Raw genomic sequence first — 101,328 nt, forward strand, 5'->3', positions numbered from 1 at the left:
ATAGGGAATTAGAAGGATGTCCAACGGGGCGAGGAAATGTAAGGGCGGCTGATCCAGTCGTCTGGATTTCAATATGCATGCATCCAATGCCTGCTGGTTAGACGAAAAATCGGATGCGAAGGAAGTAAGGCAGGTACAAAAACAGCGCCTGATATTGAGGGGTATTGTCGAGTCCGTGACTCCAGTTAACTTAGCGAAATACAAAAAGCATCGTAAAAGCAGGAGGCAGGCGGGGGGCAGCTTCAGATAATAAATGTCTTGATGCCTGTCTAGTCTTGATTCCCTCTTCCAATTTTCCTTCCCTTCTCTGCATATGCAAGCCGTTCAAGTGTCCTAGTTACAAGTCCTTATGGGCTGGGCCCGCTTGCTTCCTTGAGTCTCGCTTTGCTTTTTCATTGTGGGTGACATGGGGCGACCACCCAATCTTCTCGGCCCGTTCATAGTCTAAATTTTCAACAGACCTCACGTTATTTACTGGCCTCACAAACCTCCTTTGGTTTTCTTTTTTTTAAGACACTGACGCCTCGTCAATTGGTGCAGCCCGGATAAGTATTGAGACTTCAGTCCCGGTCGAATCACCTGCGAAATGCAGTAGTGCGGTACAGGATCCCAAGTAACGGGGAATCGTCTTTGTGGATTCGGCTCCAATTTTTGGCCCACTTCTTCATGCAGTTGTGCTCCAATTGCACGTTGGGAATATAGAAACGGCGCGTATTTACAAACTAAAGATATGCGATTATTCCTCTACCGCTTCCAAAAGAGATATCCAGAATAGGAGATGCATAAACGCTAGGCCGTCCCTTGATAGCAATTGGCAATGGCGTTTTTCGACGTCGACGGCTGGATGGAATCGAAACCACATCTTGACGTGAATAGGCGACGGCCACAAGTGTATGAGGGTCAGGTTAAATTCCCCTGAATCTTAGGGCTCCTAGTCGGCCACCCAGTGGTACCAATTGGCCAAGTGTCTCACAGATAACCAGTTATCTTTTAAGCCCTCGTTCCTCCTTATAATCTAGTTAGTTACAGAGCATTCATTGAAGGCATTGAAGAGCAAACAGCCTTTAATTAAGATTGCGATGCCGTAAAATGTCGTGTTATAAATTATGTTAAGCCGAAATTGAGCCCTGACGACGCTCAGGTCAACCGAAGTACGGAATATATGACCAAAGCCACATCCGTTTTGTCGCAGTCTGTCGGATATTTACACTTGTCGATACCGTCTGCTTATGAAAATCCGGCCGACCAGGCTCGAACAGATCGAAGATACCAAACTTCATTTATTCCGCAAAGGAATATCCTGGATGCCTACTTTATGGTATATATTAGGTCCCTACCCTTCACCGATTATCTTTTTGTTTCTGTCATGGTCGCAGCATAGGATCGTGGTGCTCGAAAGAAAGCGGGGTCCGTTCTCAGAGAGCACCCCATGCCCATGCCCAAGCCAAAGATGGAACTTGCCCTGTCCCGGTCTAGTTACCATGCTCCCGCGTTATATTGACTGGGGGCAGGCGCGTAAGGCTTCGGTTGATTGGATGTCACTACTCAGGCACTTTCGGCCAAGAAAAGTCTCTTTCCCCTCGAGAAGACTCCTCAGCTCTGTCAATATGAGAACTGAGCCAACCAGAACGCATCGATGGCGAAAATTTACCCGTTGAAAGAAGGTGAATCAATGAAATCAGATCAAGATCGGAAGACATTTTCCTTTCGGTGTGGGTAAACCCCTCCCAAACTTGTATCCCCCTTGATCAAAGCAAACTGATCCAGAGCTCTCAGTTGCCTTGTAGGAAAAGTCTTGGGATTTGCAAAACAAAGTGCTCGCTTGTTTGATTCTCGAACGCTTGTTTTAACAAAGATGGTGTCCTGAGCCGGTGATGCGCAGCGGGTTTCCCAGAATCTTTCCGCAGAACAATCTTCATCTGAAACTCGTCGAAGGCTTAGAAAACGAGCTTGGAGCCTTGATAATTAATCGACAATTATCGAGTTTGGTGGTGAGACTTTTTGCAAACTTCCAAATTGAAGCCGTTTTCGCGAGCAGAGAGAGTCGTGAAATGACGACGGCATGTAAGCGCCATATTGCATCCGAGAGGACCCACCTGAATCGTTAACAGGCCGTGCGCCCGTCTTGTCACTTACACAGCACAGCAGCCCGCATACATGGAGCATAGCTTTGTGAAGATCGTCACATGGGCATCAGCTCGTAAACCAAAAGCCTGCATAGAACACACCATTGTTCACCTTCATGCAGAAGCTCATGTGCAGCCTCAGATCTGACAAATGGGAGCGATTCATTCGGCGTTCTGCTGAAAGTAGTTGGGAAAAGTATGTCTATATATGCCTCATACATGTTGGAATGCGAGATCAATCAGAATTGAAGAAAGGCTAAATCATATGACTTGAGCGACACCGACAGAGTGGTTCCCTATGATGCAAGAAAACCGGGCATGGGCAGCTTCGATATCATGAATCCGGCTTTGAAAGCTGTCAGCCTATGGGATCGCATAGATGCTTGAAATTTCAGATGCACTGCGCCATCGTGCCTTCTATTTTTATGGTAGAAGAGGGGCTCACCGGCAAACCCTGGTAAATTCCTGACACCACAACGAAAAACAGCTTTATGGCCTCCAATACGCGAATGACCTAATCCAATCTGAAGAAAGCGTGGGGCAGTTTTTAGTATATTATTGACATTGATCTTAGTCGAGCTCTAGCTTCGTGACGACTTTAGTTAGAGAATGACATGTCTAGGTATGTGTATACTAAAGCTAGCTAACAAGCCGCAGATAATGATTCATGGTTTCTCGCGCTTGCTATCAAGTCTGGAGCTAACAATGAAAAGGGAAATATGCCAAAGTATTGAGAAACAAGTCTTTCCTCCCAGATTACTCGTATAGACTACCATGTGAAACTCATGCTTTACTATTATCTAGTATACGTATACTTGAAGTCCGAAACCGAAACCGAAATACGAATAAGACTCAAGAGACAAATGTATAAAAGCAGCAAAAGTATCGGCCGAAACGCCTTGATGTTAAAAGGTGGACCAGATGCTTAGATCTCAAAGAGCAGCCTAGGTTGACAGGCTATGTTTCTACATAGCTAAACTAGTTTAAAACAACAGAAATTAGGTATACACGTCACGATACCCGCTACTACAGCATTGACAGGATTTGCAATGTAATGCACAATTGATGCATTAACTAGACTAGTATTTGAAACACGTATCCAAATCTAGTTCAAGAATTTAGGTCCCATATCTACAGCCTAGCTAGTCAAGAAGTTTGTATCTGCGGTCATATGAACTAGAAATAAGCTAGTCAGGTTAGCGCCTGTATTGCATGCACAAACATTTTCACCGTCGTCAAACCACCTTGCTGTCCGAATACTATGAACCTGAACATTCAGTAGTAAATATTTTAGAAACACTGCACTAAATATAATATTAGGTAAATAACAGAGGAAACTTAGAAATTCAAAATAAGATTGCTTCGTCGACCAGCGTAGTCTCGGCCCCAGAAGCCCTTATATTATATCACAATATGATCATGACTGTAGTACCGATCAGTTGACCAAGAGCAAACTGATTTCCGAAGGCGATATTAGTTGCTGCCCTAGACGCAAAGTCGAAGCAGAGAGGGTGTACGTATCAGTAGCGACACAACCTGGTCTGTCGCTGATCATATACCCATTCGGCTCAGCTCAGTTATGGGGTACTCGAGCTGGCATAGATATTTCGCTTTGTGTAACCTGAATGACCAGAGTGTACTGTACACATATACAATTAAAGGTCCTATACTCAATATGCTCAACTCAACGGAAAACCGAACTCCACAGACGTCTAGACTAAAATAGACTAAAAACCCAAACTAAACGTAAATACCGCTACATACATAGTAGACGATTAGGCCCATATGCAGCAAATCCTGCTTAAAACTTCGGAATATATATTAAAAAATGGGTATGCATAATAATGCACGAAGCCGGACGTCATCTCAATAAAAGCCACAGCAGGCATGAAGCCGTTAATTACTACTCCAGATTTGACCTCGCCCGTATGGTCATCCTTGGCATCTTTAGTTGGGGCTCATGCCTTGCCAAAAAAGCGTAAGCTGGATCGGGAAATAATATTGCAAGGGTTCTGCGGGGTTGGCTTCGCAGTCTGCGAGCCGACCGTTGTCTCCAAGTACCGGGGCTCCAAGATCAAAAAGCGGACAAATCCAATCCTGTTCAGTAATCAATTCAATCCAAAGCGAGAATTCGAAATAGTAAGGTAGCATCGGGAAGAATTAAAGTTGACTGTATTCTTGTTCTAGCTGGTGTAGCATAAATTGCAACATATCGAGATTGAAAACAACGCCTAATTCGCAACTGTACCGGCTTATACTTCGTTAAGAACCCTAACATGGACTCGACGATACCAACGGACTCAGCATGTTGGAAAGAGGGAAAAGAAATATTTCTTAAATCTCTTCAAGAGAGTTCAAAACCACCGACAAAGCTAACAATTGACAACTTCCTTAAGGACAACTGGGATCTAAGTCGAACTATAGCGAATTGTGAATCACTCCAGGCAAAGGCTGATGGCGAATACAACAAAAAGAAGGGGGGTCGGTTCGTACGAAAGTTGCTCGATGGATTGATGATGGTGAAGAGTATTGCGGACCCGTTCTTGGAATTTGCCCCAGAAACCGTGAGCATTGCGTGGTGCGCTATTAGCGGGCTCATTACGGTAACCCTGCCTTTAGCCTCCCTATAACTATCGGATTGTTTCGTCAGATCATATTTCTTTTTTTATATTTTATTTCTTTTTGATTCAAACATCAAGGAACGGAAAATATTGATGCCGAGTTCTTAATCCAAACGGACATATATCTAACTCCTAGGTGCTGAGCGTTAGATTGCGGCGACAGACGTCGAAAACTGTGGAGTTATTTCTGACGCCTGCAACAGCATTGTTTCTATAATTCTCACTTGTAGGATCTACGAAAGTCGCTATAATGGAAATTTGGAAAAGATCGGAGATAGAGAGGTCGAATCTAAGATCATGCAAGGAATCCCTAATATTATTTCTCTCATATTCGAATTTTCCTGGTACATCAAGAATCACTTAGGAGAGAGCCGAATCAGTTAGTGCCCTGCAAAGTCGACCTTCTGAGATCAATATGAACTGGGCATGAACTAAATACTGCCTATCATGAACGGGTTTTACATCTAACAATATTGGGCTGTATAGAGCGCACCTTTAAGGAGGCATTTTCGCCTAAGTTAAAGGACAAAGTGCAAGCAATCGATGATGAGTACCGAAAGGTTAGGGGCATTGCGAATGATGCGTTTCAAGAACGAGTTATGGATTCAGTTGAAGGTAATTGACTGAATTTACACGGAGGGAACAGTACTTTTGGGTTTAAGAGAGCTGATAAACTGTTGTCTGCATTTTAGATATTAGGCAGGGTACGTCAATCTACGAGTATTCATCACTAAGCTATAATTCCTGACGAAGTTTTATTAATTTAGGCATGCAAAGAGATAAGGAAGAAGTGCAAAATATGTTGTTTCCAGCCCTCCAGGGTATGAGATTCCTCTGTGTCATCTCCACAAAATCCAGGGCCACTTGGTGATAACAAAAGGTTCAGATATCAGTGACAAGTTGAATGAAATCCACATTGTCAAAGGTACACTCGACATTTTGAAACTTCGTCAAGATCTCCAGTCAAGACGAAAACTCTTTCGCCCCAATGAAACTCATATTCGAATATTTCGGTCAATTTTCGACCCTGTGGCAAATCATTCGGAGATTTTATGCCAATGGTTATTTACGGACAAGCATTATCTTTCATGGGAACAAACTCCGCCCCAGATGCAAAGCATGGAGGAACCTGGGCTCCAAACCTCAGAAATCAATCCTAACGTTTTCTATATCCGCGGAAAGCCAGGCTTTGGTAAGTCTGTAGCAATGTCCTGTGTCTTACAGCGACTTACAAGGAGGTTGAAGACCCCTGTTTGCTACTTCTTTTTCAGACAAGGAGATGATGCGACCCAGATTACTCTTAGGGCTTTGGAGAGCCTAGTTGCTCAAATTATTGATGAGACTTGGGTACAATCTGAAGTAGAGCTCACCCAACTAGTTGCATTGTTTTCAAATATAGGGGGGCATCCAGAACAGGAAGATGAAGGTGCGACTGTAAACTTGGCGATGGATTGCAGCGCACTTGTGGATTTATTAGGAAGGGCGATCAAAATTCTCAATAAACCGGTGTATATTGTACTTGACGCTCTCGATGAGTGTATTGATCATGATTCCCAGGGGTTGGTACAAAACATCTTGAATCTTGTTAGCATTTCAAAGACGACAAAATTCATGTTTTCGAGTCGGATCGGTATGGGGTTTGAAAAGCTTTTATATGCTCCAACTTTTTCTACAGATGAAGATGAACTTGATTGCGTCGCGAGCGAAAAAACAGTCGTCATGACAGTTACAGAAAAACGGACATCGGAGGATATGGAATTATACCTACGACAATCGCTTGGGAAAATAATGGCTCGCAGGAATTTTGGGCATGAGAAGACATCCCCTCTAGTTCTAGCATCTTTGGAAAGCACAACAAGAGTTGTCTCTAGCATCAAGCAAAAGGCGAATGGGATGTTTACGTATGCAGCCATGGTTATTGCTAGTTTGGAACAGCCGTCTTCGCTCACGCTAGCGCAGAAACTAAAAAAGCTTCCCGATGGCATGGACGCACTGTATCGTGGAAGACTCGAAAGCATGGGAGCAGAGGAGAGGAAATTAATTCTTTTAGCACTAAAATGGGTCACCTGGGCGACGGAGAAAGTTAACGTTGTAGTAATTGCAGAACATTTTAAAAACATCTACGGATCGGAACCAACTGATGCTAACGAAGAGTTTGAGTCCCCAGCTTTCGAGGATTTTGAAGAGCCGAAGCAAACCATTCAAGATCTTATCAAAGACCCTGAAATTGCTGAAACAATATATCACTTGAAAGTTATTGGAAGGGACTTTTTTAGAATCGACGGGGAAACTTACACAATAGATGTTGTCCACAAATCGGTTCGAGATTGGGTTGAAAATGAGGCTACAAAGGCAGATGATAGAGAAGCTATGCTAAAAACCATTACCCCATCTTTTATTTTCGATACGAATGGAGGCGTTAAGGTGTCGCTGCAACTACCTGGTATGTAAAGGAGAGCTACAGAATTAATAATTTCAGATAAATCAATTGCAGGACTGAATCAACGATCCTCACTTCTAGCCACGTTTACGAACAATGGAGGTGGCACCCTTTGCTTCCAGAGCAAGCGAGAAGCATATCTTGATTTTGCAATTTATCAGCGTAGGTTTGGCCCGGATATCTTGTATAGGCTGGGTTAACACCGAAGGAATTTTGGGCTAACATTGATACTCGTAGTACACGTTTTAAGCCAACCAAATTTCCAGAAACGTCACATGCCTTTTGAGGATCTATTGAATACATCTCGAGATGACGAAAAGCAAGAAATTTCACATCTGGGTTCTCAAATTAAAGGAGATATTGTCGAAGCGACTGAAAAATCTAAACACCAGCAGAATGCACCAGCCCGACCCTACCTTGAAAAAGGAATTCGAAATCAAGGCAACTTTACCTTAAACTTTCAGAAGGAAAAAAGAGAATACCGGTATGAGGTTCACACCCTTATAAACCTTCTGAATATTATCGGAAACACAAGCATTTGGTCAGTAGAGGATAGAAAGGGAGAAAAATGGGATCGCTTTTGGAGAAAGTTCACGGAATTTGTGCAGCCTAAGAATTATAAGCGATGGAACATCCAGTACAACCAGTTTCAACTAAATAGATCGGAATTAGATGCCTACAGACCAACTTTATACCAAAGTATTCTTCATATCGCTGCAAGGAGTGGCCTTCTTATGATTGTTGAATATCTTCTCGAAAATAAATTGGCTGGTGTTGACGACGAAGACGGCAACGGGTCAACGGCATTGGCGATTTCGGATATAAATCCTGAATTGTGGAAGATTTTCCTAGACCATGGCGCGGACATTTCCAAAGTCGACCCAGTTTCAGGCGAGACTATCTGGCAGAAAGCATGGGGCCAGCTAGTTTTGAATTGCGACTCAGGCAATGAGCCGCTCGTGAAATCAATCGAAGATTGCTGTCAGCTTTTAATTCCGAAGGAAACAAATGTCAACCAACCTTGTGGATTTGCAGTTGGTAATGGATCTGCACTACATATTGCCGCTTTATCTGGTTCCTGGCCGCTCTTTGATGCTCTTATGAGGCACCCTGGTATTGACGTTAAACTCAAAGATCTAGAACAGAACACGGCTTTACATCATGTTTTCGACTGGGTTGCAGCAGGGTCAGAAGGAGTCCGGAATCAAATGGTAGGAGCCTTGATCGAGGCGGGTCTGGATCCGAATGCGGAAAACAGCCATAGCGCTACGCCGCTACCGTTTGCTATATCCTACCAAATGGAAGGGGCCGTGCGATTGCTACTAGAAGGAGGTGCTGACCCTAAAGATGAGTCTATTGGAGGTTATTCTGCCCTCCACTGGGCAGCTGCTCGTCGAATGAGAGGCCAAGGCTATACAGACCATGAAAAGGCACTTCGGATTTTTGAAGTCATTCTATTGAATGATCCGGCTATCGATCGAGAGACGCCGGATGGAACAACACCACTCGAGATGGCTTTTCAAACATGGAATTGGGATTTCGTGAAAGCTATCATGACAGAGTATGAAAAGAAATATGGCAAGAATCTAGAGTATCTCGTGCGGCGAGATTCTTACAATCGAAACTTTCTACACCACTGTACCTTCAACTTGAGATGGGGACTAGAAATCGCGAAGGAGCTTATCCCCTTAATCCCGAAGGAAGGGCTTACAGAACTCGGTGATAAAAGCACATTCCTAGGTGGAAAGGTTAGAGACCTGCCGGGCGTCTCGTCAAAGCAAAGAAACAGTGGGGGGACTCCTTTGCTCGACGCCTGTCAAGAAGGCAGAGCCGACTTGGTAGCCTTGTACCTAAAGGCAGGCGCTGATATCGGCGCTAAATCAACAGCGCACCTGAATTGTCTTGAAGAAACAGTGATTGGGTGGTACCGTGCTAAAAATAAAGTATCTGGTGTTGGAGACGAAGAAGGGCTAGAGACGAGTGAAGAGAAGATCAAAAGATATGAATCCTGTTGTCATCTTATCTTAGACTCCAGCAAAGAGATGGTTCAATCATCCAGCCCAGCTATCTTACATTATTTGGTAGCAAAGGGCGCCCTTGGCCTCGTAAAACGTATGATGGATTGTGGAATTGACTACACCTACGCAGATGTTGAGGGTTGGACAGTAGTTGAGTGGGCAAACGCTTTCAAACAGCAGGGTGCACTTGATTTAATAGCTGAAATGGCTAAAACTCGGAATGGAGGTGTCGGAATTGATCAATCCCCGAAACAACTACAGAACCCCACGAAACTAGTCAGTGAACGACATCAGACATTACAAAAAGCTTCCGATGTCGTATTGTCGAATAGTAGCCTTACTTTCGAGGTCCCAATCGAACCAGACACTAACGGAGGTGAGTCTTTGCAGCTACGAAATTTCCTCTTAAAATTGAAATTAAAAGAAAGTAAGATTCCTGAGTCTTCTCAATCTGACACTCAATACTATCAAACAGATGTTTCTGGGCTCCTAGACAGGAAACGAGACGATGTGCAATCAGTGGCGTTTGACAGGCCAGTATCTCCTACATCAGGAGTAAGCTACTTTGAGGTGACATTCGTTGAAGGAGACGCTAAACTGTTAGTATGATTTCTTCTAGCTTTCTGAGCTCTCTGCTCAGGGCACTGCTAGAAAACTAACCGTTATATACTCTATAATAGAATTTGCCTTGTTGGGTTTTCCGGAGAGTTCTTCCGTTTAGATCGGGCTACAGGATCATCTATGGAAGCTGGCGATGGCTCTTTTGGGCTTCTAGGCCTAACCGGTGGCATTTTCACCAATTCGAAGCCCGTGAATCGACATACGCTAAGGAGCCCTGCTACTGGTGGGGATTTGACATTTGGGAAAGGTGATACGGTTGGTTGCGGCCTTGATATAAATCAAGGTCTCATATTTTATACACTTAATGGAGAATACGCCGGTGTGGCATTTGAGAATGTATACGGTCGTTGGTACGGCACTATCTCGTGCGGGACGGCTTGTGAGGGTCAAGTCAATATGGGTCATAAGCCTTTCATGTTTGAAGAAATGAACGAATATTTGGCAAATGAGAAAGTTTAAGTACCCGAGCTGTGTATTTAGTACATATAATATTTTACAAGCCTCACGATAATTGTATATATTATTGTTTCATCTCGTGATTGCGTGGGTGTTCCCGAGGCCCCGAATAAATATAATATATGAAACTATGGTTACAACATTAAAGTTTACATTGTTTGTCAATAGAGTCTTTTGCTTGTAATTAAATGAACATTACTACCAGCTAAAGGCCTCGTCGATAAGAAGATATGGGGCCGTTGTAGCTCCACGTCTCGTCAGATCTGTGGCTTGTCTTCGAACTTCGTCGGCTAAACCCGCAGGGCCACAAACCACGATTCCAACTAGACTATTAGAAGCACGACTGGCTAACTCTTCTCGTATAATAGACTCCACATCCAGACGTTTTCCAACAACAGTTTCGACCTGTATGCTTGCAGGAAGGTCGGCTATCTCTGTGGCGAGTATATTATTGAGGCTTGTATCCCGTATACCCCAGTACAAACGGCCGTTACGGGGGGCACCAAAATGGTGTAGATGTGGTAGGACTCCTGTGATACCCACGCCTCCTGCAATGCATACCACGGTGCTACATTGTGCCAACTGTGAAGATACACTCGAATGAAACGGCCCTTCGATGAGAACAGGCAAGTGAAGCTCCGCACCCGCCGTCGCTAGCCTTGCGGCAAGGCGGGAAGTTATACCACCACGGGTACGAACTATAATACTGATACGAGATATAACTTCGTGAGGCGGGATCGATGATGTGGAGGCTGTATCTGACTGGTTCGGACTAATGACAGTGATTTCTGCTTCGGCCTGCTTTTCAGAATCCTGATCGGTCGACTTTGTGAGTGTTTCTCGTTGGGCTGAACCGTGACGAGCGAAGGAGGATGTTATTGAGAAAGGATGGGTCTGCCAAAAATTAAATGCCAAAGTTGGGAAGCAAAGGTAGACGACACCTTCGGAGTGGACTCCATCGATATCGATGCGTATGTATTCGCCGTTGGAGCCTTCCACATTGGTGATTTTTGCGGTTCTCCAACCATGGTAGATCATCTGACCAGCCCTCAAAATTCTATCCTTACCCCAAATACCAATTGCAATGAAGGCCCATATTTCATACCCCCAGTTGTAGGTATATCGGTACCAAATGTGATAATAATAACCGACGAGGAACAGGACGATCAGAATAATATGCGTGATATAGAAGAACTCATATGCTTTTTGTCGAACGATGAGGAGTGAAAACACCCAGATTGCAACAGCAGCTACCGTTGCGACAATCCCCCAAATCCAGTACAACGAAGCCAATTCCGCCGCATAATCTCCGTACCGGACGTAGTAGGCAAGGAGAAGAATTGAGTGAAGAACCGTCTGTATGATGGTCCAGTATCCGAGCCACCTATGGAGGAGAAGGAAAGTACTATGACTCCAATCCGTGATATAGAGGAGTACACTATTTCTAGATGAGAATACAAACATGGCTACCATGTTTCCAACGGCTAGAACGCCGGCCCGGCATCCCATAACACTCATATTCTGCTCGTCGCGGGAGCCGAATATCGACTGAGGGTAGAGGTAGATATATGGGGCCGCAAGGAAAACTATATTAAGGATGCTGATTAATGTGATATACATAGCTTGGCCTCGCGTAGGGACGAGGCCTCCCCCAGCTATCATTGCTACTGGTTCACGATGGCTGGTACCCCAAACGGCCGGGTAGTTTAGAACGGAATTAAAATAGGTCCATCCTTTGCTACGTGTAAGCCCAGGGATGAAACGAAGAAGGGAAAGGGCCACGGGCAGTAGGAGGGCAACTAGCGTCAATATGATCCTAGATTAGAGAACAAGTTCTTCATTAGTATCACGGTGTTAAAAGCGCCATGTACCGTAGAACTCATAACTTACGTATATGTAGAGTGTCCATTCTCGTTGGTTTCGAAGGTAACCATCCCATTGTATTGTGATTTCCAATCACTAGCGCTAATCATACTAGTAACATTGAGTGGCTGTTTCGATTTAATTATTGGTAATGTGCTGGAGTCTTCGTAACGTCGAAGGACTCGTGCGCGAAGCATATTATGGCCTGCGTGTTCGTCGACCGAAGTAGTCGTGGTATTAGGAAATTTAACACCGTTGCGCTCATCTTCTTTGGCCGCCAGCAGAGCTTCTGTGTAAGACATAGTTGGGACCCATTTATAATTACCAACAGTTCCGGTACCCAGATGTCCGTACCAATAGTCCTCGATCTTACTCAAAGACGGCGCACCATTGGTAGGACAGTAAGTGTCGATACACAATGCCATCGTACGCATGAAAGCAACATCTGTAGTAAAGCAATCCGGTGGCGTGGAGACGGGATGATGGCTGGTTCCATGATTGACGGTACCGTCTTTGGGAGTGCAAAGCAGGGTACATTTTGAAATGACACCGCGACATGCGAATGCGCAGGGCGGGTCATACATTGTAATACCCCATCCGATGAGGCCATTTCCGTCTGCTACCACCCCATAGGAGAACAGAGTGGCAATGAGTGCCTTAACAGGAAACCCTTTTAACATTATAGAAGAAGAGATTTGCTGAAGTGAGTATAAATCCTCAAGCTGGGATTTTTTATCTCACTGTGACCTGTTTGAACAATCGAGCTGCATGCAGTGCTGATCCAGTAAAATCCGGGGCGTTACCAATGCTTATATAGAAGAAGCTTGCCAGTTCATCCTCCCTAGTTATCTCGATATTGGTGCAGATATCAGCTGTTCAGCGCTGAATGTTCCATGGTAGACAAGCCAGGATATCCCAACCAGCTAATTTTCATTAATTTGAGGACCTGAGGGTTTGGCTGAACGCCGTAACTCCATGGTGAATATTGAATAAGCTCTGAGGTTTTGCACTTGCATCTAGCATGATAACGATAACAGCGCCTGTGTTCTCGAGTCCTACAAACATATCAAGAGGATTAAAGTTAGGCTTGAGAGCTCTCGTTGTGACCACATGTGGATTAGCGATATTAGCTGGACCTATCGCGAAGCTCTTCCTACGCCACGGACCGAAAACCCGCTCAAAAACTCTCTCTGGGCGTTGCAAAGCAACTTGGCGACAACGCTTCGGTACTGACTTGGCGCTTACTTGGCTCTTTTCGGCATGGGGATGAGCCGATTTCGAGCAGGAATTGTATTGTCTTTTATCGGATTGGAGGGTTAGCAAAGGTTGTGGAGAATGATGCCAGCTTCTGCAGTACAAAACATTATGTAATATCTTTATGCGCGGGTTTGACAAGTGTCAATGGGAAGAAACCGGTTGGAGGCCGTTATACTTCCTAGCTGATGCACATATATGTATGGGTTTTTGTTATATGAATCAAGTGGATCCTGAGCAGGTTTTTTTTTTACCTGCAACCATAGTAGCAAGGATGAGTAATCTTTCTTTTTCTTTGTGCAAGTATCGAAACAGAATTTCCAACATCTATATTTCTTTTCGCTCGGCCTCTCTCTATTCTTCTTCTTCTTTTTCCACTTTTGGCTTGACTAGCTAGGCCTGATATACTATACATACTATATATACTATATAGAGCCGTAGTTGTAAGATCGGGACAGGTTGTCTACGAGACCAGGACAGGTTGGTCTCGCGTAAAGGCTTAAAGGCTTAAAGGTGTTGTTTTTGTTGTATTATGTAGTCATGAGAGCGCGTGTTAGGTTACACAGCGCAACGCAGGTCAGGTCTTAGTTAGGGGAAATCGAAAGGTCGTGCCGAGCCCTCCTTTTGATTCGAGATTTGATTCCCTTCTCCCAAGCACAACCAACACTAGAACAATGCACCAGTAAACTACCCATCTTATCGCCTCAAACGGTCCTCGTGGGCTTTTATATCTCGAGATGATGGAACTCTGGCCTATTGCCTAACTTTACCTGCTCCAACAGCTACCTACTCGATATATCTTGACAGCTATGCCCCTCGGCCGCGTCAGCGTCGACCGTTTGCGAAGCCTCCTCTGTTATGCTTTTAATCGTTTTCAATGGACTAATATGGACTCTCCCTACGATAGACTTGCCTTCGAGACAAGAGATGAACCTATCCATATCGATTCCGGTTACCATGAGCTTTGCGGACCAAACGCACGCTTCGGTGTGAATGAGGGAATCAACTACTGTTTCGAATAGATTGCGTTCAACGTCACTCAACACGGTTCGCGGGGGTCCAATCCGAGGCTGTCGTCCCGTGACCATTACCATAGACTCGGCCTCAGAGTACGGACCAATGAGCTCTTTGGTAGTGGAAATGGTGTTCGGCAGCTGGAAAGCACTTTGTCTTGTCAAACAGCGGAGTGGTGCAGGCCTCTGGAACTTAACCCTAAGCATCAAGTCAAGGGTATACGTTATATGTCGTGTAGGCTCGAAGTCTTTTCTTGCCGAAACTGTTCAGAGATTCGGCAGAAGGAGAAAATCCTGTTTGATGGTTTCTGCAGCGTACAACAAATCTGGAGAGAAAATGGTCTTGGAACGACCTGGGTCTATCTTGGTACCGCGAAAGCACAGGATAGATCTTTTTGGAGGAAGGTGCATCCGAATGGCAGCTTGGAAATAGCCTCATTGCATCTCTTTGGCTCTGTCATTTACTATCGCCCAGAACGCTGCCTGCCTACAATCGAATACGTGGGATATTGCTATCCCTTCACTGGGGGTTTACAAATCGCTGGGAGGGTCACTCGCCGGAAACAGTCATCAATCAAAAGGAAATAAAGCATTGGCCAGTGCGTAATCAAGCTACGTTCCTGATGGCTGGCGAACTCTCATATCTTGCCGTCCTCTCTTCGAGACGTGCGGCCAGCTCAATTCCGATAGTACCCATGTCAACATATAGACACATTGGCATCGCAGCCCCGTTCCGGAAAGGCAGCATGGTGATACGACAACCATATCAGAAGAGTGTATGAATTTGGCTTACCGGGCAAGGCTGTGACGTGACCTCTCTTTGGTCCTGAGCTTTATAAATTGAAGTTCTCCCTTGTTTCCATTTCACCTCCCACGTTGTTCCCAAACCTCATCGGGCGCATGGTCCCCTGCGTTTTGCAAATAAAGCCATGTGGTGCCTTTAGGTACATTTTCAGCTTGCACACATCCATCTTGAATCATAACGCATTCTACTTCGGTGGATCCGCAGAAAATGATGACAGAGCGTATATCCAGGCATCAAAATACAAGGTCGAGGGAGGCCTAAAACTAGCGGTCTTTTGTGCTACGTGCTTTCGCCGCTCGTGATATTATCACGGAATAGAGAAGACGTACTCGGGTGATGACGCTACAAACAAACAGTGGTCCTGAATTCAGTTTGGGATTTCAGCGGGGCTCTCGGCAGTTTGGAATCGATATGTGAGGTTTGTTTAGGGCATCGAAAATGGCATATAGTCTTTGTGGGATGGGGCTGGAAGCATTTAACAGTGTCCTTGGCTGTTTGCACTCGCGAGACGGGACATCGGTTTCTGTTATGGTGTAAATGACAGTGGAACTAGCAGCGTTGGCAGGAATAGAATGGCGAAGCTTGTAGTTGACGTTTCGGAAATCCATCGTTGGCAAAATGACGGCGGATAGGTAGGTTTACTGGTTCTATTTGGTTAGTAAGAACACTCCATCCTTTTCTTGCACTCTAGCGAGTGCCTTGTGGTTTATAGTCTCGTCTTTCTTGTCAATGGCTTCCATGGTCGCAAGACCGCACCGGCTTACGAGACATCTCACCGATCTTCTATCTTTCTTTGGCTTGTCGAACTTCCTCCCGATCATAGCTCGCTAGGGCATTTCTGAACCCGACCAACGTGCGCATGCCTTGCAGGTCCGACCGGCAGTTCCTTAATACTGTCCATTTCGATGCCGCGGGCACTTGTGGGCGTACGAATATTTCCACTGTTACAGCCAACCTCGCGATAATCATGGTCTTGAGGTTATCCGATCAATTTGCGAGCGCCTTTCTGCTATTCTCTATGGCTACGGAACAGAATCCGATGGATACTTGAAAAGAACATTTTGTTGACGGCGCCGCGATGTCCACTTTTGTGGACCCTCATACCTTGTCACGAGGTTTGAGGGTAAGTTTCGTTGGTGAGAGCTATGGGCTCGTCCCTGCGGGAGAAACTGTCCGTTCCTGACATTATACCAAATTTTTGAAGTTCTTGTTTGGGCCTAAGACTAGATGGATATGGCGGTCTGCGGATTGGTTATTTCCAATCACTGTGGTTGTTGGCGATGATTGTGGATATCTTTGTGTACGATCCCTAAGCTGCCGTCGCGAGAGCTGGGCATGGAGAAAGGACGAAAGCAGGAGTCATGCGGTGTGCCGTGGCGCTACCAGAGATGATAGGAGGGGTTATGACTATCTAATATCATAATAGGAGACCTAGTGGCTGTGGGCGTAGGCTCGGGGTATGCTGGGATGCTAGACCGAGTTGTAGATTCAGAGATCTGGGTGGTGAAGTGCGAGGCTTTTGGCTTAATTTTTGGACCCCTTGGCAATCTTATTGTCGATTCTAATTATCAGACGAAGATGTCCGCCTTGCTCAAATACCACTGATGTCCTGGTCACACAGGTTCGGGTACGAGGCGAAGCGAAGATGTTACACCATCATCCCTCTATCTCGTTTTTTTGTTCTTGGCTAACATTCTACCTAGGTTAATGTTTTTTATTATTTATTGATTGTGGTTCGCATCGCTGGAAGCGTCCCCTCATTATATCATTGCCAATTGTTAACATGAATAATAAATCAAAACTATAAACAGACCTTATCAGACCCATGAGCACATCTTCCCACATCTTATCCCCTATCACCAAAGACTGTATTTCGCTCTTAGATGCCGTAATTATATGTATTATATTATTGCATGTTCGATTCTCGAGCTTCAAGTTCCTCGGAGCCCGGAATTTGTTCATCAGAGCCTGGAACTTGTTCCTCCCTCATAAGCCCGGGATTTTGATTCGAAGCCCAAGGTGGCCTCCTCAAATAATCAATGTATTCATCGCCTTGGATCTGCGGTGGTGGTGTAAGAGGCTCATTATCCAGGCGATTGAAGACGTTACCGCTGTCCTCCGAATCTGTTGGAGATTGTAACCATCTAGTCCGCCCAATTCTTGGGGTGTATGGGAGAGTCCCAGGGGTTTCATACTCCACCTCTCTTATTACTTCACGAAATTCTCCCAGAAATTTTGAGGCTTTCTCGCCGGTTTCCGCAAGTGCTGATGACCATTCTAATATTGTATCGACATCGGCTTGCAGCTTAGCAAAGTCCCCATCAGACACTATTTGTGATTGTCGTTCTTTTATCGTCCCCACAAATGTATCTTTCGCGAACTGCACCTCGTCAACCCACTCACGCAGGCCTTCAGCTGATTCTTTAAAAAAGTTCACGAGAAACCTAAGCCATTCATCGTCGAGCTCTTCATCACCTTCTTCGTTCAACATGAAAACCAATTTTGTCATGATGTCCGGACTTGTAAAAGAGCCAAAAGCACCAAGGTTCCCCAAAGAAGGTACTAGGTCTTCCATATAGGACATAAAGTCCGGGTAACCCTTCACGGCGTCCTTGTAACTCCGCAAAGCATAGAGAAAACTCCCTGTCTCAGAATTTCGTGGAGAATTTCTAGATATGGCAGCTTCCCTAGATAACCACGCATCTAAGTCCTCGGATATCTTCTTGATTGAATCGAAATTTTCTTCATACTCTTCAGATTCAGAGAGGAAGCTCAGCGCGGCGGTAACACCGGGGAGTAGAAGATCACGACCCGGGCCATGTCCCGGATGGTTGATGAGGGTTCGCATTTGCAACCATGACACAGGTATTAACACTCTCTTGTGGAGTCTTTTTCCCTCCGAAGGCAGCGAAGAAGCCGAGCTTAGGGTATTTTCCGGTTCATAGTCTGCTTCGATTTTGACCTGTGAGGTACCCCGATTGCGATATAAGGTTTCGTCAAAGTTTATGTCAAAAGGATTACCTGGAGATACATAAACAACTGGTGGGGCCGTACTGGGCCTTGGTGTAATGGGAGAATCTGATATTGTACCGTTTCGTTTGAGTTGAAAAACACACGCTCGATTGTGAAGTCGGAGGAGGAATAGAGATGTTGGGCCAATAAGGACGATAGCGGCTAGTATGATGAAACACCTATACGAAGCCGGTCGAAGAAGAGAAAATGAACCCATGATGCAAGCTTGCGCTGCGATTAGGTCCCGCCAATTTTATCAATTCTTCCCAATATAGCCCAAGTTACACATGTAATAGTCTATAGTTACCGACAGTACATCTGGGAGATACGAGTGGCTCAAATTGTTCTCGCGGATGCTGGCCATGATTGGTCGAGTCGGCGGACATATGCGTTATTTCTTTGTTCCATACCAAAGAGGCCGTGCTTGCATGGCCATGCAAACATTTGCAAGAGCGGGATTAATTGAGGTATTTGACGCTGTTGCATTTGGCCTTACTATTTCATGTCCGCGAATTCCATAGGAACTTTCTACGCAATCTATGTACACATATATAGCGTGGAGCTGGAGAATCAGCAATTGCAAGCCTAATTGATAGCGTTATAGTGCATGGTGTGAAGGTAATGATCTCCAGCAGATCACGAACGTCGCAAGCGAATTCCAAGACGGCGGGATAGCCTCAGAGCGCGACGAGGAGGAGATCGTCGAATTTTATCTAATTCAAGCTGGATTTCTATGTGGGATCCTTAGTGACTCAATACTGCTAATTACGACTTTGAAGAATTCTCGCTCAAGCTGCTCGATTCTGATACAATTCTGAAAGATGAAATCGGAGGTGTTCAAGAAGCTCTCGCTTCTTTGGTGAAACTCGTCATGAATGAACAGGTTGAGGATATAGGATGGAAGCGTCGGGTACCTCAAGAGTCAAAATCGTGGATAGGATTTCCCGCAGTAGGTGGGGCAAATGGGGGTCGGTCACCGCAAGACAATACACTTGATACATCCGTGGTCATGAAGTTAGGCATGGGCAATAGCGCCATGGGTAACAGCGCGATCTGGGGTAATAGCTTAATTGCAGATGTGACTCCACGTTACTCAAGTCGAGGTTACATCGAAGGCTGGGGCGGGAGCAGAAAACCTGCAAAAAAATTTTGACATTTGTGATCTGGTTGACGGAATTGCTTATTTCTTTTAAAAACGGCATACTCGACCACCAAGCTATTTTCACGTAGATCTAGGATAAAAGAGATCTTTTTGGTGGCGATGTCCTGATCAATATGGAGCAGCCTAAGCAAATAAACAAGACATTCTCCACTGCAATCAAAATTTTACTAGAGACTAGGAATCAACTGTAGCAATACTCTACAAATGTAGCGGAGCAGCTTTTTCCGTGCCGAGCCTCCACCTAGTCAAATATCCGGAGAGGCTACCGCGAATCCAGAACAAGTCAGAAAAAGTTCTTAGTATTCTAGATGAATTCAATAACGCCGCGGGTATATGGGCTAGAGTACTATAGAAGCTTTCGGTCGCTATTGAACGAACAGCGAAGGACCGAATTCGTGTCTCTTTTGCTTCCAAGGTCAGGAAAAGTGAGTTGCATGCAAGCCACAATGAGGACAGTATGGTGGACACTAGCACATTCCTAGCTCCTAGATCTTACTTACTAGTCGTTTCTAGAAGTCTACAAGACTAGTGGTTAGCAACAAATGGCATAGCTATAGTTTTTTGTGTAAATCGGTTGGTTCCACAAACACCTTATCAGGTTCCAGATCCAGAAACCATTGCGCATGCATTGCCAGCTACGATTTAATTTCAAGGCTCGTGAACATGTAGGCTTACACTGATAAAATTTACTTTCGCTGTATTGTACCAATCTAAAGATCTTGCAACAAGAGCTCTTTCATTCCTATAATTAATATAATCATTATCCGCAATCTAGTCCATTTCGCAAATATAAGGACCCAGATCTATCTACAAGCGCAGGCTACTAGGTACTCAGCCCTACAGCTGTTGCATTTTTTGTGTTGCGGGGCCTGCGATGCCCATATTTTTTTGTGGTCGCATGCGCTTGGCTAAATTAATTTACATGATTGAAACCCCGTTACCCTCCAGGCCAAATTAACCCACCAACTGCCCCGCGGGGCCTCTTGCCCAGACGACTATCGAAAGAATAGCCCAATTTTAATTACGGTCGAACTTCACATCGGCTTCGTGGTCAGTTCTTTCAGGCTGGACGCCCTGCTTTGATTCCCATCGCTGCATCTTAGGCGACCACAAGCAGTTTGGCCATCTGGCATTCGAGCAAATCTTATAGACGATAGCCTGCATCATGGAGAGGTAGAAACTCGACAAAGCAAGCTCGTTATCTTCGTTCAAGAGGCCCTTCGACCCTGTCTCGATTGATACCAATAACCCCCCGAAAAAAAAGAAAGTCGAGATGGCAGACGGCGCAGAAGGCCGGGCCCCAATGGCCTTTTTCATCGGGGAGCACCTTCCAGCGCCTGGAAGTGCGTTATCGTTCGATTTGTTGGATAGGGCAGTTCAGGATTCGGTATGGGAACAACTGCACTCTATTGTCTTTCAAAACTCGTACTGACATTTTTCATTCCGATATTTTATAGTATAACATGATCAGTGTCCACATTAGCAACATCAACTACCGAAGTAAAGTCGAAGCAATCATTGAGGAAGCTCGCAGCCAGGGAAGTACCCGGGTATATATTCCTGGACTTGAAGTTGAAGACGTCAATATGCATCCAGATGAGCTCGTTGCTTCAGGAAAAGTAATTGGTGTCACATCCCAATGGATTGAATTGGATTCGCTTGATCCGTTGGTCGCATCTGCGTCGAGGCAGGTTTTGCATCACGAAATAGGCTATGCGGGCTTCTGCGGCCTTGCGACTCTGTTGATTGATGGCCCGAAGACGGCCCAACAGAATATGGCAGGATATTGTCAGTCTATCGTGCAGGGGCTCGCAATTAATGCTTATTTGACCATCAATATCATGTTACCAGCGTTTGGCCCTTCGCTCGCTCCAAAACAGGGGGAATTGGACGTCCCGTCTCAGGACACTGACCGGGTCCCTCCGGATGTTCTTTACGACGAACTAACGTCGTGGGATATCTGGAATACTATACGGACATCTGCAAGATACACATCTCGATTAGGATTGGGTATGTATCACTTCGTCATTACGTTCGAGTTAGGTCCTACTACCACGTTCTAACAAATAACGCTCCGATTAGGCCTCCAGATCGAGTATTCACTCCCAAGGACACATACCCTAAAAAGATGGTTCGCGGAGCCCATTCGCTATTTAATCATTGACTCCACAGCGTTTCTCCTGAACACTAAAGGGTACCCCGTTTTAACAAAACCTCACCAGAGATTAGTTACACAATTCGCTAGAAAAAATCCTTTCTATCTTTTATCTAACACTCGGCATACTGAATTCAAGCCTGAAGACACCGCGGATGCCGAGTTTCCACCGCTTGTGCCTCCCACACCCCAAGGAGGAGGAGCAAGGCAAACGGTGTCGATAACGCCAATACGAAGAGATGATCCTGAGTCTTATAGGAAATACCTTCACTACCACATTATAAATCTACCACCGCCACCGCCCCTTGACAGTTTTGGAGCCGGATACCAGGATTATTTGCAATCCCCGTTGCAACCCTTGGCTGATAACTTGGAGAGCATGACCTATGAAGTCTTTGAAAAGGACCCCGTCAAATATGCTCAGTATGAGAAAGCGGTCCTCCTGGCACTTCAGGACCTAAATCAACAGGGCATCGAAGACATGTAAGGATTTCTCCTAGCTTCTCGAAGGGAACCGAAAATCTAATAGCATTTATAGTTGCGTCGCGGTCGTAGGCGCTGGCCGCGGGCCTCTCGTCACTCGCTGTTTACGTGCGGCAACAAACGCTAGCATAGATATCACGATGTTCGCCATCGAAAAGAACCCTAATGCTTATACTCACCTGATGAAAATGAATCGTGATGTCTGGGGTGGTGCTGTCACCCTCGTCAAAACAGACATGCGAAAATGGGAACCCCCAAATACATATGTGCATATTCTCGTTTCAGAACTTCTCGGATCGTTCGCAGATAATGAACTCTCGCCGGAATGCCTAGATGGTGTTCAGAGGGTCCTCCACCCTACAGTTGGCATTAACATTCCTCAGTCATATACAGCACATTATACGCCAATAATGGCGCCAAAAATACATGGAGATCTACTATCTAGAGCGACTTCCTCGAACTCTGTAGACATTTACGAAGTCCCGTATGTTGTTATGCTTACAGCTATCGACTTTTTATCTCAGAACATCAACGGGGAACCAAACATTCATCAAGCTTGGGAATTCAAACACCCAGTCCCCGAAGACGAGTTGGAACACGATTGTGGGTTTAACGACCACAATCAACGTGAAGCAATCGCGGCCTTTCCTATTCCCCGCCGCGGGGTTATTCACGGTATCGCTGGCTACTTTGAGTGCATTCTATATGAGAACGCTAATGGAACTGCGATTGTTGAATTGAGCACTCGACCCGACACAATTGATGCCAAGAGCAAAGATATGATATCTTGGTTTGCTATCTACTTTCCCCTTAGAGTAAATATATGTTCCTATTTAGTATTTTCGACTGTTGGACTAACGAATTTCTAGACCCCAATGCCTGTACCAGACGATTCCGAAGCTCAAGTTTCTTTCTGGCGACACACGGACGGGAGAAAAGTCTGGTACGACTGGATGGTGGAGACTTTTTCGTTTGTCCTTTTATCAGCTGAAGGCGGAATTACTAGCTTGCCAATGACAGTTTCTAGCCAAAAGAGCCCTAGTGACTACGCCCGGAAGCGTGTTCCGATTGCTGTTTCTGAAATCTGCAGCAGTAAGAAAAATGGCTGCTTGATGTGATCTGGGGCACGAGGTCAATGTGGATCTTAGCTATTTTGATCACGCTTGGGTTGAAGGCCTTGCGATTACCTACATGACCCGAATAGTCTATCATTCTAGATAGATATATCCCTTTGTCATAATATATTATCCTGCATGAAAGCAGCGGGGGTTTTTTTTACTTTAAGCTGACCCCGAACGTATAATATAGCCCTGCTTGTCGCCAGACCCCCTTAAGTGCGGTAGGAAAGGTGTATGTTAACATGTTACGTCCAGCAATTACCCCCCTCATTGTACCTTTTAGCTCCATTTAATAGGGCCAATTCCAAATGGGCAAAAATTGAATGTTTAAACATATATAGCTACTATTTATCCCGTAAACCAAAATTAATGCTGCTGCGAAGCTAGTAGTATTGCATTGTAGCCATTGCAATGGAAAAATATTAATTAATAACACCCTCAACATGTTAACATTACCTGGGTATAGCCTGATAACACCGAATATGCATATGGCTCTAACTTGTTAGTTTCTACGACTTATAGTTCGCCCAATCCATACTCTTAGCTACCGGCGGGTATCCGCTTTCTAAATCTCCTCCTGGCCTCGTATCCGTTGGGCTTCCGGTGCCTTCCATGTCATCCTCTTCACCCGTATCTTGTAGTGGTAGCCTGCTTGTGCTTTTCAGAATATTCTCATATAGAGGAATACTCAGCTCGCTCTTACAGCTGCCAATATCACTTGCCAGTTTAGCCTTCTCCAGCTCTGGTATCAAATTCGTTGGATCCAGGAGTTTGCTAGGGTCTGAATATGGACATTGGCCCGAACTCATTCCACTAACTGCGCCTCTCCTTCTCCCCACCCCATTTCCGCTGCCTTCACCACTCGTATCGCCAATCTCACTTCCTTTACCTTTATACCTCCCTTTCTCACTCCCACTCCCCGCCGTCAGTCCAGCTCCACTCAGTCTCCTCAAACTAAACTTCCTCAAACCCGGTATAACCTTTGCCATCAATGGCTTTAATGCAGGTAAACATCCACACAAAATCGCCACATCACACTCCACTGCCGTCAAAATATACATAGTAGGACCATACCAAGTATTGTCATACGTTCTTTTCAGAACAGACGTCAACTGCCATACCCTCAACCATCCAGCAATACAGACCACTCCACCCAATGAGAATAGTATAACAAGACTGATCCTCTGTCGTAAAGGTAGCCTCAACCCTAGCATATCCTTTATCGGTAACGAAAAGACATACAAATCGCATAAACTGTTGATAACAGCATTTGCAATATTTGCGGCAGATTCGTTGACGCACTTAGCTTTGGGGAGAGTCAGGTCCCAGTAGGCGTTTATAGGGCTACATTGGAAGATTATGACAAAGACGAAGGAGATTCCTGTTGCTAAAGCGAATATCATGCCGGAGTAGACTAGAAATCGAAAGGTTGGCGAGGCAGAGAGCCGAAGGTAGAAAGAAAGAATTGAGAGTTTTGTGGTAGTAGTGCATAGGACGAAGAGGAGTTGAGTACAAAATGCCATTTGACGCATGGGCATTATCCATTCGGGCTTTACGTCCCATATGTGCATTCCTGTTTTTTTGTTTAAAAAAAGCTATTGATTAACTAGAATATCCTTCCGGAATGCTTAAATTCGGGAGGGATGGCTTACCATACCCGTATCGTGTAGAGTTAAGCTGTACAGTTGTCAACCCGATTGCAAATAACTAAAAAAAAGTATCCCAAAGGATTAGCAACGTCAAACCTCAACTAATGAAATTTCAAGCAGTAAGATAATCATTAAATCTATGGAGTATATCTCACCAATGCAACCCCAACTCCCCAGTCATCCCCACCAATTCCCCAAATAGGTCTCATCATCCATATTCTAACATATAATCTCAACACCACCGCTATAACCGCCAAACTCAGTAAACTCAATTCCCACGCAAACATCTGCGGATGTTTCGTCTCTGGGTTTATATAATTTGGTGGAGGCCATGATGCTACAACATCTAGAGGGATTGGCTCCGAAAGCAACGGGTTGCTATTCAGGGAAGGGTAATTATGACTGTCGGCCCCCGTCGAGTTCAAGAGCAAAGCAAAAGGGCCGGAACTATTGAAAAGGTCGGCAATCGTCAGATTTTTGGCAGCCATTTTGCTTTCCGGTAGTGGTGATTATGGGCGTGGGTATTCATCAGATTGGAGGAAAGTTCCCAGATATCTTGCACTCGTTCTTATGAATGCGTTGTTATTGTGGTAGTTTTTTGCAGCTCATTGGGACTGAGGACGAGGAGCTACAGTGGCTCTTGACCTGTTGGACTGGGCTGAAGAAGCTAATGGCAAGACCTCCTGAAATGAGACTGGATAGCCATGGATTTTTTCGAAAAGAAATGGAACTTCTAATTGATAATAGAAGAATTAAAAAAAAAAACGAGAGATCACTTTTAAAATGTTCGGAAACAACCGAAAGAATAAGTATGAGCAAGATATCGTCCGCATTTGGTAATGGAAGGACCTCCTCCTGCATCCAGCAGAATTTGGCGATATCTGGTTATCTTGATCTGAGCTGGTCTCAAAAATGTACTAACTATTCATAAGAAGTAGGTGTATACTTAAAGCGCCTAGGTACCTAACGGGGATGAATATCCATGGGTCAAAATGGAAAATAGAAGTTTTCAACGACGCCGGCGCAATGCTTGGTGAAGCTTGAAATAATTATAGATCCTCTCGACTCCCTGTAATTTAGGGACCTCTATAAAGCCTTAGAAAGGAGAAACCATAACGCCGAACTGATATGTCGCTCAGCACAGAAAATATCAAAAGCTTTTGATGGACACTCAAAGTACCCATCATTAGAGAAGGGGCAAATAAACGCCCCCTCGAATTGGTAAATAGGGCAAAACAATAAGGGTATAATTAAAAAAAATTTTTAAAAAAAAGGTAAGATCAAACAGTTCATCATCGGTCATCAGCTCGACCTTTCCCTTTCTCGCTACTACCGGATTCATTCCAACCTTGGGGAGGAAGAGGTGCAACTTTGCTGAAGTCAGTTGTTAGCTTCCTGGTCTTGATAGACCATCCTTCAGTATTGTCGAATTCTAAGCCTGGGAGGTCGGGAATATTGAAGGATTCCGTCCCGGCTCCCATACGCCCAATCCTCGCTAATTCATTCTCGAAAAACCTTTGTTCGTCTGCATCGGTCTCGATATCGATTTCTTCGGGGAATTCATGAGCAAGCTTGAATTGGATGCCGCCTGAGAAACCAGGTGGTGGTGTAAACTTATACCCATGGGGCGCCTGTGTGATAACAGGCGTAAGGGAGCGGCCAGCTCGGTCAAGAGACATAGAGCGTAGACGGCCCTCGACTGAATGCGCAGAAGAGTCTCGAGACAATGAACGAGCTGTTGATTCTATGTTAGCATTTCTCGGAGCCGACAAATCTGCAAAAGACATACCCGCGGAAACACTCATCCCGTCGCCAAGTTCGTTTCTAACGACCTTCAAGTGCTCTCCCAAAACATGACTATCCCACGCTATTGCGCTCCCAAAATGTAATCTCCGTCTCCTCTGCTCGAATATTTGCTTTCCTGTTTGTGAATCTAACATCCCAACAGGTACCAACGTTCCGCAATTGCCCCAACAGCAAGGTAGCACACCTTGAATATTTTCAGCCTTGTGTTTCTTAACCAAGTGCTTGCGGAGAGTTTCGAGGTTTTGTAGCTCCTGGTTACATTTCTCCCACTGGCATTTGAATGCAGGAATCGTCTGGAACGAGCTACCGCCCCATGTGCCACCACCGCCATCACCGGGGTAATGTGGATCTGGCGAGTCACCGTACTTTCGTTTTCTACCACTATCACCCCTACTACTACTAGCGCTTCCCCCGTTTCTTAGACTGTTGATGTTGACACGAGTGACCGTACCATATCTATGAACGTTGGCTGCTGTAGATGGATCGCCAGCGGAATTCGTAGCGGTGTCGGAGGTTCCCAGAGGTCCCCCAGCCGTAGCGCCACCTCGCCCCCCACGGGCGCTCCGGGGAGTACCTCTGCTACCTCTTGGACGGCCACGCTTTCCTTTAACCTTTCCTTCCGGCATGAGCGCCGGGATTGAAGGGACGGTTTCTGCCCTAGGAATTCCTTTAAACGGCACTGGTTCTCGTTTCCTGCCCCTTGTTTCTTCCTCGTCGAGTACAATGCTTCTTTTCGGCTTCCGCTCCTCACCTGGAAGTGGTGCTGGAGGAGGGTCATATATATCCCAGGGTATCGCTGCAAGATCTGTCATACTGTCGAAAACATCCGGGTGGAGCCGTTTTAGAATTGCAAGGCCGCTATTTAAACCTTCGTATTGCGGGTGGCGGCCGGTAGCTTGCAAAACGTCATGAACAATCGTTCGAGGATCGTACGTATTACGTCTAAGAGCATTTTTCCTATCCCAAGTTTGAGCGCGTGGCCAGGCAGGTTTACGAGATGGCGGGGGAGGTGGAGGTGGATGTGGTGGGGCTGATTGGGATGGAACAGAAACAGGCGGAGGCGGAAGCTCTACTGGTTCTTCAAGCCTCTTCAATCGTGACATCTGGGCTTCTAGCTTCGATTGGAGCTTCTCAAGGGCAGAATTGTCATCATGTCCCTGAGGCTGAATCAATGAATTGCGAGGCGTTGCAGCCTGAATAAGGTTCTCATAACGGGAAATAGGTTGAGTGATAGTAATAGTGAGAGGGCTTATATTTTCAAATTAGTATGGAAACTACGTGTAACTTTTCGTAAGGTAGCATACCTAGCATCAGGCATCGATTCTTCCCTCGGAGCCGGCGAAAAGCCTGGCTGGGGTGCGACCGGTGCCTGCGACTCAGAACCCGAGTGTGCCGTCTGTAACGCTTGAGGAGTCTGGGGGTGGGGCGTTTTGGGGTGGGGCGTTTGGGGCGTTTGGGGCGTTTGGGGAACTTTCGAAGAGGAGGACTTTTGGGGCTTCTTTGCTAGAGAGACCCGTTTTTTACCGGGTCCCTGAGCTGGTTTCTCAACAATAGTATGAGTGTCAGGAATAGGCATTGGAACTGGTGTTGGAGGCGCCGCGGGCTCGTCAGATCGTACATTAGACTCTGGTTGACCGAAATGGGTCGGGTATGATACCTCGCGATAGATCAAAGATGGGGCCACAAAGTTCTGGGAATGGTCGCGATGATGATCTTGGGGGATAAGGTTAGTGATTGAATCTTTGATATTTCGTGGATTGAACGACTTCATAGATTGGGGTGTCATTGCTCTAGATGGAACATCTGAGAAGGGCGGTGCTGCTGATATAGCGGGAGACGCTGTTGACGCAGCTTTTGAGGGATCGACACTTTCTGTAGTTTTCAGCAATTCTTGTGCAAGATCGTTCCTTTCAAAACGATAACCGTGATTCTCAAGCTTCTGGCATAATTCTACAAAAGTCGGGCCATAATCAAGGAGGCTCATTACATATGATTCCGAGCATGATTGACTAGAGCTTGTGAGGAAAGTAGAAACTGTTTGCGACAGAGCAATTTTCTGGCTAGAAGGCCAGACCGTCTTTTGCGCTTGTGAAGCGGCACTCCCTAGAGTTGTATTCTGCTTCCCTATAGCAACTGGAGCCTGTTGTTTGGTAGCTGGCGGCTTTGCAAGACTCGCAACTACTTGTCGCGGGCTATCGATTCCAGGGGTGCCTTTCAGTCCCATTGAGGAAATTGAAGCTGCTCCTTTCCCACCAGCCGCAGGAGGGTTACCGCGTTTGACGTTTTCCCATACTTGTTGGAAGGCGGTGGGATCTTTTGATTGGTATTCTCGCATTTTTTCCACCATTTCACGCATGTGCTGCTCCATGGTATGCATTTCTGGCCCTCCCAGAGGGTCAGGAGAGAGCGACTGCTCAGGCGGCAGATCCACATTCATAACAGCCCTCTGAGATGCGCCGGTTTTCGTCGAGGATTTACCAAACTTGGGCTCGGGCTCGGATGGGTAGAATGTATGTTGCGCAGGCAACGATTCTGGGTGCTGAGAACCTGGAACCTCAGTGGTGGTTGAGGAAGCTGCTGTTCCATTAGATTTCTTCGGTGTCCGAGATTTAGATGCTTTTTTCGCGGGCGACTTCTGCGATAACGATTGACGTAATTTTCTAGGCTTCTTGGCAACAGGTGTCGGGGTTGTAGGAGGTTGTGGGACAGAAACCGAGTCTGGGGTAGGTATGGGGGCAGCTGGGGCGGCTGACACCATCGAAGCAGCTACGTTATTGTAAGAGGCCGCCGGATGCTGGGGGCCGTTCGCAGAGCCATAATCTTGGTAGTATTGCTGCTGGTTGGGCTGCGCAGGGGCAGATGCTAAGTTACCATGGTTATAGGAGGATGCCGAGGTGGTGGTAGACGATGCTCTTCCTAGATCCTGCGCGGGTTTACTATACGAGGCCGTCTGGGCCATCGTACCTGACTTTGGAGTTTGCGATGAAGGGTTGTAAGAGGTTTCTGTAGCATGTGTGTTAGGAAAGTACGAATTTGAGTTATCGGTGGCATTTCTGGTTGGAGTGGGTTGGGGAAGAGTGTAAACTCTGTGGAGATAAGACTGGTTTTGATCGGCATCATCGCTGTATGTTTTCCCATATTCTGCAGTTTGCTGGTATGCAGGCGCGGTATTCGAAGGGTTTATTTTTACTGGTGGCGGTTCATACGAATAGGATGACTTCGAGTTGGTTTGAGCTGGTTGCCCATAGCCCTGGTTTAAATGTTCCTGGGAGGGCTGCTTCGACGTCGCCGAGGAAGACCGAGATGCAGAATTATTATATGATGTTTTTTGTGCATTATTTGAGGATGTAGCTGAGGCCCTTTTGGCAACATAGTAATTCTGCTGCTGTGGCTGCTGTTGCTGCGAAGTAGCAGAATTGGCCTTACTATATGAATACCCATAGTCGACACTTGCAGCTGCTGGAGCTACCTGTCCAATTGACGAAGCGGCGCTAGTTTCAGCATTCCACCCCGTAGATGCCGATAAGGCATGTTCTGCGCGATCATGGGTCCGTCCCGTTACTTTATCGGCCCGCTGTCTCGGCTGAGGGGCCAACTGTTTGCTTGCAGGCTGATAATGGCCTGTAGATCCATACCCCGTTGCACCCCCCATGGCCGAAGCATTAGACCTAGACCCTCCACCAGAATTTCCAACGGTATTTACAGCTGAGCCGGCCAAGTGACCAATATCGTGGCTTGTCGGCGCTACCGTTTGCCTTGCAGGTGCCGGAGCAGGGAAGTGAAGGCCATTATATTGTGTAGTATTCGATCTACTGTCAGCAGCTACCGACTGCCTTACCGCCGAAGCCGTCTGCCGTGGCTGCGACTGACTTGCGGGGTAGTATGTTTGCGATGTCTGGGGGGCGGTAGCAGCAGCCGGGGCCGTGGATGGATATTGATCTGAGAAGGGCTGCTGCTGGTTCTGCGGATGGGACGAGTTTCCGTAATTGTAGTTATAATAATTGCTCGCCATAAGCGAGTGCGCCCTGCCGACGCGTGCAAGCTAGTGTGATGCCAGAGTGAATATGTGCGATGATGTAAGGGCGCAGAAGTTGGCGATGCTGATGTTGGTGGTGAAGACGATGATGTTGATTTTGGGATTGGATGCGAGCAAGCTTTGTTTCTTTCTGGCTGAGCGTGTCGTTCGCTCCTTCCCGGTGCCCGCGCCATAAACGGAAGATCCTTGTTTTTCCGATAAATGTGTTGGAAGTACAACAACCTGCCGGCTTTAAAAATAATACCGAGTTCTTTACATCCGACCTGGCATAAGCTGGGCAACAACCTGGAGCACACGCCTGCTATATGAACATGGTGATGGTCCGGTATCCAACACCATTTCAACATCACTGTCAATTCCAAGGTCTTGGACAGTCTGGTTACGAGACTGGGTCTTGGATCGGTATACATAGCAAACCGCATCCCGAATAGGCATCGTCTCGTTTTTGTTCTTAATTCGATAATAACACGAAGCAACACAAAGCAACATGTCATCCCGTCGACATCCATTTACTTCTTATGCAGTATCTTGACCCTCTATTTAACCTGGTATTATAACGTTTTTATTTGATCGATTTTTCATTATTTTCACATAATACTAAAAGAAATAGTTCACGATATGCAGGTGTAAGAGGGAACACTCATTTCTCCGCTGTATTCCAAAATCCGCCATCTTTTGTTTGCTGCTGACCACACACGTGACTGAAAGGTTTGTATATAAAGAAGTTCGGTGAACGGCAAAGACAAAGATTTGTTATTTCTGCCAAGACTAAAACTTGTTTATGTGGCGTTGAAGTGCACTGAACCACCTCGTAATGATAACCTTATGAATATAAAAGGTCAACCCGGGACCCTTCAACAAAACAATTACGAATCAATCACCCCGACCTAGCATAGAACGTCCGGAACCAGAAGATACTGACGGTTTTGCAATGACGCCACGGAATATACAATCCCATGATCAAGATATATTAAAGCCAGAGAATCCAGAACCAAGAACACCAAGCAGAAATCCAGGCGGCCGGAGGAGCCCTCAGAATGACCATAGGAAATATCCACCAGATTCAGACTTCAGAACTTGAGGCTTCCTTCGGTCGCACCTAAACCCAACTGAAATACCTAATAAGCCTTGTTTTCTCAGAAAGTTTATCATAAACATCGAATAATCAAATTATCAAAAAAACCCAACATCAACACACAATTCAACGAGACTGAATTACATCACCCAGATTAAATCTACTCAAACCTCAACAAAAGTTTTTTTTTTTAACATATATGTAAGCTACCGCTTATGTGATGTGTGATGTATCTGAATAGGTGTCTATTAACAGTTGCACATAGAGCTCCACCAGACTGGACTACTGTGCTCGGCGAAGCTATACATCACAATATAAGTCTAGTTTCGAGACTGCCAAGAGAACAAGCGCCGAGAGCGCCAATATTGCCGAGAAAAAATAACACATTTTTTTATATGGAATTTTGCTGGGAAGGGCGGCGGGGTATGGATACATGTATACAGGGAGGACTATAGAGACCCTTCCTTTCAGTCGGGCACTTCAGACTTATCTCCTGTCGATCCAGTTCATATCTAGTAATTTAGACTATTATGGCATACTGCAGGTAACCGAGAACAGGGGTTTCTAAGTTTAAATCCACCAGCCTACCTGCCTACCTCCTACAACAGGTAAACATGCATACTAGCAGATAGGCCGGTTAGTCGGCAGGTATGTAGGCTAGAAGGTAAATTGGCTACTTCCTAACTAAATTTAATATAGCGTACCGCTTATTTATACTTTATTACGATTACTCGGGTTTGGAAACTACACAGTAGATATTTAACCCTACGCTTACTCATAGCCTAATGCGCATTACTTGCACATAGAGCTCCACCAGACTAGCGCATTACCTAGTTAATGCACAATACTGCTCGCCCATCCATGTCGCTCGTAAATTTAAACTGCTTTAGCGAAAGACCTAGATACAAAAAATCTCGGACACGTGAATTTTCTCTTCTCAAAATAGTAAATTTATCAGAAAGATGAAACTAGATATGGTGCCTTGCGCCACACGTTTCCCCTCCTACACTTCCTCGCGCTTTTGTAGTATAAGACATATTATACACCATCTCGCAAGCTGCTTTAGCAGAAAGATACGTGAATACAAGAAGAATATATATACGTAATTAAAATAGTATGTTTGTTTGTGAAAAAGAATGCCCAAATAAGCAATAATGAAATATCTATTTTGGAAGCTTGGTAAAAACCTCTAGGGCAGCAGTCAGCGCCCAGCGGCCCAGCCAATGCATCTATATGGGTTCTCTCAGTCCCTTCTGCTAAAGCAGTCGGGCTGCATTTCTTTCTTATCAAGTCCCTTCTGCTAAATTTAGTAGTCAGGCATAGCCGGACACAGGATCTTTAGTGGGAAAGAGCTCGTCAAGTATCGAATTAAGATCTCAGCAGGTGATAAGATCTTGGCTATTCCGGTTAAACATCTTAATTAAGATGGGGCGAGGCAGGGTCTTTAGTGGGAAAGAGCTCGTCAATGCAAGTATCGAATTAAGATCTCAGCAAGTTATAAGCTCTTGGCCATTCCGGTTAGGCATCTTAATTAAGCTTAAGACGGGACGAGACCGGATCGGTATGTTCATCCTCATGAGTGAGAAATCTTAGCCTTTTGCAAATTTTTTTGCTTTGCTTCGGAAAAATTGCTTTAAAATCCGGGTGGGAGAAGGACATTAGGAGTCATTCTCCAACGGCATTGAATGAGGGAGAGTATTGAAGAGGATATAATTATGTAAACGCAGCAGCATTTAGTTTACGAGATAAGGCTCAAAAGCCCAGCAGCCAGTTTTATAAGATAAAGTTATAATTATATATAAAATCAGCCTAGTTGTTCACAATGATGTACGTCCATATGTAATCGGTATCCGAGGAAACCCCGGCACATAGCTCAGTCGAGGCGGAAATGTTTTCCGCCAGGGGTCCGGATGCAATGGCTAAAATTCCAACGTCTACCGACACGCCAGCCTTCTTGTACTACCTCATATGATCACCTATTGCTTCAATGTTTGTCGCATGAATGGTATCCGCAATCTCGGGACAACAAAGTTAGTGCGACTATGCGAATAGGCCAGACGTATATGCACGCACCTCGCAGGTGAGTGACCCCCAGACTAACGCACCTCTTATCATCCTTACCGAGAATCAGGTTCGAATCGAATCGAGGCGCTGATAGGGGAATAAGGTATCCTGCCTATAATCTTATAGATGTATCTCGCGGCCTTGATAAAGTGCGAAATTCGACCTACCTAAAATCGTCAACATAAAGACATCATAACCGGAGACTCTATCGTATTCTAGATTTCAGTTCGGCGTAGCTTGCCCTATCGAGGAACTTTCGGAACGTACTGCAGTACTGTACGTGTTAATTAAGCGGTACAGACTCTACCTGCCTGTAGAGAGGAGGTTATTGCGATAGTCTACGCGAAAGCCTTTTAATAATCCACTCGACCGTTCGCTTGGCGATAAAAAAGATCTGACTTCGCCAGTATTCATGAATTCAAACGCCATTCTAGGGGTAATACTAGCGATTTGTGGTATCATTCTCAGAAGTATACGACAGCGACACTATCTTCAGCTGGCTGGCCCATTATTATTTAAGACGATGCGTTTTCCCTTCAATTTATATCCTTCATCAAGCAAGTTTCTCCAACTCCAAAACTCTCCTTCAACCTCTACTTTTCTCTCGTTTGATTGTCCTCCTTCGGGAAAACCTACTCTCATTTCAAATGCATCTCCCCGTCTTCCTCACAGCCTTGGGTTTTGTCCCGTCTATTTTGGCTCGTCTTGTTATCTACGATACCTTTGGAGACCGCAATTGAACAAGGAAATCAAGGGGTGGGCTCATGGTTACGACCATAGTCTTAAGCATCAACGTGGCGACAGCTACAATATAGTACGCTCACAAGGAGATGTAGCTGTCTTCCACAGCCCGGCAGTTCCATGGGGATGGAGAGAATACCAATCGCAAGGTTGTACATGTGGCATAAACATACTCTCGATTGATAGAGCGGAGAAGAATTATCAATTTCGCGTTTACGACCCTATAGCTTCAAACAGCCATCGGAAGACCGAGCTGTTCTACAAGTATAAATATCCCTGGCATGATAGCAAGCATAGAATCAACAACCCTGACTATGTCGGCCCGTTTATACCCGTTTACCGTGAAATCCGTTACTTAGTCGGAAACAATTCACTCCCCCAAGCTATTTAGGGTGACAGCATTCATTTTACACATTTCCAAATCAACGAAGATGGTGCTGGCAAACTTAAATGCTATCTGAATGAGGCGGGCGATAGTATGACATGGGGAAGCGAACTATATATTTCTAAACAACCTAATTCTGGAGATGAGTGGTCGATTTTGAAATCGGGGGACCTGCAAGGGTCGCAAGTCATTGTCGACCTGCCTAGGAAGTTTACTTGTACAGGAACTAACGGCGATGTCCGAGGTATCTGCATTATGAAATGTTTCAACAATGCCAAGAACGGCCCATTTGGTGACTGTATCGCCTTTCGGCAAATGGATGGCCCCTATGCGACTAAATCCAATCCCCCTCAAACCCAAACTGTAGCTGCAAAGGAATCTCAACCCTCTGATATAGTCGAAACGGTGACTATAAAGGAGGCCGGACAGCAGAACAATCAGAAAACGAAAACTGTAGCTATCATCGAAGGTCAACAGATGCCAACTCAGAGAGGACCGAAGGTTATAATCATTCACAAAACCATAAACATCGGTGGAAAACCCGGTAAAAAACCCGCTGCGAAACCCGCTGCGAAACCCGCTGCAAAAACTACTGCAAAGGCCGGTGGAAAACCCGGTAAAGAAGAACCTGAAGAACCTGAAGAAGACAACGAAGAAGGCTCTAAAAAGAAGGATATCAAATACTACAAGCTAAGGTTCAAGCGAGCCTAGACGGCTTTGCTGTCGTTCAATTTCAAGCCTATCGTCGATCAGCCGTACTCCTTACAAGCTGGGTACACATTTGATGGCATGGAATCGTGAGCGCGGTCACTCTTTCTGCTCACAACCCTCACTAGTACTCCTGTATATACATTGTCTCAGTGTATATCCCAAACAAAGTTCGGTCACTCTTTGTGCGGTCTGGGTACGAGACCATGTATATATCCTCTCTATTATATTTCGAACGCATACATTATTGATTCCAGTCTTGTAACCAGTCCTGTAGGGTTATCGAGGGCAACCTGGTCTCGTTCCTAGCCTCACCCAGGGTGGCCAGGTCCAGGGTAACCCGAACTTCTGTGTTAATGTGTATTTATGTGTCGCTGAAATTTGTCGGCGGCTAGGTCTACATTACATAAATTCTATATTAAAAATCTATAAAAACCCAAGAGTTATATGGGCTGAAATCGTACCCTTAGCACAGGTTTATGCTTTCAAGCAATGCTCTAGACTTTTTCTCGTAAACCGGAGCTGGCCGAGGCCCAGAACTTTACATACGACTTTCTTAAGCGAGAAGATAACCGGCGACTGTAACGTAACATTCGAGGTCCAGTCAAGCTTTTTCAGATCTAAATCTTGATGCATGATGCCAGGGAGTTGAGATGTCGAGAAGGTGCACCTTGCATCATATATCGTGAGAGCGTCATGTGTTCTTTTGGCCTCCTCCTTTGCTGTATGTTACACTAACAACTTTACGTGGATAAACAACATGAGCGCAAAAGAAATAGACCCGCGAGAAGCTGGAATTAAATTCGAGGTAGAGGGTAATATCGATCGATATATATCAATTCTATCATATAATATAGTTTTGTAAATTGTTGGCGTCGTAGCGTGGTTTTTGCATGGCGACGTTCATGACCAGGGCGGCTAGTTTCAAGCGAGGATGCAGCTTTGACGTTACGAAACCAGGTTGTGAAATTTCTAGTTCCTTAAATCAGCAACGATTGCTGGAATTGTCCTAGTCGTGTTAACAATGGATGATCATTGCCAGCTCAAACGAATGCACACTGCCACATAAAACGATTACGATTAACAGTCACGTGGCAGTGAAGGCTGGAGCCCCTTCCTAGGATCCTACTGTGGCTCCATTAGCCACCGCAGCCTGACCAATCATGTAATTAGAGAATTCTGCTTGGCGGCAGTTGAAATATTGTACCCTCATACAGGCCTCTTAACGCTGTCCCTACTTTTTTCTTTTTGTTTTATATTGGAGCCAGTACTGGTCTCGTAAAGGCCAGCCCAGCGAGTTCTTTGTTATCAGCCAGCCTACCATAGATCAGGTCTTTGATGAGAGGGTTGATGCGTTGAAGTGTTGATGCGTTGAAGTGTTGGAATGTTGGATATCAGAAAGGCAAACACGTTTGCCTGTCATTTATTTCCTAATCTAGCTAAGCGAAAGATAGGGCAACATCAACACAGAGATGTCCGCCAAGACCTCCCACGTGACCAATCCCACACAAACAAACCTTCTCGCCTTCTGTAGCTCTGAAAAAAATTGAATTCGATCTTTGTATCCTTGAATTATACCTGCCATCACGACATCCCGAAACCTTCGACCAACCACCACCGACATCACCGACCAAACCCCTCCTCCCTTTACGACCTATTAATCAGACACAATGGTTTCCGTCAGCACAGGTTCGTCGAGTACTTCTACATCCCGAAGTTGTTCGTATTCTGAAGGAGGGATATATCTCGATACCCTTGTGGATATCGTTGATTAAAGATCTCTAAGAGGACATATATGCTTTTGGAAAAATTCAAGAGAGCCGGAAGACTAACGATGGGATCTTTGTGAAAATAAACAGCCATCCACCACTCGCGAAGAAAGTCGAGAAAGGCTCACTTCGATGCTCCTTCCTCTGTCAGACGGACTATCATGTCCGCTCCTCTTTCCAAGGAATTGAAGGAGAAGTACAACGTACGACAAGATTTCCTACAAACACACCACAAGCGAAGATGATGGTATTAACGTCTCGAGTAACAGGTCAACGCTCTTCCAATCCGCAAGGATGACGAGGTCATCATCACCCGTGGTACTTATAAGGGCCGTGAGGGCAAGGTCACCTCTGTCTACCGTCTTAAATATGTTATCCACATCGAGAGAGTATCCCGCGAGAAGGTCAACGGACAGTCCGTACCAGTCGGTATCCACCCATCGAAGGTTGTCATCACCAAGCCAAAGCTCGACAAGGACCGTGAAGCCATCCTAGAAAGAAAGGGCAAGGCTAGCAAAGGAAAGGGAAAGGCTGAGGAGTAAAGGATGCGTCTGATGTCGTCTGTTATTTCTTACGTTACTTTGCTGCCCGATTCTTCCTTTTTTTTTTCTCTGCCACTATAGGTTAATGAACGGCGATGGGATCCATGCCTCTTTTTTTTCTTCCTTCGACTAGAAGAGAATCTTCCTCCTTTTTTTTCTCTTTTTTTTTGCGGTATATAAGGTGTCTTTGATAAGTTTTAATGGGGGAAAAGCATCAGAAAGGCTTATTTTGTTTTCTCGAAACGAAAGGGGAGTTGAAAACTGGGCTGGAAGAGGAGAAGGGAAGAGGAAGGAAAAAACGACTGGCACACAGACACCTACTACCCGCTGTATTACGACACAGAAACCGACCTCCTTATACAACTTCGTCCGAATATCTCCCATTCCGAAACCTCCCACCAGCACTCTTACCACCTCGAAAACCCGTCCTTCCCCCATCTTTCGCATCATCATTATCATCATCATTATCATCATCATCATGACTGGCCAGGCAACGTTAACTCTTTCTTTCTCCCGGGAATTCTCCAATGTCGTGTTCATTCTATGTATATTCTAACTTCCCTTTTTTCTCCCTTAAAACCGGATGAAATGGTTCCTCGTGCGAAGGATACATGAACCGCAAACAGAAAAGGCCCCCGTCCATATTCTAGAAGACCGGTTTCAACTTCACTTTCTCGTGTACAATTCTAAATCCTAGGATTTATTTTTTGGTAGAGGAAGTGAAGCAAACCGGAATTCATAGGCGTGAAATCATTGTTCCAATCCATTCAATATTAATTTCATATTATATTGATATCCTGCCAGTATTTATCACCCTCCCTACCCATAAAACATTCATCCAGGGTAGGCGAGGGTAAACGTCTGGCATAGAAGGAAGTATATGAAAAGTCCAAAGTATAGAATGTGCAAATAGCAATATCTGCCATTTTCTTAAGGCTTTTTGATCTCGCCTGCAGACCGCTACTTGAATTTTACAAAACAAAAGCGTGTGAGATGCGGTTTGAGGGTGAGGAACATCTTTTTATTTTATCTGCTATATACCCTATCAACATATTTAGTATATCAAGATTGATATGTATATGTCATATGTCTATGCCAATCAATTCCAAAGAGTGTAACCTTCGTTCATTAATTTCATCTGTCCTGACTTAAGAGAGAGCGCCACCCAGTATAATACAAATTTCCATTAATTGTAACAAAAGTAATGAAAACCAATGGTAGCTTGAGGAAAAAAAGGTTTGGAGAGCATCCTAGAGGATGATCATGAAAAATCAAAAGAGGGGTTTAATTTAATCACCAGAACACCATAAACGCCAGCTCAAGCTCTCACCCGCATTCCATCCTAATAATCATGTCATCATGATTGGCGGGCGTCTCCTAAGCAATTCAAGCGCAAGCGCTGCGAACATTGTCGTATTTGGATCCAGGATATGCAATCGTATTCTTGTGTGTATCCAATGCTTTCGTCCCTCCCTATTTACGCCGTAAATAAAATAAATATTAGTTAGCATCGATTCCCCCCCATGCAAAGGTCTTCTTCTTCTTTTCTATTCTGCCCTGCTATACTTTGCTACCATCTAATCACAGCTTCAAAAGCCCGTTCACTCTTTGTTTTCTGAATTCATGAAAGGCAATGATATGTTTTTTAAGTTGTTCGTACTTACCAGGGCATCTATAACAGTCTGAACGAGAGACTCCGAACCGACTTTGTCCCCACTAGTCTCCCACCACATCGCTCCTCCCAGCCCCTTTGCCTTGATATACTGGGCCTTCCACTTGGCAACGTTGGGTGTGTCAAACGATACCATTAGTTTTGTAGCGGCATCGTAGCTCCAGGCGGCGATGGCATCCGGATCCTCATTGACTTTCGAATCTGCCAACGGGAGATCTTTATAATCCCAGACGCCTGCCTCCCAGTGCCCGGCACCGCCACCATTGTACGGTTTTCCCGGCCCATCTGTGTTCGCAAAACCTCGGCCATATAACGGCATTCCCATCACCAGCTTCTCTGGTTTTACGGAACCCTTGAAAAAGTCGAGAGTTTTATCGAATGAATAGTCTGTCGAGGCTGGGTTCGTTTTCGAATAATGAACGTTTGAGGCATGTCCCGAAACCGACGACCACGGGCCTGAAAAGTCGTAGGCCATCAAATTCCAGAAGCTGAGATATTTGTCCATTCCAACAACGTCAAGTTTTTGGAGCTGGTCAAGACCACATGGTACAGCAACTGAGATCTCGAACCGAGGATTCAGTATGTCGAGGTACTGGCGAATGCGTCTTAAAAGATCGACAAAGTTGGCGGCTTCAGTTGCATCATTTGGGTATTCCCAGTCCTATATATACAAATAAATTATCATTGTTATCGTCTGCTAATACTCAAAAGGAAAGGATCCCTAGTTACTTACGACGTCAATACCGTCAAGGCCAAAATTTCTGACCATTTCGACGGCTGTACGAGCAAATGTATCTCGACGTTCGGGAGTACTCGCACCGCTTGGGAGGTCTCCGTTCTGGGAGTAAGTCCATCCACCTATGGATAACATCACCTTGAGTTTTCGGTTGGCACGTTTGAGCTTGTAAAGCTGCCAAAAGATGCCGAAGAGGTTGGTCCCTGGTTGGTCCCAGGGTTCATCCCAATGAATCTATCCCCAGGCAAGTATTTGTTGACTCCTATATGCCAATTGATCATAGCTTGGATTAATACTAACGTCTGTATCAGCCCAAGGGTCAGCAAGACCGATTTCTCCAGTTTGCCCATTGATCTTGGCAAATGCAAACAAGATGTGGGTGTACTGTTTGGCATTCAAGTCTTGTGGTTTGAAGTTACGTCCATAGATGGCCTTCATTATACACTCAACATCAGCAATGGTTCTCTCAGATCCCTCAATTTCAATATCAATGTAGGATCGGTGCACTGAAAGTACTTGAAATTTCCAACCAGCTCAACACAGCTACCCAAAGCAAATTGATTGGGAGAAACCTACCCAGTCTACAAAGTAGCCAACGGTGCGATAGCGTTGAGATGCCGAATCCTCCATTTCTAAAGTGCTATTGAAAAGTGGGATGGTGAAGCAGAACAGCGATTATATCTATCTTGGCGCGTGAAACACAGAAACAGACAGGCCTGCAAGCTTGCAAGGTAGTCCGATCTTTATTGAGATATCGTAGTGGGGAAAAACTGGCTGTTCAGAAGAAGTCTCAAGTACTTGAAAACTCGAGATCTGGAATAAGTTAATGGTTAGATAAAAGACTCGCCTTTGAACATTGAAGAGGTGGGACTCACCTGGCCTAGAAAGAAGCTATGCTTGATGCCTTGAATAGTCTCCAAAATGATGCAAACTCAGGATCAATAATACAATTCCGAATACAGTGGGAAATTTGTAAGCTGATCAGAGAAAGAATTGGTCTTTTTTCTATACTTTGGTGATATGAATAAAAGAAAGAAGATGGATTTCAAAAGAACAATATTAATTAGCCCAGACAGTCTTTTATTTTTGACCGAGTTGAACCATCTGCAAGTGGCTCCTCAGCCCAGCTTACTCGCTCCCAACAAAAAACCAAAAAACAGCCGATTATTCCAGTTCATCTTCGGCTCGACAGCGAATGAACCGAAAATCTCATCTTTCTGACACATATAGATTCTCTTCTCTAGCCGGAAATCAGGTTATAACAAGTTCCATCGCTGAGAGGTTTTGCTGGCGGTGTAATTTGGCGGGGCGGTGGTTGGCCCGCTAGATTCAGGTCGGCCGCTAGGACCCAGCCGATTGGCACTTAGAATGTCGGTAAATTAGATATGTAAGTACCTGGTTCTATGAACATCGGTTTACCAGCCACATTTCTCGGCTAGTAGATTTTGAGGTTTCGGCATTAGTGAGCTGGAAGGAAAGAAGTTAAAATTAAAGAACTGTCTTGCGCACACATTGTTGTATGACAGCGGCCTACTGCAGGCCTTTGTGTCTAGTCGATAGTTTTCTCGGGGATACATTTTTTGGCCTTGCACTTATCCAGCTTAGGTTATCTAAAGCATATTTCTAATGGCATCAAGGCGTCAGGTCGGTTTACAATTAGCACCAGGGTACTGAATCTGTCAATAGTCTGTCCTAGCCATTAATTGTCCCGAGGTTGGAATGCAAGGGCTATTGCAACGTGTTACCCTTTAAACTGGAAACCGGAAGCTCTGACGAATTACTTGGGTTGTCTTTGGACCATAAAAGGCATAGAGTCTGGAGATAGCCATGGTATTATCCGTATATAATATACCCACTGTGATATCGTGGTTGAACGCCCGTCGACCTGAGATTTTACCAGGAAATATGCAAGTATGTACAGTCCCACGGGACAGCCTTTAAGATCCATAATGTACAATAATAGCTCCGCCCCCTACCGCCCTTAGTCGCAATGTTTATTTCTTCTTCTGTTGCATAACTTTGCCGTTAACGTGTGGTTTTCGTGTCCTGGGAACTTGTCAGCACATCGAACTAGATTCTATCCGATATGGCACTATTTTGAAGATATTGACGTACGGCGAGAATTCTCCTAGTTTGTACCCTACCATGTCTTCGGTGATGTGGACAGGTACATATGTCTTTCCATTATGGACGAGGAAGTTTAAACCGACGAAGTTCGGGAGGATTGTGCAGGAGCGGGCTTGGGTCTTGATAGGAGGAATACGTGAGCCAACCGCGGCTGCTTGAATCGGAAGACTATATTCCAACAATTGTAAGTTAGAGATGTCGATTTTATGACTGTAACAGCGGAAGTTTGCAATTTGGGACGGCGGCTAGGCTCGCATTGGGTAATATCGATATCGAGGACTTACGGGACAATGTATGGACCTATGGCTAGTTAGTTGGTGGTGTAAAAGTTTGAACGAGGAATTGAAACTTACCCTTCCAAGACGACCGCGTCAGGAGACGAAAGGTTGCCCGCATTTTGAAGCCGATATTGGAATTTAGTATGTCGTGAACCGAGTCTTTAGCCAAACCTTTGGAGGTTGTATTGAAAAGTGAGCGAGCCGAGAGATTAGATTAGATAAGATAAATATATCCTGATTAATCAGATAAGCGAATCATACTCTCTTGACCACGTGACTGACGTGTCCACTAAGCTGCCCTCTTCGCGTCAACACCCGCAGTCCTTGAGCTTTTAGCTTCTATCCACGGTCTCGCGCCACCCTCCGGATATCGTACCATTCCAAGATGCCCGGTTTATCAGGTAATTCCTTTTGATGGCGACTATTCGCAGTTTTTGATAGTGCTATATGGCTAATAGCTTGATTTTATAACTAGAACCAAATACCATTCGTATTCTTCTTGCGACCGATAACCATGTCGGCTACAACGAGCGAGACCCCATCCGTGGTGATGACTCGTGGAAGTCGTTTCATGAAGTCATGTGCTTAGCTAAAGACCATGATGTACGATACTCCCCCCTCATCTCATCACGAAACAGAAAGGAAAGGAAACAAAGTAAAAGCTGATAGTAGACCTTAGGTCGATATGGTCCTCCTTGCCGGTGACTTATTTCATGAGAATAAGCCGAGCAGGAAGAGTATGTACCAAGTTATGAGGACGCTGCGAATGAACTGCTATGGTGAAAAACCATGTGAATTGGAAGTTCTGAGCGACGTCTCGACGAATTTGCAGGGGTATGATGAGTTTCTCCCTGCCTTGCCAGTTGGCGACCAGTTATGCTGATGAACTATGCGCGGGAATTTAGGACTTTCAACCACGTTAACTATGAGGATCCGGATATCAATGTCGCTATTCCGGTGTTCTCGATTCATGGGAATCACGATGACCCGTCTGGGGTATGTTTTTGCCATACAGTTTCCGCTTCTCATTGTTGATTGGTTGCTCAATTGTGGACTGGATCTAGGAAGGACATTTATGCGCTCTAGATATTCTGCAGGTTTCAGGGTTGTTGAACTACTTTGGACGAACGCCCGAAAATGATAATATAACAGTATCGCCGATATTGCTTCAAAAGGGTACTACGAAACTGGCATTATACGGGTTAAGCAACGTTCGCGATGAACGGTTGTTTAGGACTTTCAGAGATGGGAAAGTTAAATTTTTGAGGCCTGGGGCGCAGATTGATGAGTGGTTTAATCTTATAGCCGTGCATCAGAACCAGTAAGGAGCCTCCCATCTCTTCCCCTCCACCTTCGTACAAAGATTCGGCCAGATGACTGACAGACACGGGCATTCTTAGTCAAGCACATACAGAAACTGGATATCTACCTGAAAACTTCCTACAGGAGTTCTTAGACCTCGTCGTTTGGGGGCATGAACATGAATGTCTTATCACACCACGGGTGAACCCTGAAATGGGGTTTTCGGTCGTCCAACCGGGTTCTTCGGTAGCCACATCTTTGTGCGCAGGTGAATCGGTTGCAAAGCATGTTGGAATCCTTAGTATCACAGGGAAGGACTTTGAAATCGAACCGATCAGGTTAAAGAGCGTTAGGCCTTTCAAGATGAAAGAGGTGGTTTTATATGATAGCAAAGCTATGCAGAAAATCGCCACAAAAGCGGATAATAGGAGCGAGGTCACGAATTACCTTGCAAAAATCGTGGAGCAGATGATTGTGGATGCGAAGCAGGAGTGGTTACAAGGCCAATTGGAGGCTGGAGGGGAGGAAGTGGCGGAAGAAGATGTGCCGTTACCACTAATTCGGTTGAGGGTGGAATATTCAGCAACGGACGGGAAGTTTGAAGTGGAGAATCCGCAGCGGTTTTCGAATCGATTCGTGGGGAGGGTGGCGAATATTAATGATGTAGTACAGTTTTATCGGAGGAAGGCGGCGCCAATACGTACGTTTTCCCCTCTAGTTATGCGATTATGCTAGCGGGAGGCTGACTTTGGATTAGGTAGAACGAGGGAAGATGGGACGGTAGTAGAGGCGGATTCGGAGTCCATACTAGCACAGTATGGTGGGAAAGTGGAAAATATCCGGGTCGAGAACTTCGTCAAGGAGTATCTTACCTCGAAGAGCTTGAATATTTTGCCACATAATGGCCTAGGCAATGCCGTAGGGCAGTATATTGATAAAGGTGACAGCCATGCGGTTGAAGAGTTTTTGAAGGATTCGCTGGATACACAGTTTAAAAAGGTTCTTGAATATAATGTTACTGACGCCGACGGTATTCGAGAGGCTGTAAGGTTCCTGGTACTCCTTTATTCAATAGAATTACTAACACGCGATCATAGATGACAATTGAAAAGTCTAAACTGGAGGAACTTTACGAAAAGGGCGACTTCAAAGCAAAACAGAGGGCTGCCCAACGAGGCAAAAAGCAGAAGCCCGACGACTGGTTTAGCGATCTAGACGGCGAATTCGTTTCAGATGAAGGAGACGTCGATATGCAAGACGACGACGCGGAAGGAGAAACGGCTGCTACTCCGCCGCCCGCAAAGACGACACGTGGGCGGGGAGGTTCGAAGGCGGCTGCGCCGTCACGAACGGCAAAGGGCACTACAAGAACTACCGCAAAGGCACCCGCAAAAGCACCTGCAAAGGCACCCGCAAAGGCACCCGCAAAGAAGGCGGTTACTACCGGACGAGGGAGAACTAAGAAATCCGTTATCAGCGATGAAGAAGAGGAAGAAGCAGCTGATTTATTGGACGACGGCGAAGACGATGATGTCAAGATGCTTGATGACGACGACTTGGTTGTCATTGGAACAGATGAAGAAGAGGTAATGCCAGCAAAAACTACTACAAGAAGCGGCCGTCAAGCCAGGGCTCCTGCAGCTACAAAGCCGGCTGCAAAATCAGCGCCAGCGAAACGAGCACCAGCGAAAAAGGCAGCGGCCGCTCTACCGAAGAAGCAAACAACACTGTCGTTTTCACAGAGGTCGACTGCTACGAGGGGAACGAGTAAGTCACAAACTGCAGAGGTTGCTGGTGATATGATCGAAGACTCGGACGATGAATCAGATGACTTTGCCCCGGCCTCTATGTCCAGCCGAAGAAGATAGTAATCTGTTTTTTTCATTAATTGTATTTCTTCCACTGGTATAATTGTATTTCACGTTAACTGTAGTCTGACTTTGGATGCTGGAGGATATGGCGTCTACGGCGATTCTTGAACTATGAATGTATAGCTAGCTGGCAATCCTTTCTGTCACTCGTAAATACAAAGTGTCATAGATATAGATACGCCTCTCTTTGTGGCACCTAGGAATGAAATTAATGTTAATATACTAAGTAGATATAGTCTTGAGCTTCGGATTAGTAGATTGAAAGGGGGAAGGAGGCAGTCGGTACCCGCTCGCTACTCACATGCCCACCAGGTAGAGGGTAAGTACCTCCATAGAAGCCACTAGAGCAATGTAGTGCAGACACAATATTCAGTTGTTTTCCAACTGCAATAAATTACTTCAAAAATTCCAACCAACTTAGCTTCCTCTCCTTCTTCTTCTTCCGCTCCTTGGCCCCCCCCCTTCTTCTTTCCCCTACTCCTCCACTGCTTTCAAGCTTCATCATCACCAAACACCAGAGTTCAGCTTCAGTCCAGCTTCAGAACTATCTCACCTACACAGCCAGAGAGATAATCCAACGTACCAATCCACTTGCTGTCTCCAAGGACGAACAAACCTTCAGGATAATTTCCAAAGTCAAGTTCCGCCTTTTCCTGATCCCTCAGCTTCCGCCAGCTTCATTAACTTCTTTTCTCTACCATATCAAAATCACCACTATCCCCTCTTCACCTCAATTTCTGATCTTTTGATCTACTGAACATCATTGGCAAAGATTCTCATCTTCATTGATTAAAGAATCATATCCTGAGAATCTTCTAGATCCTTCTGTGCTTCCGGATCGACTTCTCACTAAATTTAAAAATCATCACCTCAGGATTTCGCTCTGAATTCAGAATGTCGGCCCCACAGAAAGACGTATCCGGAGATGCTAAAAGCCAGGAGACAGTAGCACCTGCTGCAACAATGTCAAAGATGCATACCATGGAATCTCGTCGTCCTTCTGATATCGAAGAAGCAATCAAACGCATCAAGGCCATGGCTACCGAGCGTATTCGTCAAAAGACCGTTGCTACTCGGGCTTCGCTATCTATTATTACCAGTACCGAGGGCACCTCTAGCTCCAAGGAGGATACCCTAAAGCCAGATAATGGTCCCGAAGGCGACCAACTTGCTGTCACAGCCAACGTTTTGCACATGCCTCTCGAAGACACACCAAAGGAAGCGACTGACCTTCTTGATGGTCTCCTCTCCGCTGCTACCAAGTTAAATCATGTTCTCGACGAACCAGCCAAGAATCCAAAAAACGACAGTGGTCTTACCAAGGCAGATGAGATCTCTACCAACACCGCGGCCGATGACTTGAAGTCCCTTGAGCCGTTCTTGAAGCTATCGTTGAAGGACACTAGGTTGCCTGATACTAAACAAACTGTCTCGGAGCAAGATGAATCCAAGCCTACCAGCGTCTTCGTTATTCCCAAGGCAAAGCCAAAGGTGTTCGAGCCTAAACTCCCACAAACGGAGGACGGGTTCTCACCACAGCCTTGGGTTAGGCGCCGCTACACAATTTCACAGCTTTTACTACTCGGCGAGATTATGCCATATATCATCTGTCCCCGAGATCGTAAGCGATATTTTCTTGACTTTACAACAAACTCCTCTAGGTACTAGACTAATAGTTTTTTTTACGACAGGATTCAACATCAATACTTTTAGTTACGATCTCGTTCATATCCCCGGATTGGGAAATGAGTCTACTGGCAACCACATCGTCGACCACCAAATTCTCACTTTAAACCTTCGTACTGAGTTAATCGCTTTTCAGTACTTTACTACTTGTGGATACCGATACCTCGAACGTTTTAAGAATCCTGACCATACCCTTTACGTAAAAGGACTTTGGGTCGAGGTTCGTGGATCCGCTGGACTTCGAGACCATGGCGGATATCGCAATGCTTATCGTCCAAAGCCTTATGATGCCTGTGTCAAAGAAGGCTTAATCAAGGAGAACCAAGAAGCTGAAAGTGAGTGTGCCTCAACATATAATTTTTTAGATTCTGTGTTGCATTTTTCGCTCACAATGCATCCAATGGTTGTGTTGACTTATTGTACAGTTCAAGCAGCTCTCGAACGTGGCTACAACACTAATCACGGCAATCACCCATATCCAAACAATAATTATCGCGGCCGTGGAAGCCGTGGTGGACGGGGTGGTGTTGGATACCGCGGTGGCAGCTCTCGTGGGAACTACAGAGGTGGATTTGTCTCGGGTACGTTCGGTCTCGTGTACTAGCTAGTTTTGCAAAACTTTGTAACCCTTGCGATTCTTCTGTCTCTTTTCAATTCGCGTTCTCATGAACTGCCAACCTAACATGTATCTCTTGATTCTGTTTATAGCCAGCACCGATCGACCCCTTTTGAAGGAAAATTCAATGATATCTTTACCGGGCCCTAACCCTAGTGCCCATCCAGGTCCACCAACTCCAATCGTTAGGAACGACATTGCGTTGGCCACGACTAAACAGGCTGGGACTCTGCACGAGCTATCCAAAAGTTATGCAGAAATTCAAATCGCCCGCACTGAGGTTGAAGAAGTCGCTGCCGGGATTGGGCATGGTGCCCCTGATGAAATGGTCGAGTTAGTCCGACAGGCAAAGGAGAAGTTAGCTGAGAAAAAAGCTGAAATTACGAACAAATGGGGAGGTATTTACGGATATACTATTCAAGATCCAAATAAGGAATCAGTTGAAAAGCCAAAGGGATTAGGAGGGTATGATATACTATTCTCAATTTCAAAAATAACGACACTAACTCTACACTTAGAGCTTCGAGTACTCAAGAGCAGCAGATGCAATACATCAAGGTGAGCTTCGTCCATAGCATAGACCCTCTAGAAAAACTGCTAACTTTTCCCTTCAGTACATGCTACAAACGCCTCTTGCTCCTGTTCTCGACACCACCCAGGCTGCTGGTAGTCTCACGCCTTCGATGGAGTTAGCTCAGCCCAACTTTGACCCCAAGGACGAATCAGATTCGGAACCAAAGTGAACTCACTTACATGCCAGCTGCCTCGACCTCTTTATTCGACTCTTTACAACTAACCATTAATAATATATCTTTACAGGGCTCTTTCCACAAAAATGGCTTTAAGAGAACTTTTGACTTTGTTTTTATTGCAAGGGATACTCAAGTCACTGGGATTGTTACAGGTTTTTCTTTTCTTTCCGTTTCTAGTTTCAAACACCGCCAGCTTGCTCCTAGTTCCAACGAGATCAAGTTTTTCGCCTTCGGAGTTTAATTCTAGGCCACTTATCGCTTTCTGCACATATTCACCCTCTTTTTCGTATCTGAAAATCCTTGTTATATGGTCGAGAGGTCGGAGATAGTCGATGGCCTGAGGTATGAAGTGCTGTCGAATCGAATACGTATTAGTAAGGAGAAATAGAGATATCTTGAAATTTTACGTTGAACCCTACAATGAGACCAAAAGGATCTCATGACATGTGATTAAAGATAATATAGCGTGAATTGTATTATTCTATCATGATATTACAGTACTGGCAAGCGAAGGTCATTATTAACCGAAACAACTTTCCCAGTCTCATGATCATGATCATAATTGGTCTCGTTTATCATAACCAACCAGACTCAGCATCAACCTCTTCCGCTTTATTGTGTTGTGTTGTTGATATTTGGATTCCGATTGGTCTAATTCAACCACAAGAACAACACAACTTCCTAATTAGGCTATAGCTTGATATTCACGATCCTGGAGATTTCGAAAAGGTATGTAGATATATTTGTACAGACGCCAGATGCCTCGCATCGGGGCTTATGTATATACATTTAGGTATACAAGTGTCTTTGTACAGAAGTGAAGTAAAATAAGTATATGTAACTGAATGTAAGAAGAAGAAGAAGATGATGATAAAAATATAGAGAATAAAAAGACATCTCAGCTGACAAGAAAAAACTAGGGGTATCAACGTCCTTCGTGACTTTAAAAACATGAAGATGAAAAAGCAGAGCTTCAAAGAAAAAAAACATGGTATTGCTGGGTATCTGGGTATGGTTTGGTCATGGATATAAATATGTATCAACTAGGTTTCGTTAAAAACAAAAAGGGAATTTGGGTATATATTGCGCGCATGCGGGGTGTATATGATCTTGGAAGATCGAAATGATGAATGCTTTAAGCGCTGCGGCAGATGCCGAAAAGGTCGCACCACCAATCTGGGATGGATGGGGATGGGGTTGGAGTTGGGCTCTTAGTGGTGGTGGTCTTGGTGGTGGTGGCCTTGGTGGTAGTAGACTTGGTAGTGGTGGAGGTGGTGGTGATAACTGGGGTGGTAGTGATAACTGGAGTGGTAGTGGTGGTGGTTGTAGTGGTGGTAGTGGTGGTGGAAGACCTGGTAACGGTTGGCTCTGGGCCACCAATGTGTGGGGCACGGTATCGGTCCCAGAAATCGAAAACACGCTTGGTCTGGCCTAGACTGAATTCGTACATGCAAATGTCGTAGCTGTAGTCCATGAAGTTGTGGATTGGATCAACACCAGGGTATTGGGGACCAGTGCAGGTATCAGGGTTGGTTGTTGGGCAACCGTTAGTTGGGGATCGTTGAGCTGGGGTGTCGTCGACACCGTCACCGCCGGCACAGCCACCTTGGAAGGTGTGGAAGAGACCGAGCCAGTGGCCAATTTCGTGGGTGGCAGTTTTACCATCATTGTAGTTGGTGGTATCGCCGCCAGGAACGCTACCGGTGAGGACTTGGCAGCCGTCCAAGACGAAAGTGCGGTCGCCTTGAGTGACGTCTTCAGGGAACACGCAGATTCCAAGAAGACCATCGCCGAGTGGGCGGTAGTAAACGTTTAGGGCGGCATAAGAACCCTGACGGAGGGCTTTCTTCATGGTGTATTCGACATCCTTGGAGTCGTTGTCTACGCTGAAGGTAGCCCATTCCTTGTTGACGGTTCGGGTTACGTCCTTAAGGACGAAGGAGATACCGGTGTCTTTGAAGTCACGGTTAAGAGCGTTGAACTAGAGATAGATTATTTGTTAGCCAGGTCCGAATCCCCAAACCGAATTTATTTGGCATCCGTGGGTATGCGACAAGGTATTAGTATCTTACCTGAGCAGTAACTTGTTCGTCTGGAAGATTTCCACCCTTTAGAGTGTTGTCAGAGGAGATAACATGGAAATAGGTATCAATAACCAAGGATCGCTCAGCGACTGCCTGGAGGGTGCGAGCATCGGCGAGCTTGTCTTGTCTGTCGAAGTATCTGGCCGCCATCTGGACGGATGGTGGAACGACTTCGTTACCGCATTTTCGGGCGTCAACGAGGAGAGCCAAAAACGGCAAGGCTGTGATAAAAGACCGCATTGTGAGAAGATCTTTTTTGTTTTGGGGTTTGAAGACCTTGAAGATTGATTGAACTAGAAATCCGAAGAAGTTGCTGAAGATTATTGCTAGATTGTAGATTGAGATCTTCTAAGGTTTGGGAGCTGGGTTGCTGCTGAAAACAAATTTCGTCTTGGAGGTGATGTCGAAGGGATTTTATACTTCATGAAACCCTCTAACAAAGTGATCATAGGATCCAGTATGTAGGGTAGTATAGTATTACCGTTTGGTTTAACCGTATTTCCCCACTTTCCGCGACCCCTCCCTGAAACATGCAAACCCATTGACGGAATTCACTATCATCCGGTTTGAGCACCATACTCTAAATGTCGTTTGCCTACGAAAATACGATCTCATTAGAAGTCAAACATCACGAAAAAGAAGCAAATGTGCTTTTTAGGAGGGGTTGGAATGGTGGATACTACTTCAGTATTTCCCAGCCGCGGGTTGTCAATGATATGATCCCTGATCATGTGGGTCATCTGCATGCTGTAGCTACCTACGACATGCTTCCGTCTTTAAAATTCGGTGCGGGGAGTGTGTGGACATCTGCGGATGCGACGGTCAAAAAAAAGACACTAGTGTAGAGTTAGTGGGGATTCAATTGACAACCACATTCCCGGTCGAAGCGAATATGCAAGATTGCAAGTTAAAGAAGGTTCGATAGAAACTCTTTTAGACTCATGTATACGTCTGACTGTACTTTGTCTTTGAACACGAGCCACGAGCAAATACGCATTAGGGAAACAGGCAGCCGCGGTATAAGTTAAAAGATACGATAGGCAAATGCAATCGTATTCGTGTCCGTGTGCGTCTTCTTTCTCCTTTTCAAATTATACCTCTTTTTTTTTTTTTGAAGAAAAATAGAAGGCACACTTCGTGCAATTGGCAGTTTCTTAGCCCTCGATTCTGGATTGCGAAAGGGACATCGGTTATCTCCTTCCAGCGGTATGCCTGCCCTGCGATGTGACAATGCAGTAATCAAGACATATGGGTTGGCCATGGTTCAATTTGCCATCAAGCGAGCGTTGAGAACTATCCAAGATGCAAGCCAATTGATTGGCGTAACGAGATCATTCACCTTATCTGTTCAGTTCCGGTATTAGTTATGTAAAAGATATCATGGCTGAAAGACTTAAGGGCGGCACGGTGAAGCCATCTAGGCCACCATGGATAAGATACCGTGGAGTCCAACGTGGATTAGGAAAGTGGTCATTGATGGCAAGTGCGTGGCAAGTCTTAAGACGTCTTAAGATATTGTGTTGTGCCTGTCTTATTATGATCGGATGGAAGCCCAAAAAGGTCGAACGTCCATGCTTCCACCACATCCACTCCGAATTCTACTATCAACAAAGGCTAAAGGGAGCTGGCAATCACACCTCGTTTGCCGCTCTCCCGTTCCATTTGCAAGGTTTAATATATGGATATCGTACCTACCGCAAAGATATAAGATCTGACAGCGATTCCCAGTTCGAAGACGTTGGCAGTTTCTGGATTTGGGATAAAAAACGGGTTTGCGTGATGCTCTGCCTGAAATGCCAAGCAGAATACTTGACATACCCCTGGTCCCTGGTCTATGGCCGGGTTTGGCTGCATGGGTAACCGGGCTGGGCTGTTGATTGGGCTATTTCGACGAAACAAGCTTTAGGCTTTCCCCCATCCTTGCATGCAAGGGGATTTCCATTGTGCTTCCTTATCATGTGGAAGTATGTTATAGTTGAGGCGGGGTTCTCTAGGATAAACTTCTAGACTCTCGAAACATTTGGTCCAATGGGGTAAACGGGAGGGCCCTTTGATCTGCTTGCAAGTGGCGCACGGTGCCTTTGGATTGCATCCGTGGAGCCTGACGACAGCGAAGTCCTCTTGAAGGATTGATCTTCGGTCTCTCAGATATCGATCATGGTCTTTGACGAATTATCTCACTCGTTTGTCAGTTTGATACGAAACTAGCCATGGATCAGATGCGCTTGGCGGCTCTTCAGATCTTCAGCAGAATCATACCATATAGTTCATGACGATAGCATTAGTCCGATTACGAAAATATCACTAAGCGGTAGCATCCATTTCATCAGTCACGCGCTCGCACACGCCCAGGCTATGCATTAATGAAACCTCGACTAAAGTTAAGAAAAACCGAGGCTTCTCTTTCTTGTCATAGGCTATCCCCGTTTTTATGATTAACCTTTTTAGTCACACTTCGTTGTTCTCCTGAAATACGGGCTTATATGAGTAGTTTCCCTTTTTTTCTAATGAGGCCATTTGAGATATCTTCTGACTTTACTATAATATTGCTTTTACTACTTAGCTTCTGCGAGCTCGCATTGCATGTGTAGCTGCGATTTAGCTAATAGGTTCGTCCGATCCGGAGAGCCAGGGTAAGGATAGGAAAGTATGCAGGTATTATTACGAGGGCCAACTGGTCCTGACGTCCAGGCAAAGTCAATCTATCGTGATATTAATCGACCGACCCACCGTTCTGGATCACATCGATTATATTAGAAGGCTAACTGGATAGAGATGTATATTGCCAAGACTAAAGTCCCTCTTACGCTGTACCGTTAAAGGCAATGACTAGATTCCATTGAGCTCCGATCCCCGGCCCGACATATCGATGCCACGGAGATGCGGCTGCGGCTACTGTATATGTGTCTACGAATATTATCAAGAGCTCTTCTCGTAGTTACTATGCAATAATTGCTTGCTGCATGGCCTTACGGAGGAATTAATATTGGACTTAATGAAAGGGCCTAGGCCTTTTACTACATTCAGTTAGATGCCACGATTTCTGTTATACAGCCGACTTTCAGATATTTAAGTTGTATAAAACTCAGCTTACACGGTCGGAGAGCAATATGTATACTAACTCGCATGTTAATAAGAAAAAATATATATAAACCGACGCGACAGTACATATCTGACACAGTGCACTTTTAGTCAAAAGCCTGAAGATCATGGGAACCTTTGTCTCAAAGATAGGCTTGATCCTTCATGCATCTTAGGTATCCTGCGGATCTGAATTAACAAGTTGCATGATATATATGTAGACTCCTCCTGATGGCGTTACTCCTTGCAGATATAAATTTACAGTAGCCTGACGGAAGAGGCGGACTACTAGACTTGCTCCAGCTACCGTATTAGGACTACGTATCAATGCACATGCACAGTCTAGCGGGTACGCGAGTAATGGCGCTGTAGTATGAACAAATACCACATCATCTAACTCGTCGGCGGCTTCAATCCGTATGCTGAGGGACTAATTACAATACTCGAATTAGATTTATGGGCCTAGACGCCCCAGTGGCTTTATTTTGGCTATGAGAAACTAGGTATATACTAGCCGGATATATTCTGCCAAGGCCCACGGGGTTGCTATTGATCATCAGTATCACGCCAGTTTAATTGTTTTTCACTGGTGGCTGACCCTTATGTAGGATCGAGACCCTAAATAATCTCTAAATCTCGGAATATCCCGTTGTCCCATCGAATAACTTGCTATCAATATCCCAAACTAACTGTAAATTGAAAATATACGATTTTAGGAACTCAAAGCGTTAACGCCCATCCTATCCTATCCGTGGATTCATATCCTTAGCTAACATCGTTAGTAACCCAAAGGTCGCATACACGCCCCCACCCATAAACCCACAGACATACGCCCAATCCGTCCTGCCAACTCCTACTAGCAATCCAGCAACGACTACAGTGCTTACAATTACAGGCATCATAACATCATGGAACCCAATGAGTTTCCTCCTAGTTTTATCCAAGATCTCGAACTCTGTTTGTAGTGCTGCCGCCATGCTTTCCTTACTAAAATTTTCCTTGACCCTCGACTTCGCTCGTTCACCCAGTGCGGTACGTTCCTCGTCGGTAATTTTGAAAAGAGCTTCATTGAGAATCCGAGTCCATTCGGTCGGTTCTGGAGGGCGAAGCCAGCCTGTTACGCCACCATCTAGGACTGTTTCGAGCGGCCCACCCGTATTTGTGGCCAAAACCGGTGTCTGGGGTGATTTCAATTAGCAACGAATCAATATGATAGTTTGGGGGCGACATACCCCAGCAAGCATCGCCTCCAAAGGCACTATTCCAAAATGTTCATTTTCTGGTGTGTAGGCGAGGATACTCGCAGTCCGCAGCAAAAAGCTTTTCAGCGAGGATGGCACCGATGGTAGAAAGAGGACATCGATATCTGACGGGATCGTTAAGGACGAAATATAGTTTCTACATGTTGCGTGTCGTAAATCTAACGAGTCACAAAGCTTTTCAAGCTCGCTATGGTAATCTACGTTTTCCGCAACCCTATTGTCGTATCCACCTAGAAGAAATTTTAGTATCCTCAAAGTAGATGTATAGTTTTCTACAGACAAGATAGAGAGGGGGGCTCATACCTGCAACAATCAACCTCGCCTTTTTCCTTTGCTCTCCAGTAAGCCCTGCGAATGCACTCACGACTAATCCAATATTCTTTTTCCTCTCAAACCGGTTGATTGATAGGACAATCTTCCGGTCACCGCCTTTTAGAAATGGGTACTTTTCTCCTTCAAGTTTCGTGTGACTCCTTTCGTCCTCGTTGACATCGACACAAGGGTATACCACCCTTGGTACAACATTAATTCTCGGAAAGGCTTCCTTAAACACACCAGCAGTGAATTTACTGTTAACCACAATTCCATCGGCTAATCCGGTTGTGTATCCTTCAATCCAATCAAATGGAATCCGGTATAATGATTTGATAATCGATTTCCTCGATGCAAGGAGCTTATCTGGGAAGTGGCAATAGAATAGCGTCCTAGATCCTTGGAGGAAGTATCGGAGAATCGGAACACAGACCGATAGTTGGTCGACGAAAAATAAGTCTGTCGCCGATGCCCGATCAGGATCTTCAAGGAGGAAGTACGTAATCAAATCGAGCTGTCGGACGATAGCGCAAAGAATGGAGAAGCGACCAAGTATTGAAGTTGGGAAACGATTCCCTCGGACGACAACTTTGAGAGTACCTATGGGTGACGTGACAATTAATTTTGGCGCTTCGGTGGAAAGACCTTCCGTTTCGTGGGGAAAGGTGATTACACACCATCGCGACATTCATCGAAGCAATGTGCGGGATCACAATGCGAGGTCCATATCTGTACAGTGTGTCCAAGGTTCTGAAGTCCGACTGCCGCGTCCACCACTAGGCGCTCTGCTCCTCCAATCCCGAGATCGGGATGAATAAACACGATGACTTTTTCTTCATCCATCTCATAACAATTCGGTGGGGGATAAAACCATCGGCCGTGCAGATTTTTGCAATCGTGGTGTTCGCGATATCACGCGCAGGGTGAGTGGGTTTGAATGCTGCATTTGGCTGACATTGGAAACAAGCGTGAGCTCGTGAGGTCATTGGGAAAGCTCCGACTGGCCGATGTCCAACACAACGTGGCCAACTAAGCAACTAGGAATCTTTGAGTTGCAGATTCTAGCCGTATTAGAACCCAACTGATTATGAAATCAAATCGCTTCATGATACATACTTGAGTCTTTGTATAGGTTTTTCGTGAAGCCAAGGCGACCATAACGTGAAGCATGGTTTTTTGGGGGTGAATTGAACTGATATCGGTACGAGACCAGAGGCGGATATTTGTCAGCAAACCCTAAGCTCACAGATACCGGGGCCGGAACGCGCCGACATTACCGACATAAATCGTATGCTCTAGCTGGTCCGGACTAGGGTTGAAGCCAATCCATTTTGCGGAGCTTGGAGGTGCGAACCTCGATAGACACTTAGTGCTAGTTATGCATATTCATGACATTTACCAAGACATGTTTATAGTCAGAATAATATGACCGTAATATTTTATTTAAAGGCATCCAATGTCACGAATTCACAATGATACAACGCCAGCTCACCTCAAAAGCAAGATCAATATCAAGAATTTCAATACTTCAGAGTAACTTTCGATATCAAAATCGGGTTTATTCCAAAATGGCAATCCAGGACACATCAATCCCAGTTTTCACTGCTGGTGGGTCAGCCGAAGTGGGAAAGGCTGTCAAAGAAGGTCTCCTTCCCGAGTATGATGGTTCGTCAATCCAATAACTTCATGCAAAATTGATTAATACACTTATCCTAAAACCTTACTGCTAGTTATTCATCTCTCCCTTTCCGTTGAGTCTGTGAAAGAAGACCTCCCTCGTATCCTTCGCGGCGAACACGTTATACCCTCTTCCGGTCTTGGTTCCAACTTAGACCGTCCAGCGGATGCCCAAAGGCTTCCAAAACTATTGGTTGCGGGGGGTGGCTTTTCAGCAGAGGAATTTGAGGATATGAAAAACTCAATCGATTTGACAGCTGGTGGAAAACTCACGGGTAGCCAGATTCCCTTGTGGGTCGAAAGAAATGTGGTGGCAGGCCCGCCAAAAGGACCAGGCGGGAAGCCAATTGATATCAAGCTGCCATCCGGCGAGTTCTCACCCGCGTTCGTTGGTGTAGTTGTCGCTAATGCGAGGGCGAAGCTGGACGAAGCGGCAAGAGAGAATGGGCTAATTTAGGCAAATTCTAGCCTAATTATGTTCTGTGCTCTCGCACCTCAATATCGATATCATGATACCAAAAGGGGGTCTGGAGGAGCCCATGACTTAGCGCCCGTGTATCTTAGCAATATCCCCAAATATACCACTAAACTAGTATCGCGGAGAAAGAAATTTTACCTTTGATTAGTGAAATTAAGTGTTCACTACATTACACCTAGTACCAGTCACAATGCTAGCATTGCATAAATTAGACTGTTACTGCGTCGGCAGACGTTGCATTTTTTTTTTGTGCCACTGCGATAACATGCGGAAGGAGTTACACACATATAAAGTTGTCGTGTAACGCTAAAACCCCCGCCCTAATTGGGGAAGAGATTGGCTGCAAGCCAGCTCCGGGCCAAGTCTGCAAGTTCTCTCTCATGATCTCAGCCCCGCCCCCCTAGAAGAAAAGTAAAGTATAGTAGTATAGAGTAGTCTCGTTGGTACCAGGTATAGAGCACAATCCTCAAAATTTGACCGGCTAAACGCCTGTTTCCAATGTGCCGGTGTCGTTGTGTTGGCTATAGCTAACAGCGAGACTGAAAGTTGTCGAACCAAACTAGATTAAACTAGTCTCGTTGGCACCAGGACTGAACGCGAAAGACTGTCTGAACACTGTTAAAATTATACGTTCGGATTCGTTTACACTCCAACCATACTTGGAGTAAAGGTTTCGGCAGGGCATTATTCCCTCATCATTGCACTAGTATGCTTATATATACAATAAAACGAAAAGGCGGATTAAGAAGGTATAAAGCAACAAAGGAGAGTAGCAAGCACAAAAGGTGGAAGGGAATCGAATCGGAAAGGGGCATGCAAAATAATCATATGTATAATGAAGTGTAAGGAAAATAAAGGAGAAAACAAAGAAATGATATACCCCAAAGCTAACTCCAGTATCCGGCTACATGAAAAGTAACCAGTCGAACATGCACGCAGAATCGAATCAAGCTCATAGGAAGGTTAGACATAAACATCATATACATGCCATAAGGAGGATTCTAGAATCCTTCATTTATTCGCTTCTCCCAAACTCAGGAAGCGAATATTTTAAACTGGTCGCTGAACAAAACTCAACCAAAGCCCCATTGGCAAGCCAAAAACCCAAACAAAATGTTCTTGTAGTTTCGTCTCGGCCTTAATTAGATGACGGCCGCTGCCTCTCTCCTTCTCCTAATAAGTTGTTGATCGACATAATTTCTGCGATCCGATCACCAGCTGGAACCGCTCTAGAAGTATGTGGCGAAGCCGGCGGGCTTGACATTGCTAGCGACATGTATGATGGTGTTGGGGATACAGGTGTGGTTACCTGGTTGAAATGGGGTGGGTACATTGCGGCTGACGACGAATATGGAGGAATTGTCCCGGGGGAGTAAGAGGAAGACGGATGAGGAGCCGGAGCAAGCGGCCTATATGTCCTTGATGCTTGTGACATGTCCCCTCGCCGTGATGGCTCTGCTGTATAATACGGCCCCATGGGTGTTAGTGGAGACGATACTGGTGAGTAGTATTGTGAGTGTGGCGAGTAAGTGTGCAAACTTGCTCTTCGTTGTAGGCCGTGTTCCGGATGTCCCCTATGCGGATGGTAAGGGTTGTCGGACATTGATGAAGATGATGACTGGTAAGGATTAGGGTACTCGAAGCTCATTCTATTATTCGGAGTCTCTGGCCGTGATGATCTGCCAGAGTTCGGAGCAGCAGCGATACAGGGTAGCCCTTTCTCCGAACACCTATTGCATGACTGGCCTGGCTGTCTCTCATAAGGCAGACACTAATAAAACACATGTTAGAAACCACGCTCCATACACACACAAAAAGAGAATATTCAAACGTACAACTTTATGATCTTTCCTACACTGTGTACATCGTGGCTGTTTTTTAAATACCGGCTGCGGGATACCGCCATAGCTATCTGCAGGTACACAGTCGTATTTGTAATGCTGGCATCGCTCACAACTTGTCTCGTCCTCTATTTTTCGAACACACTAAATCATTAAAAAGCAGACCATCAGCTTCCATTTGCATATTCTAGTGTTCCATGCAGCACGCTTATTGGATTTTTGATATTGAGTTCCTTGGCAGGCAAGCAGGAGGGATATCCTTGCTCGCGGCTAGAACGAGATCCACAAAGATCTAGAACATTGTGCATACCTTTTTCTTATCCTTCCTGCAATGGAAGCAGATATTCTTGTCTTCGACGCCTCTCGTCATTCTGATAATACTTATAAATTCTATCCGCAGGGTTTCACCTTTCTTTTCTTTTTTCCGCAGTAAAGGTATATATTAAAATATCGTGGTTCAAAATTTTAATCTCGCACGAGCGATTCGCAGAAGTCGCATTAATATCTCAGTCGAACACCTCGAAATTCAAAGCAAACACGGAACCGGGATATCGAATATGGTAATGATCAGAGGGCTATTCGAGTGCAGTTTCTATTTTTTGCTTGACCCTCGCTACTTTTCGCGGGTTTGGTTCCGAAGCGCGATTTTTCTGAGGGGAACTTCCCAGCAAACTGGACCCTTCCGGTTTGCTCGTTAGCCTGGTTTTTGGGACGGCAGCTGGACAGTGTTTGAGCGTGTGTGACGGTTTCCGTTAAGGGCTTGGCAACTCAACCCGGAACCCAGCTGGCGTGATTTCCAAACGGCCAAAGCTGCAGCTGGGGCTGAAAAAATAGTAACGGGCTAGAAGTGTGAAGCTGGGGAAAGGGTATTTCGGTGGCAGGTCCACAGTTTTTTTCGGTGGTGGACTAGATTTTCATGGACAGATCGGCTGTGGGATTTGTAGGCATATCTAACTATCGATATCCGGCCCCGAGAATTAGGAATTATAGAATCGATGTAATAATCTGACCCGATCGGACACTCCGGCTGGCTCAGTCGTGCTTATCGTGCGGCGTTCCGATTCGAAATTATGTTTTCTACCACAAACCAGTTATCGACTATGTTGCGTCCCGTCGGCAAGTACTCTGTCAAACTTCGGAGGCCAAGTCGGAAAGAAACGTCTAATAGGAATTCCAGAGAAACGGGTTTGTGTCCTTGGTGGGAGTAGTTTCGCCTTTTAAATCAAGCCGGCGGCTGACTTTGCCCTAGTAGCCCAGGCACGTAAGGGAAGATGTTCGAGCGAACTCTGCTGTCCCTTTTGCTCTTTTTTCAGATCCAGTTCGTTAAGGCTGAATAAGATTGTGGATGATGGAAAGCCACAACTGCGACTAGACTGCGTCTCAAATTTCCAGTCGGTACTCTGCTAGCTGTCCCCTTCTAGGTCTTTCGGTCGATTTCCCTGCGGGAATTGGGAAGACTTAGCGAGAAAAAGTCCTTTTTCGAGTATTACTGACCACCTGGGGCTTAGTTGGCTATAACAGTTCGCCCACTTTCTAGACTCCTTGGAAGTTAACTAATTTATAGGTTTTTCCGGGTAGCGTGGAAGCTCTCTAGATTACTGATATCCCCCCGAGTTTATATATGTTGAAGCTGAAACTGTCGCGTGTGATTTACTCCCCTTAAGTTTACTCAGGCAAGTGGGCAGTTTTGGCTATAGTCGTGCAGCTCGGCAGGTGGTATTAGGAGCTATAGAACTCGACGGAGCACGTTGGCAGGCTGGTCCGCTAGAAATGAGATCATTACTTTTGTGGAACCATAGCCTTCTTAAGTATTGAAGAGAGATGATCATTCATACTGTATATGCTTGTAGCAAAATAATCCGAATACGCTAGCAAGGAAGATGAGAGAGATTCAAATTAGGATGGTCGACTGCATGGCATCCGCTAAAGAAGCAACGATACTACCTTGTATAAGCTTACATGCAAAGGGAAGCATTAAGCAAGCCTGAGTTGGAAATTGATGGTAACACACAGCAATCCCTCCATTTCTGCATGGCGCCATCACGACCTATCGAATATTAACCGGGAAGGGTGATGGCTGCAACATGCGAATATAGTACTGGCCAGCCACTCAATCGGGTCGCTGGGGGGGCCGTTTCGCGCAGTAATTAGCAGCAATTTAAGCGAGGCTGCATTTGCTTATGCTCCAATTCAAGCAGCGCATTTGGACCCATTGCAAGACTAACTGAGATCGGAGTCCAACTGCGACGTATGGCCATGGGGGATGAGGGGCGCGAATGCGAATGAGACAGACTAAGCGACGGCCATCACACGATCCGGTGCCTTCTGGGCTAAGGACCGGGGCCATGCACTATGCAGACCATATATCTAGTGTTAACTAGCTAAGTCCAATTAGCTCCAAAAACTGCGGAGCGAGCTTATACGTCAGACGACAAAGTTCTACCTAAACGCCGTCGAAAAGCTCTTTTCTACACCCGAAGCCAAGCTCATGTTCGTCATCGGGCATTGCGGCGTGCAGCTTTCAATCGCCAAATATATCCTCGTATCTGATATTAGCCCCGCCGTCCAAACGTAACATACGCCGAACTCCGTCAATACAGGAGGGCCCATTTCTAATCCACCCAAACATTACGCCTGATGCGAGCTATTTCAGCTAACGCCGGACGCCGCCTAGCTGACTCCTATACAGAATGTCTCAATTTATCAATATTTTGTCTCAGAATTCAAGTAGCAGGTACCTAGCTCGCCAAGTTCCGAATGGCGTTTATGTAACTCTACTATGGTGCATTGTGATACATTCGTTCTCGCACTGCATTTTCAAGTATATTTTTTGACTCGGATTGTCCGACCTGCCAGGGACCTGATTCAAAAAATTCTTTTTTTAAACAAAAAATCGTTTTCAACTTTCCGAGACTTTATGGACATCGACTAATTCATTTGTTGTTTTTCAAGGTATACCACGGTAATCTGCGCGAAATCGTGCAGGAACCAACATTTTCCACGTGCAACTTGCTGTTTGTTTTCAGAGAGGAAAACAGACATCTCTGTTCCTGAAAAATTGACGTTCCGAAGACATGGAAGAGGCAAACGCATTAATTCAGCGGGATGCCGATAACCTTATTTTACGCTAGGAGACCCCGGACAGGATTTGGGTTTAATATCGAATTTTAAATAAAGTCCCACATATGGCGATAGCAATTGCTCAATTCCATTCTATAATTATACTCTCCAGTTAGCTAATTAGTGGCTTTCGATTTTTTTTCACACTCCTGATATCAGACCACCCGAGATCTGGCTGTGAGATTCTTTCTCCTTTGTCAAGCGGAGCCGGTGCAGTACCCGATCAGCACGGGCAATTTAATGCTTGGATACTCCGAAAACCAAGGTTTTTCATCTTTGTCCGTAACCGGCCTGGAAGAGGCAGTCACCAAGAGAAACCAATGAAGTTGTTCATAGCGAGCGGGAAACGAGCCGACGATCGTTACCATTGGTCTGGCTGCCGCGGCCTTAAGGAATAAGTATTTGACACTGATGTAGCCTGAGCTGTATGTCCCTCATTCAGTTCAGCTTGACAACGGGGGTCGCCAAGCTCCGAATTGCGAATTTGCTTCTTACAGGAGATTTCTCGTTCAATTGGTCGGGAACGTGTTTTCCGATGGTGTGTGGTTTAGTTAGGGGTTCGCTATGACTGTTGAAATCTGGCGATATCTAAAGGAGTAAAATTTTTCGTGGGCGGTGTACAAATAGATTTCCCTAATGAATGCAAGCCAAAGAAAAACAAGGAAAAAAAGATCGATCTGGGAAGCAGATTTCTTAATACGCCGCACTATTGCATTTTCCCTTTGGCGAGGTACGCCTCCAAAGTAAGAAATTTTGCATGGGCTACCAACTAGAATTTTTTTCTTTGGCTTGCAGCGAGCTAAGAGGCTAACTGAATGCGCGATATGCAGATGCGCCACGCAGTTTCAGCCCCCAAGCCATTTTTCTTTGTTCAAGACTGACACGAGCTCAAGGACTGGAGAGATAGCCGTCGGGTTTGTCCCATATGAGCGAAATCTAGTGGCATGGCAGATGTATAATGTGGGCCGATATGCGTCTACACAGTACCGACAGGTCCCTTATGCAATCTTGTAATTATGTACCATCAGCTCGAAATTAGTAGTTGACGAGGTCAAACGGGTCCACTCGCAATTGTGTTGGCCTGTTGCATCTCTTCATTGACAATTCACTGCCACTGCCAAATCCAGCTAGATAAACAAGGGGTGACCCGAGCTTTAGCTAAGAGCTAATGCAATTTAGAATATCTTATACTAAGAATAGGATTGAGGGTTTGGTTGATAAAATATGTTAGTAGCTACGTTAAACTAGCCACTCGGGATGGTCGGCTGCTTGAATTTCCAGTGAATGTGATCTGATATTATAAATGTGTATACCAATATATACATACTCCTTAATTTTTCATTCAAAGTTACGCGTGATTTTGCTAGTGCTATTATACTGCAGGCACCGATCTAGTGCAGCTTTTAGATCGTGGCTAAGCTATAAAATTGCGAAGCCTAGTACAAAATCGTTTTCCTCAAGCCACGCCACACTTGCGCGCTATTCTAAGGTTACAACATAATTGATATTATTGCTAGGCTAAAAGAGCCGAGCTGAACTATAGAATATTTGAATTGTAGACTAAATTAACTTTATCAAGCCACATCAATTGGTTAAGTAGCTAGAAGATATGTTCACCATTTTGTATACGTTGCACGATTCTCTAGGCTAGTGACCCAGGAAGTCAAGATCGGACTTTTGATTTTAATTTAATTTTCGCCTTCTACATTTCGGCGCTGTACCTCCCAGTATCTGTACTTCGTATAATTCGTATATTCTAAACTATAGTGTTTTGCTCTTTTATACAAGGAGTAGTTATCTACATTATATTAAAGAACCTCCCCTCATTTGTCTGGGAACCAGCACCTCACCCGCTAAGATGTTGTACATGTTCAGGAATCCAAGCCTAAGTAGAATAGCACATGATCATATGAAAAACTTTGGGCACTCAGCTAGCTTCAATTGGATATAATACACATACACACTGCAGTACTGAGTTATAATTTTACCCACGTCCAATCGTACCGTTTGCAAAGGCAGTTGCATGCAATTATCCCACACGAGAGCCACTTATGGGCAATTCTATACAATAGCCGCAGTGCGCAGTCAAGATATCCGAGTGCGAGCCCGCACCGGAGAGAATATTGTAATTATAATCTGCAGTGCAGTGAACCTTTGGGGTAAATGCACAAGCCTGTTTAGAGTGGCCAATTTAGCTACTCTCTAGGACGGATAGTGATAGACATCCTTCGAAGTGATTGGAATGACAGACGATACATGCCCAATATTCCGCCACCGCACACAGGGTCGGGTTCGGGTTAGTTCAGGCTTGCAGCTGCATTCGAAATAATACAATGAGTGGCACGACGTTTACAATCACTGTTGCAATTTGCCCATCAACACATCATGCATACAACATAAACGCTTTTTAGTACCCCCGTCGGAAGGATTAAGCCCTCGGCTGTTCTATCCTTCGCGCATTCAACCCTTGATTCATTTAGTTAATGAATACTTTGACGGCCTTCGTTCTATTAATTGGGTGAAAGCATTCCGCCTTGCCACAATCGCCGTCGGAGCTGATTCGGTTTCCCCTAATAGCTAATCTCGCCCTCTCGAGCTCTCTATCACGGGAGCAGTACCTATCATGCATGCATGCATATATCTCGAGTTCATCATAAGGGTACCGTAGTCGGTGTTGCCCAAAATACCCACTTAATTGGCTCATCGGTCACCAGGCCCAGTTTCTATAATCTAGGGTGGCAGATAACAAAGCTGCGGTTCGTTTCTCTAGCTCTGGCCTATTGTTCCATGCCTCTTGACTTTGGGTCTATCCTCGAGTTCCTTTACCAGTTCTCTCGCTGGTTTCCTTCAAGCCCTTTCATTCCCTGTGTTCTTTTTTCAAAGCCGTTTAATATATGATCCCGAAGGTTGGCCTCGGGTTTCCCTCGAATCGGAATTAGTTGACTTGCAGCTAGCTGCCTTCTCAGGTTAGGCCATCAACAACAACAATAGCTGGAGAAGTTCGTGGTACTTGGCAGCTGGCACTAGAATTTTTGTAGCTTTCCGATTGCGATTTCCAGCAGGATTACCGCGATTGCGACTGGTGGAGCACTCTCGCTTATCCTCCAGCTCCACGTTTCAAACAGCGACATAGTCACTTTTAATATCTGCTCATGGCCTGTTTCACAAGGATACTAAATAATACGACCACATATCGGCTAGTTAATCTCATTACGGCTACTCACTACTCCGCTCTGGCGACTATACTCTTTAACGATATCGTTGTTACGAAACCAGTCCTAGTAATGCCTAATAGACATCCCAAGCGCTGTCATGTTCAGCTCAAAATGTATGGTTCTATATATTTCCCGCGGCGTTCACACTAATGCAAGATTACTCAACACCTCTGATTGGATATAAATTCTGTCTTTCGGTTCTGGGCGATAAGAGATAAAGTCTCCAATGGTAGGAAGAAGCGATAGAGTTGCAAGTCGACCAAAAACGCCTCCGGAATGTTAGCGACTCTCGACCACTCGAGGTTCAGAGTGGCTGTATCGGTGTGCATAGTATCGCAGTCTAACCTCCTATGAACAGCTCTGAGCTGGCTTGTGGAACGATGTGACAGTGGGTCCGCTGTTGCATCCTTGGACGGGTCAGCCGCAGCGGGTGATTGGGTTGATTCTAGTCCCACCCTAAGCTTTTTTCCCTCGGTGTGGGGCGCTGCACTAGACCTCGGTGCCAGCTCGTTTCCACTTACTTGACTTGACCAGTATCTAGAATGGAGCCTCATTTAGTAATTGAAAGCCTTGTTTAGGGCGGCTTGCATTGTCTGGCTTGCAGTATTTATGACTCTTCTGGGAGGGGTCGAGATGTATTTTTAGGTTTCCTTCCAAAACATTTTGTAAAATACCTTTCGGAGGCCCTCCCGACATCTTCCCTAAGATATCCTCCCAAGCCATCTTCGGAAATGTCGGCACATCTAGATGTCTTAGAGATTGTCTTAGAATTGATTACCTTGAAGGTTATTCGGTTCCAGAGCTTCAGCTGTGAATCAAATTTGCTACCGTTCTGATGACGAGATATCCCGATTCCGCTACGAAAGAAATTGAATATTGGGGGCTAATAAATATACCAAGATGTCGAGATCGAGATGCCATGCAATAATCTTGCCTGTGTTCGTCGCGTTGCCCTCCGGGTTCCACTTTGGCGGAGCTGAATTCGAGATGAATACGGTGCATATACAAGTGGGAATCTGCAAGGCTGGATCTGTACATCCCAAAGTCTGTTACATTAATTAATCCGCCGTACATGCATCTAATCGACCATTTCATGATCCCGTTGACTGACAACGAAGAAGCCAATCAATACACGACAATATGATAGACCAGACACGACATTGCAATGCAATGAAGTGAGCTCATTAAAGGTAATTTTATATCCGTGTGGACATTCTCGTATTATTATATAGTTTATTTACCTAGCACCTGGCCTTGTCGATATTTTGCCCGGGCCATATTTGGAAATATATTAACATGCGCAGGATAACAATGGTAGGTGTAAAATTCGAATATTTGCTAGATATATATATGTATGTATGTATGTATGTACGTCTGACATCCTATGTGTATTAGCCTCCCTGAATTCATGAAGCCTTCAACCGCTTCGATCTGTGCCATTATAATTTAGTTAATATGTTTAACATCGAATAATAATATCAGTAGAACAGGCCTCCCTTTGTGGCGTCTAGCTGGGAACGAGACCAAGTAGATCCAATCTTTCCTCCGCATTAATTAACTATTTTCTCGCTTGGGCCATCTGTCTTGACCAGACAAATACTCTCAACCCATCTTGCAAGTTTTACGCATCCAACATCCACAATCCTCCAAAAGATATCACTAACCCAAAACACTGTCGCAAAAACCAAGACCCCGCCTCCCAATACTCCACCAATATATCCCGCTGTTGTCGTCCGACCAGTATACTCCCAGATCTTAATTACACTCCAATACCCAAGGCTTCGACACACTGGCCCGTGCACTAGATATAAAGCGTAGGAGATTTTGCCGAGATATTGGGCAAATCCGGTCGTGAATGGTCTCTGTAGACCTTTTGGGGTTGATGAAGATAGTGCGAAGACAATGATTATAGCAGCGATGGCTGGCCAAAACCTCGCTTTCTCAGACACAGTTTTCGGTGTGTAGTATGTAATCATCCTATATCCTGGAGTTTTTCCGGGTTCGTGCGCCGGCTGAGATGCAAGATATAGCCCGAGAAGTAAAATAGGAAATAACATATAACTGTTTCCTTTTATTTTCTTTTCCGAGCGAATGATTGTGAGTTCAGCAAGCACTGATCCAGAAAGAAACAAGCATACATCCCATCTACCGAGATAGAAAAGGCATGTGAAGGCTATAATGCTCAAAGTCGTCAATCGGACCCAAGATTTTACTTTCGAAAGGCCTAGTAAGGATAGAAAGACAACCATGCTGCAGCGAAACTCCACCGGTATGGTCCATAAATGCGGATCATATGTGATAAAGTACTCTTTCCAGATAAAGGGATTTGACATTCTAGCCCATGCCCAGAATGCATCTTTCATCTGTCGAGAGAACCCCGTGAGGATTGGCGGGTCCTGCTCTCGCCAACCTAGAATTTCTTTCTTGTGCCTGGCATGCTTCCATGCCCATGTAAACGCGCCGCATTGAATTAAAGCCGCGATGCTAAGAACACTAACTAATGTCGGAAGAAAAAGTCGGATTGCACGTCGAAATGTGGAAGATGATAAAGTAGAAAGGAGCGAAGAGTATTCCCGGCGCCGGATTAGTGTTATTGACTTATAAGACAGAACATAACCAGAAATTACGAAAAAGATCGATACCATAGAAGCACCACACATGTAAAGACGAATTATGGGTAGCTGGAGCGGATTCATGTCGGTTGGTCTATACCCGAAGCCAGCCTCGAGAGTCGGGAAATACCCATATACAAAATGGTATATAAATACGAGAAAGGCAGCAGTACCTCTAAGGCCATCAAGGTATGCCGTAGAAGAGAGCATGTGTGCTCGACTAGCGCGTGATAAACTAGTCTGATTTGCAGGGAGGATAGGCGTAGAGGGAGTAGTGGGCTGAAGGAACGAAGGAACTGAGAAATGAATGCATGTTCGGAGTGTGTGTCTCGCAACCGTTGGGGCAATTGACAAAACATTCGACGCAGATAATAGAGGCTTGCTCTCGGATGTAGTCGTTGAGGCTATAGAAAGAGTGGAGTGCGACCGGTTATGACTATGGTCTGCGGACACCGAGCGTGGCGTCGAGGGCCTAGCGAATGTTAAAAGTGTTGACTGGAGCCACTTTGTGGCATCGTGGAGCAGCATCATAAGTTTCATAAACGAGTGGAAGTTGACAAGGGTCACCAGCTGCTATTTCTATTGCTTCGTCGTGCGACCGCAAGCCCTAGCTTAGATGCTGTCGGAAAGGCTTAAATTTGGCGAAAACAGCGTCGCGGAAAACTTTTAGAAAATCGAGCTCGAGGTGGTCTCGTAGCTCGAGGCAGGAAATATAAAGAAATGAAGAGAAACAGGGTTTGAAATTGGGAAGAATGAAGGTAACATCGGGGAGTAGTATTATTAGTAGTCTCCTGAGAGACATTCCATTTTCACACAAATCGGCAGAATGATTTTGCCTGTGATCTGAGAAGCTGAAACGGAGATAGTGTGAAAACGCTTGCAGAAGAAAACCAACCGGGGAAAGACGGGGCTCGATTGTCTGATCTTTTCCATTACATACAATTAGACAAGGGTGAGCCAATTTAATACATCGACAGTTTCTCATGTAAGTAGTATGTAGCGAACGTATATGCCGTATGAACGTTCGAACTCTAGAAGATATTAATAAATGTCGCATGAAATCTGACTCGGTTCAAAGCATCGCCAATGATAAAATCCAGAACCCCTATAATCGATACTTTGAGCAAGCACAAACACAGTGATACTAGATTTAATACCCACCAGTCAAATGCTGGTACCTGCCAAGCGGTCATGGCAAGATCTCGAGGGCGAAAGAATGCTTGATTCCTGATTCTGACCTTTTTTTGGCAAACCAAGGCCCGGGGGTCGGATAGACTTTCGCTTTTTAATTCACCCGAACGAACGATGAAATTTGTATTTCCAGCCAAGCTTGCGAACTATGTGTCCCCGGAGTATTTTCTTTATTTTTCGCCCGAAAGAAAGATAGCAGTTTTGATGAATCTATACAAATTTGAAAAATATCAAATCGCGGAAACATTGCGATGTTGATGACAAAGGGCCTATATTTAGTCATTATAACTAATAGGATGTGCATGCACTGTGAAATTTCGAGAAAGAGAGGCTCAAATGGGAAACCCCCCGCTGAATCCTCCGTTAGAACTTGACTTCCGCCCCTCCTCTGCTGAGTAAACCCAAATTTCGATATGCTTATTCATGGGCAAGGAAAACTCTCGTGGAAAACACATGCATGGCATATGGGTAGCCATGGAAGACAGCAGGAGAAATTAGTGCAAACTAATTATGGCTGCACAGATTGCAACACCAACGCAATGTCGACCTCGCCATAAAGCGGGGTTTGATGTCTTCCATGCGGACTCACGGAACTAATGGCATTAATGGGGGATTGTGACATAATTCCGACGCTCCGGGATTAGATTGTTTCTTGCAGAATTAAGCAGCTGAAAAGGCCCTCCAGCGATACTGCTTACAGTTCAAAAACATACTACCTTGGGATATCAAGCTAGCTTAACGTTATACTTTAGTCCTCGAGCGGTGCATGTGCATATGCAAATGCAAAATCCCCAACATCACAGAAAACACCTATAGCAAAACTCGAACTCGCGGACCACGGGAAACTCCAGAGCTTACGAGATTGTTTCGAATTTTATAAATTTATAGCCTTCTCCAAGTTAGTTCCAATACCACAAAATCTTCTTCGCTATCACTCCCACTACTATCTGGTGGTTATAATCAATCAACCACCTCACGCAAGCTTTCCAAAATCACTAGACCCCGCCTAAACCAAAGCCACAGTACGTACGCTTGATTTTCGCGAAAACTTTTCGACGAATTTCTATGTCAAACTAGTCCCCTTTATTGGTTTCAAAATGGGTTAAGACTTATGGAATCCTTAATTCTAGACAATACCAAAATGAAAGGAGTCAAAGTCAACGAGGTTAACGGTGAATATCAAGTAACCGACGATCTCGAAAAGCCTGCCCCAGACTCTAACCAACTTCTCGTCAAGCCGATTTTTGGTGCAGTCAACCCAGTGTAAGTATACATACCTGAGTTTATGCGCATATATACATACGTATACAGTCTAACCCATATCTTACAAAAAAATCCTTGAACAGCGATGAGTTGATGAGAAACTCTGGAATTCTCGTTACCAGTTGGCCATGGACACCATGTTGTGATGTGGCAGGTATTGTCGTCGAAGTGGGTAGCGAAGCCACAAAGTTCAAAGTTGGAGATCAGGTTTTTGGCTGTCAAGGAGTAGGATTCCCAGGCTCCGGAGGGGCTGCAGAATACGTAAGCACATCATGCAATGCTGTACCCCCCAGTTATAATAGCTGACGAAGACTTTTTTTTGCCACCGGGTCTGTATCTGCAGTGCCTTTTCAGAGATGATATAGCCCTTAAAAAGTCAGATCACATCTCCCTTGCAGAAGCTGCTACAATGGGAGTTGGCAGTCAGGTTAGTGTTCTCCAACTTAGCTCCAAGATGCATTCATGTACACTCAAGGTGTATCCCAATCCTTGACACTCTTTCCAACTCGCATGATCATATGAGCCCTTTATCCCGTCTTTGCATGCCCTAACTAAAGACACCCTTGCCGAAAATCCTATAGACAGCAGCTCTTGGCCTGTGGAGCGGCCTAAATATCGCTCTCCCAGACCCACAAAACTTACCAGCTATCTCTGACGAATGGGTATTGGTTCTTGGAGGCGGAGGAAGCGTTGGAGGTTATGCCGTGCAAGTAAGCAGCCTATCTGATCCTTGTTTGCTGATTTACGAGATTCGTATCCCATACCAAAGGATGCAGTACATGGTTTTGTTGTATCAACGTTCCGTTTGGCCATCGAATGATTTTTTTGATTTTCTTTTGAAAATCTGTGCTTATCCCATTATTATCTTGCGAATATTAAATGCATACGAAATAAAACTGATATATAACTCGATCCTTTTAGCTCTCCAAATTGTCTGGCTACAGGGTTGTCGCTAGTGTATCAGCTAGGTCCGTCGGCGTAAGTAATTCCTAACCTACTCCTCGAGTTCCTTACAAATCCCCGCATCCCTTTACACTCCATATGGCCATGCACACAGCTTGGAACCCCCCACTATAGACCCTAAAATTGCCGCCTCTTACAGTAGACCTCAACTACCCAGCCTAATGCAGCCATGCACATAATTATTTGGCTTATGGGATAAATTGCGATCCCTTAGTACCCGTGCTAACTACTCTTTCCACAAATACAGGCAGCCTTCACTCATGGTGCTGATGAGACTGTCGACTACAAAACGCCTGTTGATGAACAGATTGCCAAAATAAAGAAAATCACTAAAGGGAAGCTTCACCGAATCATCGACACCACCGCCTACAACGCAAATTTTGTCAAGAAGGTTCTCGAAGAGATCAAGGACGATGCCGGAGAAAAATACTTCGCCTCTGTCAATGACTGGTAAGTGACCTCATCCATAGGAGTTATCCTCTAAAAAAAAAGCTTCAAATTTGTACCGACTTCCCCCCAACAAACTATACCCCCCTAGTCCGACTCTTATCCTTTGTCCTCTGTTGCACATAGAGCTCCACCAGACTATTGTCCTCTATTTTATTATCTTGCTAACTCATACTAGGGAAGATTTTGGCCCTCTCCCTGGCGGTGCTAAATTTTATCCCATCTCTCTCGGACCCCTCGCTCGCCCTGAATCGAAAGAACTCAACGAAATCCTCTTCAAGTATATCGATGTTCTTCAAGCATTCGTCGATGTTGGTAAAGTTAAACCGGGCGAATATAGCCTCGTAGGTGGAACCGGTTTCGAAAGCTTCATTGAAGCCGTCAAAGTCCAGAGCGGCGGGTCGGCAAAGAAGGTTGTAGCCAAACTCCAAGAGGAGTAGGGTATCTCGTTGTGTCAAGTAGGCATCAACGATGTGAAGCGCAAAGGAAATCGTCGATTTTATTACTTATTGCGTGTTTGATACTAACATTCTATGACGCATCTACACTCTCTTCGTTAATGATGAACCATTAACCGACGTTGCTTGTATATCTATGTCGAAGCGTAAAATGTTCAACACATTGTACGTGTGTGTTATTTTTGTATGCTGGCCATTGAATTGAGGCCAGCTCGAGACCTGTCACTAGATATAAGTCAAATATCTAACGATAACACTTACTATATGAGGGATCATAAGAGAAATTAGAACTTCAGTAGATCTCTGGCTTCATTATTTCGAGTAGTAGGCTACAAGTATGTATTTATACCGCTGAAATCACCCTTGTGTGGACACATGAATACAGGCTCTTCTATTCATATTTCGATTCCAGCCTCGAGGCCTTTTAATCCCGCAGGGCTAAACAATTAACTTATACTTGTAAGTATAGCCTATTACAACATTGTTCCCGCCTATGGCCGTCCCAGGCTGTACCGTTGGGAGAAAACTTACGTCATCAGCTTCTGATGGCTATGCATACAGACTCACATACATGATCAACCCAACCTATAGGTCTAGCGATACAGTGTCAGCGTTTTCATATCCAAACGGTTGAACCAGGCATTCTAGGCTAATATGCACGGTAGCCTGGCTAACTTTAGGTGTGCCATTTCACTTGGAAATCTACAAATTCTTGTTCAGGAGCGAGCGACCAATAGGCCTATGCCTCCAGAAACTTCTCTGCATGTAGTGGTAATATATATATATACTATGCATGGCGTTAGCGGCAGAATACTAAACCTAAAAAAAGTACTGGTTCACATTGATATTCAAGTGATCACCTCCTAGGTTAGCAGGTTAGCGGGTCAACAAGAGAATACTAATATAATGCCTTGGATGAATGTGAACCACCAATTTATTTATCCTTACAGTCCTTATTATATTTAATATCTACAGAACCATATATATGTGCACAACCCCCAAGTCCGTTTTTATATACATCTAAAATCATGAAGACTGATGCGAAAAAACTCAAGGGTATCAAGAACGGAGAAGAGCAGTAAAAAAAAGTTCTCGTTACGGTGAAGACATGAGTAGAAGAACTAATGCATGAAAGTAAACTCCTTAGAGAAACCATATGTGTACATTCATCTACCCCGGGGGAAAAAGGAGGGGATTTAAAAAAAAAAGGGGGGGGGGACCTAATATACATGCATGTGTCATTAGGGGGCGTACATAAGCAGGAGCAGGACTATAAGCATAGAAGAAAGGAACGAAAGAATTATAACATTAAAGAAAGACTCCGTGGACTCCAGCTGATAAACAGAAAGACTCCGGGGTACCACTTCTAATGCTTTATCGGCCTCCACTACTAGGTCCGAATGAATCCCTATTCAACATTCGTCGCCATAGTTTCAGCTAGGCCCTGTATAGCGGGAGAAGCAAGTGGCTGAGGTGGTGTAGGAGCAACAGATGGGGACTGAGATATAGTAGAGGATGCTTGTGGCTGAGGAGCACTAGGGGCAGGCAAAGATGGAAGTAGTAAAGGGGTATGGCCATTCGAATTAGGGATATTCGAAGATGGCAGTTTAGAGGGTATAGAAACGGCCGAAGGTGATGAATGAGAAGCAACAGCAACGGCCGACGAAGCTACTTGAGTTGTTGTGGTAGCTTGCGATGCCGAAGGCTGGAGGGCTGTGACCGCGGTCGGCTTCTGAGTCGCAAGTGCTTGTCGAGGTGATTGCTGCTGAGGAACAGCAGAAACAGATGGAGTCTTCAGAGGGGTAACAGGGGGTGTTTGTTTAGGAACCGCCGCTGTCAATGACGGCGGAGCGGTTGCAACCGGAGTTGATGGAGGGCGTTGGACATGGGACGCTGTCTGAATTTGAGTGGCAACGGGTTGCTGTGGGGAAGCAGAGGCTGCAGCTCGTTGTGGTTGAGATTGCGCCTGTGCCTGTATTTGGGATTGTGATAGTTGGGGTGCGCGTGTAGCTTGTTGGTGCTGATTTGCCGCTGTGGAGGAGGTGGTGTGATACTGAGCAGCCTGTGACTGAACCTGTTGTCGTGGGGTAGCCTGAGTGTTGTGATAATGGTTTGCAGGCTCCGTCTTTGGAGTAACAGTAGAATGTGATTGTGATGGTGGTGAACCTTGAGACATCGCCCAACGTTGTGGGTGGTGAGCTGTTGGGACAGGCGTAGGCTGCGGCCGTGGGGGCTGTAACATAGGTTGTGAATGGTGACCATGTGCTCGGAGAGCAGAATGGCCTTCACCGTTGGTGGCGCCGCCGGCAAGAACATTAAGAGCGTCAACAGTTGCTCTATTCTGAATTGCCTCTTCTTCTTGCTGTTTCCTCTTCTCATTCTTCGCAACTTGTCCCGGTGCTCTCGTCTTCAACTCACCAGTAACAAACTGTAGATAGTATGGTACATCCATTCCACTTTTTAAGAAGAATAGCTTCAGGTTACGTGCTTTATCCTTCAATTGAACCTGATTGCGATCTTTTAGCGCCTCGCTAACAGTTCCCCCAGCTCCAAACATAGCAAGAATTTGAGACCAATGCGGCCCCTTGACATAGTCTAGACCGACCATCAACGCATGTTCTTCCTCGGTGCTCCATGGACGACGTTGAGACGGAAGCCCCGCTCGGCGCGCATTAGGGGATTGGCGAGCAGTGGCCGCTAATCTCGCTTGTTCGTATAGGATATGTGTGGGGGTGCTTTGTTCTGGATGGGGTGTCACGGCTTGTGAAGTGCCAACAGATAGGGCCGGGTTGGGAGAGTTGCCAGAGAGAGAAGTTTGGCTAATACCCGGAGCAGCCACATGCGCCGAGTACGCTGCGTGCATACTTGGACGCCCCACGGAACTATAGCCAGGATATACCGGTTGTGATCCAGGAGGGGGTGTGTACAGGGTTGAATGTTGACCATACAAAGAACCAGGTGTTTGCGTCTGGGCCTGGAACATGTGCTTGTTCGAGTCACCTTGCGCAGCTTCTAGTCGTTTTAATTTCCTCCGTGTAGTGGGGGCGAGGATCGAGTCTCGGTGCTTGGTAACATATTGAATCATCTCCCGCAGCCAATCTTGCCAAGGGTAAATCTCTCGAAGGACAGGGACATCTAGCGGTGCTCTTTCGAGTTGCTCACGGCGGTTCTTAACCCGACCAAGAAATTCGATCTCACTTGGAATGAGTTCCTTTGAGCCCCCCCTCCTATCAGTGAGCTTTCCGGCAATGTCATCTTCGAACAAATCATCTAATAATTGTTCCTTAGTCTTTTCTCCAGTATCTATAGCAGATATATAGGCCTGGGTTTTCAATCCAAGGAATAGTCCACCTTGGTTCTTCAGGAGGCGTCCACCTTCAGGGACAAACGTAGATAAGAAGTATCGGTTGAGATGGAAGAATCCGACCTCCGTAGATCCAAAGAGAGAAGTAACAAATGTTGCAAGATTGACCTGCCGTATCATGTTCCTGTGCTCCGCGACCTGGAACCGAAGTTCGTCAGTTGACAAGAACGCCTCGGAGCTATAAAGCCGTTTTGTCTGAAAAAATAAAGCTTTCAGAGTTGCATATGCCTGGCCTTGATCAGTCTCCGGTTGGGTGACTGTAATTAAGGTATCCTGAAATTGGCCCTGTAGTAGTGTGCTAAGCAGCTGAGATGACTGCGTCAGAGTTAGCAGGCAAGCTCGCAGGTTGTGTATGGCAGGCACAGCTAGCTTACCAGATTATCAAGGATAGGCAGGGACTGGATTCTGAGATGTTGGCTGGGGTCTAGAAGTTGACCATTGGAAAAGGCACTCGAAAAGGAGTACCCCAGGGCGCCAGGGAGAGAGTCATCAGCCGACTCCCTCTCATAGTCATCGTCACTATCTGAAATGTACTCAGACCGGGAAGCTGACTCCTCGATTAGAGGTCGGGTTGTTTCCTGTGCAGTGGTTTGTGGCCCGCTAGATGCCTCCTTCATACGAGACTGGGACAGAGTAGATGGTGGAAGAAGCTGTTGTCTCTTCGGAGACGATCCAAGGGTATCTAAGGGTCCTTCGGCAGCCCTTTTAACGCCCGTCGTGGAGGATACATAAGTTGATGTCTGTACGATGGCTAATGGTGGGACAGAGGGCGTAACGGGCGCTGATGCCCGCGGGGCAGGCACAGAAGCAGCAATTGGAGTGGCCGGTGCGCTGCTCACCCGTGAAGGCTCTACCTTCGAAGTTTGCTGTATGACCGACGGCTTCTGATAGACAACCGGAGCTGGCTTTTCTGGCGATTGAGTAGCAGCTCTCCTAGCTCTCTGGGATTCATCATGAGCCTTGTTGAAGGCAGCAATGGCACTTAGGTCACCGTGGTCCATGAGGTCATTGGAATGGCTGACTACAAGTTTCTCAACAGTCAGCAATTGGCATATACAGAGCCGTCATCGTAGCCATCGGTAGGAGAGACAAACCCGACAATGTTGATGTCGAAGCAGCCTCAATCATTGCAAAAGCGATGAAGGCGATAGCGGTCCTGAGACCCTAGAGCGATGTAAAAGTCGGATTATATGTGTATCTGCATCATGACAAAGAACATTTAGCTACATATCATAACAATGCTCTATCATATCAGATCATATCATATCATATCATCATGCCCCTCCATGGAATGGAAGAGGGACGAAGGACTCTTCTATCTCCATTGTCACCGTCGTCGTCATCGCCATCGTCCACCGTAGACGTCGGCGAAGACGACAACGATGCTAGAGGTTGGGATGAAGCTGACGACGACACCGACGGCACCAAGTCATTGACACCGACAGGATCGTCGCCATCTTCCCATGGCCATGGACCCGATGAAGAAGTTTGATGAGATAGGGAGCGACTCACTAGTGTTGCTGGAATAGGCGGTTGACGCGATGTTTGGATGTTGGCGATGGATCTTGCCCTCGATTCTTGCCCGAGCCCTACGCCCTGGAATTCTCGTTTAAGATTTTGCAGTGAAGAGAAAAATCAGGAAAAAGAAAGGAAGAGAGGAGAAAAAGCTGTGACTGCTGAAAGGTGGCCGAAGAGGGAAGTAATTGCTGATATTGCGTTGACAAACACGTTGATAGCACATGTCGGCCTCGTGGCTACAACACAACAACACCGAGGCAAACACTCAATTGTTCCTAACGACAACACGACACCCCATCGACCGAGTATCGACGTCACTATCCGCCTGCCCGAACAACCGTTTCTATTTCTTGCCCGCGTGAGCTCATATGCAGTAACTAGGTCAGAGGCCAGCTACACCAGCTACGGAGTACCGCGCTCAGGATGAGACTAACCCAACGTTGCATGTTCCAGTGTTCCAATTGCTATCCAATTCGTCTTCATCACAAGTCTTCCCCTCCACAGGCCGAGCTGCAGTGCAGTGACAGTGACGTCTGTTGTTGATATCTATTTTATTACCATACATATCTCAGGTCGCATCCAGCCTCTCCGCCCCACATACTATGACATACTGCCTTGCTCTTCCTCCCCAAATTCAGGATCCCTCTCTCCATAAGCAGGCATGTGTGAATGGTGTTTGCATCTCGGTTCTTAATCTTGTATATCCCTTTTAACGGGATCTCGATTTCAATACCTTTAAGCGATAACTTACCACACAATGACGTCTCGAAGACTGGAGATATCCACATAACGTAAAAAAACATCAAAACTGCCACCACCTCCTTGTCTCTAGCTGCAGACCTTGCTCAGATTATCAAAAATGACGATCCGGCTCAAAGGTCCGGCTCACGTTTAAACGCCAGTTCCGTCTCTGGGCATTCCCCCGCAAAAAGGCGTCTCTAAAGTGGTACGCTGGAGGTACTTGTGTCTCTGACCTGTAGACATCTTCGGGCACGGGGAGCTCTAATTCGGACACTGATCCTGATCTTGATCTTCGAATTCACTTCTGCCTTCAAGGCAATGACTTGGCATTACTGCCCGTGGCCGCCCGCGCCAGTTTAGAGTTCCTCCGTATCGAGGACATATTATTCCGGGAACCTAGCTTCGAGTCAAAACCATTGCAAGGCTCCTTCACTGTGAAATCGCCTTCCCTCTCTAATCCGAGACATCATCTACAGACGAGTAAAAACTTTGACTTCGTTTCTCCACATACCCGAGAAGGGCTATTACTGCAGACAAACAAAAAGAAGAACGCTAGAAGAAAAGAAACCCGGACTTGACCTCCGCCGGTCAATGTCCTTACGTTTCATGTTTAAAATTGCTAGCGGTATCGATTTGGAAAAACTTTGCCTCGCCTGAGTGATTTATGCAGCCTTCTCGCCTGTGAAATGTCACGATATCTCAAAACGAATCTTGAAAATTTTTTCATTATCGAGACCGGTACCGCTTATTTCATTTTGGTCAATTGTCTCCACCTCCACAAAATGTCTCCGGTGCTAGTGATTCCGTTTATTATAGATTCTGCAGACTAAATTATAGATTACTAACACCGTTTGCTGCATTATAATCGGATAAACTGTCCATCTGTCAAATTCAGTGTAGCACATGATTCCCCATACCCGCCGGCTAAATGGAAGCTAGCCGTTGCGTCCAACCGATCATTTTCGATGACTTCCTCCGCACATATATGCACAAAATGATTCGTAGGCTGAATTACAGTTGGCCCGTGAGCTTGTGCAGCTTTGAGAGCTTACGAACTGCATAATCTGAAGCTCTGTCGACGGAAGGCGCTCAATCATTTCCCCAAGTTTCTATTCTGCTTCCATAAACCTTGACCGTTTCTCGCCTCCACACTTTCTAAGTTTTGAGCTTGAGTAGATACAGCCACTGCATCCTGCGGGCACTTTTTACTGTTCTTCTCGATCAGTTGAAAAAGGCTGTAGCCGGGGTTCCATAGCTCTTGCATTGCATACTACCGTTTAGACCCTGAGCTTCTATAGCTAGCTGTAGACGCTTTTTCGCAATTATCCGCAATTGCAACCACTCATGTGCTCAGTTTACTTCTGCTCAAACCAGATAAGCTTCGAATTCTCGACCCTCGATTCCATATATGTTTTTTTATAACCCCATGTCCCCGGTGGCAAAGTTCTAGGTCTTTTGATTTCCCCAGATCACGAGTTCACTGCATTAATCCGAACCCCGGATCAACCGTCCGGAAAACACCAGCTTATGCCTGTACCAAATGCTATATCAGGGCCAATTAAGCAGTTTCGAAGCAAGCAAAATTCTTTTCACCCGGAATAACTTCAAACGTCTACACCCAATCACATGCAATAGATTAGTCGATATTGATAAATCCGGAGCAGGGGAAGATTTTCCGTTAATGCACTCTCCGGAGGTCAGACCTGGAGTCCCCGTGCGCAAAGAAGACTGAGGATCTTAGACCAGGTTCTCGTCACGAGGATGATGAAGCTCCATGTGTACATACCTTGCTCCATACTAGTTACTCCAGAGGTTCTCCAGTTTCCCTTCATGCGCCAAAACGGCGCTATCGGCTGAACTGGCGGTAATGCCCCAGCCATATTCACAAGCCATCCTCTCCGCACGCCTCACCATTAAAAGCCACCTGAACGGGTGCACACAAAAACGCCCCAGAAGTCGTGACCAGCCAGTCGGCTCGTGAGCCACCATTTTGCGTCAAAGCAAAGAGGCGGCACTAACGTATCTTGAAACCGGAAACCCCAACTCTTGAATTCCGGGTGGAGACGAAGCATTTCAAATGCCACCTCAAAACTCAGACCCGATAGGGAACGCTGCCACGGATCTCTCAGCTTCGGAGGGCTCAGACGCGAAAAAACTTCACACAAGGACCCACTTTCTATTGTTGACACCAGGCTTTCCCTTCTATCAAATGTTCCATACGTTGCAGGCGAAATTGCAGACAATCTCTCGGAAACCCATGGTCCCAGCAGTTTGGTGACTGCGCACAGACGACTGACTGTTGACAAGTCGGGGATCCGGGAGAGCTAAAACCGCCATCACACACTTGAAATGAACGCGTTTTCATGTTGAAAGGTTCCCCGAAACACCAAGAAAAGCCGTTTTGATATTTATCGTAAAAGGAGTAAGGCCGCTATCTCGCAAGCCAATTTACCAGGAGTTCGTTTCCTGGGATCAGCGTATGGGAGAAAAGGTCCCAACCGGGCAGAAAATTACGAGTTCGCGATTTACATGAAAGCGACCCAGTGCTGGTGGATTCCCTTAACATTCTTAAGATATTGAACATAATGGGACTTCTCAAACCCATGAGGATTGGAGATTTCCCTCCGTGAAAAAAGGAGAAACAAATGTCTTGAACCCTCGAGAGTGGAGATTTTTCGCAAGGAACGCGGACGCCTTTGGTCCCATTCCACTCTCTTGGGACCACTCTTGCTGTCGCGATTTACAATCTCCAAATTTCATAACTTGCGATCGTTGGATTTCCCGCCCTTGATTGAATTCGAGATGTCTTCGGATGCGCGATTTTGATAGACATCCCCATACCCCCTTGAGGCATGTCCCCGTCCCCGGTATCACTTTATCGGTTTTGAATTCGGTGAACCCTCCCTAGCGTCCCCAACCGTGACCGAAGTCCGACCGAGTATACCAGTATCACGGTCTTCACATGTCGGGGGCGGCTAAAATGCCTCTCAACCTGTAAATGGTAATTGTATCCAAATCTACAAATCAGACATCATCTGGATAAACTCGACTGCCTAACACTGTCTATGAACATCCTCTCCCCTTGCCACGCAAAAAGCCCGCTCGTATTCGCTTGGACCTCCAAAAATGTTACATGTGAGCATTTTCTAGAAGCCTCCCATATACAGTTACCTTCTGCAGGAACACAGGTTTGGCGAGATACGATTCGACAAGGGTTGTCTTATAACTGTCGACAGGCACAAGGCAAACCGAACATGGTGTTTCAAGATCCGTCGGCGGAACAGGCTACAATACGGAAGGCAAAGATACCCTCCCTTCGGAAAAACCATCCTTTCTCTGTCATGGAATCTGAATCGAATATTCTTTGCATACGATCCGAACGCGTGGTCGCTACGTACCTCAGACGGAACAGACGGGGCGAGTCATTACCCCTAGTCTGGTAGAGCAAACATGCCAGGCATCTATCGAATCGTTCGGACGTCCATATGATCAAAATGCCTGTTTGGAAACAACCTAAGATCGCACATGTTGGAAACGTTTAAGGGTAATTCCCGGTTCGCTTTAAATCTCGGCCTAAATCTCTGAGCGATCTCGGCGATACATTAAAGCATCAAAAAACTACGAAGTAATGAATTTTGTATGAACAAAGGAGCAAGGGAAAAAAAACATTTGCTACCATTATAACACCGGAAAATCCTCACCCTTGTTCCATATGCATGGAATCCTGTTCAGCGAGGTTTTATGCCTGGGATATTCCCATGTTTCCTTTATCAACGTGAAAGATCCCTAAGACGAGGCAAGCCTATGCGCTTTGATAACAGTAACCAGTTAAATTTCACATGAGGAAGGGAGGTATCAGGTACAGTTTTACAAGTTTCCAGGAAATCGCTGCTTGTCGCAAGCCATATGGCGGTGGCGGCCACACGTTTTTTTGGTCCCTTTCACCGCTGGGCTGCCTGGCTTGTCTTGTCTTGTGCCTATCCGGCGGGCTGTTTGCATGGGGTTTCAAAAGATTTCGCAATTTGGAGAAATGAAATTAATTGGTTCTCTCTAAATTGTCGGCTTTCATCCCGCTGAAACCCTCGGGAATCAACCTAAGGCACAAGCTTCCCAAATGTGCAAAAATAGCAGAGATGAAATGAAGGGAAAGCACCCGCCGTTCATGTTCATCCCACGTTTTTACCATGCCGAGTCGCCGTTGGTCGAGCAGTCCCGGTGCTCGGGATCAGGCGGCCACCAGCGCAGCACGTGCGTGGGACACAGTGAGCCATCCGTGGGGTAATCTTGAGGTTCTTGGGTTTGGGATGGGATGGTCATAGCGGAGGGTCACATAATAAGAGCCTGTGTGGCTGAGTTTGAAAAGCGAGATTAATGCGCCTCAAATAGCATCGACCAATCCAATCGACGAGAAAGGTCCAAGAAGTGACGTTGAACCTCGCTACTTTCCACCAGGATTAGTATCTGTAGCGAGAAGTTGTTTGAAAGTACGAAATATCACGAATCTTACGGTATCTAGTATCCTTAATGTCGATCTTAATGCAATATCATGTTGAAGAAGCATCGATGCGCATATATCTGTGAGAGAGTGGTGCGGAAGATTATGTAGGCTTGATTTGACCCATGGTTCTGATCGTTTGATGTTCACTATTCCGTGGTTTGAAGAAGTTTCTCACCTGATTATGCGAACCTAAATTCAATAATCTCATGACAGTGAAAAGTAGATGCCTGGAGTAAATACGAGCACTCGAAGTGAGATGGGGGGTTAAGATAGCATGATAACAAATTCGTCGAAGTATATTCCTCCATGCCATGGAACGATGGAAGGCATAGTATTGATATTCCTTTGGATTGTTGGGAGGGAAGGTATACAATCGGTAGATACAATATACCGAATACGATGTCAACATCACTGTCGACTAGACGATGAAATACAAAATCACAAGTTTTATATTGCCAATCTCACGAACTATATTGAACAAAGCAATAATCGTTCAATAAAACACTTTACTCCGCACACTTGACCACAAACGGCCAAAATATTAAACCCCTCTATCAAAATTGGGAAAGTCTCAAGAGAAACATTCAATAAACCACACACGGACCTGCAAATCATGACTGCAGACTTCAGAAACCTTATGTAAGATTGTAAACTAGTCCATGTCTGCACCGTCGCCAAAAGGTCCCGGATTCCTCACTTCGCAGGCGGGAAGAGGGGAAGTAAACAGAAAGCGATACAGACACCTCCGTCGGTTCGAGGGTCAATGGAGAGCCACGGGCGAAAGTCAAAACAACTGGCGGGAACGCTACCACACATTACCATCACATAACAATATAGTAACATGTATCGCGAGAGGCGTTTATGTGGCAAGTCGTAAGCGAGAGCATCCGGTGCGGCATAATCGCACCGTCGACCAAATATGGTAAGAATCGAGGCCAAAATATGCAGGTGTGCGAGGGGGATTAAAGATTGACAAGGGTTCTTAAAGTAGCTTCAAGGGTCCTAAACTTCTTCAATAGACGGGTTAAAGTCTAGAGCAAGCCAGATCTGCAAGCCCGTAAAGCTAATCGATCCGGATACCAAGAACCCGAAATCCATACTCGCTATAAGTTTAGGGGACTAGTGTATGTTTATTCCTCCGAAGGGTGGTTTTAATTTCGAATCGAGTTATTGCATTGCATATTGAAGTTAGCGTTTAACTTAATATCTTTTTGGGCGTTCTGCATTACAGACGCCTGCTCCTAAGCCTTGCGTATCGATAATACCTTCTGTATCGCAAGTCCACTCCCACGAGGATACTACATACATAAGTGGGCTTCAGCATCCAGATCGCGAATCTTCAACCCAAAAGGCGTAAGAAAGACTGGGGGGAGACGTGGGGGGGATTGTTTATTGATCCAGCGCCCGGGCACGGAGCCTTTCATATGCCATTTAATGTATGATCAACCACTCAAGTGAAGCACGTTGTGCCTAATCGATTAAGCAGCATCGCACGCCACCGTTTCTTCAACCACAAATGAGGGTAAGAATAGCAGCTTCCGCCGGCCGACGGGGCGACTGGGCTGTCCCCTCGTCTCGATATAGCCTTGCCTGGAGAGTGTCCGGCTATACCCGCGGACTTCGCATCCACCAATCTAGCCAGATGGCAGATGGCTTCCGTTCCCTCTTAACATGTCCAGTCCCGATGCGGCCGGTTTCAGGTGTGTGGTTATCACAAACACTAGTTCCCTGCATAATCGTGTAGTTCAATCCACAAGCAGTGCGTGTGTGTCGATAAGCTCCCTGAGGAGCCGAAAATAGGGCATCAGAAGGCGAAACCGACTAGTCAAACTTTCGATCGTTTTCGCCGATTTTATTCTGCTGTTAATTCTCCTTTCGGTACACACATCAATGTCTAGCGCAGAAGCGTATGTATAAGCAGTTGATGTTATTGCTCGAGACCAACACAGGCAGAACGGATTCTCTGCAGCTTTGCGATTTAGGTTTTCCATACCTAATTTTTCATACGTACCTCCGTGAAAACTAGGAGCTGTTTAAACGCCTCCTCTCCTCATTGGCAGTGGCACGCTATGCAGGGTTTTAAGCGTAAGTCTCTCTTGGGAAGTTTCTATGGCGATGAAATGTACTGTCAATGTATTGTGGGGTTTTCCCTCGGTGGCTTTTTCCCGGGAAATAATGCCTGGTTGTTCGTCCCCGGGCCGAGGAAAGCATTAAACCACGGTACGTATGTACACACGGACGGCAAGCCATTGCATTGAAGATCATGACCACTCTCAGATGGAACGGAAGCCGGGTAACTATTATTCTTGGCCCCTTTCAGCTGCTTGCTCTCAGCAGTTAATTGTATGTATGAACCGGTCTATTGGGAAAACTTTGGTTCTATTATTATTGCACAGCATGTGCTCCCTTGAAATATCGATATCGATAAGACTAGATATTTGCCAAGCAAATTCCTATCTCGCTGGCAAGTTTTATTTTATTATTTTAATTATTTTTTTTAAATTGTTTTTTTTTTTTTCCTTTTCTGACTGTCGGCTGAAATTTAAAATATGTACAGAGTATATCACAATCTTGTTTGTTTTGAAGAGCGACCTCGGACATCCGCATATGCAGGCAGGCGAGGGGAGCATCGTTCACATACCAATTCGTATCCGTGAGTGATCGAATCACATCACATTCCTGTCGGATACAGCGGACGCTTTCCCGTGAAAGGAGACAACGGTGTTAGTCGTGATACAGCGTGGATACTCGAAGAAAGACCGTGTCTACATCATGATCATTACGTGGATGTAATGTGCATACATCCATACATACATACATCATACATTGATTTCTAAAAACAAAACAAAATCCCTGTTTGGGGCATCTGGATCGTCAAAGGAATTTATCTGGGTTGGCTTGTCTGGGCAGAGAAGAGGAGCCTTACATATCCGCCCGACGGGCATAGGTTGTAGACGGCCTGGATTAAATGTTGTTAGCTAATGTAGTGAATGAAATAACGATCGAACAAACAAGAAGGCATGCATCTGTGCGGGAAGACAAATGGTTTCAAACTATCCAGCCTCGATCGTAATATTATTAATATTCTAAACTTACCGTTACTTTCAAGTCAAGCGGAATATCTACCTGCTTTGTGGCAATCGACACTTGAATGATATTGGCATGTCTGTATAATTTGTGCTACTTGACTCGTATGGAATGAAATTAGTGTAACCACTATTCCGAATGGAACCAACAGATATCCAATATGTTCCAAAAATGAAGCTGCTTGTAATTGTTCCTGTTTCTGGAAAGGAACGACCGCCTGAATCTTGTTCCTGCCAGGTCCAACAATAAACGAGTACCCAACTTGTTATCTTTTTTTTCCTGTTATCATTATATTATATTATGTTATGTTTGTTGGGAAATATACATATTTGGAACTATATTATTGGAACGATATCGGATGTAGTAATGCCTCTTTGCACATTTTTGTGTACCTGGAACAGGTAGCTTTTGTTTGTGCTACCGCAGCTGCTACCCTATCCAATAGCCGAATGCTTGGGGGTCGTGCCAAAGGGAATCTAACGGGTTGGTTGGATGTTAGCTCTGTCGTACAAATTTTGACCATTCGTAGGCGGTCTGTAACCTCGAAGTGGTCGGGTTCGACGGATTATTCTTGGAAGCTGAACTTCTCCCAGGTTTTTCCCGATATAGCGAGCTTCTATTTTGCATAGATTTCCCAAAATGGCAATTATATCCAATTAGGGGGCTTGTATTGAGACTAGTAGCTTGTGGCTATTTGGCTTTTTCCCTGGAAAGGCCTTTGGTTATGGCGGTTTCACACAGCCGTCCTTCCACAAACTCACATAACTTGAAACACAAAAACTTTTTTCCCACAGAGCGTTCTGTAGTTATGCCTTATTTCGATATCACGAGGCTTTCGGTTCCAAGTGTTCGGACAAGCCAGACTGGACCAAGGCTTCTTTCTCTGGGAAAGCGTGGTTTGAACCCTGATCCGGGGGCGACTGTTTTTTCTCTCTTTCTCCTCGACCCGGGGACTTTCATGTGTTTCCTCCGGATGACTAGGCCCGGAAAAATTATTTTACTTCTCAGAGACACTGCACTTTCCGAAAGGCCTTTAGCCAGAACAAAGCAAAGCAAAAAAAAAAACCTGTGATATTTAGACGGACGGACAAACTCCGGCAAGGCAGGTGGAAAACCACATGGTGGAATTGGGATTTCCTTCGAGAAGCAAATTCAAAACTTGAAATTCGTTTAGCCGGGGAACCCATATCCTGAGCCGAAAGCCCAGCTCCGACGAGGTGTGATATGCCAAGACGAAATAATTTCGGTTGAAGGAGAGGAGCTGTTTTGGATGAGTAATAGCAGGAGAGTATTGGTCGGGGAACCGTCAGCTGAAGGAATCCGAGCTAAGGCAACGGGGAACCTGGGAACTAATAGAATCACGAAGCAAGGTGGTCTTGTCTTCAGCATCAATGCAAGATCGATGTAGAAATTCACAGATCGGGGCGTTCTCTTAGGTAAATGTGCGTAAATGTGATATGAAGGGACATCGGCTCAGGGGCAGACTTTTTTTCTTTTCTTTCTTTGGGAACCAGAAAGAATCTAGAACCAAGTACATATTCTGTATTTTCGAACCAAATGTGTTGCCATTCGATGTCTAGACCGTTCAGGATTCGAATCCATGAGACTGAATCTGAATCTGGGTTTAATTGATATTTGCTTTGATTGCTGCGATCCCTGAAGGGGACGACTGGAATCCGGGTTACGAACTTGTTGGAGCTGTTGAAACGATGTTGTCATCTGCCCTGGCATTCCTTCGCCTCCCCTCCAGTTCCAGTTCCAGTTCCTGTTCTTGTTCCTGTTCCTTCTTGGGCCGAGAGTCGAGACCTCGGAATTGAATTGGATCGGATTGATGTCAGCGTGCTGATGATGGAGGGTCGGATTCAGATTTCCATTGGATTTTGACACGGGAATCCAAATTGCCTGAGAGGCCCCCTCTCATGTGCGTAGGTACGATACATGCAATTCGACAGTTACCCGCCGGAAGGGATTCTCCAGCCGTCTCTTTCGGTACTGTCAGTATCGGTATAATATTTTTTCCCTTCTTTCCTTTCTTTCTTTGTATTTGTATTTGACCGTTGTGAATTTGAGATTTGAAACTTGACCACACTGCATCGCCCGTTACTTGATCATTTGGCAAAAGTCACTCATCATCTGTGCCTTCCCGATCCCCATACGGAGTACTGTTTTGGCCCTGGCAGATTGTGGGGAATCATAGCAGGATTTTTCCTTTCTTGCCATCGATGAGGAGAAGACCCGAAAAAGATTCGGAGATGGCTAAAAAAGAAAATCCACGAAAGCGAATGAAGAGAGAGACGTTTTTTTTGCCGGCCGGCCGTGGATTATCCATTTTGAGAGATGGAGATGACCCATGTCCCCTCTATCGGGACTGGGGAGTGGAGAAATCAGCGACGTCCTAATGGCGGGTAGATGGAGAATATGCCCGAGGTTGAAGGCGGGGAAGTTCCAGTACAGTAGCAGCTGGATCGAGGTCAAAACGGCCTCGTGAATACCAAATACCTTGTCTTGTATGTATGTAAGTATGTATGTGTGTATGTGTGTATAATATATGATTGATCATGATCAGAAACCTGACATCTGGTCGACGGAACATAGCGACGGGCATTCCATATCACATTCTCCACAACAAGTATACACCTTCTGGATATTATAATTCCAATCCGAGATTCGATCGAAGGAATACGTATACGTAACGTAACATCGCAATTAATTCATGAATTCACCCCGCTGATTCGTAGCCGAACAATATCATAATATTCTAAGCGCGATACGAATACGCTGTTTCTATACGCCGATTCGGCATCTGCCTTTCTGAATCCTCCCGTGGCCTCGATCCAATTACTGCACCACATCCAGCCTTCTGACAATAATACATGCATCCCGTGGCCTCTTGGAAATAGCAAATAACATCATCAGCACCAGCACCAGCTTCATCATTACCCCCAATTACTCCCAGCTTCCCGATATCAGTCAAAAGGTAAACCTCCAAAAGGAAAAGGAAAGAACGAAAAAAAGGTTATCGCCATCGATTCTACCACGGGCGAGCAATATAGAACCCTCGTGGAATCCCCGTCCCTTGCATTTTTCAAACCAGCTTCAGAATTGGGAAAGTCCCTCGCGAGAAAAACCCATCACAGGCGGTGAAAGCAGCATCGTCCTATCAAGGATCGTACATACAGGCATATCTTTCACCAGATAAACTCTCCGAAAGAGACCTTATCCATCCGAGTAGCATGACGAAGGAACCTGCCTTCGATTCAACTACCGTTTTCTGGGATATCATCGCAAATTCGAGCATCGATATCCTTCTTGTTCTACAAGAGACAGGCGAGATTCAGTCAAACGCTCTTGCCTAGCAAACGGACTCAAACCGAAGCTTCGAAATCAAAACTAAAAAATAAAAAAGGCCTCAGAAGGATCAAAAAAAAAAAAGAGAGAGAGAGAGAGAGGAGAGAGATTCAGTATCAGAATCACAACTACGACTGGAATCAGAAGCAAGGCAAGGCTGCATTGCATGATCTGAAATCCTCCCACCTCGAACACTCCCAACCTGAACCCTTTGCCAGGAGCCTTGTGTGTGTGTGTGTGGGATTCATTCGAAAAATATTCACAGGGTGCCCACGAATCGGCACCTGTTTCCTCCTCGAGTCGACCCCCAAGACTCGACCGGATAGCCGCCTGGCCCCCAATCCTTCCAATCCGCTCCTCTGAGCCACCCGGTGTGAGATTTGGTTTCGGTGTACATTCGGGGTACATGAGCTGTGACCCCCGTTACATCCATTATCGTGCGCCCCCCCAAAGCGCTCAAGACTCAGACAGCTCTCAGTCAGAAACCCTCCGGCTGCTACCTACCTGCTCCCTCTTGGCAACCCACCCTCTCCGTCCAGCCTGTTGGCCGGTGTTACTACGCCCCACCCAGAAACAGGCCTTGTCCTGACGCTGCTTTTTTTTACTTTTTCCGCAACCTGGTCAGGCTTTTTGCTTTTGACTCAAACCCGGCCCTTTTTCACAAGGCAAGGAAAAATAAGGGCAAGTCGACTTGTTGTATTGTCATTCTGTGCACAGGCAGACAAGTACAATATACTGGACTTTTCATCCCATCTTCTTTACTTCTTCTCCCTGATCTTATTACACAGTTTCTTTTTCCTTCTTCCTCTATCCGGTCTCCAGGATATAACACCTACTTCTTCCCTCTACCGGTTCGTCCTGATCGTTCATTCTTATATAAAGATCACGACTCCCCCACGTCATTCCCATCTGGCTTTAGTATATCCACACATACATACACATACACATACACATATAATCCAAAGGGTTCTTCAAGCTTCCACCCTTCTATATATCAACACTCATCCGCAACTTATTATCTTCTACTTCAATCTTCATAATAAAAACATTCCCATACTGGTCCGACAATCAGTCATAGCTTCTTTCTATCAAAACACATATCCACAATGTCCGTCCCGATCTCTATAGTTCGCTCGAACTCGAGCACAAAGTCTCAACAGCTGGCCGAACTCCTTCACTTCCCAGCTTCTCCAAACTACTCTTGTGAACGTCATGCCTGCGCCTTCCCATCTTGGCCCGACAGACCGACTCTCAACTCTCCAGACCTGTCTGCTCACTCCGAAGACAGCGGGTTCTTCTCGGATCTCGATTTGGCTGGTCACAGCGTTGGCATGCAGCGTGTACGATCCAACCAGCGACCGTCAAACTACTTGGAATTGGAGTTCGAAGATGACGATGAAGATGATTCTTCCGACAACTCTTGCGCCGTTTCCCTTAGCTCGACACCTGAGACTCAGAGGAAGCCTCCAAAGAGATGTGACTCTAAGAGCATCATTGCCAACGAGCTCCGAAGGGAACGCATTGCCTCCGGCAGATGCAAGAAAAACGTTCGATTCGAACACAAATAAACAATCAAATAAATCTTAATGTTTAATCAGAGCAACCGAATTGGTGAGTCAGAAAAGTCTTAGATCTAAACCCTAGATAACATGATACTAATAACAAACCAAACAGATGCGATTACAAACTCTTCTAAATCCCTCATTGCCACAAAGCAAAAGATCCCTATCGGTCGCATCAATTTCGCCTCAACCCCAAACTTTACCCACATTCGCTACCTTGACGAGTGCTACGAATATTTGCCTTTCCCAAGAACAACTGTACAGTATTACGCGTGGTGGTGCCTCACAGTCTTGCGACATTTAGCGGGTTTTCATTCCATCATTTTCTTCAACCTTCGAGCATACATCTATTATTTTTCACTTCAGCATCATAACGAATCTTCTTTCTTTGATACCACCTTCCATTTTTTTCCCTGGAAAGGATCGAACACAAAGGCTGGACCCCACGCATAATACCCCCCGCTGCAACTGCTTACCCGGAGTTTCTCTTTTTTTTTTTCCCCTGCTCTTTCTTCCTTGATATAATTCTTAATATCATGTATTACTACAACTTTCTTTGTTACCGTTTCTAGGGATGCATCACATTTTTCAAAGGCGTTTCATAGAAGACGGGATTCGTTTCCATACACACACACACACATACACAAATTTCATGTAAAAACTATTAACATTTATTTTTCCTTTCTGTTTTCTTTTAACCTGTCATAGCCTGCCTGTATACCCCCATATCATTCTGGAGTTCTTCTTTTCATCATTTCATTTTCTTCTTCTTGTGATACCCCCTTTAGGGAACCCTCTATAGTTATGATTTTAATAAGCTACAAAAAATACATTCTTTAAAAAACCCCTTCAAACAAAAAACTTGCAAAATCCGTAGACTATTTCCATAGAAAATGTGACTTAGAACATGTGAGTTTTCATCGGCTAATACCTGAACTAGACTGGCCAAGTTTTACTGTGGCCTTTTTTTCCGACTTGCGCCGTCATCTTCTATGGCCATCTTGCGAAATATTCCGAACCCAGCCATTCGTCGGAATGTATAATGTATGCATGTAACCTCCAACCACCATTTCGATGTCCATATATAAAGTACTTGACTCCACATAGCATACCTTCGATATCTCTATCTCAACATCATCCAAATACCTATACACATATCGAATATTTTCCACTGGTCAGACAACAAAGCAGTCCCAACAATCCTGGTCGCACCAATTCACAGCCTTATGGATACATACAATGTCTACAAGAAGATTAATTGTTTGTTTCTTGTTTCCGATGTAATGTACATCACCTTTGCGATGGCGCTAAGCATTTCGGTGCTATAAAACATATGCAATGCATGTATGATCCTTATGCATGGAACCCATTTCCCACTTCCCCATTTTCCATATACCGGTACCGTTACAGCCTTCCATGACCGCCGCGGCCGCAGCGACCCCCCATACTGCATGATAACGTATTAAGAAACAACAACTTTGGGAAAGTGAGTAAGGCATCCAGTCAGATTCGTGGTCGTATGCTCCATTCAACCAATGGGTGAGAGCTGGCCAATTGGTTTTCAAAGATATGGACGCTTTAGGGCGCTCTGCATTGCTCCACTGCTAGGAGGCTACGTAGCCTACTGGTTACCAAAGTGATGTATGTATGTATGTATGTACGTATTTGGAGGGGGGAGGGTTCAGATCTGTGAGCTGGGTTTCTATGCGGGTAAATCGGGAGGATGATGGAAGGGAGCGCCCCCCGTTGGCTTCTATGCAAGTGAATTGGAGAGTTGAGCTGAAAACTGCTTAGCCTGGCACAGAAGCTTCCTTAGGTGTTAGTCAACCTGTTTTTGCTTCAAGCTGTCAGTATGCGGCGGGAGATGGTCGTAGAAGCGGTGCGGTGGTGACGATGATGATCCCAGAAGCGGGGCGCTTCTCTATTGTTTGCTGTCCCACATATGTACATGAACAATGCCCACTTGGCGAGCTTCACATTTATCATGATACAAGTATGATTCGATCTGGATGAATTGGAAAATACGGATTTCAGAATTTTATTTGTGGCACGAATGTATGTCCTCTCTTTTTTTTTCCCTTTCCTTCTCTCGAATTCGTATTCGATTATAAATGAAGGCTTCTATACACCACCTTTTGGCGATTTACCATTCGTACTTTGAGGGTGACTTCGCTACTCATGACCCCTCTCGAAGTTTCGCCGCAAACACTCCTCTGAATGGTTGACAGCGCATGGCATGGGTTTATCCGGTCCGCCCCTCCCTTCCCTTCCCTTCCCTCCCTTTCTCTTCATCGGCCTCGTATTCTCTCTCTTCTCTTTATTTCTGCGCCGCGAGTGCCTCAAGCAATCGGATAAATTATCTGTTTACTTTGAATGGCTTATTATTTTCCTTTTTCACATGAGAACTACCCCCCCTCTTCGTCAACTTTTCCCGACTGGCTGTTGCCTCCGACATAACTAGGATTAGGATTCATTATTAGACATTTTTTTCTTTTATATAAGATTATAAGATGGGGAACCGGGAAAGATATAAAACAGGTGTGTTTTTGGATGCAGTTTTATGCTCTGTGTTACCGCACGGGATTATGTGCATGGGTTTTTCTTTCGTGATTATTATATTTAGATGACCACCATAATCTTTTAATTCTTTTTTGATTTGTTTTTTCGTTTCCTCTGCGCCTAATCAAGCCCTAATAATCCATCTCATCCAATATTTCGCAATTAGATCTTGGGGAATATGTGTGTATGTACATGATGTTCATAAACTGGGCTGGGTTCGTTTTAAAGTTCGTAAGATGACTGCAATATATTACTGAATTATACAAAGCACAAGTCGGAGCCACCCATCTTCGCAATTGCGGACATACTTGTGCATATCTTAATTTATTTACCGGAACGAGGTAAGGTAACAATGATAATAACTACCGGTTTTCCTAGGGCAAGGGGGAGTTTTGAATGCCCAGTATTGTTCGGGGGAAAGAGTGTAAGATACCTACGTCAGTATGGTACTTCAAAACAAGAAGTAATCAAACTGCATCAAGCAGGTGCACGGTTCATCTCCTACCATCATCAGCATCGCCTTGATACATGTTATGTATATGTACTATGTATAAGTATATCTTTTTTTTTATTTTTTTTATCAACGATATGCAGGGACGGAGAGAGGCGGGTTTTTGATAACGATATGCGCGACGGATGTAACGAATTCCTCCCTTCCACTCTCTTACATACGTTTTGTCTTCTGTTTTTCTTGTCTTTCATCTTTGCCCTATGTCTCTCGCCCCCCTCACTTCGGGTTTCATTCGGAATGCACAGGAGGGAAGGAGGGTTTAGATGGGTTTAACGTTAGAGAATGTGAGTATTACTGATCATATGATAGACGTGAGTGGCTAGGCAGGTCAGGTAAGGATTCGGATTTTTAGGTCTCCTGGCCTTGAAGAAATGCAATGGGCACTCTGTGACACATATCTTTGAAAGATAGAGCGGGTGTAAGCGAGGGCCAGAAGGAGGAATATTGAAGAGTGAAGGGGAACTGAGACCAGGCGGCCAACCCGGACCTGCCTGAGGACAGGAGAGGAGGAAGAGGGAAAGAGGGGTAACCAGGAGTGTGTTGTCGGTGTGGTGTTGGCGCTTTTGGTGAGCTGGTCGGAACTCGTCTGCTTTCCCCGCTGTCTTAGCCCCCACAGCTAATGGCACAGACTCGTGGTTACCCTGTAAGAGGGTATTATGCATAAGAAATGAGTGAAGGGCTCTGTGATAGTGATAGCTTTTGGTATCTCTCTTTCCGGATCCTTGATAAGTGGACGAACTCTCATCATTTTCGTAGCTCCTCCCAGATGTCGGGAGGAAGAAGGAGAAATCGAGGTAAAAAGGAAAAAACATTGACATGTGAGAGAGAGCTCGCCGGTTTAACAAGGAGGAGCCAGTTAGTCAGCTTCCTAGCTTCCCTAAGCCTTGAACCTAGATCGTAGACCTAAACCTGGATAGACACTACGTAGTGAGTATCGTAAGCGACAGTCTTTGGCAGGATAACCGTTGCACAGCGCCTGCGATTGACTACACAGTACACACAATGATGATAGCTAGGTAGCTTGCTTTGCGGCGGCATGTGGTGCTATTTTGCTGAGTCAAAGGGCAGCTGAAATAGAACACTTCGTGGACTTGTATCCAATGGGTACAACGGGGCAATTGACAAAAACGAGGCTGTGAAAGCGAGCAGAGAGGCTCAAGCTAGATCGATTGGTACCAATTGGTCGGTCCAGGCCTTACCGGTGTAAGGCACAATTGAAGACTCATTTTAATCCAGCTAACCGACGCAACAAATTGCATTTCATTGTTCGGGATCCTGATATTGGATTTGAAGCTCCTTGCTTCGCTGTTTGCATACTTACTTACATGCGTACTTATGTATGTGTATGTATGTGGATGTATGCATTTGCGTTCGCGGCTCAGCGAGTCATTCGATTCATTCCCATCAAGTGCCCCGTTCTGTGTAGTGAATCCGGTGGAAACCTTTGTGATGTGACGTGCCTGACAGGTGTCGCCTGGCTGGCAGACGACTCTGTACCGCGCACAGGATACTTTGAAGCTTTCTTTCTATCCACTCGGGGACGGTACTTTGGGGGTACTTTGTGCATCTCGGGGACTACCTGGTGGCTGTTGATGTTGATATCTTGAAGCTCAGGAGAAGGATCTGGCCAGGCCATGGCTGAGGTTATCAGTACTTGCAGGATGTGTTGGCGTGTTGGCGTGTTGTGATAGTCACCCCAGTCACCCTTCAACGTCGGGACAACACAACACATTGTCCTTGTCCTTGTCCTGTCACTGCTTCGTCATCTTTCGATCTCTCCGAGCTTGGCCTTAGCCTTCCATGAATAACTTCTCCCCGGGCCATTGTCAGCCTGACAAATCCTAGCGATGGCAATGGCTTCGTCTAGATACATCTGCAGTCGTTGCTTTCCTTGTCCTAGGAATAGGAATACGAATCTTTATCGTCGGTTAGACTTCAACAGTGGCTCCGCCTCAGTCTTCGCCGTTTCCCGTGGTTTCTCCTCACTTTCTCTTGCCCTTAGGAGTCCAGGGCCTCCCCGGAGTATCTGTCAGAGTCGCAGCCAATCCCGCAGCTCAAATCGCAGTCAGCATAATCGCAACGTCACATCGCCCCGTGCGACTGCTACTTCGTCATCGTCTTCTTCCTATTCCACCCAATCCTCGCAATCGGTATCTTCGTCTTCGTCTTCGTCTTCGTCGTCTCCGTCGCCTAGGTCCTCGGGCCCGCCGCAATCCCGGACCCCGTCCTTCGATCGTGAAGTCGCACAGCTCGCCACCTTACCCCTTCACCCGCTCACACTCTCAGATCTCGTACGTTTCGGCAAACCCCCACTCTCGCCGGACCTCTTACTGGCTTCTGCTTCGTTCACCCTCCGGGTCCTCCCAATCCGTATCGCCAGACGTATACTATCTCTCCGTAACCTCCCCTATATCGTCGTCTCAAACCCCCACATATCGCAGATCTACAATAATTACCTCCACTCCCTGCGTCTGCTCCTCTCCTTCCCGAAAGAAAACTTTCCGAGCAGTCTAAAAGAAGAAGCCCGTTTCAATGACGTGCTTTCAGAGATTGTAGACACACATAGTAATACGATACCTAGTCTAGCAAGAGGCTTTTCAGAATGCAAACGCTATGTTGCACCGGATGTCACCACGGACTTCCTTGAGGAGCACTTGCGTGCTCGGATTGGTACTCGCCTGCTAGCAGAGCAACATTTGGCTCTCCATGATGCCTCCTTGACATCCGATGGCCATACATTGCCCGGTGTCCAGGCCACTGACCCTAAAGCCTCGTTATCAACTTACATCGGCACGATAGACACACACCTCAACCCAACATCGATTGTCAAGTATTGCGCAGACTTTGTAGGAGACATTTGTGACATGAAATATGGTGTTCGTCCCACCGTTATAGTCGATGGCATGACTGATGCGAAGGTTGCATATGTGCCGAGTCATCTAGAATACATTCTTACCGAGCTTCTAAAGAATGCATTCAGAGCAACGATTGAGAAAGGAAATGTGGATAAACCAATTATAGTCACTATTGCGAGTGCGGGGATGGAGAGATATGACGACGGAAGCGATAGCGATAGCGATGACGAAGGCAGCTCATCCCCGACAAAGATGCTAGAAAATGGGGAGTCATCAGGAATGCAACAAGATGATTGGTTTAGTGGTGTACGACCTGGTACGGAAGTACAGGGCGATGGATTGAAAAGCGATATCTTGGGAATATATGGGAGCTCGGGAACAGGTGATAGCAGTGGCGCAGATACCATCAGGGCTGAAGCCGCTAGGGCTGTGACTATTCGGATTAGAGACCGTGGCGGCGGGATTGCACCGGAACATCTACCACTGATATTCAAGTACAGCTTTACTACTTTCAATAATTCGACCACAGTCGGAGGGAATGGTGGGTATGGGGCCAACGATGCAGGTGGGTTAGATGTCATTAGCACCGCGATGAACGAGGTGGAGTCAAGTACAATTGCTGGACTGGGCTTCGGAATGGGGTTGAGTAGGAGCTACGCGCAGTTCTTTGGGGGTGATCTCAAGGTGGAGAGCTTGTTTGGGTGGGGCACGGATGTATATTTGGGCTTGAGGGGGTTGGACGTTGATAGGTAATGTACCACGCTGAGGAGGCTTGTGTTGTTACGGCGTTGATGGCGTTGTATTTTTGGGTGTGTGTAACCTCGGCGCTTGTATTCAATTGACATCTATACGCTTCTAGATACATACCTTAAGCTCGAACCCTCATGTACATACCGGGGATCTGAGACTAGAGACTATAATAATATGTACTTTAGCCCACCTGCTCCAAAGGCAGCGTAGAGTATATATTATCAATGAGGAGATATATCTTCAAAATTGTACCGTTTCATACACTGTAAAGATTATCTTAGCACCCTAGATCTATGGACTCAAAAACGAAATGCCCCGAATTCAAACAGAAACTACAACCAAGTCCTCCAATAATGCCCGAGGGCCTAGGTAACTTACATGTAACCGGGCATTACATGAATAAAATATCGTTTTAAAGGGTACCGGTACCGGGGTATGCTTCAATATGGCATCGATCTAAGGAACCGTGCACATGAGGTCCTTCTCTGAATTCCCTGCCCTATGCAGAATCATTGTAATACTGAGGATACCAATCCAGCTGAATGTGAGAATGCTTCCAGTGCATGCGCATTGTCTATATTGTTGTGGCTGGTATATCACATGCATGAGACGGTGGCATCAAATCAAATTACCCTGAGCTCAATGTCGTTTCTAATTGCATAAATCACAATCAGTACACGTTGATGTAGGCTCACATGACATATGTAGAATATGCATGGAAGCCAACGAAGTTCTATTTCCCAGCTTAACAGGGGTAATTATCTGGGATCTAATCGCGCGATATCGGTGAAACCATGATGCGGAAACCCCATGAAGAGCTCGAGCGCTCTTCATGGGGGTGCCGATCGACGGGCCTGAATCGATTCCCAATCCAACGAATTCAAGCACGTAGTCCGAATAGCTGCGAGGATCGAGAAAATGTGATTGACATGACCTGGTTTTTTCGTGTTCCTCGGTCATTTTTGTTGACGTGGAACCGGGTACCGGATCCACTTTCCTACTTTGTGCTTTATGGCTGATGAAATGACACATAGGAAACCGTGTTTCCAACGTGTTCACACGGTAACCGTTAGTGGCACGGTGATCTTTATCTTTAATGAATTCTACTGATTCTTTTTTGGATAATTTTTATGATTATGGATAGTTGACCTTACCAGCCACACGCACTTAATACCCGAAGAAGGGTGGAGGCGGAATATCGCATTAGGATCTTACATTTTAATAATATTGTACCAACAAATTGAAACTAAGCTAAGTCGCTCTCAAGGACTACAAAACAGTCGTCAATTGATTCATAACTACGCAGGATTAGGTTAGTTACTACTTAGTGAATCAGTCTAAAAGAATATTGTAATAGCTAGTCCCAACCCCCTGTTTTCAGCCCATGACAGAAAAAATCTGGGGTACTAGGGCAGCATCCAACGTTCAGAGCCATTAATTAATGGTATATACTGTACTGGGGTAGTTTTGCTCCAATCAAGCTTACTTTTTAGTATCATGGATCCAGCCAAGTGGTCCGATCGATTGATCGGATCCAAGGTTAGCTGAGAGTCTCGAGGTTCAGGATACGAGACCAATCAAAGCCTTTATGCTAGGCCTTGGAGACCAATTGCAAGGGGACCTTTAAAGTGAATTTCACCTATTCTTAGGATACCGCAGAGTGCATGCATGCTTCTAGTGCATTAGCTGTTTGAAGGTCTCTTGCGTTTAATACTGTATTTTCTACGCAACTTAAATTTATCGCCCTGATATAGGACCATATAAATATTTCTTGTATGGTTTTTTAGCAGGAGAATTCTAATGTCCCATGTATTAACATGTATGAACGTGAATTCGTTGTCAATCGATCATTGGGACGATGGGATGCATATGCGTGAGATATACAGGAAACATATAGATCCTGTAATCGAAAGTTGATGTTTATTTTGATATGCTATTGATATCGATGGGTTATTAGTATCTCCAGCTCCGGGAAATATACAAGTACTCTACATCCGTGTCATAGATCTATCAGGATCCAATGGCTATAAATGAATTAGGATAACTACTGGAACTGCATTAATTAGGGATACAAATCAATACTACTAAAATTTAAAACCGGTTCACGATGCCCAACTTTTGACCAGGGACAACCATTTACGAACCGTCTAGCACTTAGGCCAACAATCTTTAGACGCAGAACCCGAAGCCCCATGGTAGTCTTAAACATATATACTATTAAAGCTAGAATCTGTCATATCATTACAGCTAGGTGTCCTGCCTTAGCTGGCTATCAAGTGCGGGGGTATTCGAATTATCGCCTGCATTCGCGATCGCTGGACCCTCAAATCACGAGTACTTATCTCTAGGATGTCACACCCCTGCTTAGGAAAAAGGTTTGGTGGATCCTCTGGCCGGTTACTAGATACATATATATATATGTCTGTGTGTACCGTTCGCCATATATATCTTATTACTATCAATGGAGTGTCCGTAAATCCAAAATGTATACCACCGTGGAGGCGGCGACTGGACGACTGGAACACGGTATACGTATAATTTATGTCAAGAGACCTTGTATCTCATAACGGACCAAGAGTATTCGAATTCAAGTTAAAAGGTTTAAACTAAGCCCTCGTGCCTCAACTCTACAAATTAAAGTGGCTTAACGTAATAAGCCCTATAATCTACAAGAACTTGGTGAACCCAATGGCTTTACGGGAGTTGGGTAGTTATGCAGCGTGGTATATCTTGAAATATTGTTTTGTCCAATAATTCTATGCCTAGAGTCGTTCTTCGCGGGACCAGATCCATGTGAGACCCGGCGCTATGAAGGGATATTGGAAAGAAAAGAAGATTTAAATAGTTATATCGATGAGAAATGATCATCGCGTGAGATGTTAGTTGGATAGTAACTCATGACATGATTTACGGCTCGAATATGACCATTCAGGCGGCGACAAGCCTGCATTCGTATACAAATAAAATTAAATATGAGAGTCTGCGGATTCGAACGTTCATAAATTGATACCTTTAAGGGTTTGATGCTTCTTATTGATAAGGAAATATTAGTTCAACTTAACCACCATTTTTGTCCTGGAAGCTCTTTATCTGAATCAATCAAGTATATGCTGTTTTTTTACGTTTAATAACCACAGGCCTCCGCGAATACCTCTATATATAGTACCTCGTACACCGGTCCCTAGCCGGGGTGACAGTGCATTGTGACCTAATTTCATTCAGATAGTGCTATAGCAATATTAATACTTCCTCCAAGTCATTGTATTCTTGGAATGCCGGTATGCATAGCAGTCGACCGGACTGTACAGTGACATAAACATGGTCTTATATATCGCTGACAGGCTGGTTAGGATATGTATTTACATACATCGTTTGGATTGCCACACTCTAGTCCTGTGCAATATTCACTTACCATCACGATATAAGCTCAGCTCTAGCACCGTTGCCCACTGAATTACAGAATTTGGAAATTTATAGACTCGAAATCAAATATGCAAGATCACTTGTACATACTTGTATCTATATCTATAGCTAGCTGCAAGCCCCCGCGAAAGAATCCAACATATTCA

General features: G+C 45.4%; 23 protein-coding genes across 23 annotated transcripts; 11 read left to right on the forward strand and 12 right to left on the reverse strand.

Moving 5' to 3' along the window:
• Positions 1–4,402: 4,402 nt before the first annotated feature.
• On the forward strand, positions 4,403–10,285 carry AOL_s00215g791 (uncharacterized protein; the record flags this gene model as incomplete). The annotated part of the gene is made up of 10 exons (XM_011129993.1): positions 4,403–4,729; positions 4,898–5,126; positions 5,234–5,362; positions 5,440–5,451; positions 5,515–5,568; positions 5,634–7,190; positions 7,269–7,349; positions 7,425–9,581; positions 9,681–9,804; positions 9,886–10,285. 10 exons carry the CDS (start codon positions 4,403–4,405, stop codon positions 10,283–10,285), a joined length of 5,070 nt encoding a protein of 1,689 aa, XP_011128295.1.
• Positions 10,286–10,480: 195 nt separating this feature from the next.
• On the reverse strand, positions 10,481–12,825 carry AOL_s00215g792 (uncharacterized protein; the record flags this gene model as incomplete). Its single annotated transcript, XM_011129994.1, has 2 exons — positions 10,481–12,098; positions 12,173–12,825. The coding sequence occupies 2 exons, from the start codon at positions 12,823–12,825 to the stop codon at positions 10,481–10,483; spliced, it is 2,271 nt and encodes a 756-aa protein (XP_011128296.1).
• A 1,356-nt stretch (positions 12,826–14,181) lies between these two features.
• On the reverse strand, positions 14,182–14,619 carry AOL_s00215g793 (uncharacterized protein; the record flags this gene model as incomplete). Its single annotated transcript, XM_011129995.1, has 1 exon — positions 14,182–14,619. One exon carries the CDS (start codon positions 14,617–14,619, stop codon positions 14,182–14,184), a length of 438 nt encoding a protein of 145 aa, XP_011128297.1.
• A 2,504-nt stretch (positions 14,620–17,123) lies between these two features.
• On the reverse strand, positions 17,124–18,446 carry AOL_s00215g794 (uncharacterized protein; the record flags this gene model as incomplete). Its single annotated transcript, XM_011129996.1, has 1 exon — positions 17,124–18,446. The coding sequence occupies one exon, from the start codon at positions 18,444–18,446 to the stop codon at positions 17,124–17,126; it is 1,323 nt and encodes a 440-aa protein (XP_011128298.1).
• A 2,218-nt stretch (positions 18,447–20,664) lies between these two features.
• AOL_s00215g795 (uncharacterized protein) lies at positions 20,665–23,147 on the forward strand (the record flags this gene model as incomplete). The annotated part of the gene is made up of 5 exons (XM_011129997.1): positions 20,665–20,778; positions 20,849–21,401; positions 21,474–22,029; positions 22,085–22,844; positions 22,899–23,147. 5 exons carry the CDS (start codon positions 20,665–20,667, stop codon positions 23,145–23,147), a joined length of 2,232 nt encoding a protein of 743 aa, XP_011128299.1.
• Positions 23,148–23,656: 509 nt separating this feature from the next.
• AOL_s00215g796 (uncharacterized protein) lies at positions 23,657–24,718 on the reverse strand (the record flags this gene model as incomplete). Its single annotated transcript, XM_011129998.1, has 1 exon — positions 23,657–24,718. One exon carries the CDS (start codon positions 24,716–24,718, stop codon positions 23,657–23,659), a length of 1,062 nt encoding a protein of 353 aa, XP_011128300.1.
• A 215-nt stretch (positions 24,719–24,933) lies between these two features.
• AOL_s00215g797 (uncharacterized protein) lies at positions 24,934–25,284 on the reverse strand (the record flags this gene model as incomplete). Its single annotated transcript, XM_011129999.1, has 1 exon — positions 24,934–25,284. One exon carries the CDS (start codon positions 25,282–25,284, stop codon positions 24,934–24,936), a length of 351 nt encoding a protein of 116 aa, XP_011128301.1.
• Positions 25,285–26,088: 804 nt separating this feature from the next.
• Positions 26,089–30,614, reverse strand: AOL_s00215g798 (uncharacterized protein; the record flags this gene model as incomplete). Its single annotated transcript, XM_011130000.1, has 3 exons — positions 26,089–26,531; positions 26,586–27,850; positions 27,907–30,614. The coding sequence occupies 3 exons, from the start codon at positions 30,612–30,614 to the stop codon at positions 26,089–26,091; spliced, it is 4,416 nt and encodes a 1,471-aa protein (XP_011128302.1).
• Positions 30,615–34,996: 4,382 nt separating this feature from the next.
• On the forward strand, positions 34,997–35,614 carry AOL_s00215g799 (uncharacterized protein; the record flags this gene model as incomplete). Its single annotated transcript, XM_011130001.1, has 1 exon — positions 34,997–35,614. The coding sequence occupies one exon, from the start codon at positions 34,997–34,999 to the stop codon at positions 35,612–35,614; it is 618 nt and encodes a 205-aa protein (XP_011128303.1).
• Positions 35,615–37,281: 1,667 nt separating this feature from the next.
• Positions 37,282–37,922, forward strand: AOL_s00215g800 (uncharacterized protein; the record flags this gene model as incomplete). The annotated part of the gene is made up of 3 exons (XM_011130002.1): positions 37,282–37,300; positions 37,471–37,583; positions 37,650–37,922. The coding sequence occupies 3 exons, from the start codon at positions 37,282–37,284 to the stop codon at positions 37,920–37,922; spliced, it is 405 nt and encodes a 134-aa protein (XP_011128304.1).
• Positions 37,923–39,308: 1,386 nt separating this feature from the next.
• Positions 39,309–40,768, reverse strand: AOL_s00215g801 (uncharacterized protein; the record flags this gene model as incomplete). The annotated part of the gene is made up of 4 exons (XM_011130003.1): positions 39,309–39,395; positions 39,587–40,255; positions 40,328–40,564; positions 40,631–40,768. The coding sequence occupies 4 exons, from the start codon at positions 40,766–40,768 to the stop codon at positions 39,309–39,311; spliced, it is 1,131 nt and encodes a 376-aa protein (XP_011128305.1).
• A 1,556-nt stretch (positions 40,769–42,324) lies between these two features.
• Positions 42,325–42,853, reverse strand: AOL_s00215g802 (uncharacterized protein; the record flags this gene model as incomplete). The annotated part of the gene is made up of 4 exons (XM_011130004.1): positions 42,325–42,376; positions 42,446–42,625; positions 42,742–42,757; positions 42,811–42,853. 4 exons carry the CDS (start codon positions 42,851–42,853, stop codon positions 42,325–42,327), a joined length of 291 nt encoding a protein of 96 aa, XP_011128306.1.
• A 267-nt stretch (positions 42,854–43,120) lies between these two features.
• AOL_s00215g803 (uncharacterized protein) lies at positions 43,121–45,905 on the forward strand (the record flags this gene model as incomplete). Its single annotated transcript, XM_011130005.1, has 8 exons — positions 43,121–43,136; positions 43,211–43,338; positions 43,415–43,569; positions 43,641–43,731; positions 43,800–44,056; positions 44,136–44,737; positions 44,795–45,081; positions 45,135–45,905. The coding sequence occupies 8 exons, from the start codon at positions 43,121–43,123 to the stop codon at positions 45,903–45,905; spliced, it is 2,307 nt and encodes a 768-aa protein (XP_011128307.1).
• An 897-nt stretch (positions 45,906–46,802) lies between these two features.
• On the forward strand, positions 46,803–48,953 carry AOL_s00215g804 (uncharacterized protein; the record flags this gene model as incomplete). The annotated part of the gene is made up of 6 exons (XM_011130006.1): positions 46,803–47,529; positions 47,600–47,929; positions 48,020–48,175; positions 48,303–48,675; positions 48,729–48,768; positions 48,825–48,953. 6 exons carry the CDS (start codon positions 46,803–46,805, stop codon positions 48,951–48,953), a joined length of 1,755 nt encoding a protein of 584 aa, XP_011128308.1.
• Positions 48,954–50,097: 1,144 nt separating this feature from the next.
• On the reverse strand, positions 50,098–51,286 carry AOL_s00215g805 (uncharacterized protein; the record flags this gene model as incomplete). Its single annotated transcript, XM_011130007.1, has 2 exons — positions 50,098–50,943; positions 51,035–51,286. The coding sequence occupies 2 exons, from the start codon at positions 51,284–51,286 to the stop codon at positions 50,098–50,100; spliced, it is 1,098 nt and encodes a 365-aa protein (XP_011128309.1).
• A 3,581-nt stretch (positions 51,287–54,867) lies between these two features.
• Positions 54,868–56,544, reverse strand: AOL_s00215g806 (uncharacterized protein; the record flags this gene model as incomplete). The annotated part of the gene is made up of 4 exons (XM_011130008.1): positions 54,868–55,305; positions 55,360–55,619; positions 55,693–56,301; positions 56,379–56,544. 4 exons carry the CDS (start codon positions 56,542–56,544, stop codon positions 54,868–54,870), a joined length of 1,473 nt encoding a protein of 490 aa, XP_011128310.1.
• A 725-nt stretch (positions 56,545–57,269) lies between these two features.
• Positions 57,270–57,835, forward strand: AOL_s00215g807 (uncharacterized protein; the record flags this gene model as incomplete). The annotated part of the gene is made up of 2 exons (XM_011130009.1): positions 57,270–57,366; positions 57,432–57,835. The coding sequence occupies 2 exons, from the start codon at positions 57,270–57,272 to the stop codon at positions 57,833–57,835; spliced, it is 501 nt and encodes a 166-aa protein (XP_011128311.1).
• A 9,747-nt stretch (positions 57,836–67,582) lies between these two features.
• On the reverse strand, positions 67,583–68,008 carry AOL_s00215g808 (uncharacterized protein; the record flags this gene model as incomplete). The annotated part of the gene is made up of 1 exon (XM_011130010.1): positions 67,583–68,008. One exon carries the CDS (start codon positions 68,006–68,008, stop codon positions 67,583–67,585), a length of 426 nt encoding a protein of 141 aa, XP_011128312.1.
• A 2,968-nt stretch (positions 68,009–70,976) lies between these two features.
• Positions 70,977–72,948, forward strand: AOL_s00215g809 (uncharacterized protein; the record flags this gene model as incomplete). Its single annotated transcript, XM_011130011.1, has 7 exons — positions 70,977–71,098; positions 71,182–71,359; positions 71,442–71,525; positions 71,680–71,808; positions 72,020–72,076; positions 72,309–72,511; positions 72,687–72,948. 7 exons carry the CDS (start codon positions 70,977–70,979, stop codon positions 72,946–72,948), a joined length of 1,035 nt encoding a protein of 344 aa, XP_011128313.1.
• Positions 72,949–74,374: 1,426 nt separating this feature from the next.
• On the reverse strand, positions 74,375–77,458 carry AOL_s00215g810 (uncharacterized protein; the record flags this gene model as incomplete). The annotated part of the gene is made up of 3 exons (XM_011130012.1): positions 74,375–76,645; positions 76,705–77,351; positions 77,425–77,458. The coding sequence occupies 3 exons, from the start codon at positions 77,456–77,458 to the stop codon at positions 74,375–74,377; spliced, it is 2,952 nt and encodes a 983-aa protein (XP_011128314.1).
• Positions 77,459–77,606: 148 nt separating this feature from the next.
• On the forward strand, positions 77,607–77,956 carry AOL_s00215g811 (uncharacterized protein; the record flags this gene model as incomplete). The annotated part of the gene is made up of 2 exons (XM_011130013.1): positions 77,607–77,816; positions 77,846–77,956. The coding sequence occupies 2 exons, from the start codon at positions 77,607–77,609 to the stop codon at positions 77,954–77,956; spliced, it is 321 nt and encodes a 106-aa protein (XP_011128315.1).
• A 12,672-nt stretch (positions 77,957–90,628) lies between these two features.
• On the forward strand, positions 90,629–91,090 carry AOL_s00215g812 (uncharacterized protein; the record flags this gene model as incomplete). Its single annotated transcript, XM_011130014.1, has 1 exon — positions 90,629–91,090. One exon carries the CDS (start codon positions 90,629–90,631, stop codon positions 91,088–91,090), a length of 462 nt encoding a protein of 153 aa, XP_011128316.1.
• Positions 91,091–96,001: 4,911 nt separating this feature from the next.
• AOL_s00215g813 (uncharacterized protein) lies at positions 96,002–97,762 on the forward strand (the record flags this gene model as incomplete). Its single annotated transcript, XM_011130015.1, has 1 exon — positions 96,002–97,762. One exon carries the CDS (start codon positions 96,002–96,004, stop codon positions 97,760–97,762), a length of 1,761 nt encoding a protein of 586 aa, XP_011128317.1.
• Between the last annotated feature and the right edge of the window lie 3,566 nt (positions 97,763–101,328).

Source organism: Orbilia oligospora, assembly GCF_000225545.1.
Source record: "Orbilia oligospora ATCC 24927 unplaced genomic scaffold scaffold00215, whole genome shotgun sequence".
NCBI lineage: Eukaryota > Fungi > Ascomycota > Orbiliomycetes > Orbiliales > Orbiliaceae > Orbilia > Orbilia oligospora.